At 37.9% G+C, this 116,567-nt stretch overlaps 4 protein-coding genes across 8 annotated transcripts; 3 read left to right on the forward strand and 1 right to left on the reverse strand.

Moving 5' to 3' along the window:
* Positions 1-16,995: 16,995 nt before the first annotated feature.
* Positions 16,996-25,699, forward strand: MGD1 (monogalactosyl diacylglycerol synthase 1). 2 transcript variants are annotated; one of them, XM_089139833.1, is made up of 8 exons: positions 16,996-17,766; positions 17,865-18,037; positions 21,712-21,873; positions 21,954-22,095; positions 22,567-22,791; positions 23,805-23,867; positions 23,960-24,034; positions 25,354-25,699. In XM_089139833.1, exons 1-8 carry the CDS (start codon positions 17,269-17,271, stop codon positions 25,588-25,590), a joined length of 1,575 nt encoding a protein of 524 aa, XP_088995959.1. In that variant the 5' UTR covers positions 16,996-17,268; the 3' UTR covers positions 25,591-25,699. The 2 variants fall into 2 exon arrangements, with proteins under 2 accessions (XP_088995959.1, XP_088995960.1); XM_089139834.1 differs by having other exon boundaries at positions 23,970-24,034; positions 25,354-25,441.
* A 7,051-nt stretch (positions 25,700-32,750) lies between these two features.
* Positions 32,751-35,444, forward strand: UBP22 (ubiquitin-specific protease 22). The gene is made up of 3 exons (XM_089140975.1): positions 32,751-33,791; positions 34,173-34,291; positions 34,664-35,444. The coding sequence occupies exons 1-3, from the start codon at positions 33,016-33,018 to the stop codon at positions 35,359-35,361; spliced, it is 1,593 nt and encodes a 530-aa protein (XP_088997101.1). The 5' UTR covers positions 32,751-33,015; the 3' UTR covers positions 35,362-35,444.
* Positions 35,445-44,638: 9,194 nt separating this feature from the next.
* On the forward strand, positions 44,639-49,491 carry LOC148999869 (ATP-dependent DNA helicase). Of its 4 annotated transcripts, none has more exons than XM_089140668.1 (7): positions 44,639-44,836; positions 44,937-45,080; positions 45,313-45,597; positions 45,696-45,869; positions 45,958-46,064; positions 47,568-47,854; positions 48,511-49,491. In XM_089140668.1, exons 2-7 carry the CDS (start codon positions 44,940-44,942, stop codon positions 49,107-49,109), a joined length of 1,593 nt encoding a protein of 530 aa, XP_088996794.1. In that variant the 5' UTR covers positions 44,639-44,836; positions 44,937-44,939; the 3' UTR covers positions 49,110-49,491. The 4 variants fall into 4 exon arrangements, with proteins under 4 accessions (XP_088996794.1, XP_088996795.1, XP_088996792.1 ...); XM_089140669.1 differs by having other exon boundaries at positions 44,639-44,777; XM_089140666.1 differs by having other exon boundaries at positions 44,639-45,080.
* Positions 49,492-63,916: 14,425 nt separating this feature from the next.
* Positions 63,917-104,816, reverse strand: LOC148999870 (uncharacterized). The gene is made up of 7 exons (XM_089141097.1): positions 104,727-104,816; positions 102,554-104,195; positions 79,743-79,838; positions 79,467-79,595; positions 66,547-66,618; positions 66,261-66,434; positions 63,917-64,439 (listed from the first exon to the last, which is right to left on the reverse strand). Exons 2-7 carry the CDS (start codon positions 104,031-104,033, stop codon positions 64,222-64,224), a joined length of 2,169 nt encoding a protein of 722 aa, XP_088997223.1. The 5' UTR covers positions 104,034-104,195; positions 104,727-104,816; the 3' UTR covers positions 63,917-64,221.
* Positions 104,817-116,567: the final 11,751 nt, after the last annotated feature.

The raw sequence follows: 116,567 nt of genomic DNA on the forward strand, positions 1-116,567 counted from the left end.
CTCATGACCCATTTGGCCCCTCACCCCTCTCCACCATCTCACTCTTCCATGAAACAAATATCAAATTTACCCCAAAAAAATATCAAATTGAGTAGTATGTGCATGTAATTCAAATTATGATACCTAACTTGAAAGGTTGCCCTTGTCGACGGGCAATCCAAATGATCCGATGGATTTGACCCATTTACTTGATTACAATTCTATAGACATGTGTACCTCATGGTCAATCACTTTTTTTCCTCTTCTTATCTTCATCTCTTCATGTTTTTTGTTTCTCATTATTTCTATTTACCTCCTTTAAAGAATTTCTTTCCCTTTTTTGAAGATCGAAATTGTTAAATCAAGCACCTGGGTAATATTCTTTTTTTTTCTTCTTTTTTTGGGGGAATTTGTGCTTTTTTTAATGCTAGAAATGCGGTTCGCAAGGGTCGAACCTACGATCACATGATCATGTTCTTGTAAATCGTAGTACTAGATAAAATACGAAGAGATTTATTTAGTTTCTAACTATTTATGGTAAAACCTTTTCTATCTATTTATTAAAATTAAGCTGACAACTAGGCTTTACATGTAATTATTTCAATTAATTCGGCCCAGCCCAAGTTTGCAGTGAAAACCAAAATTTGGGCCTGGCCTCCTTTAACCCTTATCAACTCTAGCCCATTGATGAATTAAAGTGGCCGGATTATTTTATTTTATTATTTTTTTTTTGTGGTATTGGTTCTTTTTTGAATATTGGAATGAAATGCCGCTGGATGGGTGCAAACCCAAGACCTCCCCATGGAAATCTGGACTTTTAACACTCAACTAACCCACCATTGGCAGATTAGAAATTTTAAATCCCCAAAAGTTTAATCAAGCCTTGTACGCTAGCAGATGCGCATGCAAATTTGACCTTGATGGCCCAAGAGATTTGGGCTCAAAATTCTGCACTAGGAGTCAGATGAGGGTTGGAACATTTTACCTTGAATTAGGGCTAGTGTTTGGTCGTCCTGGGTTTCTCAATAGATTAACCTGCAATAATCCCTACTGGTTCTCCCAATTCAACCACATTGCCATGAGCGGGAAGTCTGACTTGGCTAAGGTCTAGCCAAGGTTAAATTAAGGTTAAGAGCTAAGGTTTATTAAAAAAAAAAAAAAAAAACTGTCATAATCCATTCTATCAAAAGCTTATAATTTCTCACATTTTTCTTTTATGAAAATAGTAGTTATTTTGCCTTTACAAAATGTAAACTAAATGTTGTTAGAATAACAATTAGAAGGTACTTTAATTATGAACAGTAGTCATGTAACTTTGCATGTATTATGAAATAAAATATTGTTATAAGTACAAATTAAGTCTAAAATGGTTTTATCTATACATTTTGTTCTTCTTTCTTTGTTTCATCTTCTCATTCTAAATGCATGTTGTGAGAATAATATGAAAAAAAAAAAAAAAAAATGTTAAATTTTCTACTACAAAGATTGAGACATTGGAGAAAACTAATTTGGTAAGCATATGTTGAACATAAAACCTTTACACTATCTTTTAGTTTTAAATTACAAAATTATGTTCATCATAGGACCTCAATTTCATACCGAAGCCGAACTGCACCATTTCAAAATTTGGTAATAGTATAGTACAAAAGTTCAGTTTTGAATTTGTTACGGTATGCTATCGGTTTCTAGTGCCATACCATCCTTATTTATCATCGTTCATCTTCCAGAGTTCAATTTTCTTCAGCTTCTTGCCTTCTTTGGTTCTTCCTTTGTTCCTTGTAGGGAAATCAGATTAATGGTCGTTGTTTGTGTGCACGTTTCTTGGTTATGATTTGCACTTCTTTTTGGGAAATTAGCATTCTTCAATTGTTCTCTGTGTGTTTTTAATGTATGAGAGGAAGAAAAGATATCTTATTTCTTTGTTTCTTTGCATTTCATTGCCTAGTTCGTTTTACCAAATTGCATCTCAAAATTCTGGCGAAACTTTCCTTGGTGATTTTGGTTGAGTTCATCAATCTGATCATTCATTATTGTTCACTTAATCTAATCTAATAATACTGACTGTAATTAATTTGATGATGAGTCACTCACTTCCATGAGTCATGGCTCGGCATGTATCGTTTAACCTTGTTTCTTCATGGTTTGACTATTTCACCCGTTTCTTCTCTTTATTATCTATAATTGTTCTTTGAATTACTAAAAATCCCCTCTCATCTTTTTGATTCCATGATTTCAGCGAGTTCTAAAAGACTAAGATGTCTTTAGTGTTCTTCTGGAAAGCAATTAACACAAGAGATAGAGTAGAAAATGCTTTGAAGGACATGGCTATGGGGTGAAATAGCAATATAGGGCTAAAAAAGCAATTGAAGTCATAAATCTTTTAGCGATTGTTGCCCTAAACAAGCCCAAGAATCACTAAATATTGCCCTCATCTACTTATACAAGGTATACATAGAACAATCACGTTACCAGAAACAACCTCTTTACAGTTTCAAGGGACTTCGAGGATTTTGCTGTGCATTTTATCATATTAATAGTAATTGCTTTGTTAATCCGATCTCAACACTCTGTGCTATGTGTTTCAGATAAAGAAATTTCATCTTATCTTGTTATGTGATATTGTAATAATACAGTCCGTCACATAGTTCAGCCATTTGATAAATGCATAAGATTTTCTTACTAGAGAAAAAAAGAAGTAGAAGATAGATGAATGAGAATTGAGCATTCATGCCTAAGGTCTGAAGTGTTGAACATGTTCATACACAATTAGATAAAACCTTTTATCAAATTTTGACCTACCAAACTTAAAAGCCAAATCATTTTTTTTCTTGTATGTTAATACCGTTTTCTATTGAAATTATACAGTACCAAATTCGTACCATATTTACACCCTTTTCTTGTACCGATTTCATATTGAAATTGTATTGTACAATTTTTCTTGTACCGATTCATACTCCATGGCATAGAATTAAGTATGGTATGGTATGTTTTCAGTTTTCAGTATTAAATTTTGGTGTAGTACTGATGCCATACCTATTGACACCCTTACTTCAAAAATTTCTCAAAGTACCATTTTGTAAAAAATGATAAAACTAAGAAATCACAATATCAATGTATTTTAGCTCATAAACAACGCACAAAAAATATTAATCAAAGTGTTTAGGGTTTCATTATGTTTTTATTTTCATGGATATAGAATTTTATTTAACATAAATAATTTATAACTTAATCTCACCAATTTCTAGATTTTTCAGGATGAATTTTTTTTTATTTGGATTGGCAAATCTGCTGATATGACTTCCTAATTTTCCAACTATCCAATAGAAGAATCTGGATTATCTCCACCCAGCCTACAGTTTTACAAATTTCGACCTTCAAGCAGAGAAAAAAAAACTCCACACATCCAAAATTTCATCATGCTTCCTAGCATTTCTCTAAGCATGCAAAGAATTAACATAAAAGACAACAACAAAGTTTAGATCACCCATTTCTTATTTGGACTAAGTCATAATCACAGATCATTTCTTTTCTCGAGGAATTCCTCATCAGTTCCATTTGGTTGGCAATCAATGTTGCGTTTCTATGGATCTATTAGTAGCTTCTGAAGCTATTGTAGATCGACTGTTTCATTAGATTTCATGAGTTGTAAACTGAATTTTGTAGTTCATTCTTATAAATCTCAAAGGAATATGGCTTAGAATTAAATTGTCTGTCATGAAGACTAAGATCACCCACTGCATTTGAAGGTTTTCTCAATTACTATCTTTTTTTCTCTTTTTTTATACTTTTGCATTGATTGATCTGCGCATGTTTTGGGTCTAAAGATGTGTAACTGGCAACACCAGAAGATTGATATGTAACCCATAAAGATATGGGTCTAAAATTGTTTCATTCATCAACCTCCTTGGTGCAACCACCTACTAAGACCAAATAGGGTAATAGAATTATTCCACTTAACCAGACCGTGATTTGGAACTTTTTAGGATTGAGAGCCCCAAAAGTGGCTAGTTTTAACTTGGAATCATGTGGAATGAGGTTTTCTTTTTTGTTGTGGGGAGCTGTAAGTTATATTGTTCTCATAGAACAAAATTCCATTGAAATTTCCGAAATTTCTCCGAAATTTCCCATTTTGGAAAAATGAGAAACGAAACTCATGAGGACCGAAAAAAAGTCCTCAGTTTTGATCGAAACTGTCGAAATTTCATCGAAACTTGTCGAAACCTCGAGACCTGTCGAAACTTAGTTCAACCCAGTTGGACCAGCTGGTTCATGAGGGAAAAAAATTCCCAAATTTCGTGGGAAACTTAGAAAATTTTGTGGAAACTTGGGACTTTTTCCTGTAAATTTTGTAGCTTTCCCAAATTTTTAATTTTTTTTATTTATTTCATGTTTCCTCAAATACTCACAACAAATACCCCCTCCTCAATCAGGACTTCCCTATCCAAAGTGGGTATTCCCTCAAGTTGGTTATCTTAAACATATGAGCAAATTGCACTGACACCCCAAAATAGAGGCTTAAAAGCACGACACCCCACAGTAAAAAACGACACCCCAGCATAAACAGAGCCACGAGGAAACCAAACCAATTATTTAAATCCAAAAATGCCCATATCAAAACGGAAAAAAAAAGGCCAAAATCCCCGCACTGGACCACACTCACCTCCACCGCCCGCCACCCAACGACCCGACCACGGAGGAAGAATCGCGAGAACAGCAGGAAGCAAAAGCAAAACTAGGGTCATAAAGCTAGAAATTGAAAATATTCAAGAAACGGAATAGTTCAATAATCAGGATAGCCGGATGTAACACCTAAAACTTGGAAACAAAATTGAAGAATCAAAGCAAACATCGATATTCAATTCAATGGTAGACTAACATCCTAAAACGAGAAATCTCAATTCCAACATGGAGAGCACCAAAGAGAAGTTAAAATATTAGGGTAAAGGAGGGCACTGATTAAAGAGAGACCGACAGCGGCGAAATAGGCCGAGGTAGGAATCCAGCGAAGAATGGAAGGAGACCATCCGATGTGCGGCACAACCGCCCCCCCGCCAGCCACCGAGCGACCACCCCACTCAACATTTGACAACAACACACGGCGGCAAGAGAGGGAATGAGAGAGAGGGAGAGATTTAATCGGTGGCTCGCAAGCGTGGGTCGAACCAAACCAAGTGAGATTGACAAACCCATAAATATGACTTTGGAAGTGAAGCTCAACCCCCGAGCGAGCGGGTGAAGACCGGCGCAACAAGGACAACCGGGCACCGGTGTAATGAATCATGTCTTTGAAACCTAGGCCATAGTCCCAACCGAAGGGAATCGTGGTGGGGCGCGGTGGTTGCTGGGTAAGCAATGGATGTCTCAAACAAACCGAGAATTTCAAGCCTCCAAAACAAAGCTTGATTTGAACTAAAACCGGTCAAATACCGAGTAACAAGGCTGTGGGCGCGATGGAGGCAGCCGATCAACACAGAGAGAAGCGAGGCACGATGATGAAGCCCCGCACACGCACCACCGACCTGCCATGTCCGATGCAAAGAGGAAGCAACGTTCAGGGACGAAAAACAGGATCAAGAAAAACAAACGACGAGCAAAACAAACGCGAAGAACGGAAGGGGAAGAAAGCGGCCGGACGAAGGTGGAGAGGTAGCGCGAAGAAGAGGAGAGAGAACAAGGGCACGGATTTTAGTAAGGGCAGGAAAAAAAAAAAGAGAAGGAAAGAGGGAAGGTTAAGACGGGGGTTAAAATAAAGGGGGGCGGAGCCATTTTGGGGTGAATTTGCTCTAAACATATTGATGACCAGACTCATAAAGTTACAGTTGTCAATTAACTTGACAATCATAGGCATAAAATGTCATGGGACGTCTATGTTCGTTGGTTGGAGGAGAGGATGTTACAAGTATAATACTACTCAGCTCATAGGATGAATCCACTCTTGACACTCCTCTTAACACTAAGTTGTATTTTTCTTTTATTGTCAATTATTTTGAAGTTAGAAATTATATATTGAATGTTATGTGCTTAAGTAGTTAAGTTTATAATGTACTTTTTGGACAACTCTACATTGATTTTTTTAGCAAAATACAACAAATGTATTATTTATACTTTAATTAGCTTAAATACAGGATCTCACCCTAACATACTCTCTAAAACTTGATGTCGAAACTTGTACGGAAAAGTCCTTGGTTTCCTCAAAATTTTCCAAGTTTCCACTTAAGTTTCCCATTTTCACCTGGTCGAAACTTGAGTTTCCCTCAAAGTTTTTACCATGAATGCACCGTCGATAATTAGAACCCATCAAATGCCAAGAGGGGAAAAATTTTTGTAGACAAATTCTTTTTTTGGTTTTTGGGTAGAAATGGAGACACATTTGAAGACAAGTAAAAAGCTTTCAACTTTATTTATAATGAGAAGTCCAAGTTTGGGCCCACCACAGAAGGTTTGAAATTCTAAGTTAGTTTCCCAAAACATGATTGAAAGTTAAAACAGAGTTGACCCTTTGCAAATAGAAGATTTGAACAATTTTTCATTAGAACATGATTTACGGTAGAAAATGCTAACAAATCCAATTATGTAACTTTTCTTTTTGTAGCATAACACAATTCTATCATTTATGTGCATAGGGTAACGCTCTACCATGGAAAAATAAATTAATGTTTGCTTAAGATTAGGGCATAAGCTAGTTGGCTTTTAGCAAAAAGAGAAACTATTTTGTGTACGTTTTTGTAAATCTATTTTGAAAGTGTGGTGGGTGCATTTTCTTGGAAAGTTACGAGCACTGCTTATCCTTTTTGTGGAAATTCTGAATGTTTAAGAAAAGTTAGAGGGAAAAATTTTTCAACAAAAGAGAGATTTGGGATCAGTAGAAATAGTAAGGTACATCTCTTTCATTCTCCCTCTTTATACTCTTAAGTCAATGGGCTATGATCCACGAGTCTGGATTCTCTTTTTCGTAGGGGAGAGGTCTTGTTCTCGACATTCACACATTTTTCACGACATAGGAGGAGGGTCCATGTAAAGTCTACTGAGAGTCACATCTCTTATTAATTTTGTCAGTACTCAGAGATAAACTTATTTCTAATATGTGATAGAAAAATGTAACAGAAGTACAGACCTCTACCCTTGACAGATAGAGGGTTTGGACTCATGACCCATTTGGCCCTCACCCCTCTCCACCAACTCTCTCTTCCGTGAAACAAATATCAAACTTTTACCCAAAAAAAAATATCAAATTGAGTATTATGTGCATGCAAATTCGTATACCTAACTTGAAAGATTGCCTTTGTTGGCAATCCAAATGATCTGATGGATTTGACTCATTTACTTGATTACAACTCATGGTCAATTGCTTTTCTTCCCACTTCTTGTCTTCCTCTCTTTAGCCTTTTTGTTTCTCATTATTTATATCTACCTCCTTTAAGGAAGTTCTTTCCCTTTTTTGAAGGTCGAAATTGCTAGATCAAGCACCTTCGATAATAATTTATTTTTTTTGGGAATTGGTGCTTTTTTAATACAGGAAATGTCATCCACAAAGGTCGAACCCACGATCACACAATCATATTCTTGTAAATCATAGTACTATATAAATTTTATTTTATTATTATTATTATTATTTTGAAACTAAGGTTCATCCGGGCTAGCTTGCGCGCACCTTGATTACATCGGGGAGACGCTGTTTGCAAGGATCGAACCCACGACCTCTCCACTGAGAAGTATGGATCTCTATCACTCTTCCAATTGCGCATTGGCCAAAGAGGCTTATTTAGTTTCTAACTATTTACTGCAAAACCTTTTCTATCTATTTATCATATATTTATTAAAATTAAGCTGACAACGAGGCTTTACATGTAATTATTTCAATTAATTCGGCCCAGCCCAAGTTTGCAGTGAAAACCAAAATTTGGGCCTGGCCTCCTTTAACCCTTATCAACTCTAGCCCATTGAAAGTCTTCCTGAATTAAAGTGGCTGGATTAGACCTTTTAAATCCCCAAAAGTTTAATCAAGCCTTGTACGCTAGCGGATGCGGATGCAAATTTGACCTTGATGGCCCGAGAGATTTGGGCTCAAAATTCTGCACTAGGAGTCAGATGAGGGTTGGAACGTTTTACATTGAATTAGGTCTAGTGTTTGGTTGTCCAAGGTTTCCCAATAGATTGACCAGCAATAGTCCCTATTGGTGTCAATGGTGGGTTAGTAGAGCGGTTAAAAGCCCAGACTCCCATGGGGAGGTCTTGGGTTCGCACCCATCCGGCGACGTTTCATTTCCGGTATTAAAAAAGCATTAGTACAAAAAAAAAAAAAAAAAAAAAAAAATCCCTATTGGCTCTCCCAATTCAACAAAATTGCCATGAGCGGGAGTCTGACTTGGTTAAAGTCTAGCCAAGGTTAAATTAGGGTTAAGACCTAAGGTTTATTTTTTAAAAAAATCTGTCATTAATCAAAATCTATCAAAAGCTTATAATTTCTCTCATTTTCTTTTATGAAAATAATAATTATTTTGCCTTCACAAAATGCAAAATACATGTTGTTAGAATAACATTTAGAAGGTATTTTAATTATGAACAATAGTCATGTAACTTTGCATATATTATTTGAATAAAATATTGTTATAAGTACAAATTTAGTCTAAAATAGTTTTTTCTATACATTTTTTTTCTTCTTCTTTCTTTGTTTCATCTTCTCATTCTAAATGTAAGTTGTAAGAATAATATGAAGAAAAAAAAATTGATGCTAAATTTTCTACTACAAAGATTGAGACATTGGAGAAAACTAATTTGGTAAATATATGTTGAACATAAAACCTTTATACTATCTTTTAGTTTTAAATTATAAATTATGTTCATCATAGGACCTCAATTTCATATTGAAGCCGAACTGCACCATTTCAAAATTTGGTATGGTATAGTACAAAATTCAGTTTTGAATTTGTTACGGTATGCTACTGGTTTCTAGTGCCATGCCGTCCTTATTTATCGCCGTTCATCTTGCAGAGTTCAATTTTCTTCAGCTTCTTGCCTTCTTTGGTTCTTCTTTTGTTCCTTGCAGGAAAATCAGATTTAATGGTCGTTGTTTGTGTGCACATTTCTTGGTTATGATCTCACATCTTTTTGGGACACTAGCATTCTTCAAGTGTTCTTTGTGTGTTTTTCAATGTATAAGACGAAGAAAAGAGATCTTCTTTCTTTGTTTCTTTGCATTTCGTTGCCTAGTTCGTTTTACCAAATTGCATCTCAAAATTCTGGCAAGACTTTCCTTGGTGATTTTGGTCGAGTTCATCAACCTGACCATTCATTATTGTCCACTTGATCACTCAATATAATTTTTTTTATTAACTTAATCTAATCTAATAATATTGACTGTAATTAATTTCATGATGAGTCACTCACTGGCATGTATTGTTCAACCTTGTTTCTTCGTGTGGTTTGACTCTTTGACATGTTTCTTCCCTTTATTATCTATAATTGTTCTTTGAATTACTAAAACATCCTCTTTCATCTTCTTGATTCGATGATTTCAGTGAATTCTGAAAAACTTAGATGTCTTTAGTGTTGTTCTGGAAATCAATTAACGCAAGAGATAAGATAATGCTCCGAAAGACATGGCTATGGATGAAATAGTAAGATAGGGCAAAGGAAGCAATTGAAGTCATCAAATCCTTTAGGATCTTTTTCCCAGACAAGCCCAATAATCACTAAATAATGTCCTTGTTGCATGTAGAACTTTCTTCGAGAGCCGGATACTTGGATGACCACTTGAAGACTTCTACAGCCGAATGGGAATAGTTGAGATGCCTACACTCATAAGGAAAACAAGAACGGGCCGGCCTTGTATTGGCCGGGGGAACCCCGACACCCAAGTTAGTCTAGGCAACAATAGAAGACCTTGAGAGGATTCTCAAGGCGTAGAGAATAATGGTAAAGTGAATCTCATACCTTTCTCCTTGTAGGATGAGGGTTTATATAGAGGATACCTGGAGGCAGCATCTCTTTGAATTTCACCTGTTCAGTTGAAGAGTGGGTGAGAGATCTTAGGAAGCACGTTCCCTTCTTTGGCGGGCCCTAATAGAGCCGTTATTCGCTTATCCATTTCCCCAAGTCTCGGAACGGATATGGTGGGTAGTTATCTCTAACTGACCCTTTTGATTGGTCGTCTTCAACGTCACTCTTGGACTTAGTATTGAAGGTTTTCTCACCTTTCGAACTCTTCTCAAGCATGGTTCCCGAGGGGATAATACGCACCTGCCCGAGTGGGTGTGTGCTTTCTCCCGAAAGGGTTCTCTAAGTCTCCCGAGGGAGGGGAGCACACCTACCCAAGTGGGTATGTGTCCCTCCTGAGGGGGCTCTCTGAGTCTCCCGAGGGAAGGGAGCACACCTACCCAAGTGGGTGTGTGTCCCTCCCGAGGGGACCCCTTGGGCTATATACTCTCCACAACAGTCCTAATCTACTTATAAAGGTATACATAGAACAACCACTCACATTATCAGAAATCAATCTCTTTACTGTTTCAAGGGACTTCGAGGATTTTGTTGTGCATTTTATCATACTAATAGTAATTGCTTTGTTGATCTGATCTCAACACTATGTGTTGTGTGTTACGGATAAAGAAATTAAATCTTATCTTGTTATGTGGTATTGTAATAATATAGTCTGTCACATAGTTCAGCCATTTGATACATGCATAAGAATTTCTTACTAGAAGAAAAAAGAAGTAGAAGATAGATCCATGAGACTTGAGCATTCATGTCTAAGATCTGAAGTGTTGAACATGTTCATACACAATTAGATAAAACCTTTTATCAAATTCTGACCTACCAAACTAGAAAGCCAAATCACTTTTTGTCTTGTATGTCTTGTATATAGTACCGAATTCATACTGTATTTACACCGTTTTCTTGTATTGATTTCATATTGAAACTGTATTGTACCATTTTTCTTATACCGTTTCATATTGCACTGCATATAATTCAGTACGGTATGGTATGTTTTCAATTTTCAATATTAAAATTTAGTGTAGTACTGATACCGTACCTATTGACACCATTACTTTAAATATTTCTCGAATACCAAATTGAAAAAAATGATAAAACTAAGAAATCATCACAATATCAATGTACTTTTAGCTCATAAACAACAAGCCAAAAATATTAGCCAAAGAGTTAGGTTTCATTATGACTTTATTTGATTGATATAGAATTTTAACAGAAATAATTATAACTTAATCTCACTAATTTTTGCTGAGATGACTTCCTAATTTTCCAACTATGCAATAGAAGAATCTAGATTATCTCCAACCAACCTGGTTGTCCACTCTTTATCTCAATTTGCTTTAGGTGTTTTAATTTGTATCCTATTATAGCTATGTAATTTTATTGTTTTGTTTATAAATACAAATTTCGACCTTCAAGCGAAAAAAAAAGAACTCCACTCATCCAAAATTTCATTAAGCTATATAAACTATGTATATATATATATATATATATACACCATCATGCTTCCAAGCATTTCTCTAACCATGCAAAGAATTAACATAAAAGACAACAATACCATCGACTTTGTGATGTATCACTCGTTTCTTAATTGGAATAACTCTTAATCACATTTAACAAACTTCCTAAAAACCAGTTCTTCAAATGATCATTCTTTTCTCAAGGAATTCCTCATCAATACCATTTGGTTGGCAATCAATGATGTGTTTATGTGGATCTATTAGTAGCTTCTGACGCTATTGTGGATCGATTATTTCATTAGATTTCATGAGTTGTAAACTGAGTTTTGTAGTTCATTCTTATAAATCTCAAGGGAATAAGGCTTAGAATTAAATTGTCTGTCATGAAGACTAACATCACCCACTGCATTTGAAGATTTCTCAATTACTATATATTTTTTTTCAGCCTTTCTTAAACTTTTGGTTGATCTGTGCATGTTTTGGGTCTAAAGATATGTAATTGGCAACACTAGAAAATTGATCTGCGCTTGTTTTTCTTGTAAAATCTGTTTCATTCATCAACCTCCTTGGTGCAACTATCTACTCAGACCAAATACTGTAATATAGTTATTCCACTGAACCAGCCCGTGATTTGAAACTTTTTAATTAGGATTTTGAGAGCCCTAAAAGTGGCTAGTTTTAATTTGGAATCATGTGAAGTGAGGTTTTCTTTTTTGTTGTGGGGGGAGCTATCAAGTTTTATTGTTCTAACTTGGCAACATGTGGGATCCTGTTTGTATTTGTGTTATGATGCTGACTCCTGTGTAGATGACCTTATTGTCTATTTTCAGATGTTATATAATGTCACAACCTGACTTTGTGTTTTCTTGGACTCAAGTTGTACTTTGACAATAAAATGAAACAATTTCAGTTCTGTTCCATTTCTTTCCATTCTTACTTTTTATATACCCTTCTAATCAGGAATTAATATTCTGCAGCAAGATTGCAACATGCCTCATGCTCTATGCCTCACACTCTATGCTGATTATTTTCTATTACAAGCTGTCTGCATTTCGAAGCCATCTACCTTACCAATGACTCCCAACCAACTAGCTCGCCATCTCTTTTGACGTTTCTTTGTTATTCAAGAGGAGAAAAAAAACCCTTCAAATTCTTGAGCATTACCCAAAATAAATTACCTTAATAAGAATTTCCGGTAGCCATGGTTGGCTAGTTTTCAAAGACCAGTCATCAGCCCACAAAAAAGTACCTTTCTTGGCAGTTGCTTGGCTCTGTTGATCTTCATGTCTGTTAATTTGCAGATGTAGAGATGAGAAATGGACTATCATTCATGATGATCAAATCTACAATGACATATTAGATGTAATACTCTATAAGCAACAAATCTGGGCACCAAGATTTTTTGGGGAATTTAGCGTAAGAGAAGTTGTTGATAATCATAGAAATTCTACTATCAAAAATACTATGAAGCAGCTTTTCAGATCATTTTCCCCCTTTTCCGGAAAGGGTGGGAGAACCAAAAAAAAAAAAACTTAGACCAACCCAAAAGGGGGGGGGGGGCCTTTTCCCCCCCCCCCCCCCCCCCCCCCCCCCCCCCCCCGGGGGTTTTCTTTTTCCCCCCCCCCTTCTGGAAGACTCATTCTTTGTATGGCTCTGTTGGGTTGCTTTTAATTTCCAAACAAGACTGGTTTTTAAATTTATTCCCTGGAGCACATTTTATATGGTCGGTTTGTAAAGCTATGGTTTCCTAGTGTGACTCTTTGGTTCTACAGAAGTGCCATTTATCCCATGGGATCTTGAGATAATTAATGATTTATACTAAACAACACTATATTTCTATTAGGAAATTAAAAACTCCACACCCCCCTCCCAAAAAAATAAAAATTGAATATGTAATGTTATTTTTCTCTTCATTAAAAGTAAAAAAGATTGGTCCGCTTAAGCAAGGTTCCGATTTCGAAACCTTGTGGATGCAAAAATTCTCGGCCCCACGGCCACCCGCCACGGCCGAACACCGGATTAGTAAGGGCAAAACCTTGGAAACCAGGGCTGGCAAACCACCCAAAAAAAAAAAAAAAAAGTAAAAAAGATTACCCTCATTTATAGAAACTATATTGCATACCAATTATATCTTTAAAATCTTATATTTAAGAATCAATTTTCATTTTGAAAGAGTACCATTCATCTCTATTTAAAATGTGATGAATACTCAGATTAAGAAAATTTGTGAATGAATCTCTTGAGATCTTACTTCTTCGTCCCTAATTCCATTAAAATATGTATCCTGGTGAAGATGAATTGTTTCACAGTATAAATTTAAATTCAAAGAGTATGAGTAGTGAACTAGGAGAAAATAAATAAATCTCTCTGTGTGTGTAGTAATTCTTGAAATGTACACAAAAGAACAAAACAACAATGATCTTTACTATAACTAAAGAGGACCTTACTGTTGTACTAATAAATATAAATCATACGGATTTTCAAGTAAAGTTCATCTTCAATGAAAGTGTTGTCTTGAAATTATCTTTTATTTATTTATTTACTTTGTTTTGAGAATTTATTTATGGTTGTTGAAACTCTCAAGCTCGACTTAAATTTTTCACAATCACAGTAATTGAAGTTTTACAAACAAATTAGCATATAAGATGTTGATTGACAGAAAACTTGGTAACATGCACAATGGTTAATATATGTTAGGTGATTTTAATTTCCTACTTTGAATTAAATTTTATCTTTCCTCATATTTTCTTTCTATTTTGAGCTTTATCCAATCACATTTTTCTTTTGTTCGGAGCTTTTTTTAGAGAAGAAAATGAATTTAAGGTTAATTTTTTCATATAGTTAATTAAAGGTAGTATCATAACTTGACAAATGGGTAATAAGTAAAGAGATAGCTCCAAAATTATTTTTGAGATTTTGAGAAAATATATAGATACCACATCATCAGTAAACTAACGAAGCTTAACAGTAAAGGGCATTAGTAATTATAAACAAAGTTAAATGTTAGATTAGTAATTTTTAAAATTACTAGAGATAAAATAATAATAAAATTACAATATAAGAGGGCAACAATAATTATCCCAAAAATTACAAATGTAAATACCTTAAAACGATGTAATATTTTGACAATCATTTCTTTGTTTAATCTCTTAGCAAACGTATCCATTTAATTAGTTATTTTAATTAAAAAGATATAATAGATATTTTACATTATTTGAGGATATCTTTTTGCCTTTTTGGAAAATAACTTATCGGTAAAAGGTGTAAGTGATACTCTAACCTCAAAGGATTGGTTCATTGGCAAAGAGAATAATGACTCATATATAATACGAGGTGAAGAGTTTGAATATGCTATTTTACTTGGAATTACTAATAAAAATCCTACATTATATATATAAACAACTATCCATTGGATATAGTTAAAACATGCATAACCTAGTTCCGATGAACCTCAGATCCAGGGAAGAAAAAAAAAAAAAAAGAAAGAAAGAAGAAGAAGAAAGAAAAAAAAATTAGAGAATAACTCAAAGATGATGTGGGTGATAATTTCCCATCTTTATTTCATAAAATACTAAGATTTTTATCCCTCAAAAACAAATATATATTTTCGGGTTGAAAGGAAAACCAGCAAAACCTTGAATGATCTCTGTCCAAGTATGGAATGGAGGCATTACATTACATAGCAGCTACTCCAACCATGAAAAAGGAAGGTGTTATTGACATTTTAGTCAACTATCCATGGACCAAAGGACTAGCTTCTGAAGAGGCCTTGAGGATTGCATCTAGATCGGGCACTTCCCAGCTTGGATACTCAATGAGGTCCCTTCTTCCGAGAAGCTGCATGAAGAACAAAGCAAGTGAAACTTCCTATTAACAACATGGGATTTGACGAAGATAAAAAGTCCCCACGTGGCCGACCAACATTAAATGCACCTAGAATCTCCGTTATCCCCCTGGGGATGACAGAAACTTCTAACACATTCAAGGCTTCTCTCGAGCCTCGAGCCGGCGGTTCAATTGACCCCTCTTTATGAGCTTTGGTCATGTCAACGGACATGCCTACCTTTTGCTAACGATGAGACATTCCGACGGCTAAGTCATTTGACAGCTTCGTTGGCCACCTCCTAAGGCCATCTCAACCAATCATAGGCACATTCTCAATCGCAGGGCCAAAAACAAATCTTGGGATCTCCAAAGGTATGGACTTGCAGTATAAATAACAAGTGATTACGCAAGTGAGAAGGAGGGAGGTTCTCCAACCATTAATCTCCTTCATAAATCCACCAATAGAAGATCTAACAAAAGATAAAAATAGTGGGTGGTTGGGTGGGTGGGTGATGGTCATGTGCCCCCAATATTGTTTGGAGACCACTAATTTGGCACCGAATGCATTCCATCATTTCACCAAAAGAAAATTAATGCATTCCATCTTTTCTTAACACATTTTGTATTTTCCTCATTCACCACGTGATTTTTCTAACTTTTGAAAATTTTCATTAAAAAAGGAGGTTCTATGTGAGTGGTGACATGTAGATGTGCTTCAGTGTATGTAATTTTCTATGTAGAGGTAAATAGACCTTATTTTATGGACCTTATGGAAAATGTTGGTGGTAGGAATAAACATTTCATACCTTTTTTTTAACCTTTAGATAAATTTAACAAGAAAATTATACACTTTTAACTTTGTAATTCATTTTTTGGTGTGAATACAATGCTTCCTCTTATATATTTTCTCAGTGGAATTGTTAAAGCTTCATGCACTATGACTTCTTCCTATATTCGATAGTGTTAGAAACCCTACACACTGGATATGTCCTTTTTTCGACAAAAATACCTCCACTATATTGAGAGAAAGAGAGATGATATAATGATGTCTATGTAGGACAATGACATCGATATTAATAACATAAAGAAATTTACCTTCGAAATGTGGACTGTTGAACTTGTAAGCACCACTATAAAAATAGCCTACAATATTTATACAAATAAAATTTTAATCTTACGATCTGTCTTATTGTGAAAGAATCTTATGAACATACATCTATTAAATGTATAATATTACTGAAGAAATTTTTGTAGTAATTTATCAACACTCTGTAAGTTCTACTAGGAAAAAAAATCTTTTGAAAGAGATTCATTCCTCTATACATTCACAAGAAGATATAGTGATCTATAATTCAATGAATGCCAATGATTTGAATGTTAGTTTTGAACAAAAAAGAATCACTACACTAGATTCTCATCAAAATCTTGAAAATCCCACTCAAGATCCAATGTAGATTAGATTAGAGTTAAAAATGACTAAACAAAGTCATAACGCATTCGAGTTGAACAAGACTCCATCTTTTCAATTGACAAATTTAGTGAGTTTGGTCATTAAATACCTGTAAAGTTAATTCACATTGAAACCTAGTTGAGTGAAATGATAGATCTATATTTTAATTGCTCCTTGGATCTTAGTTTCCAAAGCCTTTTGGCACTAGGTTTGCCCTATATTCTAATAATTTAAAATACCCACATCTCTCATCTTGTTGAATCATACTTTCATACATATTGATTTTCCAATTAATTTGAGTGGTTCGATGTGGAAGGACCACATTGGCGATCCGAGTGCTGGGTTGGGAGAAGGAAATCTTTTTCGTCCCCTAAATCATCTCCCTGTGGCTTCAAATACACCGCAGGATTTCGTCTCAACTCCCTCTACTGTTAAACCCCATTACGCTGTAGTTCTTGTTTTCTCTTGTTTCTTGGCTGTACTCCAATTGGGTTTTGCTTTTCCAATATAACGACTCCATGGATTAAACAATTACCGAGTTCTTATCCCACCTGCAAAACAAGAACAATGCATACTTCTGGGTTAGCTCAAGAACCCACCCAGCTTTTCGATGTTTTTTCCAAGTTGGAGTGTTTCTTTGATTCTAAAACTGCTTCTTGGCGCTTGGGTTCTAATGGGCAATCTTCAGTTTTCTCGAATCTGCGGTTTGATGGATTCGATGCCGTTGGTGAGAAGAAAGAAATGCCCAAGATAGTGGCTTCTTTGAGTTTGAGCAGAAGTGCCTCAAGGATTCAGAGGATTTGGCGTAGCTTCAATAAGGCTGTTAGATTGCACTGTGAGAGGATCCCAATTGGGTTTGCTTCAGTTGGTGCTTCTTCGGGAGAGAATGGTTTGGGAGAAAATGCCTGCCGTGTTCTTGACGAGAAAAATCTGAACTTGAATGGTGTGGGAGCGGAGACACCGAAGAAAGTGCTGATTTTGATGAGTGACACTGGTGGTGGTCACAGAGCTTCAGCTGAAGCAATTAAAGCTGCCTTTAATGAAGAATATGGAGATGAGTATCAGGTCAGTTCAACGGATTTTAATCGGAATCCGTTTCAATTACCCTAGAATTTGTTCTACTTTTTATGATCTTGTTCTTGTGTTAAGAGTGTACGGCGCAGGTATTTGTTACAGATTTGTGGACGGATCATACGCCTTGGCCCTTCAACCAATTGCCCAGGAGCTATAACTTCTTAGTGAAACATGGTCCTCTTTGGAAATTGACATATTATGGGTCGGCTCCTCGTGTTGTTCATCAATCCAACTTTGCTGCAACTTCAACATTTATAGCTCGGTGAGGCACTGCTTCCTTCTAATTGCTACCCTACCCCCAATTCCCTTTATTGTTTGAATTTTCTTGGCCTTTCGTGGAGTTTTCTTGTGAATGTAATGAAACCATGTTTACTGATTTTACTGGAAGGAGAACCAGCTCCCATTATTATACTGCAACTCAATTTGCTGTATTGTTTCAAAGTCCCTGTCTCAGAAGACCATTGAGATTGTCAAAGTATATGTTAGTAATATATACCAAAAAGGAATTGAGCTATAGAACGTATCTTATACTGCTCCAATTCAGGAACTTGAGCTGACTACATTTTGTTGATGAGTTCTTCTTATCATGAGCTGAGCTGAAGCATGCTACCAGTCACTCTCCTTGAGATTGTAGTTTTGTTCTTATGGTGTTTGTACATCAGACTGGCAAATTGACTGCGAAGGTTCAACAACCTAAGGAAGACCCTACCAGTAATTGCTGCACTCGGTCATAGGGATGCATTGAGACTTCAAGAGTATTCCTCACCAATTTTACCAATATTTCCAAAGCTTGGTGGAACAGAAAAGGAACAAAATAAGGAGAAACGTGTTTTGAAAGTAAGTAGAACTAGAGAGCATTCACAAATTTCCTTTACCAACCATTTTTATCCTCTATATAGAGTTAAAGCTTCCCTTGGACTTGCCGTTCTAGACTACCTCAAAGGAGGTGGCTGCCACAAAAGATTTGTTTTAGTAGTTGGCCTGTGCTGGTCGACTGATTAGGCTAGCTGGTTGACCAGCTTTCTCCCCAATGGCCATATTGACTGAGAAATGCTTCTCTTAATAAACAGCACATAGTTGCCATCCATCCTGCCCTGTTGGCTGAGATTACATTGAATGGTAAAAAACCATGAGTGCATTTTGTGGGGATAAAGAAAAACTAAACAGAACTAAAGGTTTCTTAAATCTTAAATACATTTGAGAACCTTTAAAATATGCAAGATCCAAAAAAAAAAAAAAAATCCCAAGATTTGCAAAGAAAATGAAATTATTTAGCGCATTAGAAGTAGTAAGACACACCATTATTGTTTTCTCAGACTTGAATATACACTAGATCTGATAAGTCATGTTATAGATTATGAGTGAAAGTTCAGTTTCTTGAAGCTTTCTTCATTAGTGTAACTAAATGGTACCTATCATATCCTACAAATTGGCTCTTATGCCTTCCCATCTGAATATTTAGCTATTTCTATCCAGCCTTGTCCCTATCTTAGAATCATGGATGCATACAGAATTAGTCTTTCTTGTTGAAAGTGCCTCACTTCGTACACTCTTATCTCAACTTATAGTGTTACTTGTCCAAGTTATAAGGGGTGCATGACCCATACTTACTGTGAGGATATATATGGGATCATGTAAACTACCGGTGCCTGAGTATTTTAGCTGGTCTTAACTTTCTATCCTAACTAGGACAGAAGCTTCTAACTTCTGCAGGCCAATTTCTCTGGCACTCATCATGGCAAGCACTATCAACTGGAAAGGATTCAAACCTTTATTTCCAAATCTCTTTGAGATCTGTACCACTTTATGGTGCAAATCCTTTCTTGGTGATGGAGATAGGCAAGATGGGTAGACAGGTCAAGTGACAACAGAGTAAATTAGCTAGGAAAACTCCTATTGTGTATAGCTTTTCATACTATTTAAAGCTAGCAAAGGGGTGGGGATCTAACCAATGATTTTGTTTTTCCTTAGACAGAACTTGTCTACTCCTTGTCTCTTCCTTTTCTCTTCTTTTTTATTTTCTCTAGTACTAGTTTATTAGGCTTGATACTGTTATATAAGTCTTACAAGTGTCCTCCATTCTTTGCAGCAAATACTATGATACCATCGAACGAGAGTAAGATATATATGTTAGTATTAAACAAGGTGACTTTGTTTTTACCCTTTAGACAAATTCCAGAGACTTCCTTTTACTTAGGCAGGGTGTCTACCACATGACTTTTGTCACATGCCTTAAGCTCATTCTTTTCAGTTTTTTCATGCATAATTTTGATAGTTTGAAGCTTGATGAACCTGTCAGCCAAATTCTTCTTTGATCCTACAAAGTCAGTTGTTCCTTCACTTGTGAACAACCTCACTGGATTATGCCTTTGATGAGTGGCCTAGTGAACTGATTTGTTGAGCTTCAGGTGTGATGAGAATGAGAGGAGTTTGCTTTCCTCAATTGACGTCTTTTCCTCATATGACCAAGAATAGAATGCAGTGATGACAACTGATAAGTCAACCAAGAGGGGGAGACCCAAGTGCTTGATGGTGAAAGAGCCAAGGGAAAGATCTGAAATCTGAAGCAGGCTGGCTTTTAGTTCCTTCGAGGTACGCAAGAGAAAAGGTTGCACTTTGATGATTTACTCTAAAACCTGACGGAGCTTCAAAATGGTTTAAACAGGATAGCATTGTTTGGAGGGAGAAGGGTTCAGCTTCAAAAGAGCATTAAGTCATCAGCGAAGGCTAATTGAGTTGGATTTAAGACTTGGGGGCGGGAATGATGAGATGTCAGTTGGTGTGGAATTGGATATTTCTAGAGAGCACATCAAGGGCGAGGGTGAGGAGATAAAGGGAAAGCGGCAGCCTAGACGAGTTCTAGAAGAGCAGGAGAAAAAGCCTGCAGGACCACCATCTTTGAGGATTGAGAAGTTGGGGAAAGAGATACAAAGGTTGATGCATGATATATGGAAGCTGTTCCTACTAGCCTTAGCCCAGACCTAATTACATACTAGAAGAGTTACCATCTCAGCCCAAGCCCAAACCCTTCCTGATTTAGTTTATTTATTTATTATTTCAGTTTATTTATAGGAGCGGTTTCTTCCTTTTTTGTTTGCGTTATTTCAATTTGCACTTTTATTTAATGGAATAGGGGACAGTTTTAACTACTCAAGGGGCTCCATCAATGGCTCGTTGTTTTTCTTCTTCATTGGAGAATCTGAAGATGAAGGCTCCGTTGCTTAGCATGTAAGTGTGGGGAGCTCCCTGCATTACTCATTGCTTGGTGAGGGAGGCTTGCACAACTTTTAGGGCAGGACGAGGGCCTAGAAAGTTCCCAACCAGGCAGGAACTCCATTTTGCAATTCCAGTGGCCAGAGGTATGTTGGGACAGAGAGCAAAAGGGGTGGAGCCATCAGAGGATGGTTGGATGGAGTGAAGGAAGAGACCAGGGATGGTTTTGGAAGGGGCATAAGAGAACAGGGTAGTCCAGAGACTTGGTTCATTATGAACTTAAGCTGTGCTGTATGAAAGAAAAATATATGTTATTCCATGAGCCTACTTTGAACTTTCAAAGAAATTTTGTTGAAAGTTAGTTTTTATATGTTTTCTCTGTATTTCCCTAATTGTGTTTTTTGTTCTGTTGTTTTTTTCTTTTTGGAACATCTTCCTGAATTCTCAAAGACTTTCCAAAAGTGAAATATCCATTTGTATGAAACAATGACTTTCCTGTCCAGTGAGCTTTTGGAATATGAAAAAGTATCAGACAAATGGGTTGTTAGTTACATATGTTGGAACTGTACATCAACCTTTCTGAAATCTGTGATCCCCACAAGCATTACCTCTGTCTCTGTCTGTCTGTCTTCTCTCTCTCTCTCTCTCTCTCTCTCTCTCTCTCTAATAATATTGTGTGATTCTCGCTAACACTTCCAATGTTTGCCTTTGTAAATTCATCAGAGAGGTTGCCAAAGGGCTGATGAAATACCAGCCTGATATTATCATCAGTGTTCATCCTCTAATGCAACATGTTCCTCTGCGTGTACTGAGGGCAAAGGGTCTTCTGGACAAGATCGTATTTACCACAGTTGTCACTGATTTAAGCACTTGTCATCCTACCTGGTATGATCTCCTCTTGTTGTTCTTCCTTTCTTCTCTAATATTCATTTTAATAGGTGAATTTTCTTTTTGCTGCTGTTCAGGTTTCATAAACTTGTAACTAGATGCTATTGCCCAACAACAGAGGTGGCAAAAAGGGCATTAAAAGCTGGACTTCAGCCTTCTCAAATCAAAGTTTATGGCCTGCCAGTGAGACCTTCATTCGTGAAGCCTGTTCGACCTAAGGTTGGCTCTCATTATTTTTGAGTGCTTTAGTATTTTTTTTTCTTATGTGTCGTATGGAATTCATGTGATGCCAACAATGTTTGATTAAGGAAACTAACTTACCTCTTAGATTTGCATGAAAAGAAGAAAACGTTTTGGGAATGACGATATATATAATTATATAAACTAGGATCCTTTGATGCTACTTCTGAGGGATTTTCCTTTTCGTAGTCTTATGCTTTATTGTTCTTTATGTTGAAGATGTATTCCCATTTTTTTCATATATGTGGCAATTAAGACAATTTGACTGGGTTAATTTTGACTTTGTAAACCTCCTTGTATGGGACTTACTGAATGTTGTTTCTTGCTTCATACATAGATGCTATTCCTCTTATTGGTTTTCTTTGACACTTTCCATGTTATGTCACTGATTCCAGTCTGATTGTTACATTCTGCATGATTTAATCTGTTAGTTTCCTCTTTTACAAGTAGGTTGAATTAAGGAGAGAGTTGGGAATGGATGAGTATCTTCCTGCTGTGTTACTAATGGGAGGAGGCGAAGGCATGGGTCCAATTGAGGCTACAGCACGGGCACTTGGGGAGGCATTGTATGATGAGACTACCTCTGAGCCAATAGGTCAGGTTCTTGTTATTTGTGGACGCAATAAAAAACTTGCTAGCAGACTGCTTTCAATCGACTGGAAGATTCCGGTTCAGGTATCACCCGAAGCTTACATTCCATTTGCATCCTTGATTATATGTTTTCCACATTCAAACTCAGTTTCCTCGTTCCTATTAAAAACATTGTAAATTGCAAATAAAGGTGATAGTTGTTCTGGGCTATTCTAGTCAGTCTAATCCATTTAGCTTAACATAGGAAATGGAAAGTATTGAATGAACCAGAATTTATACACAATTCATTTTAGTTGAATTAATAGTCTTCAAGGTGCCATCTAGGCAACAGGGCTGGGCTTTGATGTCAAGGGCAACCAAGGGTCCATTATGTAATATGTATTAATGTGCCAAGAACTATAAAATGAATCAAACATATAATATGGAAGCACCTGAATAATGGTTTTGTCTTGAGTTCCTTGGCATTATATGTCATGGCACCTTGGCCTCACCTTGGAACCAAAATTTCTATGGTCGACTGAGCCTAGACACAAAGTTGTGTAACTAGCTTTTTTCTTCATCTTTCTTCTTCTTTTTTTTTTTTTTTTTTTTTTTTTTTAATAAAAAGATAGTGATGGAAGGTGGGCTGCATTGGTCCTGGTCATCCTAGGATTGATCATCCTAACATGGGAAAAAAGTGGAAAGGTTGAGGGCCTTCAGGGAGGTTGACTGAGTGAATCAAGAGTAGTTGCTTTTATGTGCAAATTGCAATTATGAGGTAGTTTTCTTTATGCTTTCTAGAAGAGCTGTATGGGCAAGGGTATGTCAATGAACTTAAAACATTCTAGTCTTGTTAATGCTACCATAAATCCTATTTGTGTAGTCTAGATGTAGTTGAATATTTGCATGGACCTAGTAGAGATGTGGCAGAATTTTGTAATTCACTACAGATGGGTGGGATAACACTCTGAGTGGCCCAGATGTTTTACATGCATGTGAAGGCATAAAGGGAACAAGGGACATTGAGAATGAAGAATCTTAGTTCAATATATTCATTAAAATGACTTTTTTCTGTTCTTTATTTCTTCCGAATGAACTTTCCTCACCCAAATTTTCAGGTGAAGGGATTTGTTACCAGAATGGAAGAATGCATGGGTGCTTGTGATTGCATTATTACGAAGGTAACCATATTCTGGGTGCATGTATACTTGTATATTCTTTCTGGTTTGCAATATGATATTTTCAAAAAGAATTAATGAGCTGATATTGGCAGGCTGGACCAGGGACCATTGCAGAAGCTATGATACGAGGACTCCCTATAATACTTAATGATTACATTGCTGGACAGGTAACTACCACTTAGGTTCTCTTATTGTCAATGAAACAACATGTCCAGCCAATTTCAATGGCTGGTTTTGCTATTGATTCCCCCCCTTAGGGTGTTTGTGATAAATAGCATAGGAATTTAATTGCAATCATAATTGGTGATATAGAGCTACTGCAGATACAACAGGAATGACCTAGTCTTACAACCCAAAAATAGAACCATGGAAAATGCATCACACTGGTGGTCAATAAAGTAACATATCTGAAACAAATCCTGGACAATAAGATTGTGTTTGCCCAATCATTGCTGGTCTTATTTCACTGTCTAGGCATCAAATGAGAACAGTTTTGCTTGGAAAGCAAGGAGGATTTGCCAACATGGGTTCATGGATCTTAAAGGACGTTGCCCTACTTTTCTGTTCCATTAGATGTCAATGGCTGTATCACCTTCAAATAAGATACGTTGAAGCCAGCCATTAGCAAACCACATTCAATGATATTATGTCTTCCCTGGTGTTGTCAATACCACCAGTGAAAAGCAAAGCTTCTTTTGGATTGTACATTTCTTTTTGGAGGGGTCTGTTGGGGTGAGAGGGGGGTGGGGAGATAGAAGCTGGACATGAATGCTAGGGTTGTGGGGAGAAGCCACTTTATCAGCAAAATATGCTGGCTCCTTGCGCAAAGAACATGTTGAGCTTATTGAGGAGCTTAGTACCATTCAACCTAGAAAGTCACGTCTTTCGTGGGACAATGCTAATGATATATGTGATAGATCCAGTGTTCATGGTATCTTTTAACTTTCCTGTGTATAATTTGTTTAATCCCTAATGAAACAACTTTAATAAGTAGCATTTTTCATAGTTGCAGTTGGAGATAACCAGAAAAAATGTTGGAGGAGATGAATACACATGTAGTACCTCTAAATTATATGGAACTCAAATTTTCAATGATGCCAACCTTTTACTAACAAAGTCACACCCAGTTCTTAACTGACATAAACTTCCTGTTCTCAGAAAGAAAAATAAAAATTTGCATGATCTGTGAACATTCACCTAACTTAAATCAACTGAATGCCAAGAGAGGGAAAAAAGAATCAAGCATTAAGATCAGACTATCATCAAAGAACTTTAGCACAATTAGATAATTTTTTAAAGACAAGAATAAGCTATTGAGCTGAGAACTATCTTGGAGCTCTGGCACATATTCTCTGGATAATAAGGATAATTTTGGTTGGAATGACAACAATGAGCTTTGTTTCATTGTATAGCCAATCTTATGAACGATCTATGAAATTTTCCTGTTCAAGTTGTTTACTATTTTGAGTTGAATTTTATACTGCAGGAGGTGGGGAATGTGCCATATGTGGTCGAAAATGGATGCGGAAAGTTCTCTAAGTCACCAAAAGCGATCGCTAAAATTGTTGCTGAATGGTTTGGTCCAAAAGCATACGAACTCAAGGTCATGTCTCAGAATGCACTGAAGTTGGCTAGACCAGATTCAGTGTTTAAGATAGTTCATGATCTGCATGAGTTGGTGAGGCAAAGAAGTTTAGTTGCACAGTTTTCTTGTACATCTTAACCTGATTAATTTTGCTTTCTCTTCTGATAAAATGTTCTCATTGGAAAATTAAATTCATGTGCCTCTTCTGTTATTGCTTTCCATATTCAAATAAGGTTTTTGCATTGTATCTTCTTTTCAGCACTTCTGCTGCAATGTAACTTGGGTTATTGGATTCATTATAGGGAATGACCAATTATCACCTTAAGCCTTAAGGGATGAATTTTCAACTGAAATCTGAGTTTACCTGAACCGATGAATTGATTTGTAATTGTTTCAGGTTTCAGACCCTTTTACTTCAACTCTCTGAGAGCTCTTCTCCTAGTCTGAAACTTAAAAGAGTGTATTCTAAGGAGGAGAGAGATCTTGGAGTAGGATAGTGATGGAACTATGGATGAGAATTCCAGCCACTACCACCACAAATTTAGGGAAATATCTTAGCCCAAGAGGTTGGTGGGGGACAATCATTGTTGTTAACAAAGCAAGTAGCTGAGGCTTGGAAATCTTCAAAGTGGCGTGTCATTAACTTGGATCAAATCCTTCACAAGTGTGAAAAGAGTGATTTTGTTCTAGTGAGTAAAAGATTTAGTTAATAATTCTGTGTATCTTCTTTTCCTGCGGATTTGATGTTTGTGGAGGATCCATGAGCAACTTCCAGTTCAGGATTCTTCTTACAGGTACATAGTGAAAAATGAGGATTAGGATTTCCACAATCTTCATTGTTGCATCTGGGGATTTTATTTTAAAAATGGCTTTTGTGTTCATTAATTTAAAACAAAGAGATGAAGATGGAGGAGTTGGGTCACTGCAGACTTGAAGGGAGAAGAGATGAAGTGGAGGTTGGTTTTGTAAACTTTTTAAGTTTTCCAAAATCAGTTGCTTCAGCATGGAGACTCAAAGATTGAGAATGCCAGATGTTATATTGTAAGAACATCCCAATATTGAGGCAAACTGAAATGCACAGGTAGGTCACGATCAGTGAAGGCAAAACCCAGATCTGATAGTGAAAAAGCTAACCAGGGATCTGAACTGCTTTCACAGGCTGTGATCATTGTATAAAATTATGGAGATGGTGGATAGTGGATACTCCATGTTCCAACACTAAGTGCTGATGGAGTATAATTTTGTTAGAAAACTTCAGGGCTCTGTATCATGATATGAATGAGTATGTTTTGGATATGATATCATTACTAATGATTTTTCTGAACCAATTAAATTATCTGGGATGTCCAGGGGGCACTGGTTCTTGCTTCAATTCCAAGAACCCTTCTTTTGGCTTCCCTGTTGGCTTATCATACTGAGATCAGCACTGAAGGGCAGGTTCACCCATGGCTGAACCTAATGAGGAGTGGTTTTTGGGCTTGGTTTTATTGGATTTTCCTTTCTTTTCATAAACTATAAAACCTGATTTTGCCTTGAAATAAACCCTTTAGATGTGTTGGGTTTGAGTGTGTTTTGTATTTGCTGGCCACTAGAGTTACTCTGGCAGTAATTGTAATTGAAATAAATTTCGGTCAATTACTTGTATAATGGTAAAATTTTATTTGTTCAAGAATTGGGCTTTTTGGGTTTTTTTGATGAATGTTGTTTTTGTCGGATAACCCAAAAAAGAGCAAGCAAATGGTAGCATTTTATAAGATAGGGCGTGGACGTAAAAATGTTTCCTAGAAATAATGAAATCTCTTTTTCTCCCATTTAGGTGTACGTAATCTAGTTACATCACGATAAATTTTTGGCTATTGTGACGAGTATTTTACTTGTATTCTTCTTCGTAGTTGTGCATCTATCTTGTAATAAATAATCGTGAGTTGCCTGGTTCAGTCTCGAATCCGGATCATCACCCTATCAGGGGCACTCTGTGCTCCCCGACGCCTTTACCACCACAAATCCTGTGGGACCCACAGGTAAAAAATAATAAGAAAAGTTTCCTAAAAAAAACCCCATCACCCAACCCCTAGGTCCCTTGTATTTATGATGGTAAAACCATCGGAGAGCACAGACGGGTAGCTGATCCAGACTCTTCAGTCTCAGCTGGTTTTCAGAACTATGCTTGCACAACATGTTGCTGCTCTTCATTGTTCCAACCTTGTAATCCGTTCGGGTGGAAAATCAATGGTGAGTTTTCTTTTTGCTTCAATGTTGACCCTTGAAAAACCAAAAAAGAACTCATAAACATCTAAACTAATCATGTATGGAATAGTGGATGACCGCAGTGGTGGGTTAATTCATTATTCTTGTATCATCAATGCATCAAAAGCTGGAAGTTCCCCATGCTAAACCCATTCAATTTTCAGTACCAAATGACAGAGAAATAGAAATGGCCAGAATACGGGAAAAAGAAATAAAACAATAAGAATGCATAGTATGTGTATGGGTGTCAATTCGGTACAGTATGGTATTGATAATTTGGTACGGTATCAGTAATTCAATATGGTACGGTGATGTGTGCAGAAAATGTTAAGCCTCCAGATTGTGAAGATAATCTGTAAAACAAGGTTAGACGTGGCCCGACCCCAACCCGACCGTTGGGGTCGGGATGACATCTTTGAAACTTAAGTCAGTCGCTAAACTGATCACAATACTCTAGTGAGATGCTGAGTCTAAAATGAATACAAATTGTAGGGAAACGATTCAGATACCTATGGGGTGAGTAGATCACCGGTTTATATAGACTTTACCTCCAATTCTCAACCGTTGGGTGAATTCTCAATCTCTTTAGGTGGCCGTCCGATCATAGGTCGTTCGTGACTGGTAACACAAGTGGGGTGCCCTCTCGATCGTTTTAAATTAGGTTAAGGTGGGTTCTGATCGTGGTCCAACCAGAACGAAGGGTGTGAACCCGGTTCAATGGGTTCGGTTCAATTTTCCTCGTATCATACGATATAATCTTTTGTATAAAAAAAATTCATTCTTCTTATCTTGTTCACTTACAGCCTAAGAGGTTTAAAGTATTGGTTGAGTAATATGATCTCTTAATTAATATTTTAACTGTTCAGATTTACAATATGAAGAAGAAGATATGGTATTGGTTGAGTAATATGGTCTTCTAATTAATATTTTAATTGTTTAGATTTACAATAAGAAGAAGAACAACAATATACTTATATTCTTGGTAGAGTACACTTTCAATCTAAGCTTTTTTAATTTGAAGTTTATTTTTTTTTCCTCTTAATTATTGGTCCAACCTAGGAGTAATGTCAAGATGGACTGAACCTTAAATTAGGTCCAATCCAACCTAGATATAAGGGTGTCAAATTTGATACAATAATTCGATATACAGAACAGTTTTCGTGTACGGTAATTTGGTATATACCGACGATATGCTATCTAAAACTAAAATCGTACCATACCGAATTCCAAAAAATGGTTTCAATACATACCGTACCGAATTTGAAAACAGTGTTGTTCAGTATAGTAAAATGGTATTGATACACAATTGACACCCTTATGTGTTATGTGTCTGATGGGGTTTGTTTTAATATATAAACATTAGATTGAGTCAGTTTAGTATAGAATATGTTAAATAACTCAATTCGTTCCATCAATTGTCGAGCTTTTGATATATTGACCGACTACCTAATATTTGGTTGGATAAGCACTTTAATCTATCTCATACTAAATTAGCTCAATCTGAACCCTACAGGCACATAAAAGTATGTTAGTAATTGTTTTAAAACATCAAATGTATGGTATATATGCACTTAATATTTTGAAATGATTTCACAATGAAAAAGTGGTTCTTGATCTTCTCCCTAACCCACAAATGATTTCACATGTTTGAAGGCTCTAATTCGGCTTAAGAGGGCTTCTGATGGGATTAGTGTTGATACAATCACTCTAACTATGTTCTCTTTCTCAAGAAAACTTCACTTACAAGATATGATTAATTGAAATTATCAAATGGTTTAGTATTAATGACCTCAAAAGTAAAAGATAAGCATTTTCTCAATCAATCTTTTGATTGATAAAGTAAAAGAGGTCACTCAAGATAGAAATTAAAGACATCAACTAATTTAAGAGTTAAGTCATTGATGAAATGCTTAACGCGCGTAGCCATTAAAGCATCACACCAAGATCAACTGCAAACTTTTAATTGTTAAAAGCTTTAAGAGAACCTAACAATTATGTGGTGTAGACATAAAGTATGATCTCCAATAATCAATGAATAAGATGTACAGCCTATTTATACACATAATTAAGGTAAGTACATTATGTAGGAGACTCAAAAAAAAGAAAAAAAAAAAACAACCCAAGCTCACCAAGAAGAGACAGCAACCAAAGAAGCTTTGCAGCTGTAGCAGCTATGGCACAATACTCAACTTTGGTCGAAAAACAAGAAAATAGTCCATTGTTTCCTAGAACACCAAGAGATACAATTCATCCGCATATATCAAAAAATAGATCACCACAGTAGAAGATCAATAAATGAATAAGGGTTGATTTTGCAGCCAACAAAGCCTTGAGAGACTACCAAACGAGCTCAACCTATGAAACCATACTCATGGAACTTGTTTAAGATCATAGAGAGATTTTCTAAGGTGACATACATGAGTTGGAAGTTGAGGATCAACATACCCAAGCAGTCGAGTCATGAGGACATCCTCGTGAAGATCACTAAGCAAAAAAGTATTTGAAGCATCAAGTTGCCAAATAGGCCATTTGTTAGTGACTGCCAAGGACAAGACAACCCTGATTGAGTATGCTTGACAACCGGACGAAAGATATCATTAAAGTCATAACCTGGTCTTTGATGGAATCCTTTAGCAACTAGGTGAGCTTTGTATCGCTCAATAGACCCGTCAAGTTTCCTTTTGACCTGAAATCCATTTGCAATCCAAAATGTGTTGAGAGGTTGAAGAAGGAACCATTTCCCAAGTTCCATTATGAAGAGAGCATTGAACTCTTCCAATATTTGCAATAGATATATAAATTTGAATCTAATGGTCTGAACTCACTCTTGCTCGTCCAGAGCTTTAAGAGGGTTTGAACTTAAGATTCTACTCTTAGCTTATGGACACAATGAACTGCATGACCTGGCTCAGCTTACAATGACCTTATCACCTAAAATTTTTGGTAAATGCAGAGAAACAACATGGAATAAGTCAATTGTTTTATTATTTTGTTGTTGGAAACAAGATCTAGTTGCGTGTTTGATCTGAGTCTAGATCACTTTCTCGTTAGGGAAAAACAATATCCTGCTTTTTAACCACATACAAGTGCATGGGGCTTACCTGTAAATATTAAAAATAATGAGAATTGAGAACCTCAATAAGTCCCATATGGGCCCACTTATGTGGTTGAAAACCGTCAAGGGAGCACATTGTTCTAATGTGCTCCTTTGGTAGGAGGTGATCCGAACTCGTTTGACCTAGCTAGGCCTAACCGGCTAACCCTATAGGTAAGTATGTCAATCTTGTATGGAAATTATATATTGATACCAAACTCGATCATATAACATCGTACACTATAAAAAGGGTTTTGAATTCGATACGATATGATACTGATTTCAGGGTCTTGTACAGAATTATCATACTTACTTTCTTCCATGTCATACCATGGTCATATATTTCATATTGTTTTCAAATTGAAACCATACCGTATCACATTCATACCGTTTTCTGATACCGAATTTGTATTGAAATTGTATCGTACCAACATGGTATCAATATGAAAAAGTAGGTATGGAATCAATATGGTTTGGTTTTGGTAGCGAAATATAGTATTGTACCAATATTTACACCCTTATCCATAGGGCTAGGTTATGGAGTCAAGATTATTAAAAACCTAGACCTAGCTTGGCCTGTTGCAGCCTTAAGCTACAAGTATAGTTTGAGTAATTATGACCAAGACAAAATTCTTTTGGTCCAAAGCTCCAACTAAGGGTGTAACGGATCGCACTTGGATCGGATAGTGGTAATACCCATAGTGCATTCTATTATATTCGGACGGATTTAGATAATATCCTATCGATTTTTAGACGGATTCTGTTGGACTCGAATGATAATCGAATTATTGTTTTTTCAAGTAGATTCTTCTAAATGGGCATGAATATATATTGAATACAAGTTTTTGACTATCTGTTGACATATTTGTCATTTTATTTGTGATGCTAGGCTTGAAATTTAAAAATTTAGAAACTTTGTGTTGGGTTATGAAAAACCCACCTAATAGAACAATCAGCAAATAAGAGAAAAGAATAATACAAGAATTTACGTGAAAAACCCTTAAAAGAAAAAAAACCACGGGCAAGAGAGAAAACTCCACTATAGATAAAGAAATATATAAGAGGAAGATTTTGGGATGAATTACATGTGGAGAGTGAGACATCCTTTTATAGCCTCTCCCCATCCTATCTTTATCCACATCTACTCGAACTGAGACTAAAACTCTCAATAAACTCTCACTTCTTTTCGATGTGGGATAATAAGTCTCATTTTTACTAGATGTGGGACTAAGACTATACAACACTTTGATACTTATTTTAGTAAAAAAATCTAAAAAAATAGTCACATATCTCAAGTAAAAAATTTTATAAATAAAAAAAAGAAATCCAAATGTGTAACTTAATCAGATAATTTTATGGGACAGATAATAATTAGTAGAAAATGGGTATATCATATTCGTGGCGGGAGTTGTTGTTTGTTTTTGGGTCTTTGCCCCCGTATCAAAAAAAGAAAATGGGTATATCATATTCATATTTGATTAGTAATCGAATGGATTCGAATATAATTAAACGAATATGAACGAAATCAGGAGCATATTTTGATTATTCATTTACACCCCCAGCTCCTACCCATGTTGTGGAATTAGCTTCAGCCCTCCGGCCTGCAAATTTAATTTTGAATGGTATACGGTTAGAATATATATATTTTTTTTGGTGGAAGGTATATGGTTAGAATATGGAATTAGGTAGGGTTGTTATCTATAGTTTGGCATACCTTGTACAATCTAAGCCGTTCATTTTAGTTTGACCAGATGCATGCATCACACCGTTTTTGACCTTCAGCCAAAGCTTCGGTCTTTCTATGATCCTTCTATGATCCTTCAATGGTTAGCGAGTTGATTCATCCAACATGCTTTAGATAGTGACACGTGGCATAAAAATGAACGGTCTAGATCTATGCCCCCCACAGTTTCAGGAACCCTTTGTAGAACTGTAGCCTTTCTGCCACATCTGATGAACAAGAACCCATTGTCTTCCATGGCTCCATTTCATATGTAGAAACCAGAGTCGGTTTAGTGTACGTCATGAGGTATCTTCCCAAAAACTACGAGAGCTGAACTCTGTGGTTCCCTGATTTTGCATTCAAATCAGACCTCAACAAAGTCAATCTGAACCCAGAATCCTGTGCATCCACAAACCCATAAGACCCTTCTCAAAATCGTTTATTTTTAATCTTCAATCATCTTTTGGGTAAATCGAGGTGTCTTTTGATCCGTATCAATATGTCAGGTAGAAACCCCACATATACTAACCCAGAACCTTGCAAACATCTAGCAGATTACAAGCTAAAACATGGATTGAGTGGCTACAATTCTCTCCAGAAGAGCCTCAATACGAACCCAAATGGAAGAACAGCCATGAATAGAAGCCAATCCAAGATACCCAGATGCAGTTTTTGTTCTGGGTATCAAGGGAGATTGTATTTCTGTTTGATCTGTTCCTCTGTTTCATGTTGTAATTTACCTGATTCCAATCACGCCCATTTACATTCGCAAACTGAGATTGGTCATGAGATTTCTGTGGATATGGAAAGAGCAGAGCTTTTTTGCTGTGTGTGCTGTGATCAGGTATATGATCCCGATTTCGATAAGGCGGTTATGTTTAAACAGATGATCGAAATACCCAGAAACAACAATGGCGGTGAGGTTGATAAAGTGAGCTGCAATAAGAGGAGGAAGGTGATGTCCAAGGCTGTGAGAGATTACATGAATGCAAAAGATTTGGTTTTGAAATTGGGGCGGGGACCGAATTCTTGTTTTCCCTGGGGATTGAGGGGATTGAGCAATCTTGGTAACACTTGTTTCATGAATTCAGTCTTGCAAGCTCTGCTTCATGCGCCCCCTTTGAGGAATTATTTCCTTACTGATCGGCATAGATGTAGGACTTCTCGGAAGAGCTCATTGGACAAACCGTGCTTGCGTTGTGATATCATCGACATCTTTTCTGCTGTCTATTCTGGTGATCCAATGCCTTTTAGTCCTGCTCGGTTTCTTTACAGGTGAAGCTTTTAGCTTACGAGTTCTTAACGTCATTATCTTTGGTCTTGCTTCCTATCATAACATGGATATTGAAATCTTGTTATGTATTATAAGTTATCTTTTTAATCCTTCCTGATGTGCAATATATAAATGGAAATAACATTACTTAATGTCATGAATTTATCGTATAGACTTTTAAGCATCAAAAGTATGTATTACTCTTTTGTTTCTTTCCATTGCATTAGAAGATTGAAACCAAACTTGACAATGCCAATGTGTTGAAAATATTTTGAAGGATCAGTCTTCTTTTGATTGTTCTTACTAGATCTTTTGTATTAAAGACATCTAGCATTATAAACTTTCGAATTGATCTCAAAGAAACTTTTTTTTGTGCCCTGCAGTTGGTGGCGCCATTCACCAAATCTTGCCAGTTATGAGCAACAGGATGCCCATGAATTTTTCATGTCAATACTGGACCAGATCCATGAGAAAGAGGAGCAGAACAGATCATCACATAAAGGTACCTTGAAACAACTAGACCTAGCATTCTCTTGTTCTGGATATATAAACACAACACTATTGTAAAATACCTAGTTTTTTTTTAATCACATTTTTGCGTGTTCTGATGACATGACATTGATGTTAATTTCTAGTCCATCCAATAAACAAGGACATTTGGATAACTGCTGTGTAGCCAGTATCAACCTGCTTTGATAACTATATAGACATGAAAACAAGTGTTAGTGACTTGGTGTCTGTGTGAGATGCAGCCAAATGCTAAAAAAGTAGTGTCCTTGTTACCTTTCCTTACCCAAATGAGATTCCTTGTTAATTAGGTCAGTATCCAAAATATCATACCAAGTATAATTAGTGGTTTTGTTTTTCTTTTCAGATAACAGTGATTGCCATTGCATAGCTCATAAGGTATTCTCTGGGGTCTTGAGATCAGATGTGGCATGTACAACCTGTGGCTTTACTTCCACAACTTATGATCCCTGTTTAGATATATCTCTGGACTTGGATCCAAGTGATGGCTCCACAAAATCTGTACCTGGGAAGGCCACCAATCCAATTGAGGATGAAGACATATCGACTCTTGTGGGTTGCTTGGACCTCTTCACAAGACCAGAGAAGTTAGATTCTGACCTCAAGCTATATTGCCAGCAGTGTCAAGTTAGGACGGACTCTGTGAAGCAAATGTCCATCAGACGACTCCCGCTAGTATTATGTTTCCATATAAAACGATTTGAGGTGTCTCCTCTCAAGAAAATGTGTAAAAAGATTGACCGATACTTACAGTTCCCGTTCACGCTTGACATGACTCCTTACCTTTCCTCTTCAATTGTGAGGAACAGGTTTGGTAATAGGATTTTTGCTTTTGAAGGTGATGAATCAGATATTTCTACAGAATTTGAGGTGTTTGCAGTAGTTACACACTTTGGGAAGCTTGAAAGTGGCCACTACATAACATATCTGCGTTTAAGAAACCAATGGTATAAATGTGATGATGCATGGATTGCCCAAGTTAGTGATCGGGTTGTCAGAGCTTCACAGGGCTACTTGATTTACTATATACAGAAAATGCCCTAAGTTCATAGCACATGAGGATTTGAGAGGTGTCATGTTGTCTTCACAGGGAAATCCATTTTTTCCCATATTGGTGCCAGAGAGGTGCTTAACAAAGATAAGGTTTTATCCTTACATGTTGACACATCTTATTGATGGATTCAATAGGATGAGAATAAACTTACGAAGGCTCTCAAACAATTTCCTGAAGGAGGTCAACATCAGGAGTTGTATTGCATTGAGTGAAAAGAAAATCTTTCTCAGAGGAACAGAAAAGAAGGGGAGATAATTTTTCCTCACCTGTGCAGTAGACTTCAGTTCTGACAAAATGCGGCGCCTCACCAAACAGTCGCTAGCAATCTCAGCAAATAACGGTTCCTCCTTGATTCGTTTACCACCCCAAAATGATTTTGAGCTTAATATTTTTTATTTTGGTACTCTTCTCTGCATATGTTGGGTGCAGAAAGTTGGATAACATTTGGTTTTTCTTATAGAAAGAGCAGCTGCTTCAAGTGCTCTTCCCACCTGGTTTATTCTTAACTCCCTTAGTCAGCTTGGGCCAAATTTTTCTGGAGGTCTTCAAGTCAGTTATGTACAGCTTACATCTTTTATCTGAAAACATTGAGGAAATCATTTGTTTGTATTTGACACAGTTATAATTGACAAATGTTACTGGACACCCCCCCCTCCCCCCGAAAAGAAAAAAAAAATTCTAATGAATCTTTTTGAGTCTCAATACATACCTCAAAATGGATTGTTTCTTTCATTACCCTGTTGAATTATTTTTTGCCTTTTATCTGATTGTTGAATTGGCATGGAATCTAGAACTACACTGTTGCTTTATCAGGCACAAGTTGATGTCTAAGATTGCCGGTTTGAACTCAGGTCATCCATGATCTTTGGCTGGAAGGATCCATTTCATTGCTTCCCTAGGAGTTAATTCATAATGAAAAAACAAAATGAAACAAATGGAACCATGCAAGACATTTTCAGTGTTTATTTGGTACTGGTAGAATATGATGAAGGTGTTAACACTGACTTTTTAAGCTGAAAGAATGGTGATAGTTTAGTGAGGGTTACAGCATACAGTGTATTTGTGCCAGTATAAAGAGGAGCTTTTCTTGGTTGCAGCAACTAGTCATGGTTCAGATTAAACCCTATTTCGGTGCATGTTTCTAAATCTCAAGAACCTCATGGATGTCTACTCAACTTTGAGCGGTTCAGTGATTCTTGAGCAGACTCAATTTCTACTCAACTACCCACTGCTGTTTGGGGAAAAGAGGAAGAATTCACTGCATTCAAAATCTAAGCTAGCTTACCCAGAAAACAACTCTAGTGCTTCTGCAGTTTGGATGTGAGGAGGGGATAATGACTTTATGTATGTGTCATTTAACAAGTAGCAGCAGCAACAGCAGACATCAGCACTAGCATTGTGGTTGAGTTCATTGCCCTCAGATATTCTTACTTGGGCCATCAATCACCCCTGTAGCTATAGAGAACTTTGGACTACCTGCCTCAAATGGCAATGGATTCTAAGTCAACATGATTAAAGGTAGTGCGGCTCCATCTCTTGAGTAATCTCTAACTACCCTTCGCAGTAAATTGTATGTTCTGCATTAGTTGTGTTATTTTTCTTGCTCCAGTTACACATTTGGAGCATCTAACTTAGAGGTCTTTTCTCCAGATCAAGCTAGAGAACAAGTCTGAAATTATTTATCTTAAAGTGAGTTATTAGTTTTGCGACTTTTTTGAGCTTTCGCCATTCTGATGATGAACTAATTTGGTTGACCTTGTTTGGGTTTCTGCAAATGAATCAATAGTAAAACATGACAGTACCCAGCTCCTATCAATGGTCCCACTGGCCAGGCATTTTCCCTATTTGACAATCTCAAGAACACAAGATTCATTGTTGTGCTCCATTACAATTATTGGTGATTGGTTCAGGAGTATGCAATTCGAGAACCTCTGGCTGCCCATCTTGATCTGCAATATGATGAAAATTTTGCCATTGAGTTTGTTAGTTTTGATTCCTAGAAGTAAGCCCTCATCACCAATCCTCCAAACTGAAATATAGAACACACAGGAAGTTGCAGAGACACCTGAGTTTGAGAACTTTGAATTAGTCTCTCTTGCCAACAAAACCGGATTAGAACTTGGCTGGAAAAACCAAGCCTCTGTGACATCTTACACCGAAAAGAGACGTTTTTTTTTTTTGAAAATTCTGTAATTTTCTTGCTGTCCAATACAGAAAGATCGAACGTTGGATGGTCTCGTGCTCTGATGTTTGTATTTTCAAGCTTGTGATGTATAAGACAAAGATGCAAACTGATCTACTTTGGAAACCGCTCTCATTGAAGAAGGAGAATCAAGATTAGAGAGTCAAGGTTAGTTTCTTTCTTTTTCATAAATATTCACATTGCTGGCATATTCCTGGCCCAATGCTCTGATGGGCTTCTTTTATGAAACCTATTTACAAAAAAAATATTATGAAATCTGAAACCCAAAAATGATTTTTATTTATTTCTAAAGAGGAGTGAGCTATTTCTAATTGTAGGTATTAAGGGTCAAAAAGTAGTATAATCCAATTTTTCAAATGTTAAATATGTCTAGAATCGAAGGAATATTAATAATTTATGGGTTTGGTTGTTTGATCACTTTCCCAAAGAGTATTACATTAATGAATTCTTTTATATTTGAGGTAGCTTGTTTCAATGTCTCAGTTTCTCTCATTTTATAATTTATTTAACCCACCTTTCCTCGGCTGTGTTTGTTTGCAAGGGGGTGGGAAAAAAAAGGGTGGAAAAAAACATGTGGGTCTAATTGTATGGGGTGAGGGATTAAGGAAAGTCAGGGTTTTGTGGAAAAGGAAAGGGTGGGTCATAATCTTTTCCCAAGTTTTTCAAATGTCCCTCAAATATGTCTTGAATCAAAGGAATATTAATAATTTATGTGAAATATGGTTGGATTGTTTGGTCACTTCCCCAAAGAGAATTACATTAATGAATTCTCATTCTGGGATTTGAGGTAGCAAGTAGAAATGCCTACACTCTTTTCAAGAATTTTACAACCCCTTTATTTCCCACCCCACCTTTATTCCAGCAAACAAACGCAGCCTCATGGATTTTTACTCTAGAATGTCTTTCCCTCTCTAATATTTTCATCCTAAAAAATCAAGAATAATAATTATTTTATTATTAATAAGGAGATTAAAAAATGATTAAGTAGGTTTATTATTGTAATCAACTTATAAACTAATATTTCCAATTTTGTTTCCTAGCTCAGTTTGCTCTCAATATTTTGTCTCCGTGAATGGGTTCAAGCTTGATCTCCCAGGGATCAATCGTGATTCAATCAAGGATTTAGATTTGGACGCAACAAAATCAATTATCAAAATATTGATATTAATCACCATCGAAGGATTGCTCAGTTAGAAATGGCAAGGACCTTTTATTGAAGAGGTCACAAATTTGACTTTTCCTATGGTATATATAATGGTCATCCAGTCATATCATTTAAAACACAATAATACTTTCTTGTTTGAGATATAATCTCCAAATAACATGGGTTGATCCAAGTGGTAAGCAGCTTGGTCCGCTTAAGTAAGTTCCGATATCGAAACATTGTGGATGCAAAAATCCCTGCTGGGAGACTCCTGCACCCACCACAGTCAGGTGTGCGACCGGGTCGACCACCAAATTAGTCAGGGCAAAGCCTTGAAAACCGGGGTTGACAAACCAAAAAACAAAAGAAAATAACAAAAATTTGTCGACTCCTTGAGTATAAAATAATTACTACCTTTCATTCACTAATAACTTTGGGGGATTGCATGACTTAGAAATAATTTTCAGTGATTCAAATATGTCAATTCTTGTTCTTTAGTTTTTTTTTTTTTTTTTTGGTAGAAGTAGGCAATCACGCGCGACCCAGCAGGCATCAAGAACAAAACCGAAACCCGACCAAAGAGGCCAAAGAGCCGCACGCAACGGACACCACCCGCGAGGAAGCCCCCAACACCCCACAAACCAAAGAAACAGGGCCGAGATCAAGAGTACCCATCCCACACAAGTTGAAGTCCACGAACAACCCGCGGCACGACCCGACACCGGACACCACGCGCCAAACCCCCCACAAAACAAACCTCCGGGCCAACCACCAACAAGGACGACCAATGGGCGGGATGCTAACCCCAATGGGCCTTCCCTTGTCTCTACACACCAGCCCGCCCCCCCCCGGGGCATCCACGTCCCAAAGGGACAAATCCACCGATCACACCCTAACGCTCTCTCTTTGAAGCCGAAAATCTTCTTTGTTCATTTTAGTTTATTATTACTTTTGAAAGAGGATAAATACTTTATTTTTTATTAGTTTGTATATTTGCAGAATATCTCATCTCTAGCATGCGACATGTGACACGCAAAAAATATATATATATATTAGAAGCATGAATCATGCATGACATAAATGAAGATAAGATTAAACCTCATGTGTTATGGGTAAACCACCCATTGCCGGTTTGTATCTGGTCGGTCAATGGTCTAAGATCGATGTGAAGTTGAACCGTGAATTACACTAAAAGCTAATCGTAGATGTCAATCAAAAAATAAACATCTGATGGTCTAGATGAGATCTTGACAGGAGATAAAATCTGTAAATAGGAAAGAGACGAAGGTAGAGGTATGTCATTTTCAAAAACCATTGAAACTAGTCTGCAATTTTTTTGCCTTTTGTTCTTTCAAATCTAGGGTTCTCTCAAGAACTCTAAATCTGTCAATTCAAACTCAACTGACTTGATTGCGGATCGCCTATCAATTCAAACAACTTCGTTTTTAACCCGACTCTTCAGATGATTCACAGTCAAGTAATGATTCAATCATTTCAGATCAAAACAATCCAACTTAGTGCGATCTACAATTTCGAGAGATTCGACACCACCAGCAGGCAATAGAGTAAATCCATAAATATAATCGTAAATAAGAAACTTTAAATAAATGTGAAACACAAAGACCTCCATAGTTAAATGACTACCTAATGACATAAATACCCTTTCTTCATTATAATAATCTTAATTTTAAAACTAAAAACAATAATAATAATAATAATAATAATAATAATAATAATAATAATAATAATAATAATAATAATAATAATAATAATAATAATAATAATAATAATTTAACTAAACATCAAATCCATCTCTACATCATATGATATCCTATGATATATAAGTTATTAATACTTTCAATCAGGATAGAGTGACCAAGATCATATTAAGGATCATTATCTTCCAAAGAACTTGGATGACCTAGAACAATTAAAAATTATCTTACAAAAATCAGTCTAGATAAATAATAAATATAAAATATTAAATTTAGGGTCTTGAGATTCTCACATCACAAGAGGCAAAGGCATCCCAAGAGAGAGTCTCCAACTATTACATCACTAGTCTTCATAGATGAAGGATTAAGAAAATAGTAATAAATTTTTTTAAAAAATTGATTCATATATAAAAAAATAAAAAAATAAATAAAAAAAATATTTGGCTTTTATTTTGAAATTACCTAGTTGGCCAAACCCATAAGAGGAAGTGCCCAAAAACAAGAAAAAGAAGTAGATTGAGCCATCAAATCCTAGACCAATGTTTATAAGACAAAAAAGCTAAAAGGTAGACCACACAAATAACAAAAATGTTGACTAAAACTTCAAAGCTAAGATAAAATACCTCAATGATTGAAGCAAGAAGTTCAATCAGATAAGCAATATAATTCTTCAAACGTGTCACAAGAGAGAGGGTTAGGAGAAAATAAAAGGACCAAAGAGATTTAGGAATTTTGCTTGGGTTTAGGTCGTGGGATTGAGTGTCTCACTCGAGATTTTGATTTTGACCGTTCATTTTCAATGATTGAGATCAAAATTTTGATCAAGATCTTGATCTAACGGCCCACAATGTCTCACTGATGGTTCAACACATTTATTGCCCTAAACCTGAACAAAATGAAGAGACCTAACTAGAAGAACTCAATAATTACCAGGGTAGCAGAATATTCTTACCAACCCTTTTGTGAAAAAGAATAACTCAATTTTCCATGGATGGGCTTTTTGTATTCTCAAGAATATCCTTTTAGATTCCAATTTTATTGGTTGTTAGTAGAGAATATAATTGCTTAAATTTCATGCAATAAGAAAGACCATCACAAGTTTTTTGGAACATGTAGCTTATATTGTATTAAGATTTCATGTACAAAATAAGCTTACATGCGATAAAATCTTCTTCCTCGAGCTTCCTCACAAACACAGTCTGTGAAGGTTCTCTGGAAGATAATTGAGATTCAGAGCAATTGATCTCCTGCTCGACTTGTTTACGATATTCGAGACTTAAGGTTAAGGTTTGAATCATGTAATTTTTCCTAGCTTATAAAACTAAGTTTGTTGTGAGCACGACATCTTGGCCACTTTTCACTCCGTGATTATAGTCTCTTTTGTGTTACTCTTTTTATGATTTTTCCACACCAATTTGACCAACAAATGAAAGACTTGTCAATGTACCAAACATGATATGATTAGATAAGCATTGAAACAAAAACCACACGTTTATGTTAATTGAATCATTTAATCAACTTGATCAAGTTGATGAGAGAGCCGTGTTGTGTTTTTTTTTCACAATCATTTGTCCATCTACCTCTAGACACATCGTTCCATTGGCTCACCAAAAATAAAAATCACTATCACCTCAATAAATTTTTCTTGCCTTAGACAATAACAATTTCCATCCCTAGAGATCAAATTAAAAAAAAAATGTTTGGACATGTATGGAGACAAAAAAATTTGTCAATAATTTTAAGGTTTCGTGTTAGTTTTTATTGGTGCCATTTGTATGGGGACCACATTCATTCATAGAGAATTCGTTTTTTGCGGTACACATAATACTCTTCGCCTCACAAAAGGTAAAAATTGGTGTTAATCATCGCAAGATTGCTTAGTTGATAATAATCGATACTTATTAATGAAGAAGTCATAGGTTCGAATTTCTCAGATGGTGTATGTAATATCTCTTCCCCTATATATTATAAAAGGATTGATCGCTTCATAGTGACCTGGTTTTGTGGTATCGTGGAAAGATTCATCGAGGGAGAAGACCAAGATAGCAGCCGTAGAGTGGTTTTGCAGTAGGGGGTTTCATTAGGGTTAGTTATCCCTATTGTGTATGTATAAAACTCCCATCGCATTGTCTTGACATACACACAATTGATCGCACAATAATTATGTATTTGACTCTACACTTGCAGAATTTATCTTGTAGTTTTAGTTCGTAGTTAATAAATTTAAGAAATGGCTTCATTCTACCATTTTATAGACTTTACAAGTTTATTAGTTTTCTTCAAAAAGACTAAGCAAAAATCCTTGGTATGCTAGGGCAAAGAGAGAACCTATATGATGCCTGATAGCGGATAAATATACCTAAGTCAGTCAAATTTTGGCACACCTACACATCCCAAAAATTTTTCTTCCTTTCTTTTTGGGTGGGGGGCTTTGGGGGAATTGTGGTTTGTCTTAACGGTTACATAGGAGAGCAAGGGCCATCTTTTATATACTGGTGAAGCCCTAAGAAGATTTAGGCTCTTGACTTCTTACCTTTTACTTTTTTTATATGACGTGTTGGTTTTTACTAATTGAGCTAACTCCATAGGATATACCAAAATATTTTATGTTTTAATGATGGTTTTTTTTTTTTGTAGTACGCAAGTTATTAATTAAGTGAGGTAATACCGTAATGGTAACTTTCTTTCTTTTCTTTTCTTTTTTCTTTTTCTTTTTTAAAACTTAGGTTTGTCTAAGCCAGTTTACAAACACCTTGACTATTTCTTAAGAGACAAGTTATGTATAGTATAAATATAAAAAAACTTCATCCCTAGTCTCGAGAGGATTCAAACTAGTAATGGTAATTTTTAGAACTGATATAGATAATTTTACCCTTGAAAATTATGCATTTTACCCTTGAAAATTATGCATTTTACTGCTTTTCCAATACTTCTCCACAGGTATAGTTAGGTGTCCAAATCAATCACCTTCAAGGCATGCAGTTTTGGCCATATCTAGCGCTCATATGTAATTCCTCAAGCCGTAGTTTTAACTCTACTCACCTTAGATATGCTTTAGCAAATTGATAGCAACCTTCTATGTAGAGACAATAAAGCCAATGTCAGTTACCTAAAAAAAAAAGGAAAGACTAAAATAGGCTACCAAAGTCTAAGTTCGAACCTCGGTCTGAAAAAAAAAATATATTAGATCCCTCATCCACACACTGATTGGATGCTTAACGTGTGTCCAATTTAAAAATAAGATACTCATTTTCATATCAAAATTTCAAAAATATAGAAATATTCTGTCTTTTTTTGTTGAAAAATGTGAAAAAAAAATTAAATTAAACACGGTAATACATATCATGAAAATTGAAAATTTTGATACAAGAGAATTTTTTATATATACGGGATATGATATTACATATACTATGAGTAACCGTCAAATTCACGACATCTTCACTAAGAGATTTTATTATTATTTTTTTTTATTATTTTTTTGAGGTTCATCGGACTTCAATTACATCATTAAAGGGAGCTTTATCATCCGCAAGAGTCGAATCCATGACCTCTCCACTGAAAAGTATAGATCTTATCACTCTACCAACTTTGCATTTATAAGAAATACTGATTTTACCAATCAAACAACCGTTGACCAATTGAAAATTTTTCCATGAATTTCAACTAAAGAAATGGAGAATCTCAACTCAAGAAAATCAAAACATTTCAAATGGAATGGTTATAATCCAACGGATATCAAGTGAAGTAAATACTTCTATTTATTACACGGCGATGTACCATATCAGTTCCCAAATCCCTAGAAGACCACATCCCAAGAATCCCGACCGGACTTTATCCACAACCAACTTGGCATCGACTAAAACTTTGAAAGCTGTCCACCAGGTGACAGCAAGACATGACAACAATATCCCCATTTTACGACACGTGTCCTTATTCAACCAATCATAACGACTTGCTGTTATAAAGCCCGCAGACAAGCAAGAACCACCCCGGAAGAAGGTTCATGAACTGGGCCCCACATGTTGTTTAGGCAACCCACGTGTCATTTAACACGTGCGTCAACACGCTTTCAAAGCGTAACGCCGACTTCAGTTTCACTGTAAATTTACACAATTAACCTGACGAGACCAGTTTGTTATTCTTATAAGGGGAGGAGATTATAGTAATTGAAGACAGTTATATAAATCAACATAGATCTGTACAGTCAAGTGTGACGGTAAAGTACACCTTGGCTTTCGTTGAAGACTCGTGTGAGAGAACCAGAATTTCTAGGGTTTTTAGAATCTTTGATTTGATCTTCAAAGGGGGAAAATCCAACCTAGAAGAATCAAATATTTTCTTCTGGTAAGAGAGAGATCGATTTTCGGTGCTGAGATTCGAGGGAGTAGTGTTTCGTTGATCATGTAATTGACGAGTTTTTGTATCGAAGGTTTCTTTTGATTTTGTCTTGCTTCTCTGTTTTGAGTTAGTTTTCTGGTGTTGGTTTGAATTATTATGGTTCAGTTGATGAATTCGGGTAGTCTGCGACCGGAGTCGGAGACATCATGTCGGAATAAATTTCCGGTGAAGTTGGAGGTGGAAGATAGTTTGGATGAAGAACACGGCCCTCTCAACAAACGATCCAAGCTCTCCCCTACTCATCAGCAGGTTTCAATTTCATTTGATTATTGCGTTGTTTCTACCACTAGTTTATTTTTATATAATCCCCTTTTCGGAAAAAAGAGAACTTGTGGTGGAGATGCGGTTCCTGTTCCATCTATTTCAGTGGAATAAATTTGGGGCTTTTGGGTCTTCTTGTTTTGGGTTTCAGTTTGTGATCGATTTTATTTGAGTGAGTTGATTTTTTTTTTTTTAAATATGTGATGTTTGGTTTCTGCAGCAGTGGAACTCTGGAAGTGGGGCGTATGCTGGGTTTCCGATCCCGCCTTCACAGTACAATCCACTTGATGAACCAAGTCCTTTGGGTCTGAGATTGAGGAAAAGCCCCTCGCTTTTGGATTTAATTCAAATAAAGCTTTCTCAGGGTAACAATGCGCAATCTGTAACTAATGGAAATCTTGAAGTAGGGAAGAAGAACAGTAAAGATGGTGGTGTTTCGGGAACCGTCGACAAGCTCAAGGCTTCCAATTTTCCTGCTTCGCTTCTTCGAATCGGAACCTGGGAGGTATCAACTATTTTTCAATATCTTTTGGGTGCTGAAAATGCGTTAAATTTTCTGATGTTGCTTATAGCTTGCGCTGAATTGAAATACTTGGGTGACAGACTATTTCAAGATATGAAGGCGATCTAGTTGCAAAGTGTTACTTTGCGAAGCATAAGCTAGTCTGGGAGGTTCTTCAAGGTGGCCTCAAGAGTAAGATAGAAATTCAGTGGTCAGATATAATGGCTATCAAAGCTAACTGCCCCGATACCGGACCTGGGACATTAGATCTTGTGGTAATTTCTTTGTCTTCATTTTTGAAACACTATTGTATCGGTGAGTTTGTCCTTCTGTCTGACTTAAGCTCATGCTTTTGTGATATAGCTGTCCCGACAGCCTCTTTTCTTCAAAGAGACCAATCCGCAGCCTAGGAAACACACTCTGTGGCAAGCAACTTCAGATTTTACTGGTGGACAGGCAAGCTTACATAGGTAATGAAAGGGGAATGCTTTACAATTTCCCTTTATGTCATCTCATTGTTATATTATTCATGGAAGAAGGGGGGAAAAAGGGGGGGGGGTGTATTGTTGGTTTAGAAGATTAGAAGTGGTGGTTTCATATTGTTGCATGGATCAATTTGCACTATCCCTACGACATGAATATGACAATATATTAATCGTTAAAGAATCTGTTTCTGTGAAGTCTGCAGTCATTTTAACTGTTCCCTATGGTAAACTTGTGTTTGTGGTATAGAGGTTTAATTGTAACTACCAGATGAAATATTGTTGCATTTCATTATTGAAAACTTAATCTGGTAATATGGTCATCATTTCAGTTGTTAGCAATTGATATGTTATGCTGCTCTTAAGTTTGAAATGGCATGTGCTGAATTGGTCTATTTGCTGAATTCAACCTGCATGCAATGCAACCTGGGTGATTGAAGGATGTTTCAAGTAGTAAACGCACATACACAATGAGAAACTTCTTTAGGTTTAGTGAGATGCAATTGGATGCAAAAACATTTAGAGAAGGAAAAGTCCGAAAGATCAAGGAGTTAATTATCTCTGTGCTAATTTATTTTGACCAGTACCCATGGTAGTGAGTTCTTAAAAGTAATTTTGTGGTTCACTGCTAAACTCATCTTTTTGCCATATTGGAAGTCAGAGAAGCATTTCACAGATGCCTGCAAAGGATAGTGATGTGACATAGTCTGAAGGATAAGCAATGAAAATTTTGGATTCAAGACTATGGGAGATGGGCAGGAACTCTGTGGACTGATCACTATACTAGGCTGTCTATCACTTCCTTTCCATCTTCTCTTCCATTTGTTGCATTAGCTAGAATCTTTTTTGGGGGCTATAAAACCAATTACTTATTTTCTGTGAATTTTTTTGTTCTAGAACCGCATGATATTCTTATTTATTTTATTTTTTTTCCAAATTAATAGCACTTTTTTTGATTTACACATATTTTTCTTCTTTACTTAGATGATCTTTTATCACCGGAATAAAGTCTGTTTTAACGTAGTACTAAAAATACTTTTGCTTCTGTGGGGAAGCCATTTATATTTATCAAAAACATCCAGATCTGGTCTCTACCTTTATCCAATCAACAAAAGGGCCCAAGGGGTGGTATTTTCACACTTTGATTGATTTTATCAATAGGAAGACAATTTTCTGAACCATGCTTAGGCTGGTTCTTCATCTCTACTTTACATTTTCCTCAGAAGTTATCCTAGGTCTTACTCTGTATTGAAATGGGGTGTACAGTGTACTGCTACTGTGCAAACTGCATCTTTGCATGGGATGGTTTCTGCAGTGCATGGAGGTGGGGCCCCATCTTGAGACTGTTAAGTTAGTCGTCATATATCTGAATGGTTTTAACTGTTTGGCATATGCCATATAACATTTGGTGGATATATATGTGCTAATAACGTCTCTCTTTCTCCCTCTCTTTTTCTCCCATGTATAGTAACGGGTTTTTTATGTCTGCAGACGACATTTTCTTCAGTGCCCACAAGGATTATTAAACAAGCATTTCGAAAAGCTTATGCAATGTGATCCTCGTCTGAACTTGCTGAGTCAACAGCCAGAAATAGTGTTAGATTCTCCATTCTTCGAAACCAGAAGTTCTGTATTTGAGGACCCAGATAAATCCAACAGCCAAGGATTTGATCCACTGAATAGTGAATATGTAGCCCCCTTTCCTGGGTTCCAGGATCAAGCTTCGCCAACTGCTAGCCAGTCATCTACGTCAAAAAGTGACCTTCTGGATCCTGTTGGTAGGGTTTCCCGCGCCAGATCATTTGTCTCTTGAAACACCTTCTCCTAGCTCAGGTATTTTTTGTGTGTGGTGCTGCTCTGGGTTGAAAATATTTTCCCCAAGCTTTTGAATGAAACCAATTTTCTAGTACAAACTGTCTTTCTCAAAATAAAAAAGTTTTGAAGGCTCGTATAAGCTGAAATTTTATAAAGGATATCTTTTTTATAATTTGTAAAATCCACCAACACTTTCAGGAGGAAAGTGCTCTAAAATCTTACTTGATGGAGCATGTAGAAGGTTCAAAGCTACTAGCTTTCATATGCGTCTCTGAACATGATTAAACATCTCATTTGTGACTGTTGCAAGTTGTATGGTTAAAGTCGCTTTCAAGTTTTGGTAGTTATCACAGATAAATAGATGGGTTTTGCTGTCTAACCGTTCATTACACTAACGCATTTAGGTTTTTCGATATGCTATAATGACTATAAATTGATACAGCAGCTTTTTATGGTTCCTTTCTTAGTGATGTTGATGAACTGCTCGATTTTGTTGGTTTTCTTTGTCAGTTGTCTTGTTTCACCTTTTATTCTCAGTAGTAGTATTCTCGTATTTTTCTTGACCGAGATCTATTCTTCTGTCAACTTTACCGAGCCTGATCTATATTCTTTGTACCAGTAATGGATAACCAGGCCATTGAGGAAACTGGAAGCAGTGAGGCTGGGGTATCAAAACTCCTCAACCAATGGGGGGATCAATTGAAAGTGCCTGGGCTCCGTCCTTCTATGTCTATGAGTGATTTTGTAAACCACATTGGACATTGTTTATCAGAGCAGATGGGCTCCGGGAATGATTTTTTATCTGGCCAAGGATTACAGGGCAAGGACAGGCTGGAGGAGATTGCCCAGTACTTGCTCAGCGACTCACAACATGCATCAGCCTCCGACGAGAAGTCCCTCATGTCAAGAGTCAATTCACTTTGTTGTCTGCTACAGAAGGATCCTGCGACGGCTCAAAATCTACAATTTAACAGTGAGAGTGGGCCTAATGTAGCCAATGAGAACAAGGATTGCTTCACCAGCTCTGCCTTTGACTCGAAGTTTGAGATCAAGGCCATGGCTGATCCTCCAGTGGTTAAAGATTTCCCCCATGAGGTGTCTGACCACAAGCAAGCAATGCCAAGGATAGACTCAGTTGGGGATTTGCTGCTTAATTTGCCGCGCATTGCATCTCTTCCTCAATTCTTGTTCAACATCTCTGAAGATGGCGACACTTAAGGTTGATATCCCCCAAACTTCTGCACTAAATGTAAAATTCCAAACTAGAAAATGTAATGAAAGATCTGTTTGATTATTCTACTTAGTTGATGGAGCATGTTCTGGTTCATTAAAGTTTGGGATTCGGAGATTTAATTTGATGATGGATCCTTCACAGGTAAGTCCCATATAAGTAACTGGGCATTAGGTTCTGCAGGGCAATGCTAGCTGTATATTGACATTTCCTTGTACCATAAATTATTGTTCTCTTTGTAATTTCTGTGAATGGTTTTTGAACCGTAGAAAAGATTTGGACGTTTTGTCAGTTTAAACTGGTTAAGGCTGGTATGATTCATTTTTATACCCTTTTGTAGAATGAACTATAAAGTGATAAATGATTGCTCTCTCTCTCTCTCTCTCTCTCTCTCTCTCTCTCTCTCTCTCTCTCTCTCATTCGCATCGTTTCTGCAATGATCAATGTGGTCTGAGTTAGATCTTTCCACCTTGGAGGTTTAAAGATGGGGAAACTATATAGACTTGTTCATTAGCATTTATTGCAGAATCAATGTGTAAATAATTATTCGACTGGGCAACCCAAAACATAGCACTAAGGGGTAATTTTAAGGTGTTGGTTTGGCCTTCTTACAGAGAACTTGGTTTTCCATCTTTATGCATAGTAACAAGCTCATGGATCCTTTGGGGGTAGTGCGGTTAAATAGGTGATCTACAAAATAGAATTAGATTGAAACCTATCAGTACGTCCATTTCGATCAAACATAAGTTGTAAAGAAGTTTTTATTTTACCTTCGAAGAAACAATAATTCATCCCAACATTTGGCGAAAATACATTCTACCATACAATAATAAAAACAAAAGATAAAATTAACAAAATGCAACGACAATAATTTACGTGGTTCAACACAACGGCTTTTGTCTATACGGTGATTATACAAAATCAGTTCACTAGTCAAGGGAAGATTACAATGGACACACCCCACTACACAACATGCGGATGAGCATCATTCAAAAGTTTCAATTTTCAGAAGAAAAAAAATCTCACTATCTTCGATTGACTTTGGTTGTTCATTTGGATACAATATTAAGGTTGCGAAAGATCTTACAACTATTCCGATAAAGAAGTCATTATCAATTGATGGATTATCAAGAAAATATGAAATAGAAAGGTTGGATTACATTGTACTATAATGAAGAGTAAATTGCACTGGCACCCCAAAATGGAGGCTTTAAAGTACTGACACCTCCACTTTATGTTTAAAAAGCACAAAGACTCCAAAATTGAGCTTTTATTGGTTATATTTGTTTAATTTATCACTGAAAATAGTTCAAATATTGTTTATTATTGGGATATTTTTAGAATTGAAATAAAATAAACACTGATTTAACTCTTTTCGGTGATAAATTGGACAAATATACCCAATAAAAATCTAATTTTGGCGTCTTTGTGTTTTTTAAACATAAAGTGGGGTGTCAGTGCTTTAAGGCATTCATTTTGGGGTGCCAGTGCAATTTGCCCTATTATAAAAGCACAAACTAAAGGGAGATGAGTACATTTTCTTCCTAAAAAAATCCTTACTCATTCACTTTTTGATGTCCAAAAATGTAATTTTATATTTTATATTTAATAAGTATGAGTTAAATTAATATTAATTACATCTCTTATTTTTAAAAATTATAATTATAATTTCAATTCATAATTAACTAAAATTTAATAATTAAACAATAGTAATAAATTCACTTTGTAAAGCCTTGAAAATATGACCCATTATCTCTTTAACTTTCTTTGATTTTTGTACTATTGGTCACTCAAGGCTACTCGAGTGGTAAGACCAACACATCTTAGTGAAGAAGCTGTGGGTTCAGCTCTTGCAAATGACATGTGTAACATGATGCCATACGCATGTAATATCCATCTCCCCTATATACAAAAAGCTCCCTTATACTAAAAAAAAAAAAAACCTTCTTACAAAAAGCTCGCTTGTACCCTTCCATCTCTTTTTCTCAAGAATCTCTCATCAATTTAGAAGAAAAAAAATCATGAAAATATTTATAAATGTATTTAGCTCTTCTACCTTTTTTTCCCCTCAAGACGAAGAATATCACATCATGCTTTCGCCACTGTCAAGCTAAAATCCTCCTCCACTAAGAACAATAAGATTCTATTTCTTTTGTGTGTTTTACTTGTATTTTCTTTTCGTTCATATTTATGCATCCATATCTCCAACACTTCACATCCACTATCATAGCCTGAAATTAGGTCTTTAGGTGTAAATGCTTCTAATATTTTATTTTTAAAATAAAAAAATTAATGTACAAAACTTATTAGTGCTTATTTTAATTTATTCTTGATAATATTCTCTTGGAATCACCTAAAAAATTAAACATATATTTCTACTTTGTTACTCATACATTTGCACGTGAAATTTTACTAATAAAAACAAATACATCAAACCAAACTTTTGTGTAGAATTTACTATCAATCAAATACTCCACTATCTATAAATCTAATAAAAAGGACAACCTTGAGGCCAAAGGCTTCCACACAAACAGAGTCCAGGTTAAATCAGGATAAACCGTTATCCAACATATCAATTACGAACATGTTGACTAATATATGGACGGGGTGACAAATTATTGTATTAAGTCAAATCAATCAAAAACTTCACTATCTATAAATCTAAAAAAAAAGGTGAACTCAGTGCAAAAGGCTTCTGCACAAATAGAGTTAGGATTACATCAGGTTTATCCTTATCCAACATATCAATCACAAACATGTTGACTAATATATGGACGAGGTATTATACCTCATATATGATACTTCCTATTGTACCCCCTATTGGTGTCATTCGAAATTTGTCTTACATGAGCGCACAGTCTATATCTCTTTTTTTTTAGACATTTTGAAAAACAAAGTTAGAATGTTACATTTTTATATTTCGTTGTCCTATGTATATTTTATCTCTATCTCTTTGCTACTTCGCCGATTTAATTTTTACTGAAATTAAATATTAAAGCATAAAATTTTTTAATCTCTACGTTTATGAAAAGTCAAGCACATCCATATCTGCATTTGGTAAAATACTTGTGTTGATATAAAGACATTGTTTCACCTATTAAACTACAACGAAATTTGCCCCCACTTCTTGTAATCTTTTGTGAATTTCTTTGTCTAAAAGAGAAAAAACTATTAATAAACCGACCAGTGCGACCACATAGTGTACATTATTAGGATTTGTGTTTAAAAATAACAAGAGGAAGAGCCAAGAAAAAAAAGTTGCACAAAAAACAAGGTAGGACACAAAAAACAAGGTAGAAAAGACGAGAGAACCAAAAAATAAAACTTGCACAGAAACACCAGTAAAGTTGCCCAAGAAACAAGATGAAAATTACGAATGATCTAACCTGCTCTGGATACCATATTAGGATTCTAACTTTGTGTTTAAAAATGAGAGAATACAGGTACTTATAATGAGAAATACAATGATTTACCTAAAGTACCCTATAGTGATTATCCTAGTCACTAATATACATGATAAGGAGAAGGCACTATATGTTGAAGGTAAATAAAGGAATCCTAAAATAGATTATCAAATTTTAAACAGATTTCCTAAAATATATGTTTTGAATTTTGGGCTTCAAAATGTTAGTCTAAATCAAGACAAAAATTTGTATATAAATGGTGTATGCACTAATGTGATATAGTTAGATCTTGACGATAAGGGTTTTGAAAATATGGATTTAATTTCTTGGAACAATCTCTCTAAATCGGGCTTTCACATTCACGATTATTGTTGATTATTGTGGTTGTGCAAATGTTAATTGCAAGATATTGATCATGTAAATCTAACTCCATTATTATTGTGATCATTCACTCTCAGTCATCTAAATAGTTTCGAACACATATATGTCAACCAGTGTAATTGTTAGTAATCAAAATCCAAGTGCATCACACACCATGAAAAATCCCAATTGCTAAAACCATCATCCAATAGCCAAATTCCTGGGGAAATTGGACCCACACCCGAGTTCCATAGCTTTGGGTCCGCTATTCCGATCATGATTTTCCCATCCCCATAGGTAAGGGAAAGGTCCTTCCCTTTTGGGCCGGTTGAATTTCCAAAACTCACCAATTAATGGTCCCAGCAATTAACTTTCAGCTGCCGTGCAAACTTAAAAAACCAATGTATCAAGAATCGACCCTGGTCATTATGATAATAATAAATATGCATGTTTGAATAATTGTCTTCATTTGATTTTTGAGGAGTGAGATAAATCTAGAGAGAGACTCACATGGTCACACCTTTAATTTTTCTTTTAGACTTGAACAGTCATGAAAATTAATTCTTCTTCTTTTTTTTGAAAAGGTCATGAAAATTAATTCAGATGATAATTAATTTGTCTTCTCTTAATTTGTCTTCAGGAAAAGAATGTACCATCATACCGTTCAATCACTATACACGAAGGCGTGTGAAAGGTATACTAGGTGTTCATTGTTGAGGCTGAGCCTTATGTCCTCGAACCTTTGTTTTTCTCATTTTTCTCAAGTGCATTCTCACAATGGCTCTGTCATGACCCCAATTTTCACAGGCTTAGTGGGGCCCACATTACGAACATTCAACCAAGGCACATGACAGTTTCTTTCTTTAATCATTTTCTCCTCTCTCTCCTCTTCTCTCTCCGTTTACACGCATATACCACCTCCTCCTCTTTCTCCTATTCACCTTTTTCACACCTCACACTTCTCTCTCTCTTTCCATTATTAAGGTGATACATATCTCCTTTAATACACAGGTCAGGTGGAAGGAGAGGGAGATGTCACATCCTCCTTCTCTCTTTTACATCAACTTATCATGTTTTATATTATATTATATTACGGAGCCACATAGGGGACAGGTTTTTTTTTTAATTTGATTAGTTCTCTATAGACCTGTAAACGGAACGGATTCGGCTCGGATACATTAGTATCTGAATCCGAATCCAATTAGCAAAACCGCTATCCGAGAATCGGTCAAAAATTTAGAGAAGGCATCCGAATTCGAATCCGGAACTTTATCGGATATTCGATAATAATCCAATCCAATAAACTATTCGATATTGATTGGTGATTGTCATTTTTCTTTTTTAATTTCCAATTTCCGATTATTTGATTACTGACTACCGATTTCCGAATCCGATTATTAACCCATTTTCTAGAGAAAAGTATTAGGTATCTAATACTTTACTCTAACCGGATAATTTTCAATTCTCCGATTATTCGATTACCGATTACCGGTTTCCGAATCCGATTACCATCCCTTTTTGGAGGAAAAAAATGTTGAATACTTTAATCTATCCGAATGCATTTTTATCTGGATATTATCCAATCCGATAAGCAATTATCTGAATCCGAATCCGGTTGCTTATTGGACGGATACGGATATTTTTCAGTAAGATAAATTTATGATACGAACACACTTAAACGAATACGAATGCAAATTCGGAGGCAAATTTCGGTTATCCATTTACAAGTCAAGTCTAGTTCTCTATTGTTTTTCTTTAGTTTTCTCACTCCACATGTGAAATAACACTATTTGCCCCTCCCCCTAATATTAAAAATAAAATTTTAAGATAAAGATGAAGGGTATAGATGTCATTCTTAATCATTATCTAACGATTACCATTAAACCCCTACTTTTAAGGAACAAAAAGTTAAATTTTAATTAAAAACTAACTCACTATCCATCAATTTCTCCCTATTTATTCTCTCATATTTCTATTCTTATCTATTCTGTCTTGAGTCTCATTTTTCATCCTTATTCTATTCTTTTCTCACACCTCTCACAAACAGTTAAGCACTTAAGGAAAAATTGGAAAAAATAGCAGACGTTGGAGTTTTCCTAAATCATTTCCACAATTATCAGATATTCACTCTTTCTTTCTCAATTTTTTTCCCTCTCTCTCTCTCTCAATTTTTCTAGTATTTTTCTAGAAAACCTTAGAAAATCACAAATACATGAACCAATTGATTTTTTTTTTCTCAATTTAATTATTGAATTAATTGTTTTTTCTAACATAATATTAAAGTAATTATTTAAGTAATATGTATTCTCACTTTTTTTTTTGTAAGTTATAGGTATTCTCTCTTCTTTTGAATTTTTTTTTTAAATTTAATTATTGAAATAATTGAATTAATTGTTTATCTAACATTGTGTATTTATATAGTTGTATTGAACTAATTATTGAAGTAATTGTTTTATTTAAAAAATAATTATTGAATTAAGTAAATAAAATATGATACAATATCTACAATTGAATCCTACATGAGCCCACACAATATGTGCGGTGGCTTAATGCTCGCCCAATGGGAAGGTGATCCGAACTTATTAGTCGCCCCCCCCCCTCAATGTTTAATCATGGCTATGCTACTTTCTCAGTATTTGGCTGCTAAAAGCTAAAAATGTAGCCCCTACAATCCTCAAGAAGCCTACATCAACTTCTTTTACAAGAAGCAGGACAAACTGAATAACTTGCAAATTTTAATATAAAGAGTCAAGAAAGAATTAGATTGAAACCCACCAGTACTTAACCCAAGAGGTCTAACAACCCAAATGTGTTTAGTCCATTTACAATCAAACATGAGAAGTAAAGAAATTTCAATTTTATCTTCGAAGAAATAATAATTTATCTCAATATGTGACAGAAATACGTCATGCACTGATCAGTACATACGAAACTAATATAATAATAAAGATAGAATATGAAATTAGCAAAAATGCAATGACACAATAATTTACGTAGTTTAGCACAACGGCCTATGTTTACATGGCAATCACATGGAACTAATTCACTAGTCAGGAAAAATAACAATGAACACACCTCACTCCCACTGTATGTGGAAGACCATCATTCAAAAGTTTTAATTTATAACAAAAGAAATCTCACCATCTTTGAATGATTTTGGTTGTTGATTTAGGAAAAACACCAAGGTTGCTAAGGATCCTATAACTAATCTGACAGAAAAGTCACCAGCAGATGTCAGGTTATTAAGAAAATATGAAATAGATAGGTTGGATTACATAAAAAATGAATCAAACCAAACTATTGTGGCGAATCTATTGATCGACCAAAAACTCCACTATCTATAAATCAAATAAAAAATGGGTAACCCTGGTGCCAAAGGCTTCCACACAAATAAAGTATGATTATATTAGGATAAAACCTTTATCAACATATCAATCATAAACGTGTTGACTGAAATACGGATGGAGTAAAAAACTCTAGGATTCCTCACATCACCACCCTCATTACATTCTCTACACTTTTCATCCTTCCATATCTACCAAGATTCTCCAATCACCACCCTCATCACATTATCTTCCTACCTCATCTTTTCATGTCTATTGAGATCCTCTAATCGGCACCCTCATCAAATCATTAGCCTCCCAATTCACCTTTCCTATCTAGTATTATTTTGTAAATTATGTTGATTATACATTCTTAACTAGCAGGTGTTATACATTCTTAACTAGCAGGTGTCGATTAGGAAATATCATGTATAAATAACACTCTTATTGTAAAATGAATAAAATCACGCACACAAGTCATTTTGATTATTTTGCGATTAACACAAAACTATTGTGTTGAATCTAGGGATGTCTACAGGCCGGGTTGGGCCGGGCCGCGCATGAACCCTAGCCCAACCCTAACCCGACCCTGACAAGACCCAGCCCAACCCAACCTACCCTAATTAACCCTGGTAGGGTCGGGTAAGGTTGAGTTGGCCTTGACTAACCTAGCCCGTTAAATAAAGAAAAGAAACATTTTGTTAGGTCGGAGAATCAAACCCAAAATCTTCAAATTGATAAACTCTCGCTTTACCGTATAACCAACGTTACACTTACAACAAATAAATTGTGCTTCCAATAAATATATTTTCACGTATAATTTTAATAATTAAACTTATATAGGGTCAGGTTAGGCTAGGCCGGGCTAAAACCCAAGCCCAACAACCCTAGCAGGGTCAAGTATTTTGTAACCTTAAGCCGCCTTTTGGGTTGAATCAGGCCAAGCTCAAGACGAGTTAGGGCTAGGTTAAGTGGGCTTTATTGACACTCCTAGTTGAATCAACTAATCAACCAAAATTTTCACTATCTATAAATTCAATAAAAACGATAAACCCGATGCCAAAGGCTTCCACAAAAATAGAGTTTGGGTTAATTAGGATAAACCCTTATCCACTATATTAATTACAAACATGTTGGCTCATATATAGACGATGTGTTAACATAGGACAACATTTTGCCAAAATTTGGGCCAGTGGTAGGCAAAATGAGAGCATATAAAAATCACCAAAAATTCGGCGATACCTTGGGATTTATCATCAAAATTGACGATATATTTGCATATTCTCGCTAAATATCATGTACTTTTAAAATTTTTAAATACAGTTCATGATTTCATATGTCAGTATGTCACTATCAATGTCATTTTTAATTTTTAAATTTAATTATTAATACTTTTTGAAAACGCAACCTACTTTAGCTAAGCTATTGTAAGGGAGACACCTTACGTGAACTCTTCTCCTACCTTTGCTCTCGTGAAAAACATCTCTCCAAGTGATGGTGCTCTCTTTTTGTACTAAGTATTCCCTTTGAATTAATAAAGCAAGTTTCATTAATGGTAAGTGCCTTATTTCTTTCTTCTTAAGTTCTTTTAATCTTTTCGGAACCCGAAAGGGAACCCAAGCAAGGTAAGGATGTGGGATTAGATAGTCTATTTTTATTTTTTTTTATCTTAATTTCATAGAGGAAGAATTTGAGATGGCATGCCTACAGTCATGCCTCCACCATCTCTTAGGCCCATCTATACCTTTTTGCATTGCATGCATGTAGATTAGCATTTGTACATTCCTTAATCTCCCCTTAATTACCTTCTTGTAAAAATTCACGCACACCATCAGTCGCGCAAAAAACTGGCCATATGGGTGTGGTTTCACTATCCCATGTGACTCCACGCACACCTCCCCCAATATATAAGCACCAAACCAAGCAAAACTAAAAGGAGAGTATCAACCAAATTCGCTGGTTCGCTATGGGGGGAACGAATTTCCCCGAAAGTTTGCACCCTGGGTGTTAACCCTTATGTATAATGTTTCCTGTTGTACCCCCATTAGTGCAATCGAAAAACTCATCTTATTTGAGGCAATGTATCTATATCCCCTTTTTCATATTTTAATGTAATCTTTTTCCAACTTTTTGGAAAACAAAGTGTGCATGTTATATTTTTTTATTTTGTTGTCCTATATATATTTCTCTCTCTTTTCTACTTAGCCACTTCAATTTCCTTTGAAACTAAATATCAGAACATGGGACTTTTAAATTTTTATGTGTACAGATTTTAGGCACATCCTGATCTGCATTTGGTAAAATACTTGTGCTAATATGAAGAAATCTTTTTACCCATTAAAATAGAAAGAAAATCACCCCCACTTTCCTATAATCTTTTGTGAAATTCTTTGTCTGAAAGAAAAAACTATTGATACACCAACCACGTAATGTACTTGAGAAGAAGAAGGCAATATTTGTTGGAAGGTGAAGATAGGATACAATTGTAAGTGTTAGTGACAACATGTTGATTACCAAAATTATAAACATTTTTCAAAATTTATGTTTTGAATTTTGGGCTTCTAAATATTAGTCTAAATCAGAAGAAAATTGTACGTATACAAGTGGTATACCGTATGCTTGTATCTCATATGTGTATCTCTTTTTTCTCTTTGAAATGACTCCTTCACACTTTCAAAATGGAGAGGAGTCCTCCTTCCTCAATCTTTTGTGAATTTTTCTAAAACTATTAATACATCTACCACATTATGTATACAAGAAGGAGAAGAAACTACTCATTGAAGCCGATGGTGGGACTTTCTTGTTGGTGAAACAAAAATCCCTTAGAAGGCAAAGCAGACTATTACTCAAGAGGATAGTTGTCACCTGAATAACTCACCTACATTGAATGTCTAAGAAATCTTTACATATGTTAAGAGATGCCACCAAACTTAATATCATATTCCTAGCTACAAAGAGCAAAATGGGGACTAATTCAATGGACCAAGTTAGTCCTCTTGGCCTAGAAACTAAATTAAGAAGGTCACAATTAGTCCATATTTCTTAATATGAAAACCAGAGTGAAAACCAAACTTCTAGCCATTCAGTAGACTATTAAGAACTGCTTCCAAAATTGTCTTAAACCTTCCATTCTTGCTTGTGAGAGAAGCAACAACCTTTCTTTCTAGCAGCTCTTATCCACTTCCATCCATGTTCTTGTTCTACTTTGTAATCTACAAAGTCGTAATTCCCTTCTTAGCAAAATCCCATATAGGATTAGGGGTGTTTAACAGGTTGGTATGGGTTAGAATTTTCATAATTGTCTCAAAGTTTTCCCAATGCAATTGGCCATCAAAAGCCATTATGAATAACCCTCCAAGAGGAATACTTTATATCTTGGATGCCGTTCGAGACATTTAAAAAGTTTCCAAAATCTAGCTACATTAGATACCAACGAAGGATTAACACACGAAATATAAGAAGCTAGTAATTTTGTTGAGAATTTACCGCATCTGACAAAGGGGTTGGACCATTTTTCTTCTGAGTTGTTGGGATTAATTTTGATAATTTCCAAAATGAAGTGAGAATGAAGAAGAGATTGAATTTTAGATAAATCCCAAGCCCCATTTGTAATAAAATTCTCAACTTCAATATTTAAGTCCCCTTGAATCAAAGAGTGAGGAATAGCGTGACATGGGATGGACAAAATCCAAGGATCATGCCAAAAAAATGTGGAATCTCCCTTAACCCCAATTTTGAGAGAACTCTCCTTGAGGAGAGGAAGAATCATAGTGATACCATCTCAGATTCTAGAACCCTTTTATTAACAAACTTGAGGGTTGAATGGAGAGGAGAGGTATTTGCCTTTGATAATTTGGGACCAAACAGAAGAAGAGTCTAAAACTAATCTCCAAAGAAGTTTATGGAGCAAAGCACGATTATTAGTAAGAGCCTTGAGAACCCCAGCACCACCCAGCCAAATTGGCAAGAAAAAAGAGTCTTTCTTGATCAGGGATGGTTTTTTATCTGAACAAGAACCACCATTCCAAAAATTACGAGCAACTGAGTCCAACTTGGAGCAAACATAAATAAGAAGATCGAATTTTCAACTCATTTGGAAGGTGATGGTAGGACTCCATTCTAAGTCTTGGTGATACCAAGTTCTTGACTCACCAAGCTCATAAACTTTTCTGAAACATATGTTTTGGATTTGGGACTTGAAAATGTTAATATAAATCAAGGAAAAATTGTGTATGAAAATGGTACGTTTTATGTCTAATTTTAAGTCTCTCTCTCTTTTCTCTATTAAATGACCCCCTCATACTTTAACAGGGAGAGGAGAATGATAGACTACAAAAGACGCTTAGCATATCCATCCCTTTCTACTAAATTAAATATAAAACTCACCTTCTGGAAAAAGAAAAAGCTTCAGCAAATAACCCCCCTATTCTCTTTGGGCAAAGTTTTATTAAGTTATTTACTTTCCTAACTCATCAATTTTTTATGTGGAACCTAAGACACAGGATTCATAGGCTTGGAAGAGTATGTTGCAAGGGATCAAACAACTCAAAAAGCATAATATTGGGCAAAGCATATCATTTGGCAAGTTGAGGAAGGGTCAAACATTGGAAGGATAAGTGGATCCCACAACCATAGACTACAAGGTGGGTCTTATAAAACCAACAAACTGTCATTTCCAATCTGTTGATCAGCTTGTTGACCAAGATAATCGGCGTTGGAATATTAGCAATCTCAATGCTTGGTTCCTAATTACATCGTCAAGGAGATTCTCAAGATTCAACTTAGAATTCTTCCGTCTGAAAACAAGCAGGTTCAGTTGGGTGCTAGGAATGGTGTAGTCACGACGAAGGCTGCTTATATAAAAAATTGAGAAGAGAAGGAGATTCCCTCGGTTAGCAATGATGGTCGGGTCCCCTCGTGGAGGTTAGTCCCAGAAGAGAAGTGGAAATTCATTTGGAAGCTTCAGACACCACCAAAGTTGGAAGTTCTTTCTTTGAAGAACTTTAGCAGACGGCCTACCCACGGGTGAAAACATAAAGAAAAGGAATTTTAATATCGATCTTTCTTGCTTGGTCTGTGGAAGCTCTCTTGAATCAGCTGATCATCTTCTCCTAAACTGCCCTTTTAATAAAGCAGTTTGGTTTTCTAACCCACTAGGCTATAAAAGGGGCGAAATGGACCTACTTTCACATCCTGGCTTAACATCATTAGGAACAAGAATTTTTCTTCTAAAAGAGAGAGAATCCAGTTCCTTGCAACTTGCACTTTCATTTATTGGAAGATCTGGAAAGCTCGAAATGATAGAGCCTTCAATAGAAGGTCATGGAACCCATATGAAGTGGGTCAAAAGGCATGGAAGTTGGCGCAAGAGTACTTCCAAGCATGGCTAGGCCCACCCCCAACTATCACAATTGATGGTGGACTCATAAGAAACCCCCTCTGAGTAGAGCCCACAAGATCAACATTGACGCCACTTTTGACAAAGAATCAAGCTTCAGAGGTTTGGGATGCATGATCAAGGACCACCGGGGGAAGGCCCATTGTAGCAGTTTCTGAGTCCAACTAAACTACCTCTGCACTTATGGCAAAAGCAAAGGTGCTCAAGATGGTTGTTCTTTACACACTTGGGGAAGGAATTAACATTGTAAAGAACTCATTAGTTTAGTGAATGGTTCTAACCCCCCCCCCTTCCTTAATGTTGCCCCTATCATCCAGGATATCTTAGATGTGGGACATAGGCATGAAAAGTGTTCTTTTAAACATGTTTCTAGGCAGATCAACGAGGCCGTTGATCACCTAACCCAGAGGGCCGAGTCGGTGACGGTCCCAACTCTTTGGCCCATTTCCTCTCCTTGAGTGCAGTCTCTTTGTAGCTCTATTCCCTCGGCTTTACGATCTCAATAAATTTACTTTTACCAAAACAAAAAAGAACTAATTTGAAAAGTACTTGAATTTGAGTAATCTAAGTGATGCCATTCATTAAGTTTGAACTTGGTAATTGACAGATTCTCCACCTCTTCTATCAAAAGACTAGGTTGAATAAGGTTTGAACTTGAATCATTCCATATTAGTGGCTTTTGTTTCATTGTTTATTGCTAAGAGAAACCTCAGTGTATACAATCACAACCTATTTGACAAACTATTTCTGCTCTTAAGGTTTCAATGGTCTACATAGATCATACGATTTGCTCTCAAAGTCTCATATACATAGGATTAAGCTGTGTATTGTTTTATTCTATGTATGCTGTTTTACACCCAAATTGACCCTCTTCTTTCCTACGACAGTCCAACTGCATTTGATCCCACAAAATACTACTAATCAAGAGATATGTCCAACTACACCTAGATTCACCCATATAAACAGGTTTTTCTAATAAAAATTTAAAATCAAAAGAGAAGTAAAATGGGTAAAAATACAAAGTAGAAAGTTTATTTCATCCAAGGTGAAAAAGAGATTATTTCCATCCACCCTTATTGGTGGTTAATAGGATTGTGGAATAGAGAAAATATTCCCAATGGTGAGACCTTCGTCACCCATGGTGAATGAAATTTTTCTCCAAAATATAAAAGCAAGAAAAGACTGAGATTTTTTTCTTCTTTTCTTTGAGCTGAGGATTTTTAATATATTGGAAATGGGGAGAACCAATATTCTCATGCAAGGACACATAAAGTTAAAAGAGATTATGATATCACAATTAAGGGAATTTGATCATTTGAACCCACATTGAGCCGAGTCTAGATCACCTCTCCGTCAGGGGACTAGCATATACTTTTTTATCACAAATTTGGGTGGGTCTATGTGGGACCCACTGAAAGTCTCTCCACTATTTTTTTTTATTATTATCAGATGTGCATCTCGTCCGAATTTGTGATGAAGAAGCATCATGGAAACAATACGTGCTCCCCAAACAGAGAGATGATCTAGACTCTATTCTACAAGGGCCGGAGAAGACTGTTTACAAACTTTTGTCTATTAATGCACCAGAAAAATTATTCCCAAAACAGCATTGAATTGTTTTCATATTAATTTTCAAGACAATCAAATGCTCACAAGGGAATTACTATCTAGCAACTTTCAATCTCCTATTCTCCTTGGGGCCAGGTATCACAAGATCCGAGCCCAAAACATGATCCAATAAGCTCATAATAGCTTTGAGACAAGATTGCTTTAATCAGTTTAGGCTAGATTTCACTCTCTTATATTCGACGGGCTACCTAAAAAGCTTAATAACAAATGCTTTTAGGTTCTCTTGTAGCAGTGAGGACTAGGTAATCAACCATCTTCACTAGACAATCTGTATGATCAAGAAGAAATGGTCGACATGGACCACCCCATTCTTCTCAAAGAAAAGGTTCAAAGTTAATTGATGGACCTATCTTCAAGCAATTCTCTCCCACTTGGTAATCCTTGAGGGCTATGTGATGATCAAGGAGGTACTAAAACCTACTAATGAATCTGTTCAAATCCATTCAAAGCAACCAACACATCATGGGTAGTTATGAGTCACTGAAATATTAATGTCCCAAAGAAAAAGAAACAACTATGAAACATTATTGCTGGCATAGGCTACCAGATCTAACAGCCTGAAAACAATGCACATAGGAAAAACATGGGGCACATCAAATAGCATAAATATGTCATGAGAATGGTATAGGATGATCCATTTGTTTCAAGATATGGTTTTGTATTGCAAATATTTGTTCCTACAAAATGAATGATAGTTACAAAACCCCCTTCCCTCTCTCCAAAAAATAAAAAATTTGGTAGAGAAGCCTTGTATGATTCTTCTATGTAAGCAAATCTATCTACGACTAATAAGAGACTTGAAGATTTACCACATGTATAAAGAAAACCTGACAACTATTCCCAATCAACCTCTATATGTACAGTTGTAGGTGGTATAGAAGCATTTCATCTCCTTTACTCTTCTACTACTGAATCTAGAAAAGCTAGCAACCAAAATATGAAACAAAATGAAATGCAGCTGCAAGAAAGAACAAAAAGAAGAGCTTTAACCATCGCCTCCAATCGCACAAGGAATGCATGGAGGGTCTTCAGCCAGCTCCTTTGGAGTGATACGCTGCAGACACTCATCATGAAAGGTGTGGTGACACGGTAAAACTGCAACTTCTGGACGAACAGAGGGCACTGATAGTGGGCCTGTTGGTGAAAAAATTAGATCCCTCTTGCACAGTGCACATTTCTCTGAAGAATCAGGGTCCACAGGATCTGTAAAAGACATTTTCTCCAGGTCACTTCTATAAACATTTACTCACACATAGTGCAATCTTTATCCTGGTGCAATGATTCTCCTAATGCACTGATAGCATCACTCAGAAAGATGAATTTTCACACTGGTGAAAAGCTTACCAATAGTTTTGAGTGTAACAGTCAAGGACGGAGCTGGAAAAGGTAATTACACCATCAGTGTTGCAGAAGAAAATTTTAACCTCAGCGGTCAGCCATCTTCTATAAAGGGGGTCCTTATTCAATTAGGGAGTATTAATTTAGGCTCAGTGATAAACAAAAACTACAGTGCTCAGCAGATTAACTGCTTTGCGTGAAGGATTTTGATTCCTAGCCAACACCAAACAGTCCTGAATATCCAAATCGACTAGCCTTCTTATAAGGTAGCTGCGGCATTGGGAAGCCAATTGGTGAGGGAACCTACAACCACCAATCACTTCTGACACCATGGGAATGGTATTAATGACACTCTCATCAAACAATAGCAAGACTAATGATGAGATTCAGTTTCCCAAGCTTGTATTGGTTCATGTTTTCATGTCCTAATTGAGGTTGATCCTACAACCCCATTGTTCCAGCAGTGTACCCAGCAATTGAGGGACTCAAGCACTGACTTTTCCTGCTCCTGCAGCGATTCATTATATGCGATGAACTTGGGCAGCACTGACCCAGACTTTAATATATGCTTTCCTACTCTATCTGGACCATGGATTTACAAGAAAATAATTTTCAAGACCTTCTGTATTAGGGCCATGATATACTCCAGATAGCTTAATCCATATTTTAGTCCCAGCACAGATATTTACCTAGTCTACAGTCTCATAAAAGTAACATGGGACAACTGAGTTCATAATACCAACCATGCCATATTTTGGATTGGAGGCATCCCAGATCTCATGTTTTTTCTGCAGACAACCTAACCATATGACAGGAAAGTTGACCCAGATAAATCCAAGCTATTTAGTTTTAAGTCAATTAAGCATTATCGGCCAATAAAATTTGTCAAACAGAGTGAAACTTAGTCAGCGAACAACCAAGGGCTGCTTCAATCAATGCATAGATGGTCAAGAATGAACCCATGGGTCTCACATTAACAAGAGAGATTCTGGCAGTGTTGTCGAGGCACAATGCAAAAGGCACGAGAAAATCCAAACAGCAAGACACAAATAAGGCCCACGCACAAAGGCCCCAAGTTGTGTGAAACAAAATGGATATGGCTAACAAAATGCATTATAAATGCAACGGGTAACCTAGGTGAGCAACCCTAGAAAGGAGTCTCTTGGTGCGGAAGTATTTCCACCAAGTGGAGCATTTGATGTAGCCAATCCTACCATTGGATAGAAAAAGCACCATGTTACTGTTTCACCAATCAAGTTATGTGGTCTGTCTCCACTATATGCCATCCTTCTGTATATTAAGATGTCAACACTGAAGGGCCAATGCTAGTGTCATGATACATAGGTATTGTCCCCAATATCTCAGTCCAAAGCCACACCTGAATCATATGATCCACCTTGTGTTGAACATTTTCCCCCATCAACTAGCGAATCATTGACCAGACTAACCTGTTGATAGTACCATATGAAATAATGCTTTGGGACAGACAATGAGTCAATGGTGATATGAAACAATGACAGTACCGTATGAAATAATGCTTTGGGACAGAAACAATGAGTCAGTGGTGTATTGCAACTTGAACCGCTGTGATATAGATTTCTCTAGGGTACACAAACATGAATGATACAAATTATGAAAAGCTAAAAGATTCATCTAATAGAATGGGAAGAACCTCAATTAGAATACCTTTCCTTCTAATATGGTAGACAGGTGCAGTCTGATATGAAGATGAAGCAGATGGACCAATGGAAGATCCAGGTCTGCTCTTTGGAGGCAAAACCTGAGCAGCTGTAGGCTTCCAACCCCTCTTAGGAGGTGATCTCGGGGCACTTGTAGAAGTCTGAGCTAGCACATTCCTTTCTGCAGAATAGATAGATTAAACCAAAAAGCATCAGTGTGTTGTATCATAATGTCATAATAAAGCCATATTAAAATTGAAAGCTTGACATATTCAGCATGTCTGTCTAGTTACCATTGGTAACTGCTACTCCAACATCTTTGGAAGATGGGGCAAGTTGACTGCCTTTAGATGGGACTACTTTTCCTGCAGAAAGTAATCAGAAACTATTACAAGATCATACTAAAACCCACAAAGAGCTGAAGGCCTCTATTAAGCCCAGAAAGTGTTGCAAGAAATGCACAATAGAATCTTTGCAGTGTGAGGTAATAGCCAGAGCAACAAATAACTTATTAAGATATATGAGAAGTGTTGGAAATAAATCTCGAGATCCCATCGACTAGCACTAATCCCAAGATTCCCTTCTTGGGGTGCTTTTGGTCTCTTTGGTTTCTTTTATTCTCCTCACATCCCTATATCTGTAACTTACTTCTTATTGCAACGACTCCAACGAGACATTCTATTCCCTGGTATTGTTGCATATAATAGTTCTTCTTCTTCTACATTCCTCTTCTCAGTGGAGCAACATTATTTACATGGAATTTAGAGCCATACTAGGACTGGTGTATGTCAATGCAGATCTGCCTCTCCCACTAGAGGCTCACAATCGTCAGAGAAGGCTGATCCTTACCCATGGTTTGTGTGGGTTGATTTTGACTTTTGACTTTTGAGATGATTTAAATTTGCCATTTTTTGTTTAGACTTTAGAGCAGATTTGTTTGAAGGCTATTCGTGACATTAGGATAGTACTTGTTGATTTACAATCAGATTTTGCTGTGGTGGTCATAGATTTCCAGTGGGTAATTTTTGGACAACCTCTGTTATCAATTTTTTCCGATGCTACAGACTTGCAAGTTTTTTTGAATTGATTCATTGGAATAATTTTTCTTTGAAAAAACATAGGTGATGAAAATAATAGTGCTGTAATCTCTGAGGTTATCTCCTCTTCTTCTAACTGTATCACTGAGAAGAAACTCGAAGGTATAAATGATTCTTTACAATGGAGGAAGATTGTGAAACTCATTTTGACTGGTAGACATCAATAGGCTCACTTGACAGGACCTATCCCAGAGGATGATTCTAGTTGGGACAACACGGATGCAAGGATCCTCAGTCAGATGTTGAAATCGATGGATAATCATATCGTTGGCTTGGTTACTCACATCAACATTGTGTAGGACCTGTGGGACTATTGCAATTTTATATTGTGGAATAATAACTTCTCTAGAATTTTTGACTCGTTGCAGGAATTTTACAGGAATCAGACAAAGGGTTTGATTACCAAATATTTTGCAAATTTCAAACACATGAATGAAGATCTAAATGCTCTACTCCCTTTTTCTTATGATGTGAAATAAATGCAAAATCAGCAAGATCAATTAGCTATAATGGGTAATTTTGGGAGGACTTGGTTGGTGCATACTCAAATTTTAGGTGGTAAGACTCTTATATTCTCTCGCGAAAATTTTTGCTTGTGTTCTTCGTGTATCACGTGAGAATCCCCAAGATGCACCACCAGTGAAAACTAATTCCAACCTTTTATCTCAAGACTGGAGGCAGCACTGTTGGCCATGGTTATGGTGGTGGTCTTGGTCGTGGTCGTGGTCGTGGTTGTGGTACAGGAAAGGGATAGAATCAGCAACCTATTAGGCAGAATCCTACATCCACAGAAGGACAAGGTGCTGCACAGGTCTGTCCTTATTGTGGTACACGTAAATCCTAATCATATTCAAAAATTCTGTTACAAGCTTCATGGAAAACCTAGACAGCAGCAGTATACTAATTCTAAACTAGTAGTGACACCACCTCTGCAGCTCAATCTCACCTTTCTGAAAGGAAGATGATCAATATGTCTTGAGGAAGAACTTGCCTGGTAAAATCAGTTTCAGTTATCACAACCTGCTTCTTCCACTGCTAATCTAGTTCTGTCAATGATGAGGACATCAGTCTTAGGCAACAGTTTCAAGTCTACAACCGACATTGACATAGAGATCAGCCCACAGCAGCACCTATGTGGGCCAACAATGAGTTCAAAGGCTACCCGATTGCCAAAGTCCTATGTTCGACAAGGAGCATTTCCTGCAGGCAATTTTACAAAAGCCTTAGATTTAATTTGATTTTTTCTTTCTTGTTTGAGTCCATGTGGGTTGAGTGTGGTTTGTTATTGGTTCTTTCAGATTTAGTTTGATATTATTGAGTCCTTGTGGGTTGGTTATGGTTTGTTATTAGTTCAATTTTGAGTTATTTTAGCGTACTCAAATTTTAGTTGATCCATTTTTTTTTAATTTAATTTAATAGTACTTTGGGGTTTCCAATTTTGCCTCTTAAATATTAGATCCAGGTTGAGTGTTATTTAGGATTTTCTTGGGATATCAATTGTAGGGTTGGGATGGGTTAAAATTTTCTTTTCTTTTTTTAATTTAAAGCCTTGTATTGTTAAATCGGAAAGAATGGAATGAATTTTAAAAAAATATATAAAGTTCTTTGCGCAAGAACCTTTGTTTCTTCTCTCTCTGGCAGAAAAATCCTCTCTTCACCTACAGTAAATCCTTTTCTTGGCTCATGAATGGGCCTACCCTTTCCCTTTTCTGTCCGGCAAGTACTTCTTGCTTTTCTTTTCTTTCTTCCTTCTTCTTTTCTTCTTCCCTACTGTAGTACCTCTTTCTGCCGATACTTCTCTTTTTATTCCTTCTTCCTTTCCCCTTTCCTCCTTCCTTTTATTTCAGCTTCTGCTGTTCCCCACCCCAGCTGTGATTCTCTCTTTCGTTTTCTAAATAATTTCCTTTTATTCTTTTTGAAATTCCTGGCTGCATTAGTTGTCTTTATCTTAATCGTACTACCTAATAGCTTTTGGTTTCCCCTGTTCTCACTGCATATACGATATACCTACCCCTATTTCATTATTTTGATTGTCCTAACTACTGTTCTTGCAGCCCCATTAAGAACCAACAGTTGTTTTTTTTTAATTATTCCTTTGTTATCTTTCATCAGTTATACCCCATCCCAGTTTTCCTATTTCTACCGTAAGTCACTTGCGTTCAAGGTATAAAGTATCCCACAATACGAAACGATACTAGCCGATATGTATCCATATTGGAGACAACCAATATGATACATCTCGATGCGTCTCTCCATTGAATTGCACTAAAATACATTGACCAATACGAATACAATACTTGATATGCGATGATACATCTCTTAAAATCACTTGACCGATACGATACAATAATACCGATACTTTAAACCTTTCTTGGTCCTTTACATTAAATTTTTGGCTGCATTTTATATTAGGAATAGATCTTGACTAGGACAGCAACTATTTTAATTGGATTCTTGATAATCTTGCACTTGAATCAGGGTTACAATGCCATGATCACAATTCCCATGTTTCCCTATTCGATTCATGTTTAGTTTTATGCTTATTAGAGGGCCGAAGTGGTTCTTTGCTTTGATTGTCTAATTTGCATGTTTAATCAGATCAGAGCTGCTGCACTTCCTTCTTTATAAATAACCTACCATGAATAATAGCTAACCTAAAGACTAGCAACCAACCCTTGTAGGTACCATAGTTTCTAGGATTCCCCCTGCATCAGTCAAGCGAAGTAATTTCCTAGCTCTCCACCATTTCTCATCCTTGGATTATGGATTAGGGGCTTCCAATCATATGTTAGGTATGTCAAGGATATTTTCTTCTTTGTCTCCATCATCTTCAAGTGTGATCTTAGCGAATGGATCATCAGTCTAGGGTCAAGGGCACTACCACAGTTTATCCTAACCCCTCTTTGTCTCTGTCATCTGTTGTCTAACTTCCTAATTTTCCGTGTTTATCATATGTCTTATGAGTAAATTTACTAATACTTTTAGTTTTTTATAAGCTTTAATCAAATTCAAGTGTTTTTCAGGATCTTGCTACAAAGAGGACGATTGGACACATGAGTTAGGACTCAGGAGGGCTACATTTGCTTGAGGCTTTGGTTCTCCTTCCACTGCTTCTTCCAGTGTTGTTTCTCGTCATTACGTTCATTGTCGTCATGGTCATCCGTCTATGGGAAGTCTTAAAAAATTAGATTCATCTTTTCAGTCATTGTTGAATTTGGAATGTGAGTCATGCCAGTTTGGGAAACTCCATTATGTTAAGTTCTCCTCCTATAATAAATAATCACTCTTTCTTCCTTTTCTTTGATGCATTTCGATGTTTTGGTACCATGTCCAGTTACTTCTACTTTAGATCAAATACGTTATGACGTGGTGATAACCATTCACGGGTTATTTCGCTTAATTTAATGAAAAACAGATCAGAATTGTTTGCTTTATTTGGCACATTTATTTTTGAAATTCAAACTCATTTAGTGTGAATGTGCAAATTTTACGAAGCGATAATGCTAAAGAATATTTCCTGGCTTCCTTTTCTAAGTTTATGGCCCATTATGGTATGCTTTATGAATCTTCCAATTTTACCACCTCACAAAGAAAATGTGTTGCAAAAAGAAAGAATTGTCATTTACTTGAGGTCCATTCCATGATATTTGAAATATAGGTTCCCGAAACTATTTGGGATGATGCTCTAATGATTGCATGACAACAACAAGAAGCCTATTCCCAACTAAATGCAGTTGTTACATGGATCTTTGCCATCCAATCAGCTCTATTAAGGTCATATGAGATATAAGGCCAAACTAGGCATATCCTTTTGCACCACTTCTCTTTCAGGTTATCTTAGGTTTACCCATAGTTCAGAATTCCTTCAATCTGATTAGATTCCTTCTCTCCACAGCGCAATTTAAAAGCCTTCATCTAACGTGGTTGTGCCACCTCAATCAACTTTCTCTTACCTTACCAATTATCAGAGCTACTCCAAGTCCGGCTCTAATATGATCATTCCTCACCTTATCCTTCTTAGTTTTACCACCCATCCATCTCAGCATCCTCATTTCCACTACACTGGGTTTACCTATATGATGCTTCTTAACAGCGCAACACTCTGCACAAGACATCACATTCCATCCTCCAGTTTGAAGGGAACATCCCTTATTCTTTGTTGTTTCCTAACAAGTTGTTTTCCCTTCCTCCTTCAGTGTTTGGATGTGTTTGCTTCTTTCATGACCGTCAGCCTGGATTGTCCAAGTTAGATCCCACTGTAATTAAGTGCAGATTTTTTAGATACCCTCATACTTAGAAGGGGTAACATTGTTATTCCCCACCTTTGAAATAACATATACACTGTCGATGTGTCATTCCTTGAGTCCACACCATATCATACTGTTTCTTTCCTTCCTACAAAGTAGACTATCTCCCTGTGTTGTTGTTTAGTCTCCTGCACAAGTTTTCATAGAGCCCACTCAGTCCACACCAGCCTTCCTCGTGTAAATGTTGCCCCTCCTACCATCACCAACTCTCCCATGTCTTCCTCAAATGCAAATCCTATTATGGATATTCCACTAGTTCCTGTTGCTTCAGATCTTCACATCTCAATTGTCCACAAGAAATGCATTAGTAACTGTAATCAGCATTCAATTTCTAATTGTGTTTCTTACTCTTCTGTTTTCCAACCTCTTGTTCTTTTTTGTCTACTGTAGAGTCTTATCCCCTTCCTAAGTCTTTGGCAGAAGCATTATCTAGTCCTGGACAGAGGACATGAAAATTGTTGGCTTTGAAGTCAATGATACTTGGAATTTGGTGTTGTTGCCTCCAAGAAAAACTGCCATCACGTGTAGATGGTTGTTTCAGTGAAAGTGAACCCTGATGGTTCCCTTGCACATCAGATGGCAAGGTTGATTACAAAGGGGAATGCCCCAAATTCTGGTATTGATTAGCCAATGGCAAAATTATCTTCTATCAATCTTTTGACTTCTCTAGCTGCTGCTAATCACTGGCCTTTCTGTCAGCTACATTTCAAAAATGTAAACTGCATGAAGAAGGGTAACTGGACCAACTTTTCGGGTTTGTTGCTCAGGGGGAGTCTGGCAACTTGGTGTGTAGGATAAAGAAGTCACTATACAGCCTCAAACAGTCCCTATATGCACGGCAGCACAGTTGGTAGGTCAATTGAAGTGGTTCATACTTTAGCCTATCAATTTATAATAGTGACCATTCGGTCATTTACCAAAGGTCTGAGACAAGAAGGATTTTTCTGATAGTGTATGCTGCTGATGTCATCACAAGGGATGATACTGTTGATAGATGAATTGAAGAACTATCTACAACAGAGGTTTCAGACCAAGGATGTGGAAACAAGTTAAGGTTCTAGGGTTTTAGGTTTTTTTTTTTTTTTTTGGGATGAATATATTCTATCATTAAAGAGCCCCAAAGGGAGGAAAGGAATGTACAAAGGAAGAAAAAAGGGGGGGCAGGAAGAACCAGCCTCCAAGGAGGAGGCTGAAGCATAGAACTCAAACCCTAGGTAACAACACTGAGACTATTCCTTGGGGTATCTATTATGGGGGGGAATCAACTGAAGCCAAGCAGAGACATCAAAGTAGATGGCTTTCCAAAGGTTTTCCAAATTAACTCCAAAGATCTAGATTTGGATGTCCATCTCCTAAGGTTACACTCCCACCACAAGTGGTGGACAATGGCACCGAAAGACCAGCTTACCAACACGGTCACAAATAGAATTGCCTGCAATGGATCTTAGGATCCATGACCAATCTCGGCCAAAGCCAAATGAATGCTTAGGGCAAGGCAAAATGGAGGAGAGGGCTTTCTCTGGAAGGGAACAAGCAAAAGGACAAGCAAGGAATAAGTGGTCAAGGTCCTCTGAACCATTTGCAATTAAGGTTAGCATGGATATGGTGGCTAATGAGGAAAGCATGGGTGGGGAGGCCATAGTTGAGGGCTTTCCAATGGGTGAGTAAGTGACAATAGATGTGGCCTTTAAACCAAACCAAGGGGCCCAAGGGACAGAAGGCGAGGGTTACCAATGAGCTTCAAGGCTGAAAAGGTGGTAAAGGATTTGGAGGGGGAGCGGTCCAAAAGGTAAGGTTGAGGGGAAAGTTAGATTTGGGGGGAGGCAAGCCCAAACCCTTGTGAGACTTGGGAAGATGTTCCACCAGAAATATTCTTGTTATTGCTTCGACTCCTATTCCCAAAAAAAGTGGATCCCGCTCTAATAGCTTCGAATAAATCAAATACATGCATTAAGACACGAAGGCTTCTTATTCCACAACGACGAAAGCACTTTTTCACTCTTTCATATACTAGGGGATTTCACTTGGAAAAGAAAATGTTCCATACTAATGGATTCGGGTCCATAACCATGGGTTCCAATGCACGAGATATTGCAATTTCTCGATTATTATATGATGATTTATTCACTTTATATAAATAGAAAGAGATAGACTAGAAACGACATCTCTTATGTCAATGACACCAAAGGGATATTAAATGAATGGATTAGGGATATGGATGGAATATAATAAAATACGGCCACTTTGAGGTTCCCTATGAAATCAGGCATGGAACAGAGCGACTACGAAGAAGTTTCGGGAGTTACGAAGGAAGCTTCGGGTTCATATTGGTCGTGGGTTGAGAACGGGAATTCAATCTCATGGAGGCACAGGGGACCAAGAGTTGTCAGTGACAAATGAGGAAACGGGGTGGACTTGGGGATCCAAGTGTCATACAAGGTACAAGGACCAAGGTGGGTACACAAAATGCCCATCGGATGCCACAAGTCTAACAAGAAAGAAATAGAGGAGCTAAAGGAGATCCGGAAGGCAATAGCAAAGAGAGCAAGCAATCTTAAGAGGAGAAGCTTCCTCCAAACCCAAGAGGGGTTGGGGGGAGAGTGACGGTCCAAATGGAGTCCGATTCAGAAGGCAGGAGTGAACCCAATGAACCCAAATGGAGTCATATCTAGAGGCAATCTTCCAAATGAGTTTCTAGGGTTGTAGGTTATTAGGGTAATTGATTGCATTACATAAGAATATAGGTCTATAGTTAGATAGTTTTGGAGAAATTTAAAGCAATCAGTGATATGAACCAGATTCTAGGGTTTAATTGTCCGAGTACGGCCCTAAAATCAAGCTCACTCTAGGATTGTCTTTGCTAACAATCAGCAGTCTTTTAGGACTGAAGTTAATTTCAGTGGAGGGGTTTTGGATAGATTTAATGTTTACAAGTGTTAAAGCTAGGGTTAACGTAGATTCAGCTAGGCTTAGGAGTCACGGGTTGTACATTTGAGCATTTGAAACCTTGGTGCAACTCTAAGTTCAGAATTAAATTTTATAACTTACGGTTTGAAATTTAGGGTCGTAGAGGGATTAGGGTTTCTAGGGTTTTGAGAATTCATACTCCTTTGTGATTGGATTGTGAAGGGTTGATTTCCTAGAGGGAAAGGTTAGGTTAATGTTTTGTGGTCAAATACGTTTTATGGATCTCAAAGATACGAAACACTTCCCATGGAAGATATGGATAAATTCCTTCAGGTGGAAGCTTGGGTCTATGGGTGTCAAAATAGGATGAAACTTGGAGGAAACATAAGTAATAATGTAGGGATACGATCCCCCAAGTTTGGTGGGGTTTGGATGGCTAAATTAAAAGATACTAAGGTTCTTGTTTCTAGGGTCATGAGAAATACAAAAATTCGAGAAAATAATTATATATTAAAATCAGACGGTCATAATGGGCTCAAATTGGCATCTAGGGTCACTAGGATTGGGAGATAAGGTTTCTAAAGTTTTGGACAGATCTAACGGTTAGATCAGTGTAGATGTAACTTTGAAATTTGGGTCTCTAGAAAAGTCCAAAAACCCAAGAAAATTCAAGAAAATAAAAAAGAAGGGTGTGATGGATGGGGAAAGAAGACGGAATGCTAGGCATACGGTTGTGGATGCAATACTTATTTGTAGGGGAAGGGAAGTAGAAGATCCTCAGCAAACTCAATCTCATAAACCCGTCACAGGATACCCCTCCAAGAGAACCCATGACTCAACTGCTCTTCCTTTAATTCCTAGCTTCATTAAATAATTCAAATCTGATCTCTTACAACCCAGAGTGGCTTATTTATAGCCTATATGAAGGAAAACATAAAAGGATTCAACTTCCAAAAGGAAAACAAAGTATGACTCTGACTAGTAAACCCCTTCTAAGTTGACGAAAGACTAGCTCAAACAAGGATTCTATCATATCTCACTCTAGAAGGATTCAATTTGGAACCGAAGAGTAGATATGCTATCCTAGTAAGAGCAGACTGAAACTAGGTGACTCCTTCACAACTTAGGAATCCAACACTAACAACGACTCTTTAATAACTTGCAAAATCATGACTCAAATAAATACCCCTGGTATGATTAGGGGCAGTATTTAGGGAAGCAAACCCTGCTGCCCCTGGAAATGATTTACATGGGGTATACAGATGGATGGGGCAAGTTCTCGAGATATGGATGAAAAGTTATTGGAATAGGGTGAAACTTGGAGAGAACTTAGCTAATGATAAATGGGGTCATCCCTATAGTTTGGGATGGTTTTAATGTTTAGATTGGTGTAGATCAAAGTTTGAAATTTAAGATTTTTAGGGAATACAAAAGTAGAAATATAAAAATAAAAATAAAAATAAAAAAGAACAAAAAGAAGAGGGAAATATGGTTTTGGGGTTAGAAGATTAGATAAAGAAGAACTGTGGGTGGGGATAATTCAACTTACTATTGTAGAAGATATTCTTGAAGACATAAGCTTGAATGAGAAAGATATTCTTGGGAGAAGAAGAGAGAAGAACAGAAGACAAGAAATTACGGAAGAGCGGAGACTGTCACACAACCATGCCATGCCATTGTACCTTACTTGTAGCATCGAGCAAGAATCATAAGTCAACTCATCAAGACCTGGCTCGACACAGCAATTACATCTATATTTATAGACACATCGGCTGACAGTTCCAAACTCAAAATTAGAAACAATCTCCAAATCAAACTCCTATGCTAAGAAGGGAAGGCTACCCTAATCCTTAACCTATTAGGTAATCTAAACTAACTATAAAATTGAAATAATAAAGGAAATAAACTTAAAACAAGACTTTAACAATGTAGCCTCAAGTGCATGAGGGCTAGAAATCCAAGATCTTAGATGAATGGCAATAGGAAGAACTCGGGTGTCAAGGATTTTTGGCCAGAACTGGTTCAGGTCTCAATTAGGATCAAAACAGAATTCTCCCCTTTGGATGCTGGACTTAAGGCAAGGTATCAAAGGCCTTGAACAAGGGTTTGAATAGGTCTAGATTTTGGTTTTGGAGGACTCGCGTTAGGGCTGTAACAGGTTCTAGAGTTGGGTTACAGGTTTAGGATTAGGGTTTTGGGGATCTAGGACTAAGGTTTAAAAACTCTAGAGTTAGGGTTCCAAGGATCGAGGGTTAGGCTTTTACAATCAGAGTTTGAGAATCTAGGGCAGCAACGAATTTGGGTTTTGGAGTAGTGAAGAGGGCTGCAGTTGGGATCAAGTGTCAGTGGAAGCTGAGGGATAATGAATCTGCAATGGAATAGAATTCCTGATGGAGGGATTAGGAGACATGGATTCTAGAGTTTATGAAGAAGTGGTTGAATGGGGTGGGGGGTTTCAAAATAGAAATTGAAAGAGTGGAAGAGGGACGGAATAGTGTGCTGACTTGTTACTTACCTGTAACACAAGTCCTATAATGGGGTGAGATGATGATGAAAAGAAGTGGAAGCAGGCTGCAAGCAGTGCTGAAGGAGATCCTTCAATTAGAAACCCTAGGGTGCTTATTGATCACCTGGATATACCTTACACTGATGGAGCAGCTTTAACTCACACTCACACTTAGGCAGGAATAACATTCTTTATTAATTATACTCTAGAATCTGAGCTATCACATGCGCATGCCTTGTATTTATAGCCTTGTACTGACTTTCCTAGCTGGATTCAAATTAACTTAAATAGGACTCGTACTACTGACTACTAACCTATCACACCAAAAAGAGGACTCATACTACTGCGCAGGCCTTGTATTTATAGCCTTGTACTGACTTTCCTAGCTGGATTCAAACTAACTTAAATAGGACTCGTACTACTGACTACTAACCTATCAGACCAAAAAGAGGAAAAAGCCTACCAACCTAATAAGGACCCTTTGTCAGGTCTATTTAATTAAGTACATTATCCCTAATAGACTTGATATAACCTAGGCTGACTCAAACAAACTTTAAAGCACAGAATTAAAATCCTACTGTGGGTTCAATTGCAAGTATGCCATTGCTGTATTGAGTAGGATACCTTGAATTACGAGAATGCCACCGGTGTATCAAGTAGGGCTTTCATGCTGTTGGACATCGAGCCTAGACTTCCTTCCAGCCAAAAGCCTTCCTTTGGGGTAGGTCTTGGGACCTATTTCATCTAACTAAACTAATGAAATCCAATTTTAAATTCAATTTTTCTACTTTCAACCCATATTTTAGACCCACCAAATTGGCCAATTACATGGATCTAAAAAAAGTTGGCCAATTAAAAAACAAACCCATGGAATCAAAGGCCTAATAAATATATGATCCAATCCTAGACGCTTCCACAAGGGAAGGAGCCCACTTTAGTGATGATTCTACATCATTGGGTGTTGAATTGGCTTAGTCACAGAAGGCCTATCTCAATGGAAATAGACAGATGCTTAGGTCAAAACCTATTACTCTCCATGGACCAGGATGCAGAATTTGTCCCTGAAGGGGAAGGCTTACTTGATGATCTTGATTCCTGCAAAGTATGACTTACTTAATAGTTACCCCAAATATCTAATTTCCTGTCAGGGCAGTGAGTCAGATTCCTACCTCCCTAGAATTCCTAATTTGGATGTGGTTGTTCGTATACTCCATTGTCTTAAGAAGGCTTTAAGGAAAGGACTTCTGTATCAAAATCATAGGCATGATAGAGTTGAAGGCTTTTCTGATTCAAACTGGGCAGGCTCGCAGTAGACAGAAGATCAACTATTAGGTATTGTACTTCCATTGGTGGAAAACAAAATGCCTTGGAAAAGCAAGAAGCAAAGTGTAGTTGCTCATTCAAGCACTGAATCAAAGAGCTCATACAGATGCAATAACTTCTGTCTAAACTGTTTTCAAATTTCTGCCTCAATGCAATTATGGTGTAATTATCAAGCAACAATATTTCATGAGAGAACAAAAAATATTAACTGTCACTTTGTCAAATAAAATATGCAAAGTGGATTGATTCTCCCTAGTAATGTCAAAACCAAAGAGCAACTTGCAGATATCTTTACTAAATCTATGGGGAATGCATGGATTGACTACATTTGTAACAAACTGGGCATGATAAATACTCTCTAACTTGAGGAGGAATGTCAGAAATAAATCTCGAGACCCAGAGGATCTTGGAATAAGCGCTAGTGTTAATCCCAAGATTCCCTTCTTGGGTCCTGATCTTTTTGGTTTCGTCTATTTTCCTCCCATCCCCTGTACAAGTAACCTGCTTAATTACTCTTATTGGAATAAGGCATGGAACAAGGCATCCTGTAATCTGGCTTTCTACATTTACTAGATCTTCTTCTCCATTCTTCTTCTCAGCAAAACACCATTATGTGTAAAAGTGTAAGAAGGAAAAATAAAAGTGGTCTTCTATCTCAAACAGTCCAAGTTGAAATGAACCAATTACCAATCAGTGACCAATTCAGCTGTTACTTAAGTGTTATTCACTTATTCCTCACTCTATCATGAAAAATACTGGCTAGTCTCTGCCACTCTAGTCAGATGCTTTTTTCTAATCAAACTGGTAGAAATGACATAAATTCATAAAACCAAGGTTCATGTTGCCGAGTTTTTTAGTGCAACAAGAAAATTAAAGAAAAAAAGCTGTTGGTTAGCATTTTTTTAGGGAGGATCTGATGCCGAAGGCTTCCACTCATGCAGTTACAGGGGACAATTTTATATGCAGCACTACCCCAGCAATTTATGCTGAGAAGCTGTTTCGATGCCTTGACCACAGACTACAACTGTGGTCCACCAACCATTGGTTTAGCATATATATTTATAATATTTGACCTTGGTAACGAAGGCTAGAAATGCTTCTATTATCTGGTTGCATCTGCACCCTTCTCCTCTTGTCAGGTGGGGCAGAAATCCTCCTACCATCTTGAGCAACAATACCCTTATCAGTGGTATGTGGCTGTCCTGTAAACAGAAGAGTTTAAAACAGTGTTACAGCAATGACTAAGTTTCTTGATCAATGTGAGAAAGCTTAGAAAGAAAAGCTTTAAAGCCACTTAAGAGGAAAAAGCCTTGGTTGATTCAAAAAGGTTAGTAAGAAGGCTACTGTACCTATAGTGGTTGGTTGATTTCCCCTTGTCTCAGCTGGATTATGAACAGCATTAGCAGCTTGAATACTGCTAACCTTATTAGTAATCATTTGCTGCCCTGTAAATGTATTAAGTTTGAAACTGCATTACTGATCTTAAATAAAGTTTGGGTGGCATGCTCGATTCATCATAGTTGAATAACTGTATAGAAATCAATTCTTCACAGCTATTATTTAAAAGCTATGATCTTATCACAAATCCATTACACATATTGTAGTCAAGCAGAACATGAACTTTAGAGCCAAAGTAGAAACTTACCATATGGTAAATAAATCCACACTCAGACAAATAGAAGCAACACATGCAAAGACCGGCTTCTTCTTCTTTTTTTTTTTTTTTTTTTTTTTTTTTTTGGGGGGGGGGGGGTCAAACAACAAAGACTGATTTTAAGGAGGAAAAAATACTTTGTTCCCAGTAGTGAAGCTTCCACAATTGTCATCTGAAAAGCATGAGTGAGTTCTTCACTAGAGGCATATTTCAGAAACTAATGGATGTATTGGGTCCATTAGATGATCTGAGGCTTCTAGATATTTAACCTATCAACCCATCAGTTTAGCTTGCAGATGCACTACAGCATCTTAAAAACAGACTGACCAATCGGTATCCAGACTAAATAGTCTGTATAAATTTCCTAATTACACATGCTCCAACACCACTGAAAAGTCAGTGAGGCCAGACAATTAAGAAATCCAAACAATGTACATCTCCAATGGGGGTGGGGGTGAGGAAGGAGGGGGAGGCCTAATTTGGACCGTCTCCTAGACTAAACTATTATTGCTTGCTTCTGTGTGATACTATTTTTGGTGACATTAATTGATTATGCATTAAATGAAAACAGGCCGTCGACATTGCCTGCACTTATGTACAACAGATGGGTTTATGTGGAAGTAGTAAACACCAATTTAGGGATCACATGGATGATCTACTGCAAGTTTTTTGACAAGATGTAATGATTATTACTGGGGATGATCTGAATGGCCTTACTGGGAGCAATTGTGGAGGATTTGACGGTGTACATAAGAGGCTTCAGTATTGGAGAATCGAATGAGCAGATGTCAATCGTAGACTTTGTGGTAGCTGACAATTTATACATTGTTAAGCACTTCCTTTTATCCTTTGTTAAGCACTTCCTTTGAAAGAAGAGGGGAACACTTAGCTACTTCAAAACTGGGTTTCGTACCAGTTAAATAGATTTCTCCTAACTAGATCGGTAGACAGATATTGAAAGGGAATGTACAGTTATAGTACAGCCTCAATTCAATAAGGGTCAGTTAGCCAAGATATTTTTGAAAGACACTCAAATGGGTCCAAGATAGGGTTTCCTATAACTTCGCTTAGGGCATGGATAATAGGAGGACCGCAAATGTGGTCTCTAAGATAACTATGGACTATGGGATTCGGATGGTGTGACAATGAAGCATGTTATGTCGTGGCCCAAATTCTTGTACCCGATTTTGAAGATGGACCGCACAACATATTTTGGTGGGCAACCCGAAAGACACATTTTTGGAGATCTATGATGGAAGTGGAGGATAGGCCCAAGCCCGGAGCCCATCACTAATCTCAATCTATGGAGTACAGTACCCCGATGGATAACCCGTCTATCCGATTGGAGTCTATATATATGTATCTTATGTTCACCTACAAGACCATTGAGAGATTTGGGATTTTCCGTTAGGGACTTGGGTGAGAGTTCTTGTAATGCCATTTTTGGCTATTGGTTGTGAGATCTCCTTCTGTTCTTCTTCTACGTGGTGAAAAGCTCTTCCTCTTCGCGCATGGACATAGCAAACAGCATTGGTGTGTAAACCACATTAAATCTTTGTGTGTTTTTTTCGTTTCTATTTTGATTTGTTATTTCGTGGTATCTGTTTTAACAAAGCACTAGAGAGATTTTGTGTCAAGTTAGGGATTAAACAAATATTTATAGAAAGAGATGCCACAGAGAAGTGGGTGGCAGTATTGAATCCATGGATATCCTTTTGTCAAATTTGGATGAAACATGGGGGAATGTAGATGATGATGTAGGGAATGATTCCTAAAGTTAGGAAATGTTCTAACTAGTAAGTTGCGCTAGATCTAGATTCTTGTTTTAAGGATTTTACATAGTAAGAAAATTCAAGAACCTTGCAATCCTCTTGCTCCCTCCCCTACAAACCTTACTTCTTCCCCTGAAATCCCCCTACTCTAAACCTTGGAACTCCTTTTCTTCCTCCACCTCCAACCCCTTCTCTAGTGACTGTAACCTCTCCTTCATCCCCACCTCCTCCTCCTAGTCTTCGCCTATTGTTCATTGTCCTGCCTCTGCAACTCAAGCTAACATTCTCTTCTGGCAATTGGCCATTGTTGGCCAATTCTTAGCCCCCCCCCCCTCCCCCACTTGGCATAGTCAAAACCTCCCTCTCCAAACAATGGAAATCGATAGAATCTTTGGATACCTTCATCTTGGACCCCGGTTTTTTTCTGTTCAAGTTTCACTCTGCTGCCGATAAAGCTCATGCCCTTGAAGGCTCTCCTAGTTTTGTAGGAAAAATCACCCATCTTTCTCAAGCCATGGTCGCCCTCTGTGAACCTCCACAAGGTCGACTTCAGCTCCATTCCTCTATGGATCAACCTCCCTGGACTATATTTTTGGAACACCGAATGACCTCTTCGCTCTGACCAGAAGACTCTCAACTTGCAGCATCTCTCTTATGCCTGCATCTATGTCAAAGTAACCACTGCGCACCCCCTCCCCTCTTCTATCTCTTTTTGTAGACGATAATGGCCTCACCTACAACCAAGTCATCGTCTATGACTGGATCCCCTCTAGGTGTGAAAATTGTTGTCATTTTGGCCATGATCTCTCCCCCGCTCCTCTTGCTCTCAAGATGGTCTCAGCTGCTACTACTTCTGCCTCTACAAAAAATATGCCGCCCTTTGAAAATCCCTCACTGTCGCTCGTCATCGAAAAATTAAAGCAAGTTTCAGTTGATGTCTTGTCCCTAAAGTCTCTCCTGTTGTTCTTGTTGTTCCTCTTGCTGTTGACGTTGTCCCCAGCACCAATGCTAATGTTGATGCTTTTTACGATCAAGCTCTAGCTATTATAAGAAGTGAGACCCCTGTTATCGTTGCCGGTGCCGACATCGCCTCTTCTGCAACTGCCACTTCCTCCTCTACCGCAGTCGTCGTCAACCCAACGATCTCCTCAGGCCTCTCTTCTACCGCTAAAGCTTACTAGAGAAAAAGGAGAAAGAAAAAGCTCGTTGGTCCTCTGTCTCTGTCTTAATACCCTGTCTGCTCTAATGACCCCTGCGACGACGCTAGCACCCGATGTCAAGTGAATGTTCATGTCCAGGTTGCCGTCTTGCCTCAAGATCCTGAAGGTCCTGTCACCTCTGTTGTCTCATGCACTATCGTCGTTGCCTCCCGATCACCTCAGGTACGCTCCCCAACCCAAAGCTCTCAAATTTCCCCTGTCGTGAAACAACCCACTGACTCCCCTATTTCTTCGACTTTGATTCTTAGCCCTTTAAACCAAACCCACCCTCCCCAAAGCATTAAACCCCCAATTCCCACTTTGCCCCCACCCCTAGTTAATAATATTACTACTTTGCCCATTTTGCCCCTACCGATTAAGCCACCCCCCCACCCCCTTTAACCCCCCTTAGCCCACATGTTCCCTTGGTCCAATCCCCATCACTACCCACCTTTGTTGGGCCTCCACCTTTTATGGCCCAACCCACACCCCCAACTTCTAAACCCCTAGTAGAGAATGCAACGGCCTCTCTGAACCACTTGGTTTGGACGTCTCAGGTACATCTGGACAAAACCCTTCTCCCACCCCATCCACCCCCTCTCTTGACTCCTCAATTGACCCGAATATTTTTAAAACCCCATCGCCTTTGGGATCCCCAGTGTTCGAGACTCCCCCCCCCCTTTTGACCGCCGGCTGAACTCCTAGTCCCTATTTTGTTGCCCTCCCACCAACTATAATGCCCATGTCTAATGCATTTATTTGGAACATTAAAGGGCTAAACTCCCTCGTAAGCAAGCTGAAATAAAAATTCTTATTCTTGATTCCAAAGCTTCCTTTTGTGCCCTACTTGAGACTCATTTTCACAGTGACAATGCTCATAGGATCGCCCGCTCTATTGCACAGTCATGGTCTTTCCTCTCTAACAATGATCTTGCTCCGAATGGCCACATTTGGATTCTCAGGAATCTGGCCAATCTTCAGGTTCATCTCATGTCTTCCTCTCCAGCTCATACACCTCCGCATTACTCTCACCTCCCCCTCTACCTTTTTCTTCTCTATCATCCATGCTTTCAACATCTCTCTGGACCGATCCCCTCTATGGGATGACCTTCGTTCTATCTCCCCCTCTACCTCGGGTCTCCCCTGGGGTATTGGAGGCGATTTTAACATTGTTCATTACTCCCATTAGCATGTTGGCGTCCACCCCCTAACCCTTCTACTATTGAGGATTTCAACTCTTGTCTAGATGATCTCGATCTCACTGATCTTCGTTGGTCTGGCCACTCCCTAACTTGGCAAAACCAAAGGATTGGTTCTAACTGTATTACCTCCAAGCTTGATCGCTTCCTCATTAATGACTCATAGCTCTCTCTTTGTTTCCCTCCTCCCATGCCTCCTTCTCCCCCTAAGGTCTCTGATCACTCCCCTTACCTCCTCCATTTCCAAAATTCCCCTTCTTTCGGTCCCAAATCTTTCAAATTCTTCGATATGTGGTCATCCAATCCTTCATTTCTTTCCACTATTAAGGATCGTTGGGCCAAGCCGGTGCATTGCCATTCTCTCCACCTCATTGCTTTTGCTCGTAAGCACCGGAACATTAAGGATACCTTCGATCTTGGAATGCCTCTTCCTTTAGGAATATCAACTCCTGAGTTTCATCCTGTCACTCCAACCTCGCTCGAGCGCAAACCCTCCTCCAATCTTACCCCCTCAACTCTTCCCTCGCAGAGGAAGAAAAATCTCTTTCTCTTGTCCTCTCTTCCCTCTCCTCCCAAGAAGAGAACTTCTTCCGGCAAAAATCGCATGTCAAATGGCTTGAGTTGGGAGACTCCAACTCAACCTTCTTTCACCGCTCCCTCAAAGCCCGCAATAATCTTAACTCCATTCCCCTCCTCCTCTCTAGTACAGACGCCTGGATCTTGAATCCCCTAAGTATTAAGGCTGAGGTGACCTCCTTCTCGAACCTCCTCTCACCTGCCTCCCTCCCCCCCCCCAACCTGCCCCTCCCTTCCTCCCTCCTTAATCAACAAAACAATTGATACCCCCCTCCTTGAGTTCCCTCTATTCTATCCCTTTCCCTATCTAGATTCTCTGTGCGATTCTTCCTATAAAGCCAACCGGGCTCCAGGGCCCAATGGTTATAGTATGGACTTCTTTGTCGCGGTCTGGGGTTTCATTGAAGAAGACCTCATTAAAGCCATCCGCAGTTTCTTCTTCAATCCCTCCCAGCTTTCCTTCATCAACCAAACCTTCCTTTGCCTCATCCCCAAAAAACACCGTGCCTCCGTTTCTGATTTCCACCCCATCTCCCTCTGCAATCTCCTTTACAAATTCATTGCCAAGAATATGGGCAATCGCCTCATATCTGTCCTACCCTCCCTGCTTAGTGCTAACCAATACGCATTAATCTCTGGCCGTAGTATTGCAAACAATATTCTTCTTTGTGAAGAGATTGTAAGAGGCTTTGATAGGTCCGCTCACTCCCCAGCAGCCCTACTTAAGGTTGACCTCCACAAAGCTTTTGACTCCATCCGTTGGGACTTCATTAGTGAAGTCCTCTCATCCATGGGCTCCCCCCCCCTTCACTCATTGGATTGAGGTCTGCATTTCCACCCCTCACTTCTCTATCATCACTAATGGTTCCCCGATTGGGTACTTCACTTCCCGTGTCAGCCTTTGTCAAGGCTGTCTCCTCTCCCCTTTCTTATTCTCTCTTGGCCTTAAGGTCCTTTCCCGTATTCTCCAATCTAAAACCGAACAGCTTCTCATCTCCCCTATCTCTAAGTGCAAATCACTTAAGGTCACCCATCTAGCCTTTACAGATGACCTTATGATCTTCTCCAAAGCAGATTTCACCTCCATCTCTTCAATCCTCTCCTCCCTCTCTCTCTCTCTCTCTTCGAATCCCTCTCGAGCCTTCATGTCAATCTTGACAAATCCTCCCTCTTCCTTGTGGGGGTCTCTGAGTCAATTTGCTCCTCTCTTCAATCTCTCACTAGCTTTAATCTTGGATCTTTTCTGGTGGTTTACTTAGGCCTTCCTCTTATCCCTAGTAGACTCACTAACCACCATTGCACTCCCATGCTTGACCATATCAGGAAAAAGCTTCAACTCTAAAGAGGAAAAATTCTCTCCTTTGCTAGTAGAGTGGTGCTCATCCGCTCAGTCCTCCAATCTTCCTACCTCTGCTGATGTGGCATTTTTTCCATTACTAAAGCCATCATTCATGCTATGGAGTCCCTCTTCTATGCCTTTCTCTGAAAAGGCCAAGAATCTTCCCGCTTCCTCCACCCCATCAGTTGGTCGGGTATTTGCCAGCCCAAATCTGTGAACGATCTGGGTATCCGTCAAATCCAGGATGTCAACTAGGCCTCTCTCCTTAAGCTAATCTATAAGATGCCTCAAAGCATGATTCTATTTAGATCAATTGGTCTATTCCTTTCTCCTTAAATCTGACTCCATCTGGACTGTTCCAACTCCCCTCAACCCTTACTGGGTTTGAAGAAAGCACTTCACCTCAGACCTCTTGTTCTCTCCGCCATCTCCATCCAAATTTCTTCCGGTACCTCCACTTCCTTCTGGCATGACCCTTGGCATCCAATGGGTATTCTTTTCAACCTCATGGGTCCTCGCACAATTTATGAGTCCCGTATCCCTAAGTCAATCCCCCTCTCTGTGTTCATCGTCGATGGTTCTTAGTCCCCTGTCCCCCACCCTTGTCTCACTTAGGTTTGGTCTTCCCTCCCCCGCTCTCAAACACCCCCCACAACCTTACTGTTTGGTCCCCCTCCCCATCTAAAACATTCACCATTTCCTCAGCCTGGAACCTCCTCCGCCCCCCCCCCTTCCCTTGCCCCCTGGACTCCCCTGGTTTGGTTTAAGGGTCACATCCCTCGCCATTCTCTTACCCTCTGAAGAGCCTCAACCTTAGCCTCCCTACCTAAGGCTTTCTTTCTAGACGTTGTATCCCAGTTAATCCTAACTATATGTCTGTATCCTTTGTTGGAGTGGTTCAGAGGACCTCGAGCAACTATTCTTCACCTCCCCCTTTTCCCTCCTCCTTTGGGGAAAAGCCTTAGCCTCCATTTGGCCCCGTTCGAGACGCTCTTTCAGTTTCACTCAAGATTGGCATTGGATTTTAAGACTCTATTCTAGGTCGTCCATTTGTGATCGGGTTGGCAAGATGGTCTTCGATGCATCCATCATTCCATCCACCACCTGTGGTGGGAGCGCAACCTCAGGAGTTGGACTTCCAAATCTCACTCCATTGACTTGATTTGGAAAGCCACTTATTTTGATGTTTCTTCTAGGCTACAGTCTATCCCCCATCCCCTCAAGGAACAGGCTCATTGTTGTTACCTAGGGTCTTGATTCTTCTTTTCAGCCTCTCTTGAAGGCTGGCTTCCCCCCCCCCCTGTTTCTCCTTGTTGGTTAATATAATTTTTTATTCATTCAAAAAAAAGAAGAACCTTGCTGGCTTTTAGGGTTAGGGATGTCAGAATGGGCTAAAACATAGGTAATGTAAGTAATGGAATAGGGCATGATCTGACGAGTTGAGTTGGATTTGGATGGCAAGTATGGAAGATATGGACTTTCTTCTTTTAGTGGTTCCAGGGAGTCCAACAATTTCCTGAAAAAAAACAGAGAGGGAAAAAAAGAAGTAAGAGAAAAGGGTGGATGGGGGCGTAGGCTGCTAGATTCCTTGATGGAGGGAGCCTTGGGAAGCTTTGGACGAGTGGAATGTCTTCTTGAAGGCTGTCACTTCAGCCACAGCAAGGATCTGGTTTGATCTCACCAAAGAACTCAGCTAATTCAATCCTTGGAAGTTCCTTTACCAACATATACTCCAGAAATGCACTAGCACAATCACACAAAAATCAAGTAATCAGTCTGTCTCTATTCTTCCCGCAAGGGGGTATAGATAGGCTTCTAACAGCCGTACAACTCATCATGGAAAAAGGAATTAAACTCCTAAAAGAAATAGATCTTAAAGCCTAATAGACCTAGGACTCCTACTACACTTATGACTTGGACGCTTAAAACTGAGAAAAAACATAAGAAAGGACAATTCTGCCATTATAACTTGCCTTGGGCAGAATTTACATAATTAGACCAATTAAAACTGCTTTTGTACCATAGCCTAGATACTCAAACTTTTTAGAACCACGACCACATAAACCTGTGGGGCAAATGCACAATGCTCATATCTATCAATTGTAGGTTGATTTAAGAGGGAAAAAGTCAAACTCAGTGCTGGAACTGCATGAATACTGAAGCTACAAGAGGTGGTAGAAGTAAAAAGGATCTAATTTCAAGAGGATTTCTCTTAATACAAAATGCTTTTAAAAGGTGAGAAAGTTGCCTAGGATGAAGGATATCACACCCAATATCTCAAAGTGGATGTGATGCAAACCAAAGAAGGTAACTGGATAAGCAAGCCAAGGTCAATTATGGAGAAGAAGATTACCAGGATTTAAACTAAAATAAAAGCAATAGCAATTAAAATGGATGCTAGAATCCAGCCATAAGAATCCAGTGAAGCCAATCCAAAGGAGTCTCTCAGGACTCGTATCTCACAAGGTTTCTCAAAAAAAATATATTCACAAAAGCCTGGCTGCTAGTATAGCATCCCATAATTCTATTATATATCTTAAAAAGAGGATAATAGCCTCTTGGATTACACTGAATAGAGTCAAGAGACAGTCACCAACTAGATAGAATTCCAAATCCCGAAATACCTTACATTATCTAAGAAGATTTAAAATAGCATAACAGAAAAAAATTCATAAACACAATAGACTGAAGCCCACCCACAATACACAGAAAACAGTTTCTAGGCATTGAAAATCAGAATCAAGATAATCAAAAATGACAATAGGAAGGCACATAATGCTGCCTAGGAATATGAAACTTGAAAGAAACATAGGTAATGATATAGGTAATGATATAGGCATATGAACCTCAAAGTTTGGTTGGAGTGGATGGCTAAATTGGAAGCTATGGAGTTTCTTCTTTTTAGGCTTCTAGGGAGCACAAAATTTTATAAAACTATATTTTGAAATTGGTATAAAGGGATTGAACTAGGATCTAAGGTCACATTATGTGCCTAAAGTTGGGAAAGATCTAATGGTTACATTATGTTGATCAGACCTAGAAATCTGGGGGTGGCTTGGGAAGTCCAATAATTCAAGAAAATAAAAAGCGAAAGGTGATAAGAAGCAGAGATAGGGATCAGTTCTCGTCACTTGAATAGTGTAGGAGAAGGCAAACTTGTTTAGACTGATCCCACCATTAGCAATAGCAGTTAGGCTTTCAATCCTAAGCACATTTGTAGCTTTTTCTTGGACTTGAACCACTAGCACAGCAAGAGAAGATCTTGTTCTCCACCAATGAAGACCTTTATGCAAGAACACAATCAGGTCGGAGCTTGCAATGGCCAAAAATAAATCAAATCAGCTGTATTATATTCTTCCCTGATGTAGCCTCAAATGAATGGAAGTCATATTCAAGAGAACAAACTCAAAAGGGACCAAGAAAGGATATCTTGAAATTTTGGTTATAGATGATGTGGGATTTTCTGCAATATGGGCTATAATGGGACGAAATCAATTGTAAAGGATGCAATCAAGGGTGGTAGGTTTGGTTCCAAGGAAAAGAATTAGGTTTGAAAGGTAGCAACAATACTTAGCTCATAAGAGATACAGAATAAATACCTTAAGATAGGGAAATTTGGTCAAAATCGGCTAAAACTCGGAAGGAACATAGGTAGTAATATAGCAATCAGGGATGTTATAAGTATGGTTGGTTTAGGATAAATAAATTGGAAGATATGGAGTTTCTTGTTTTTGGGGTTCTAGGAAGTAGTGGAATATGAAAATTCATGAAAATATTTAAATCTTGAAATTGGCTAGTCAAGCTATGATCTAAGGCCAATAGAGTTGGAGGATGTTGTGCTTAAAGTTCGGAAGAGATCTAACGGTTAAACTAGTGTAGACGACCTTGAATTTCGAGTGTACCGGGAAGTCTGAAATCCAAGAAAATAAAAAAATATATGCATTCGCTTTGAGATCTCATCCACAGGTCAATTTCTCTGGTACTCTTCATGGCAAAGACTATCGACCGGAAAGGAGTCGAACCTTTCTTTCCAAATCCCTTCGAACGTAAAAGCACCAGGTCCAAGATAGAAGAAAAGACATCCAATAAGGAAGTCGATAGGAACTAGTCAGCTCTGTGAATCACGATATGTGATAGGAAAAGGGAATGAAGCCTAGGCTTCAAGATTACCTAGATGGAGGAGCCACATCGGAGCCGTGAAGTGAATGGAATGTCTTCTTGAAGGCTAGTCATGTCGAATAACCCGAACTCCCTATTCTTCCCTTTAAGGAGCTATAAATCTATAAAAGCCTTTTAATCATCCTTACAAATTCTAATAGAAGTAGGAAATAAACTCCTAAAACAACAGGACCTACTCTACTGAAATAAAACATGAGAAAAGACTATTTGCCCTCCTAACTTAGGTCAGGCAGAATTTTCATACAATAAACAACAACATGCCCTATCCCTACTAAATGGAGTAAGCTACAAGGATCCTCGACTATTTTTTGCCAAATTGGATACAAGACCTAAGCAATTGCATATCTTTTCTCACCACGTCTTCTAAGGACATCTTACAGTTGCCATTGACACTTTTAGTTCCTTCAATGTGGATTAAACCACTCCTCTATACAGGTGTACCTAAGGGCCTCCGTTGAACATGGTCATGCCACCTCAAACGACTTTCTAGTAGCTTATCATTTATCCTCTAATGATCATTACTCACTTTATCCTACCTAGTTTGCCACTTATCCATCTCATCATCCTCAATTATACTACATGGAATCTACCTATACGATGCTTTGTAAGAGCCCAAGACTCTACACCATACATCTTAGTTGGTCGTACAAAGGTCCTATAAAATTTTCCTTTGAGTTTCAAATGATTACATCAATCACACAAAACCTCAAATGCACCAATCCACTTCATCCATTGTATTTCAATTCTCAAGGACTATCGTTGTCTGTATGAACTTCTTTATTTATATACCTAAAACAAACGCTTGGCAGAATCTCCTCAAATATCAACACTTCATTTTATGTCCAAGCATGACCAAAGTCAAATACTAGGTATTCTTGTAAAATAAAATCTACCCATGAACACATAGATCGATAAAAAAACACCATAAATAGTGACAAAAAATATAGGGAATGTACCTTCTTTGGGATCCATTGGAGATGATCAAGAATGGAACGGAATCTTCTCTTTAGTCTCCTAAGGGCAACGATCTCTATTGACACTAGGATATCCCCTAAGCTCCCCTTTAGCACTAGCTCAATGGAACGACCACTCTCACTAAACTCTTTCCTTATGTGTAGAGGATAATATGCGATTCATTAGGATTAGAGGAGGGATCCAGTATCTCCTTATATAGATAACTCATTAGATCTCCCATTAATTAGCCCACACTAGTCAGCCCATATTAGAATTATAATAGCTATAGATCGCCCATATCAAACTAATTAGGAAACCTAATAAGATACAATCAAATGTACTCTACATTATGTCGAATATTCCTAACTATTCTAACATTCTCCCACTTGGGTAGTATTGATTTTAACCAAAGTGGAATAAAACAAAACTCTCTTTGTTTTAAGAATACAATTAAAAACACATTGAAGATGTTTCAAACTTTATCTACACAACTTTATATTGGTCAAGAAATAATATTAAAATTCAATCCCTTCACATAGAGTTTTAAATACTGAATTGTTGCAATAACTATGTCTTTTAAGCGACATAGGACCATCTATGATCACAGATGCTCTTAACTTTATTAAAATAGATATAATATGGTATTGTGACAACTAAATGACACCTTGTAGAAAATCCTCATGTGTCATTCTTTATGTTAGTCCAAATCACTCACTTAAAATAACTCTGAGCCACCACAGAGTAAATTTCATGGTTCCAACATACATGTATGTCATTCTTTAATAACTTGAGTTTAACTTTATGATATATCTTAAGGTTGATATATAAATGCCCCAACCTTTGATTAGTTTTAAAACTCACCTTAAGACTCAAAATATGCAACTCACCAGATCTCACATTAAAATCCAATGGTCCCTATTAGCCCAAAATAGCCGGCCCATATGAGAATTATAGTAGCTTTAGATCTCCCATATCAGACCAATTAAGAAGCCCGATATAGTCCACTTTATGTGGAATATTCCTAAATTTCTAATAATTCTGTCTTCGTTCTACTTAATTTAAAACCTTTTAATTCTAAAATTGATACCCACTTGTGTCTCATGACTCTCATCTACTAAAGCAATATCATCAACAAAAATCAAACACCAATAATCCTCATCTTGAATGCCCCTACTTAAATCATCCAAAATAAGTGCAATTTAAAAAGGGTTCAAGGCTAATACTTAAAGTAACCCATTTGTAATCAAGGAATTCACCCCCCCCCCCACCGTTCTTGCACTTGTCACAAAAAAAAATGCTAGAGTCCCTAGAGAGTTAATTTGGAAAATATTAGGCTTAAATAGGACTTATAAACTAACTCAATAACAACCACAAAAAATAAAGAAGTCATCCTGAAAGAAAAGACCTAATTATCCATAAAGAGTCCTACTTTAAAGAAAGACTCCCTATGACACTAGAACTCAACTACTAACTCAAACTAAGACTTCAAGATAGAATTGAATTCAGAAAAATAAAACAAAAATTTTGAAATTAAAATAACCAACAATTTATGGCTCAAAAATGACCAAATTGCCCCTATATGGGTTTGGCCAGCCCTTGGCTTCGGGGCCCAAACAAGGGTTTCGACCAGGGTGTGGGCCTTCTTCATATCACAAGGCCTAAGCTATGCATATCCTTTCTCATCAATTCTCTTAAGGTTATCTTATGTCTGCCCCTATCTCTTCTAAGTCCTTCAATTTGGATTACATCGCTTCTTTGTATAGAGGCATTTAAAAGCCTCCCTTGAACGTGGTTGTACCACCTTAATTGACTTTCTTGTACCTTACCATATACTGGGGCCTACTCCCAGACCAACTGTAGTTTTTACTAATTAAATAAACTTAAATTCATGTACCACCCTCGTACATCCACACATATTTTAGGCCCATAATGGAATAGAGGATCCAATGATGGGCTTATTCCACTAACTACAAGCTCAAATTGGCTGTGAACCTGCATCAAGTCTCCCCATCTGGAACAAAAATCATCCTCAACTTTAATAGTGATGGGGGAGTGATGTGTGTGGTAGACTTCACCATCCCCAAACAGAAATTTTTATTTCTTGCAGGGATTGAGAGTTCAACCAAAGGCCAAATGTTGTAGTTGTAGGGTCTTAGTAAATCCAAAGCCAACAAAGGAATTTAATTATCAACGATGTGGCTGTTTTAGGGTTTTGAAGGCTCAGATGGTGAAGTGGCTTTATGGTAATAATGTGCAGGCCCTAGGAATTGACTGATGGAAGTTTGGGTTGATTTGGAGTAATCATAAAATTTAGAAGGTATTTGAGTCCAAGTATGACTCTAGATCAACAAGGTTTATGTGAGATAATGAGCTGCAACTTGGAGGGAATGGAGGGGAGGGTATATATTACTGGGATAATCCTCCAAGCTATGGACAAATCTGATGGCTAGATGGGTGCAAAACTAACTTTCAACTCTTTATATCTGAGGGAATTTGAAAATTTAAAGGAGAGATGTAGGGTTTTAATAATCTGATGTGGCAGGAAATTGGAGGAGATGTTGTAGTAATGGATGGGTGATATGATTAAAAGATGTGAGTGACCTAACAATTCGATGGCTGCCATGGCCTCTGATGTCACCCCTCTGCCTGCATCCCTCAGCTCTCCTCCCTCCTCCGCCAACCCCTGTGACTCCTCCCCTGCCCTCCCCCAAAAGCCTGGAACTCCCTATTCTCCTCAGCTCCTAACCTTACCGCTTCCGACCATAACCTGTCTTTCATCCCTCCTCTCTTCTGAACCCACGCCCCTTGTTCGATGCTCCTCTTCCACTACTGAACCTGACACACACCATTGGAACCTTGTTGTCCTAGGCCAATTCCTTGGCCCCTGCCCCCCCCCCAGCATTGTCAAAGGTTCCCTCTCAAAGCAATGGCATGCTCAAGGTTTGATGGATACTTACGTGATTGACTCTGGGATCCTGTTGTTCAAGTTTGCCTCTCCTGCCTGCAAATCCAAAGCTCTGGCAAGTTCTCCGTGGTTCGTTGGAAAATCCCCTATATCATCAAATCTTGGGAGCCTTCAATGCCCCTCCACAGGGTCGACTTCAGCTCTCTTCCCCAGCAGATTAACCTCCCTGGCCTCTCCTTAGAATTTTGGAATCACAATTGTCTCAGTCGTATTAGTTTTGTCGTTGGTCGCCCTCTTCATCTGACTTAAAGACCTTAAACTTGGAACCCTCTCCTATGCTTGAATCTGCATGGATGTGCCCGCTACTAAGCTTCTTCTTCCTTGTATCGCCATTGAAGATGACAATGGACTCCATTATAATCAAGTTATTACGTATGATTGGATCCAGGCTAGATGCGAAGTATGCTCTTCTTTTGGTCACGAGTCTCTTACCTGCAATTCAACCACGTCTTCAACTTCTACTACTGGTATTTTGCTAACGCCGACTGAAGCTCATCCCCCTGTTACTCGTATTGAATGTTGTCGAAAACCCTCAATAGTTTTATTCCGGCTCTAATGCTGGATAGGTTGGATCAAATCTCTGTCGATGTTTCCATTGTCGCCGCTGCTACTCCGACAGATCCTCCCCTCAGTAAAACCTACCGAAGAAATCAAAGAAAGAAGAAGAATCGTACTCCTGACAATCCTACACCTCTATCTTTGCAAACCTCGTCGGCCCCAGAAAATCCATTGATTGATGTTGCTTCTTCAGATCCTCCTCAGGTCATCACTCCTACTATAGGTCTTGATGGTGCTTTCACTACCTATTGGTCACTGCAAATCTCAAATCCCCAGATCCTTGCCCCTCGAGCAAACCAAGTAACCTCCCTTTCTCTTGTTAGTCTACTTGTTACCTTGACCAATGGCCTTCTACAATCTTCCCCTAAAAGCCACCCTCTGTCGCCTCTATCGCCTCGACCAACATCGCCCTCGAACCTATTGCTCCTTCCCCCTCATGTTTGCAACCTCACAATCGGAACCATTTTAAAACCCCTAGGCGGTATGGTGGGGCCCAGCTTTACAGCTCCTCCTTTTAATCGACTCATGACTTCTAGTTTTGGGCCCAGCTTCAAACTGCCCTTGCCCTTAATGAGCCTAAACATCCTCTTTATTTTGGCCCGAACCAAACCGCTTTTTTTAGACCTCCTGGCTGTTTTCCTTTAACCCAATTAAGGCCTCTGGACCATACTACTGCCAACCTTTGTGAACCCTCTTCCGATGATCCACTGGATCACTTGATTAAACCGGTCACCCCTAGCTCGCGATTCACTATTGATCCCAACATTTTTGAATCCCCTTCCCCTCTGGGCTCCCCCTTATGTGAGACCTCCCCCCCCCCTCCAAGCCAAGACCATATGGTAAATCTAGCCCCATTTTTTGTTGCCCCCATCCCTAGTAGCTATATTGATGCCCCTACCCCAGTAGTAGTAATGTCTGATATCCTCATTTGGAATGTTAGGGTTCTCAACTCCCCTGCTAAGCAAGCCGATGTTAAGAACACCCTTTGTGAATCGAAAGCCTCCTTTTGTGCCCTCCTTGAGACCCATGTCAATAGTGACAATGCACATTCGATTTCCCTCTCTATCGCTCCCTCTTAGTCCTTTCTCTTTAATTCCAATCTTTCTCCTAATGGCCGCATCTAGATTCTTTGGGACCCAGCAAACTTCCAATCCTCCCTTTTATCTTCTTCTCCCCAATACATGCACCTCCACTTAACCCCCTCCTCTCCGCCCCCGCCCCCTTCCTCACCATCATCTATGGCTACAACTGGGCCACGGATTATTCCCCCCTATGGGATGATCTCCGCTCTATCTCCACCTCCACTATTGGTCATCCTTGGGGTATTGGCGGTGATTTCAATACTGTTATTTCTCGCATGAGAGAGTTGGAGGTTGTCTGCTGGACCCGATGGCGGCAAACGCTTTTTAACTCTTATATTAATGATGTGGGTCTCTTTGATATTCCTTGGTTTGGCCATCACCTCTCTTAGCAAAACAGTAGGATCGAAGCTACTCACATTGCTTCGAAGCTTGATCGTTTTCAAGCCAATGACACTTGGCTCTCTGTTTTTCCCGCTTCTCATGCCTTCTTGGATCACTCCCCTTGTCTTCTCCACATTCTTGACCTCCCTTCTTCCGACACTAAGCCCTTCAAAGTTTTTTGACATGTGGACCGCCAACCCCTTCTTCCTCCCTACTATTCGAGCAGCCTAGGATTAACCGGTCCACTGTTTCTCCTTCCCTCTTGTTGTTTTTGCTCGCAAGCTCCAGAAACACTAAGGAAGCCCTCCGAGCCTGGAACCTCTCCTCTTTTGGAAACATCTCTTCCCATGTCTCCTTATGTCATTTAGAGCTCTTTAGGGTGCAAATCCTCCTCCAGGATGATCCATTCAACCCCACCCTGGCAGAGGATGAGAAGTCCCTTTCCTCAAATCTCTCTTCCCTCATCTCCCACAAGGAGAGTTTCCCTTGCCAAAAATCTAGGACTAAGCATGGTAGAAGATCTCGCTCGCTCTCGAGCGAGGTCTCGACCATCTCGGCGAGATCTCAGTCGAGATATGTCATTTTTTGGATGTCAACTCGGTAGCCCATCTCAGTGGGTTTTAGGGTCCTAATTGGGCAAAAACTTGGTATTTAGCCTATTTAAGGCCTTTTGAACACACTAATGGCCTTGGATTTGTAAGAAAACAGCCCTAAATATGACTTCTAAGTCTACCCATACTGTGAAACCAAAATGTTGTAGGATTAGAGAATGCAAGGTTATATAACATGTATTATAAAACCATTTAGGCATATAAATAAAAAAGCAAGTGTATCAAATACATCAAATAACTTAAATGTCATCAAGATTCCATCCATATGAATATTACAATCTTGACTTTTGAAAATAGAATGATAAAATTATACAACCGTTACAAGTTCTATATAAGTCATTAACGCATAAGTTCATAAGACAAGTAGAGAATGATTGAGCTTCCTTTGATGTTGTTGATGTGCTAAAAGTAGTTGCAAGTGAAAATTTGGCTGAAATCCGCAAAAAATTGGCAAAAATTGAGAATTCCAATGAGATATGGCGAGATCTAAGGCGAGATATGGCGAGATCTTGAGTAAATATCCCATTTTGCAGATCTCGATCTCGTCTCGGTTTATGAAAAAACTGAGATATCTCGCGAGATCTTGCGAGATCTCCCACCATGGGACTAAGTGCCCAAATCTTGGAGATGCCAACACTGCCTATTTTCATCGCTCCGTAAAAGATTGCCACAATTAACTCCATCCCTCGTATACTCACTAGGAATGGCTCTTGGGTCTCTATTCCCCTAGCATTAAGGCTGAAGTTGTCTCTTTCTTCTCTGGTCTCCTCTCTCCTCCTTCTCCCCCCCCCCCCCCCGCGAGCCTCAATAAATTTGTTAACACCTCCTCCTTAGATTCTCTTTGTTCCATACCTTCTTCCGAAGAGATCCTTTCCGCCATATGTTCCCACGAAGCCAATCGTGCCCATGGTCTCGATGGCTTCCACACGGGCTTCTTCCTTGTAACTCAGGATTTCATCGAAGAAGATCTTGTCTGCACTATCCATAGTTTCTTCCTTAATCCCTCTTAACTCTCTTTCATCAACCAAACTTTCCTTTGCCTTATTTCCAAAAGCCCAGGGCCTCTTTTCTCTCCGATTTTCGCCCCATCTCCCTCTATAACCTAATTTACAAATTCATCTCCAAGGTCCTTGGTAATCCTCTTAAGTTGGTTATGCCTTCTCTTGTAAGTGCTAACCAATCTGCCTTTATCTCTGATCGCAGTATCTCGGATAACATCCTCCTTTGTGCTGAGATTGTTAGAGGTTTCGACGGAGCAACCCTTCCCCGGCCGCCCTCTTAAAGGTGGATCTCCATAAAGCTTTTGATTTTATCCTTTGGGACTTCATTAGTGAGGTTCTTTCTGCCATGGGCTTCCCTCCATCCTTTGTCCATTGAATTGAGATTTGCATCTCCACCCCTTATTTCTCTATCATCATTAATGGCTCCCCTGCTAGCTACTTTCCTTCTAAGGTTGGTATCCGCCAAGGTTGCCCTCTCTCCCCTTATCTCTTCTCCTTGGCCCTAGAAGTCCTCTCTTGTATTCTGCAATCCAAAACTAACCAGCTCCTTATCTCCCCTATTCCCAAGTGAAAATCCCTCAAGCTCACCCATGTATCATTTGCGGATGATCTCATGATTTTCTCCAAAGCCAACCACTCTTCTGTCTCCATCCTCTCCTCTCTCTCCACTTTTGAGTCTTTTTCCGGTCTTCGGTCAATCTTGATAAATCTACCATCTTCCTTTTCGGCGTCCCAGATCCTGTTTGCACCTCTCTCCTGCAGCTCACTGGGTTTAAGCTAGGTTCCTTCCCTGTGACCTATCTCGTCCTCCCTCTTATTTCTGGCCGTCTCACCTGCCACCATTGCTCTACGATGCTTGATCACATTCAGAACTTGGAAGAAGCTCCAACTTTGGAAAGGGAAGCTTCTCTCCTTTGTTGTAAAGTGGTGCCCATCCATTCTATCCTCCAATCTTCCTACCCTTATTGGTGTGGCATCTTCTCCATCCCCAAATCTACCATCCATGCTATGGAATCTCTTTTTTGTGCCTTCCTTTGGAAAGGCAATGAATCCTCTCATTTCCTTCATCCCATTAGTTGGACTGCTATTCGGCGACCTAAGTCTGAAGGGGGTTTGGGTATTCGTCGCATCCTTAATGTTAATATGGCTTGACTCCTGAAACTCATCTAGAAGATTGCATCTAAGCACGACTCCATCTGGGTATCCTAGATTCATTCCTACATTCTCAAATCAAACTCTTTATGGACCTCTTCTATTCCCTCTAGTCCCTCCTGGATATGGAGGAAGCTCATGCTCCTACGTCCGCATGCCCTTTCTGCTATCTCTGTCCAAATTTCTTTTGGCTCCTCGCCTCCTCCACATTTTTCTGGCTAAAACTATGGCATCTGATGGGTATTCTTTTCACTCTCCTTGGCCCCCACATTGCTTACAAGTCCTGTATCCCCAAATCCACCCCTCTCCTCTTTTATTACCAATAGTACTTGGTCCACTCACCCCCACCCTAGTCTCACACAAGTCTGGAATGCCCTCCCTCCCCTTTTAAGCTCCTCTTATGTTATCACTATGTGGCTACCCTGCCCCTCTAAATCCTTCACCACCTCCTGAGCCCGGAACTTCTTCGGTCCCTAATCCCATTGTCCCTTGGGCCCCTCTGGTCTCGTTCAAAGGCCACATCCCTCACCACACCCTTACCCTTTGGAGAGCCCTCAACCTTGCTCTCCCCACACAATCCTTCCTTATTAGTCACCACATCCCGGCTAGCCCTAACTGCATCCCTTGTTGGAATGGTTCAAAGGCTCTCAATCACCTTTTCTTCTCTTGTCCTTTCTCCCACTCCATCTGGGTGAAAGCCCTTGCCTGTATTTGGCCTTGGTCTAGGCGTACCTACAGCTATGCTCGAGATTGGTCTTGGATTTTTAGAAACATTTTAGGTTCCTCCATCTGCGATCAAGTTGGTAAGCTAGTCTTTGGTGCTACTATCCACCACTTGTGGTTGGAGCACAATCTTAGGAAATGGACCTCCAAATCCCGTCCTCTAGACACAATTTGGATGCCATCTATTTTTATGTATCTTCTAGACTTCTCTCTTTCCCCCCAACCCCCCCCCCATTGATTCCCCTATGAATAGGCTAATTTTTAGTTCTTGGAGTCTCAACACTTCCTACCGGTCTCCCTCTTAAAGGTTGATGCCTGCCCTCCTCCCTTTCCTCTCTCCTTTCTCCTTGTACTTCTTGTTGTTTCGGTAACTTAATTATTTATTCATCCAAAAAAAAAAATTCAGATGCGTCTAGGTAGAAAGCTCTCTAAAAGTTGTAGCAGAGTTGTAAATTTGACAATAGAAATTGAAGGAGAAGGGGGAGAAGAAAGGCCCTTGGCCTTGAGGTCCACTCTGATGTAGCATCAACTAAGAAGGGCCACTTCTTCCCAGATCTTTAAGAGAACCAACTCAAGTGAGACTAATAAAGGGGATTCTTGGAATTTTAGTTATGGGCCTTTTCTCTTTCTTTTCTTTTTCTTTTTCTTTTCTTCTTTTTTTTTTTTTAAGCGGGGCGTGGATTTGTGATTATGGGTTGAAATGGGATAGTTTTGGTGAAATTGATAGTGATGGTCAATTGATGTAGTCCCAATTGAATAGGGTCAGTTCTTCCAGGATCTTTTAAGACAACCAAGGACTAAGAAAAGGTTTCTTGAAATTTTGGTTTGAGGATTTTTTTTTTTTTTTGGGGGGGGGGGGGGGGGGGTTTGTCATATGGGTTGTGATGGGAATTGGATGATGGTTAGGGAAAAGGTTAAGTTAGAGCATTGGTTAAAAATCATACATGATATTTAGGAACTCCAGGATACATAGCCCATACCATGGGAGACATGGGATAAATTCTTTGAGATGAGAAATTGGGGTACGTAGGTGACGGAATGGATTGAAAGTAGGAGGGGTGTAGGTAATAACATAGGGATATGATCCGCAAAATTTTGGCAGTGTTTCTAGAAGATACAATGGTTCTTGTTTTAGGGATTTTAGGAAGTACAAAAATTCATGAAAAATATTAATCTCTTAAAACAACTTAAGGTCAATAATGTAAGGGGATGATGTGCCTAAAGTGTAGGATAGATCTAACGATTAGATTGACATAGCTCTGACCTTGAATTTTGGGTGTGAACTCTGAGAATTCAAAAAAAATCAAGAAAATATTAAAAAAAAAAAAAAAGGGTGATATGAGAAGGGGAATGGAGTGTGGGCCACCAGATACCTGGATGGAGCCTTGAGGATGGAACACTTAAATGGAGAATGAAAGTTCAATTCTGATCTTCAACCAATCGCAGGTGTATAGGCTTGATTTCACCTAGAACCTTCTTAGGATTGGGATCTTCAAACTAATTAACGGAACCAGAACTCCTTATGCTTGGATCTTCAAACTAATCGACAGTAACAGAATAAAACACACAAAAGGTGTAGGAGGCTTGTAATTCATTCATTCGAAACTGATCTCTCCCCATTAAGTGGAGGGGCCTACTAATACATAATATGTTGGATTCCTAATCTGATTTGGACTCCAAGCTGGTCTAAGTTGAAATTATAAACTAATTAACTTAGACTAAGAAACTTAAAACTAAAATAAAAAACATAAAAAGATTATTACGCCCTTAATAACTTAAGTTAGGCAAGATTTTATATCAATTAAAGCAATTGATTAAAATATTGTCATACTTAGCCTAGGTACTAAAATTGTAGGCCATAAACCTCTTAAACAAAGGCCCAACACCTATATCTATCAACCTAGGTTAAAAAGAAAGGAAAAAAAGCTGTGCTGGATCTGCATTAGTTATTCCTATATATAAAAAAGGGGGCTACTTTTGAGATTTTAAAGTATTGCTTTTGCTTACCAGTTCTATGGGGTTCAGAACTCCTTTTCTCTGAGGTACGGTGAAGCCCTAAATATGATGCTGAGGTAGTCTAGTGTGATCCAAGTTGGACCTCCAAGATGCTAGTCAAGCCTTAGGTGAGAAGCCTAGTGTATACCTTTCTCTTCAATCTGTTTCTTCTCTTCTACAAGGTTAGGTTTATGTGGTTTACCCTTTGTATACAGGTTTTATCTAGTCTCTATGAGAATATCAACCAACAAAATCCCGTTCTAGCTTTCTTGGCTACCGTTACAGCATTACTAATATTAAGACCCAGAAATCCACTAAAATCAGTTCAATGATCAACACCCTAATATAGTTAACAAACAGCAATCCTTACTATAAACCATATCTGAACAACATGAAAATTGGAGAGTTAAAGAGTGCCCAGCCAAAAGTTTAGCGAAATTATCAGATTGAGGTTGAATAACATATAAAGTCAGCTACAGGCTCATTAACCAGTAGTTCAACAGTGATGCTGAATACTCTGAAATCACTAAAAATCCAGATACGTAAGTATTAATTGCAATTAGTGGAAAGAAAAATGGGCATATAAGAAAAAAAAATTCAGCATCCAGCCATAAAAGTTATTGTTTGTTGCAGGCTTGCAGCAAGGTCAAAATTAAGATAGGAAGTTAGGAACACCGATGTTATCATCTAAAGTGTTTGAGACTTGAGAGAATGTCAAGATACAGCAACCATAAGAGAGCTAAATAAACAACATCTAACATTTCATCTACTTAGAAGTTGATGTCAAAATACGGCAACAGACGGCATATCGTCTATGTACCTGATTTATATTGCCCCATCACGTATCTTTGATCCCCAACAAGACAACGATCTGTCAATTCACTTGAGCAGCTCACAACAGGATTCCCATGACCTTGATGTAGTTGCATTGAACCTAACACATTGGTCCTCACTGAAGCATCAGATACTGGAGATACCCTAGATACCAGAGCCTGGTCCATTAGTAACCCAGCTTGGTTGCTGTTAGTGGGTCTAGGTATGATGGCAGATACATCATGAAATCCTTCAAAAGTATCTGCATTTGCACATCTTACATCTGTGCTTCCTCCAAAGTTTTGCAGGGGGAAATTGTGCTGCATGACTCTTGATGGTGTTTGGGAGTTATTGAATGGGCTTGAATGGATGTCGGTATTGAAGACATTGCTTTCGTTGGTGGACCAGCTATGATTACCCCAGTTGTGGTTAAGAGTAAGACTCAAAAATTTATCATTGGCTTGTGTCCTGTGAAAGATATCTGACTGGGTGGCAACATCCTGGGCAACATTGAAAGACATACCTCCAGAATGGTCATTCAGTTGAAACCCAGTGCTACCTCCAGGTTTAATACTTAAGAAAGTACCATCAATCTGCTCTGGAGAAAAGTTACTAGATCGACCTGCCTGAGTCATGAAATTGTTACCAGCCACAGAGTCACTACGATCATGCCCTTTATCCAAAATTGGTCTGTTACCTCCAATGCTTAAGAAATTCTTATGGATCTGAGGACCATGACTTGGTTTGAAAGGAAGTGCATTGGAGTTCAAAACAGGACAAGTGGCCATTGAAAGCTGACAATTTGTCTGAAATTCTGTAGCTATACCATCATCAATATAAAGGTTATCAGGTTGAACAGAATTTGTCATGAATTTGTCACAAGCAAATGGCTGCCCATGATCATTTGATTGATATACAACTGGCACTTTATCAGATCGAACTGCACCCATCGTAGCACTAGCACCAATTGCTGAGTATCCACAATCAGTTGACTGGTAAAAATAAGGTGGGTTACCTTCAAAACTAACATTTCCAGGGAACTGTGGCCTATGATGATGACCAAAGTGGTGAGCACTGGGTACGTATCCAGTACCAAATGCTGTCCCAACTTGACCATTTGTTTGAAATCCTGCTGCAGTGCTGCTGACAACACCTATGGAAGATCCATCATATTGAGGGCAATGCAAGCTATTGAGTATGGCAGGCCCACCCACGACATAATTATTGTTGACACCATGACCATAAGGCTGACCTGTACTTGCCATGTTGGGTGAAATTGGATAAACTGGTTGAGGCCTGTACAAGAAGGGCCTCGGATGGAAAGTCACATTTGGATTGCCATATGGGGTCCCAATATGCTGAGACGAATCTTCTAAAGTCACTGGCAATTCATTCTCTGTAATATAGGTTATGTTTGCTCCATCATAGCCCATGGAAGGAGGAGTATTAGGCGGGCTAACTGCACGATTGAGATCAATATGCTCCATTGAATACCACAATCCAGTAATACACAAGTCTCTCAGCCAGTCTACTTATCTACCAACAAAATGTGAATTGATGGAAACATGTGGAGGAAGAGAGCAATGGTACAATATGCATACGCTGATTCCAAGTCCTCTCCACAACAAACTTCACCTATAGCAAATTCTCTGCACAGAGGTCCAACATTACAGTCAATTTCTGTCCTCTTGTTGAATTTTCAGTGTCGAGTTGATTTTTGAAAAATGGTCCACAAAAGGAATAATGGGAAATTGAAAATAGATTACACAAGAAGTCAAAAAGAACTTCAGTTTTCATGTTTGCATCAAATTCAATCACAAAAGTTCCCAAGTTTTTAATCTAGTCAGCCAAATCGTACTTATGAGATTTAATCATTTAAAAACAACAAATGTTCAGTGAAATCCAAGGTGAACTTACATGAAACTTTCCCCCAAGAAAGTTTTTCTTGAAGGATGTTTGAAGGGTTTAAGGCCTATGAATACAGACAGAAAATCATTCCAAGAAACTCAATTTTGCTACAATAACATATAGTGGGGCTAACTGACGAAAGTACCCCAATAAAAAACACCATAAGATCAAATAAAACGAATGAGAGCCAGAAATCACAAGGAACTCGTATCAGGAGTGAAAAAATATCGATGAAATATTAACCCATGACGGTTTCAAGGCATGATTCTTACCAAAACCTGCTGTGCGCTTGGTTTTCTAGTTCGGTTTAAAGGATTTGAGAGGCTGGGAATTGGAAAAAGGCCACAGCTGAAGGGAGAGGAAGAGCGTCAGAGGTTTTGGCGCTAGGGCTCAGGATTTTAAAGGGTTCGGTGTGGGACCCACACGTGTTGACGGCATAGCGCTGACAAGTGGCACCAAAACCAGAACGCTCTTCTTTTTTTTTTTTTTTCCTTTTTTTCTGGACGTAAGCTCTTTTCCTTTTCAACCCAAAAAAAAATCTATTCCCAACCCCGAAACACCACCCCTCTTTTTCGGTATCCGGATCACCTCCCCCGATGGAAAGCACAATGTAAAATATAAAAAATCAATAGACTTCGTCGCTCCTAATTATGCAGTCAAAAACCGTCTAGGGAGCAATGTGGGGAGGTGATTTGGAATCCTTTTCTTTTTGGGTACAAGGGCACATTGTCGAGAGATGGCCTCAAACTTTTTTTTTATGGTATAGGGGTGCTATTTTTCCCTTTGAATAGGGAGTTTTATGTATTGAAGATAGGGGCATTACATAATATATGGGTTGAATCGACCTCTTCACTAAGAGGTATTGGTCTTACCGACCAAGCAATCCTACAATGGTGTTTTTATATATGGGGGATGGAAATATTACATATATCATCTGTAGGAATGTAAATGGATAGTTACAAATTTATATTTAGATATGCCAATTTTAAGTCAGATATTATCCAATTCTATTAAATACTTAATGGATACTATATGCAAGGAACAACATTTCGGAATTTCGGCAAAATTCGTCAAATTCGCAGGTGGGCGAAATAAATAACTCACTGAAATCAAATTTTCAAATTTTCGCTAGAAAATAGACGATTTTCTGGCAAATCTTTAAAACTTCGCCGGAAAATCGTTACAAACTTCAAAACTGTTTTTTTTTTGTTGACGATCGTGAAACTGATAGCAACGGCGACATCGTCGGAGGAGAAGAAGAAGAAAGAAAAAGAAATAGAAGAGAGAGGTAGTAGCAGCAGCGACATCCCCGGAGGAGAAGAAGAAGAAGAAGAAAGAAATAAAGAAAGAGAAAAAGAAACAGAAGAAGAGAGAGGTGTAGCGGTGACATCGCCGGGGAAGAAGAATAAAGAAAGAGAGAAAGAGAAAGGAATAGCAGCCAGCAGCGATATCGCTAGCTACGGCGTCGGCGAAATCTCGGCGAGATTTTGCCGGTTCGCCACCCCGAAACCAGGCGAGATATCGTTCCTTGACTATATGTACCCAATATTCGTATATGATTAAAGTTTAAATTATGGGAAATCATTATTATTCATTCATAAATATTCATTAATTGTAACTAATTACATTAAAGTATCAATCCTTCATTAATATTAATTAATTACATTAAAGTACCAATACATCATTATATTAATTGGTCCAACACCCAAGAATGAGATGAGAGTCCAAAACTTGAAATCGAGACTTTACATTTTATGAGTCTATGACCATTTCATCTCTTCATCTCTTTCTAGTTTTTACTTCTAGTACCTTCATCTCCTTCTAATAGACCAATTATTTCAAATGTAAATAATTATATTGCTTCAAATGCTCTAATTTGTACTATTTTTGTTTCATCATTAGTTTATTAATTTTGGATTGTCTTTTCTAAATCATTTTTTCAATTATGAAAAGCCTTTTTTTATTTGGATATTTGTTACTCTAATTAGATATTAGATATTCTCACTACCTTTCCATATTTTTATCCATCCGATTACTTTGATTTCAGATCATATGTTACCCAAAAATCCGATTAACTAGAGAAATTCAAATCCGGATATAAATTTACACATCCGACGGATATTGGATTCGAATTCAGACGGCATGTTTAATAATCGACTTCGAATTTGGATATTACCATATCGAGCCAAGTTTGATCCATCTATATCCCTAACCATCAGCAAGAGTCAAAAGTAACATATTTACTAAGAGGTGTTGGTTTTACCAATAAACCAATCATGGGATGGTCTTTTTAATTAATTTTTGTACATATATACATATGCTAAACAAAGTAAAACAATATAAGCTACTAGTCCTCGTCCCAAGTGGACGGATTGCCTATGGTGTGGTTCATGAGATAATTCACATACATTTTTAATTTTTTTGTGGTAAGGGATCATTCACATACATGGAATCCTTATAGAATGTTGTAGTTGTTCAAAATAAAAGACTTAACAATATGCAATAATATAGATTCTAGATCTAGAGACCATGCCATTTTTTGTTGTAATGGTAAAAGGTTTCAATTATTAAAATTTGAGAGAACATAACTTATCGGAATTCCCAGTGTTGCTAACGGCTGAAGCCCTTGGTAGAAAGCTATTTTCAAAATATCCACTTTGGTCAAAATTTGTTATCATTTGTTATATGGTTAGAAAAGCCCCTTTATGTGTAGATTCAAAAACCTAATTACTGGCATTTAGCCACTTTCCTTCATATTCTGCACTAACCAAAGTATTATTAGAAAAGTTTTTCAAAATATGCATTTACTTATGTTGATATCTATTATTGGGGTGCTTTAAAAAATTTAGGGGAAATGCTCTATCTAACCACAAAGTCCATTGATGTATTTGTTCTATTATTTTAGTGGGATTGAAAACTCTTTTTGTAATCTTATTTCATTTCTTTCACGCCAAGAGAGATAAGAGTTGAAGACTCCACATTAAAAACCTAATTTAGGGTAGCAACATCCCATTTATGACTTTCACATAATTGAATACATAGGGGAACATGTTATTTTGAAATAAAGAAAATCGTGCACATGCCAAGAGATCCGCGACCAACAAGTGATTTGCCATTTGCCAAATAGAGAGCATCTTCATAAATGAACCATCCATTTTCCTCTTAATGAATGACACATGTTCATCAGTCACATCTAAATATTCCGATTAAATTAAAATAACAAAATTTATATGTTCTAAATATTACCTCAACCTTTGGATGTGACTGATGAACATGTGTCATTCATCCAAAGGGAAATGGATAATTCATTTATTTGTTAGAAATGACAAAGAGATGGACTTGATAAAAATCTCATCTTAGATTTCCAAAAGAAACTCCACCATTTGCAAATTGTTCTATGGGATGAGTAAGTAAAGACTTGGCTACCTTACTAATGGAAAAGATCCCACTTTTGTTTGGTAAGTACCAAAGGCCTTGTGAGGTTGATGGTTGGGTATTACTTATGATACGCACAAAGTAAAGAGGTAGAATTTGTAAAATAACATATACTTACCATTAGTTGTTGGAAAGGAATTCAGTGATGAGGTATCAAGAGTTTCCTTGATTAAATAATGAGAAAGCACGTGCAATGGAATTCCTTGTATACAGGGTCATACCAGAAAAAATGTTGAACTACCATTTCCAATTCTTCTGATGCTTAAGTCTTTTAATAAAGGAAAGACAGAGATATTGTTCAAACTCGAGATCCACATTTAGATTGAATTTTAGGATAAAAGAAAGAGGAATTTGGAAAATACTCCATCTTCAAAATCTTGGCCCAAGTAGACTGTGGTCCGTTGAGAAGCCTCTAGGTTTGCTTAAGGAATAGAGTTTTGTTATGCAATTTTGCTTTTTGAAAACCCAGACCCCCAAATGTAGTAGGGAGACATAGCTTATCCCAACAAATGAGAGTAGACATACTATTTTTACCTATATTTTCATTCCATAACTTAAAAGCAATAGAACCAAGCTTACCACAAATTTGTTTAAGCAATTGAAAAATACTCATGAAAAAATTGGGATAGGAGCTAAAATTAACTTTATTCAAATATATCTCCCTACAAAACTTAAGCAATTAGGTTATCACTTCTCTAACTTCCTCAAAACTCTTCGTAAAAGAGAATCCAAATCACGTACTCCATTCCTGGAGTGAAACAGATAGGTTCCAAGATACTTACTTCAGGTACTCAAAATAAGTTTATCAAGTTGGGCACTCAAGTCATTTTAAGGGCACAAGAACATTATCACTAAAGTAAAACTAACTTTTATAGAAATTGATCTCTTGACCCATGAGGTCTTAGAAAAGGTTCAGTGTTGCTTTAATTGTGGCAAAATCCTTCTCTATCGCCCTGTAGAAGATAAATACGTCGCTTGCAAATAAAAGGTGAATGATTTTTGAGCCTAGCAAGCCACATTGAGTCCTTTGAAACCACTCATGTCTTTGTAAACACCAAGAATCCAAGAAAAGACTTCCATCAGACAGAGAAATAAATATGGGCTAAGAGAGCAATCATGTTGGAAGCCTCTCAATAGTTGAAAAAATCTGAAAAATCATCATTCCAATTTTACAGAAAAAGAAAATATTTTATTAGTACAAAAGTGAGATGAATCCATTTGTCTCCGAACCCCAAGAAACCATAAAATAGATAAGAGGAAAGACCATTTCAATTTGGCATAGGCTTTAGAATGGTCTAATAGCCTTCTAGACAAAGAAATAGAGCACTCGAGAGTTCTTATGCCCACATTGTGGGTGATAATATATCAATAACACAAAAAGGTTGTTATATTGGGATAGGAGTGTAACTCTAGGACTATACCATTAGAACTGAATTAAATGGCCCGTTAAGATCAGAACTAGATCAACCCTAGGCTAATTGGGTGGGGTATTGTTGGGGACTAAAAAACCTATCAGTCTTGGGCTGGTTCAATTCAACCCATTAGTGCTCTATTAGCTATAATCGAATAGACCGAACTACAAATCCGAATCGACCATTAAAACCAAATTAGAAACAAGGCCCAAATCTAGTTTTTAGTTTGAAACGGTTTGATAATAAGTGAGTAATGATCTTAAAAGCGATTGAACCTAAACTGTTAGTCCAAACCATATCCATCATTAAAGATGTTGGTTTATAGATATAAGGTCCAAATGCAGTTTTTTAATTTGAAACGGTTTGATAATTGGTTGGTAAAAATCTTAAACCTATGCAACTTGAACCCTAACCGTTAGTCCAAACCAATATCCAACTTGAATTGGAAGCAAATTTTTTGCTAATGGTCCATATCTCAATTTGATTCTTTCGACCTAAACTTGGCCCTGACCAAAGCATTAACACCTTATATTGGGACATGCCATCTCAACTCTGCACCACTTAATAGTGCACACACTTGTTTTATGTGTCATGCATTTCATCGCCCAATGCACTATAGAGGTAGATGTGCTTCTAGCATAGTAGTGGCAGCTTCTTATGTAGAGGCAATAAAACCGAGAGGACTTGGGTTTGTCCCTCCACACCTTCCCCCCCTCCCCCTCTTTTCCTAACACCTAGGCCCATGGATCCATTCCTGGTGATTGGTTTGAAGATGACACCAAAAAAAAAATTTGCACTATAGAGGATAGAACCAACATAGTGATCTTAGTTTAGAACCACCATGTACTTGGGTAATAAGATCAAGAGGTCTTGGGTTTGTCCCTCCACAACCCCCCCCCCCCAATTCCCTAGGCCTATGGGTTCAATCCTTGTGAATGGTTTGAAGATGACCCAAAAAAATGCACTATAGATGATAGATTCAACATAGTGAATTTAGTTTAGAACCACCATGTATTTGTGCATGGTTAGATTTGACTTGTGAGTCAATTTATGAAGTACTTTCAACATAAATTACAATGTCGTGAAAAATGTGTAGTATGCGAACAGTATGACCATATTTAGTAATTGAAACATTATGTGTTGGGTATGTCTCGTCCAAACGATCTAAACTCAGCATGATTACCAGATAGCACCAAGATCACTGATGTTGTACTGTCACTCATGGTCATGGTCCCTTATTATAAGGTCAAATAGCACAAAAATAATAATATATTATTAACAAGATAAACTTTTATGTAAACAACACCTCCAATGAATTTTTACATCATCTCCACATTATATATGTATACACAACAAGAATAGTGCATTCCACTTAAAAAATGAAAGCCCAAAATAAAAGTTTGAAGATCGGTATTGAGTATTGTATAGGCCAGGTAATTTAGGAGACGTATCGTGTGAAATCCCCCGGATTTCTAACCCTTAAACTGTAATTTCAGGAACGTGGATCCGGGCCTCGAGTCGGCAACAACTTTGGACCATTTGAATCGAGCCTGAAGATTCGAAAGTGGACCCAATGTTAGTGGACGAACCTTGTGATGACTTGACCTCTCTCCTAGGGTTTAAGAGGAGAGATAAGGTCAATCACAATAGTATTAAAAGACGATTTTGGCACGTCCATAGACTGATGATGCTTAATCCAAACGACGAGGTAAATATACACAAATGAAGATAATTGAAAGATCTTTATTTAAAGCCATTAATCACTGGATTCGGACTTTGGTCGAGGGGTCAACCAAGGGCCAGTCGATCGCCTTGAACCTATCGCCCCCCCCCCCCCGCGTCGGGGAAGAATAGGGAATTTGTGTTTTAAAACCCTATTTTAAGCTTTTATTCATTGCTACACACATTTTATAATTATAGTGCGAGGTTGAAGCTTGGAGAGGAAGAGAGACCAAGGAGAATCTTGATTCCTTAACCACATGGAGGCGCACTGAGACCCGAATCCTAGCGGAATCATTGGAAAATGTGAGACCTATTCTAACTCTATTATTTAAACCTAAGTTGTAGCCCAATTGTTATCGGAAATTCATTACTTTGTCCCCCCACTGTTCTAACACTAGTCACCATAACCATCATACATATCCTTAACTATATCTACATATTTAATTGCAACACTTCTTTTCTCTAGTACTTGCCAGAATAACGCTCTAGGGACTCTATCATAAGCTTTTTATAGGTTAATAAATACCATATGAATAAAGCATCCAAAGACAAAGGCTTGGAGAGGAACAAGCATGGGGAAACAACAAAGAAAGGTGGCAAACCCCACCAATGTCTAGAGAGTTTAATGAAATTTTCCTGTTGTTGACAAAAAAAAAATACCATATGAAGGTCTTTCCTACAATCTCTATACCTTTCCATAAGTCTCCTAATTAGGTAAATAGCCTTCGTTGTAGATCTTCCCGATATAAGCCCAAATTGGTTTTCTGTAACTGTAGTTAAGTGTCTTAAATGGGTTTCAATTATCCTCTCCCATAATTTCATCGTATGGCTCATCAATTTAATGCCCCTATAGTTATTATAACTTTGAATATCTCATTTATTTTTGTAAACTGGAACCACAACGCTTCTCCTCCATTCATCTGGCATTTTCCCTATGCTCATAATCTTATTAAACAACTTAGTCAACCAATCTAGTCCATGGGTTCCTAAGCTCTTCCATAGTTCAATTGTGATTTCATCAGGACCTTGTGTCTTGCCGAGTTTCATCCTCCTTAAAGCTTCTTTTACTTCGGACATAAAAATTCTACGTATATAAGTTCAGACATTGGTGCCTTGGTGAAAGGTGTAATCGTCCGAATCATAAGTGCTCGAAGAATGCTCATTTAGTAATCTAGAGAAATAGGTTTCCCATATTTTCTTAATGTCCTCCTCACAAACTAATACTTTACCATCTCCATTTTTAATACATCTAACATGGTTAAGATCTCGACTCTTCCTATCCCTCATCTTAGCTATCTTATAAATAGATTTTCCCCTTTCCTTCGTGCCCAATTTATTGTATAACTCTTCATACTTCTTTTCCCTTGCTTTTCCCGCAATTTTCTTAGCTTCATTTCTATCCAACCTATACCTTTGAAGATCCTCAACATCTTTAGTTATTTGCCATGTCTTAAAACTAGTTTTTTTCTTCCTAATGGCAGCTTGAACCTCACTATCCCACCACCACGTCTCTTTGTAAGAAATGAGCTTTCCTTTTGATTCACCTAGGACATCTTTAGCCACCTTCTTGATACACATATCCATCTCATTCCACATTACATTGGTATCCCCTTTAAAATCCCATTTTCCTTGTTTGACTACTTCATTAATGAAGGATTTCGAGCACTCTCTTTTCGAATTCCACCATCTTATGCTGGGATATTTTACCTTGGACCTTTTATGTGTTCTTGAGACTAAGCACATAGCCAAGACCACGAGTCTATCCTTGTGCGGTTAAGCTTTCCCCCGGTATCACCTTGCAATCCTTGCACAATAATCTATCAGTCCTTCTAGTTATGAAGAAATATATTTGGCTTCTATGTTGTCCACTTTTGAAGGTAATTAAATGCTCATATCTCTTTTTGAAGTAAGTATTTATAATAAATAGATCAAAACCAGTAGCAACATCTAAAATTGAAATCCCCTCCTCATTCCTTTCTCCAAAACCATATCCTCCATGTACACTCTCATATCCTCTTTGATTTTTTCCAATATGTCCATTTAAATCACCTCCTATGATGATATTTTTTCCTTGATGAACTCCATCCATATTTTCCCAAAATTCTAGCTTTAGATTTTATTCTAACCCTACTTGAGGTGCATATGCACAAATTATTTTTATGAACTCTTTCTCTATTACAAGCTTGATTCCTATCACCCACTCTTTTAACATCCACCACATCATTTTTTAAATCTTTATCCACTATTGTCACACCCCACCCGTCGGTCTCGGTTACCCGCCCGACAACCCGTGGGTGCGATTCGTCACAAGATCCAAGGTTTTAGTCTATCAACAATATTTAAGACAAATACAGATAATCATGAGCAAGAATATTCAATAACTGAATTAAATGAATTACAGAAGCCCAAAATGCTCCAATAACAAAGGAAAGAAAATCAAGAATAATGAATAAATCAAAAATGAGGGCAGCGGAATAAAAGTATTTAAATCAGTTTCTTTCCAGTTTGTTTCTCTAAGTCAATGAACTTAGATTCCAGTTTAATAAGGTGAGGGGTTCTCCAATTCTTCTCCGAGTCTCGGTCGCGAACTGCTGCCGACCACCTTTCGCCTCTGACCATCAACCGGTGCGATAAGCGCACTCCATGCACCCGCAGGAACTCCCGCACATGCTATTTCCATCTCCCACTGGCGGTGCCACATCTTCTTCAAACGGGATGGTTCCTTCATAGGGAACCAGCCCATCTTCGAATACAAATCCTTCTTCCGTATAGGCTAAAAACATACAAAGAATAAAGGAATGAGTTCTAAAGAACTCAGTAAGAAACAATCATATATCTCATCCATCATCCAAAAATGCCATGATACAACAGTAATATGAATGAATGCAAAACATGAATGATGCTATGATTTCTAACTATGCAAGTCTCTAATAGCTGACATGCTTTAAGATAAACACCAGCCCTCCTCTGGGTAAGTCTCATCACTCTGATCCGGCAAGGACTGGTTACCTCTGTAGGGATCCGGGGAAAAAGGGAAAGTCCACACTGGCTCACAAACCATGGTTAGGGGTTAAGTCCACACTCTCTCACCACGACCATTGGTAATGAGTCTTGGCGCATGTCTGGGTTTCTAATCCAATGCAAGGTCATAATGGTTACATGTCTACATGAAGTCCAGATACATCCCCTATGGCACCGACCAACTCGGTTCAGTATCCTTCGCAACCTAGGAGTAAGAATCCTCACGGACTGGCTACATTTGTTGGACTCTACTCCTTAACCCTATGGTCATCCACATATCATTGGGGAGGATGCTCTCATGATTCCTCCCGACACCCGGTCCGGTCCTTGGACATCCATGAGCCCAACCCTAACATATGCAACCCTACCATTTCATGACCAACGGTGGACCACCAAGTCACATCACTTGTCATCACGGGTCACTCGGTTTCAATTCCCCTACCGAAAGGGTAGTAGCATGTGGGGTACCTAGCCATGCAATCTAGACTCATCCTAACAATGTCATCAATTAATCATGATAGTGCTGAAGGCATCGGCGAGGCATGTGTCCCATTCCTGACCTCCCGATAACATCAGCCAAGATATCCCAAAAGGAACACCCCAACTATCATAATCATATATCAACTACCACCATCTCATAACAATCACAAACCATAAAGTAAATATGAAATCAAAGTAAACAGCAGTAGTATAACAGAATTATATATGAAACTACAGCAGTTTATATTGGTACAGATTAAGAATAACAATTAATAAATCAACATGCTGAAGTATACATAAATAGATAAGATAGACTATCCTTACTTGCATATAACTGAAGCGTCCGTAAAATGGAATCTAGTAACTATTAGTAGACTTTTCTTTTAAACAGTAATCACCTAAACACAAGGTTATTAGAATATATAAGTCACATAAACCAATTTGAATCAGAACCGAAATCTATTTGGTCACTGTTTACCAGCCGGTCGCTTGTGCCGGTCGCTTAGGTTAAGCGACCGCCACTAGTGACCGCCCCAAAAACAGTGAGTTTCAATCCGAAACTCAGGCTTCTGATTACTCGATTTCAATCGGTTTTCGAGTAATCTCATCCTAAGTCTCGAATTAAACACTCCCTAAGCCAAAAGGGTAAGAGAAAACAATCCACTATCATCAGTAGATTACCCCTAACCCTCTCCTTGATTGGATTTACCATCTCACGGAAGTAGGGTGCCGTTTACGGTTATTCCATCTCAAGTAGATTAAAAAAGAGGTAAAGAATATCCAAGGGGTAATCACAGTGACGAGGGGAAAAAGGGTAAAACCAAACTAACGGAGATAAGAGAGTAGAGAACGAAGGGTTAGTTCAATACCTCACACCAGAAAGCCAGAGAAGAAGAGAACTGATCTTCCAAGCCACTGTCAGTACTCCAGAGACTCTTTCGGATCTTCCCCGCAGCCGTGTAAACTCCCAAATAAGAAATAACGAATAAAGTAATCGTTAATGAGACGGAGGTTGCCTTTATAGAAGTTTGGGGGCAAAATAGGGCAAAATCCCCGAAAACAGACCGGGCGGTCGCTTGGGCCGGTCGCTTAGGTTAAGCGACCGCCACTAGTAGCCGCTCCCATGTAATTTTCCATACAAGGGTGCTTTTACTAGGGGGTTGATACCCAAGGCCAACCTAGCCCTAAATAAGAGATGGGGGAGATCTTACCTTCATTCCGGACATCTCTGAACGACACCTGACTTCCAAAATTTCCCACTCCAGCCAAGGCAGGCTTTTCAGATAAAGGATCCAGATCCATGGGTCCTGGGTATGGATCATGGGCTTCAATCTGGATACTCCACAAGTTCACCCGACTAGACCTTCGGGTTCTCGGACCTGGAATACGGATCTCGGGTTAGAAATACGGGGGGTATTACAACTATTATACCCACTCCATTTTTATTTGTTTTATCCCCAGTATACCAAAGTTTAAAGTCATCCAACTCTTTGGTTTTTTTACCCTTCCATCTAGTCTGTCACATCCTCCCAGCCGGTACCCTATCTGGCATACCCGAGAGTGTGATCCACAGCCCAAAAGATCAAGTTTAGGAACGATCACATCCATTTCGCACAATAACATAATCAAAAGCAAGAACAAATCATAATGTTCAAGTAATTTATAATAAAAGTCAAGAAAGGATCTCAGAAGGATCACTATAGAATATCAGAGTGCGGAATAACAAGATACCAAATCAAAAGACAACTGTAGAGTATAGCGGAAATACACCCTACAAACACATGCGGAAGGTAGATCGAAATCTAAATAAGGCTCTAAGCTAATACAAGTAAAGTAAAAGATAAGTCTAGAAGAAACAAAGGAAATCAAATCTACATCTTCAGTCAGCTCTTCTGGTTCTTCAGTCTTCATCTTCTTCACCTTGTGCTTCCTCATACGGGCCGTCAAAGAAATCCAAACCTGTAGAGAAGTCTAACAACAGATTGTACAAAAAAAGGAATGAGTTTCGAAAGAAACCCAGTAAGGCAAGTTAATCCATAACAA

Source organism: Hakea prostrata, chromosome 11 (genome assembly GCF_041222555.1).
Source record: "Hakea prostrata isolate BN-2017 chromosome 11, UWA_Hpros_2, whole genome shotgun sequence".
NCBI classification, from domain to species: Eukaryota; Viridiplantae; Streptophyta; class Magnoliopsida; order Proteales; family Proteaceae; genus Hakea; species Hakea prostrata.

What these genes read in the sequence shown, in the direction of transcription:
- MGD1 (XM_089139833.1), top strand. Translation starts at nt 17,269, where the DNA reads ATGCATACTTCTGGGTTAGCTCAAGAACCCACCCAGCTTTTCGATGTT. An exon ending in AGCACTTGTCATCCTACCTG is followed by an intron (nt 21,874 to 21,953) that starts GTATGATCTCCT and finishes GCTGCTGTTCAG; the next exon opens with GTTTCATAAACTTGTAACTA. An exon ending in TGAAGCCTGTTCGACCTAAG is followed by an intron (nt 22,096 to 22,566) that starts GTTGGCTCTCAT and finishes TTTTACAAGTAG; the next exon opens with GTTGAATTAAGGAGAGAGTT.
- LOC148999869 (XM_089140666.1), top strand. Translation starts at nt 44,928, where the DNA reads ATGGTTCAGTTGATGAATTCGGGTAGTCTGCGACCGGAGTCGGAGACA. An exon ending in TTCGAATCGGAACCTGGGAG is followed by an intron (nt 45,598 to 45,695) that starts GTATCAACTATT and finishes CTTGGGTGACAG; the next exon opens with ACTATTTCAAGATATGAAGG. An exon ending in GGACAGGCAAGCTTACATAG is followed by an intron (nt 46,065 to 47,567) that starts GTAATGAAAGGG and finishes TTATGTCTGCAG; the next exon opens with ACGACATTTTCTTCAGTGCC.
- UBP22 (XM_089140975.1), top strand. Translation starts at nt 33,016, where the DNA reads ATGTCAGGTAGAAACCCCACATATACTAACCCAGAACCTTGCAAACAT. An exon ending in CCTGCTCGGTTTCTTTACAG is followed by an intron (nt 33,792 to 34,172) that starts GTGAAGCTTTTA and finishes TGTGCCCTGCAG; the next exon opens with TTGGTGGCGCCATTCACCAA. An exon ending in GAACAGATCATCACATAAAG is followed by an intron (nt 34,292 to 34,663) that starts GTACCTTGAAAC and finishes TTTTCTTTTCAG; the next exon opens with ATAACAGTGATTGCCATTGC.
- LOC148999870 (XM_089141097.1), bottom strand. Translation starts at nt 104,033, where the DNA reads ATGGAGCATATTGATCTCAATCGTGCAGTTAGCCCGCCTAATACTCCT. An exon ending in GATGGGGCAATATAAATCAG is followed by an intron (nt 79,839 to 102,553) that starts GTACATAGACGA and finishes ATACATTTACAG; the next exon opens with GGCAGCAAATGATTACTAAT. An exon ending in AAATCAACCAACCACTATAG is followed by an intron (nt 79,596 to 79,742) that starts GTACAGTAGCCT and finishes TTCTGTTTACAG; the next exon opens with GACAGCCACATACCACTGAT.